The sequence below is a fragment of the Phocoena phocoena genome, chromosome 9 (genome assembly GCF_963924675.1).
Source record: "Phocoena phocoena chromosome 9, mPhoPho1.1, whole genome shotgun sequence".
Classification (NCBI taxonomy): Eukaryota; Metazoa; Chordata; class Mammalia; order Artiodactyla; family Phocoenidae; genus Phocoena; species Phocoena phocoena.
Window position 1 is genome coordinate 72897395 of NC_089227.1, and position 136085 is coordinate 73033479.

Sequence of the window (136085 nt, forward strand, 5' to 3'; positions counted from 1 at the left end):
TTAAATCCTAGCTTCACTTCCCACCTATTATGGGACTGTGAGCAAGTTATGTAGGCTCTCTGTCTTGGCTTCCCCACCCGTAAAACGGAGAAACTAACAGCACGTATGACATGAAGTTGTTATAATGGTTCAGTGAGATAATGCAGATAAAGTGCTGAGCACAGTGCCTAGAATATAGTTAAGCCATGCAAAGTATCACTGGCTTTAAGTCTACAGAGATATTTCACAGGAACAAGCAGTGATCTACATAGTTGATCAACCCGTGAAAGGAAAAAAAAGCAAATGTGACAGAAGAGGGTAAACATCTGTGTCCATTGAGGTATGGCTCTAGTTGGCAATGGATTCTACACCTGTGGATTTCAGATGACCAACTGAACATATATAATTCCTAGTAAGTATACTTGTCTGCTCACAGAGCAGCACTTTGTTGAACAGTGTTAAACCACAGAACTTTCTCTAATAATGGAAATGTTCTATTCTTCTGTGTCCAATAAAGTAGCCTCTAGCCACATGTGGCTATTGAATAATTGGAATGTGGGTAGTATAAGTGAGGAACTGGACTCTCATTTTACTTTTTAAAAATTTAAGTAGCCACATGTGCTATGGCTACTGTTTTAGATAGCACACCTATAGAACAATATAAATAAACAGCATACTGAAGTCACATATTTAAAACAAACTTCTTTCATCACTCTGCATTACTCCAAAAATAATAATATTTTTTAGAGGTGAGTTCAGGTACTTTGCATCACTCTTAAATTACAGCATGCTACAATACCCAGCAGAGATATAGGTAAATGTTTAAATCAACTAATCCTAAAATGTGGTATAGCTACACTTCTTAGATCTATAGCCGCAGACCATTTGTGAAGGATTTAGTACTTATAAAAGAGATAAATTGAACACATAGAATTTACTATTTACTTGCTGAGATACAATGCTAATTACAGAAGCAAATTAACTACTCTAGCTCTATGTATGATAATACAAATTGAGGATTCCCTTTCTGGTAATGGCTGAGGAGCTCCTATTGGATCAATCCTACTGCAGATAACAACTAAGGAAAAATATCTTAACAGAGCCTTAAGAATCTATGGGAGAATAGAAAAGATTTCCTGTGTGTGTGTGTGTGTGTGTGTGTGTGTGTGTGTGTGTGTGTGTATTTGTAATCCCAGAAGGGAAGGGAGAAAGATAATGGGGCAGAAAAAATATTTAAAGAAATAATGACAAAATATCCCAAATTTTGTCAAAGATATAAAGATTTCAGAAATTCAGCAAATATCAAGCAAGAGATATACACAAAAAACTAAAAAATGAAAAAAAACTAATAAAATATAGTAAAATAGATTTCATAGTACGTGTATTATGCCACATACATTCACACACATCACATCATGTATCATTCAGTGATATATATATTGTCACACTGTGTATGTACTGTCACATACGTTGTATTGCAGGGCTCCCCAACCCCTGGGCCGAGGACTGGTGGTGGTCCGCAGCCTGTTAGGAAGTGGGCCGCACAGCAGGAGGTGAGCAGTGGTCAAGCAAGCGAAGCTTCATCTGCATTTACAGCCGCTCCCCATCGCTCTTATTACGCCTGAACCATCCTCCCCACCCCACCCCAGTCCGTGAAAAAACTGTCTTCCACAAAACCGGTTCCTGGTGCCAAAATGGCTGGGGACCGATGTTTTATTGTACTAGCTCTGCCTTCCAAACCAAGCTGTGTGTTTCCCAAGGTAAGGGATTTTATTTGTGTTTCTACTTTAGTTCCTGGTACATGGTACAGGATAAACATGCATGAATTGATGAATAAAGTGTCTTGACAAGTTACAAAGAAATTTAGTGGTAGAACCAGAATTAAATTGAGTTTTTAGTATTTGTCCTGCCTCTACCTCATCTTCTCTCCTTTACCTGGTTAGGGATACAAAAACTTCCCTCTTAGACATTTAGAGATTTGTTTACTATGTCAAGTGAAGGTTAAACAGGTTTTATGAAACTAATGTACATGTTAATTCACTGAAGTCAGCTTTAAAAAAACAGGGATTTAGATATAAATAAGCTATATACAAACTTGACCTCCTAAGTGGGGGAAAAGTTAAAGTTGGACTTAATATTTCTGCCTAGTGCAAGTAATCCCCAAAATAAAAATCATGTCCATAAAGTGAAACAGGAAAAGTTCCTAATATTGAAAAGCTATCCTTAGAATGTATTTTAGGTCCTCAAAAAACTTAAGGGGTATTTATGTGTGCTCAGACAGATTAATACTTTCAAATAATTATTGTTACTAAGAATAAAAATAACTAACAATTAATGTGTATGTAATAAGTGTGGGCATTTTGCTATGTTTTACATGTATTATTTTATTTTAGACTCTTGGCGGCTCTCTAAGATAAATACTGTTATTATTCCCATTTCACAAGCTTCAAGGGAGTAAATCAAGTGTCTAAGGTCACCCAGTCAGTAAGATGATGAGCCAGGACTGGCACCCACTGCCTGCTCTCCAAGCAAGGCCCCTTCACCACCAAGCTGCACTGCCTCTCTTTTCTTGAAGTCAGCTTTCCAAAAGATCACCTTCAGTCCAGGATAAAGCTGGTACATCAAGACATGCCCCGAAGCTCACAAAGTGGTAATGAAAATATCCAAGAAGATTGTACTATTAGAGGTCAGTAAGAAAACAGGGAGACGTAAATTTGACATACTTAAAAAAATGAATCATGCAGACATTGCCTTTATTGTAGGCAATGTGTTTCAGGCTAGCTGAATTTTGTGAAACAAAATTATTGGGACTTTAAATTGTGTATAGACTGTAGTTATGTTGCTCTCTTGGTTTTAATTTATGAGTATATTTTATTTGGAATCACAATTGTTTTCATAATACAGCAATAACAAATCTGTCACTCTGAATAAACAGGAATATATGTTTATGTTGTATAGTAACTTGTTCCAAGGAGTTATTGAAACTCTAATCCAGACTTCACAAAAGGCAGAGGCAAGAGGAAAGCATTTTAGTATCTTATCCTGCAGTGCAGATAAAGATATCTAAACGGGTAGTTGCCTGCCAGGTGTATTATAAACTGTAGTTGGAGAAGAATGAAGACTCAAAATATCATGCCAATACTTTAAAAGAAAGGATCTTTGTTTTCAATATATTTGAAGAATGTCAAAGTAAATAGACAATTAAAATTGATGGTCAGTTTTTTAGGCTTCGTTAAATTTTCCAAAGTGTGGATTTGCTTTTCCAATTTGCTTTCTCAGAGTGTTTTGGATTAGAACATTTTTCTTCAAAATTTAAAGGAATAATGAAACATTAGACTGCAGAAGTAAAAAGAAAATATGGATAAAATGTTGTTCCAATAGTATATTACTGGAAATATGAACATCTAGCTAAATTATTGCTGGTACAACACTTCGTTGCATATGTATCAGGAAAAAAATTCAAGTAAAAAAGTAGCTTCTGGTGCAAAATGGTAGACTGAGCTCATTTGTTTATCCTCTTTGCTTCTCTAGATCTTATTAAAAGTAAAGAAATAAAGAAGGCATTAAATGAAAAGAACACAAAAACAGAGAAAACCAGAGACAAACCATCAGCAAGTAAGAGTTTTCAATGAATTTTCAGGAGACAAAAAGTAAAATGAGATGGGAAAACTAGTAGAGTTAGCCAGAAAAAAAAAATCACAGCCCAGAATATGCTGATTTTCAAATCAGCCTGAATATACATCAGAAAGGTGTTAATTATGGGCGCGGAACAGAATACAAATGCTGAAAGGTATAAATAATGTAATTTGGGAGACAGAAATAAGGAAGAGAGTTTAAATCAAGGGTAGGGGCACTAATGTTCTTTTATAAAGTGAGGAGTCTAGAGATACTGTCTGTAATTGGTAGAAAGCACAAATAACCAATAGAAGTCATAAACAGTGCTGTAACAAAAAACTGGAAGGTGGTAGTGATGGTGGTGGAGGTGGAGAGGGGATTACCTAGGCTAATTGTCATCTATCAGAAAGTCAATGAATAATGTCTACATGGAAAATTAGGAGATAGTGACATAGTATACACAGTATACATATATATGAAGTTAAGTAGGAAAGAAGTTTAAGATGGGAACACTTAAGAGAGAAGAAAACACTTGCCTCTGGAAAACAGAATTCTGTGTAGGAAAAGATGGGGCAAGGGGCTGATTCTTTTAACTATAAATTCTTCTATATGTTATTTTTAAACATGGACATGTATTATGTTTATAAGATTTTTCAATGTATGTAAGAAAAAATAAAATGCTATGAATATCTATATGTTCAGCTTATCAATTTAAGCCTGATATGCAAGGCAGAAAAGCAAGGCAAATGCATTAAAAATTCAGAATCTTCAAATGCTGCATTAAAGAGTGTAGAAGCTCCTGTTTAGGACTAAGTGTTATGACATAATGATGTCTGTTTCTATTCTGGCCAATAAAGCCTGGCAGCTTGTCAACTATTATCCTGTTAAAAGGTCTGGAGTGGAAGAATTAATTAAATGTGTTTTTCATAAAAGATTTCCCAACAAGACCAGAGAGGGGCTCCACTGGCAATTCCATTTCACAGTCTTTGCCTTCTTTGGGCAATATAGACGATGGCAGTAGGCTACCATATGGCCTCTAAAATCTTTTCCTTCTCTCTGGGCACAAATCACTACAGTGTAGGAACACTCTGGATAATTCTGTGATTCAATTATTCGTACTATTCTTAGACATGTTTAGAATTGTAACAGCGAAAATAGCTTGATTTTTCAGAACATGGCAGCTTTACCATATAGCATCTACTAATTTCAGAGAAAATGGTTTTTATAGATCCAAAAAGTTAGAAAAGTTCCAATGATGCATGGATTTAATTGGTTAATTATTGCTAATTTGAATTAATGAAGAATATATATACACACACACACCCAACCACCATGACCACCACCACCACCGAAGCAAATCTCTGTGTTGTTCAATTTTGTTCCCAAGAGAAATGATAATACCTAAGGCAATGGAGATTGCAATAGCCTGTCAGGATCCTAGGTAAGCACTCTGGGCCTGACAGCTTGTGTCACTGGGTTGCTATATTAGGAGACAACAGGTGATTCTCTAGTTCTTTTCTTCCCCTGTTTTATGAACGTGGAAACCATATGTCTCCAATGCAGTTACAATATGGCAGCTTTAGTCCCTGAGTATATGTCTGAAGCAGAGCCCTTACTACCTGTTTTAAGTGTACCATGACTGAGAAGTAACCCTTTGATGTGTTAAGCTACTGACATTTTGAGACTTAGCATAATTTAGATTATCCTAAGGTAGATGTTAAAAAGACATCTCAATCTTAATATAATTAAAACTGAATTTTTTTGATGTTCCTCCTTAAAACTTACTCCACCTGCAGGTTCCCTATGTGAGCTGATGTCAGTTCCATCATTCCTGTTGCTCAGATCAAATTATTTGAACAACCCTGACCTCTTCACTTCCTCTCACATCCTACATCCAGTCTATTAGGAGATGCTGTTGGCTCTGCCTTGAGAACATATCTACAATTCAAGCACTTCACCCCACTTCCTGTCTTGGCATCTTAGGTGGTTTTCTTTTTTTGAAATTTGTACCAAAGTTTAATAAAATGCTCAATTCTTCAATACAGCCACAGGCTTTTCAGCTTTGGACACTCAGGTTACACAAAAACCTTGTGGGACTCATTCAACCAGAATCTTCACTAGCACCCTAGGTTGATGTTGGCCTGTTGGCCAACATCATCTCTCTCAGATCCAACAGCCTCCTAATAGTCTCCTTTCATCTACTCTTGCCCTATAATATACTCTCAAGACAGTCGTCAGAATAATCCTTTTAAAATACAGTTCAAATCGTATCAATCCTCATTAAATCCTCCCAAGTCTTCTCATCTCCCCCTAGAATCAAAGCAAAATCTTTACCATGGCCTACAAGACTTTGTATAATCAACCTGTACCCCAGTCTTCCTTATCTCTCTGATTTCTACTACTCTCCCCCTCACTCCATTTTAGTCACACTGGTCTTCTTGTTCTGCCAACTCACCAAACATGCCTTAGGGCCTTTGCCCTAGTGAGTCTCTTAGCCTGGAATGTTCCCTGATGGTTGCCTCCTTTATGTCTTTTGAATCTTTTCTCAGATGCCATCTTCTTTTTTTTTCTTTTTTTTTTTGCGGTACACGGGGCTCTCACTGTTGTGGCCTCTCCCGTTGCAGAGCACAGGCTCCGAACGCGCAGGCTCAGCGGCCATGGCTCACACGCCCAGCTGCTCCACGGCATGTGGGATCCTCCCGGACCGGGGCACGAACCCGTGTCCCCTGCATCGGCAGGCGGACTCTCAACCACTGCGCCACCAGGGAAGCCCTGCCATCTTCTTAATGAAGCTTACTCTGACAATTCTATTTTAAGTTGCAATGAACCCACCCCTTCCACCAGGAACTTCCTGCCTTTACACTCTATTTTTTCTACTGCTTCCCATCTTCTAGCCTGTTATATGATTTATTTATTATGTTTATTGTGTACACCCTTACTCATTTGTTTCTCTTCTGTTATGTAACATAAATGCCTGGAACAGTATATGTCCCATAATAAAAGCTAAATAAATATTTACTGGATTAACCTAGGGTGGGTGAGGCAGACATGTTTTTACATTTCATAAGTAAAAATACAAACTCAGAGACAATGTAGCAACTTGCCCCAAATCACTCCAGTTAATAAGCGTATCCCCCCCCCAAAAAAAGACATAAAAGCACAATTTCCCAGAATCACAGATGTAAGTGTCTATGTTCTCTAAATTCACTGGATAGTTTAAATCTTGTAGTTTCATCCCAATACTGAGTATGAACCTACCTAACTGGCTTGTTTATACTCTGGATTAATATGACAGAATGACATTGGCTTTAACAATTAAATTTATCAGAGGATTTTATGTAGATAGAAAACAGTTTCAAGACAAAACTAGTATAGTAGATGCATTAAATAAATTTATGTATCTATTTCTTGTACCATAATACAAATTGCTCATTTGGGGGAAAGCTACAATTGGCTCATGATCTAACTTTCTACTCATCAAAGTTTTCACAAGGGATGGAAATCATAAACAAGTTCATATTAGTCATTAGTGATCTGTGCTCATAAACCACATGTGAAGATCATCCATCTGTTAAGATTTTGCTTTTATGATGCCTTTCTTATATCCAAGATTAAAGTAAAAAGCAAAAGAAGATTTTAAATATGTTGGCCATATGCAAAATGTTTTTCAAATTGCTCATTAAAATTTTTCTTCACCCATATGAAAAAACACTTGATTTAATTAACTTCATACAGTTTTTGTTAGGCAAAATTAAAAATAAGGAAAAAATATTGTCTCTAACCAAAATTAAGCCAATAATAGCAAACAATAAAAATAAAAACATACCAAAACCAAATATCTGAAGTCTAAGAGGACAGAAAAACCAAAAGCTGCATTGGCTTTTTTGGCAAGACATGAGCATTACCCCCTAAAAGTTCAGTAAAAACTGCATAAATATAAACAAGTACCAAAGTCTAACTATTACACATGTAAGAAGTTGTTTTGTATACCTTTGCATTTGCATTTCTAATAATGACGTATATTGGATCCACGAAATTCTGGATTTGGTGGGAAGGGAGGCACAATATAACATTCTAGAGGTTCCAAAGCTGGCTTCCTATAATGTTTATGTTCTATAATAGCTCTGTGTCTGTACTCTTATACTTTTAGTTTTGGCACAAACTTGACTCATACTTATTAAGTCACATCTTTGAGCCAAACTCTTCGTGAGACATCATTAAGCCTTTGCCTCAAAAATGTCAACCTTTTGTGGAAACATGTATAGAAAAAAGAAATTAACTGCAGAGCAAGGCAGTACAAGCTTAAAGGGGCGTTCAGAGCACAAATGAAGAATGGATTATTTCTGACTTCAGGACCAGGGTAAGGAATTAGGAATGAAAAGACTTTTGAGCTAAAATGATTGTTTAATTTCAATCATTAGCATTTCATCAAATGCAGCCTAATTTTCGAGGTGAATACAATTAAGAGGAGTTTTCCTTTAGGGTCATGGGACCTTTTGCCTCAAACAAACTGAAATAGATTTAGAGCCAAATAAATGTGAATACCCTGACAAGTTTTTTTTCAATATGTAATTACTGGCCCATACAATATTGGAAATAAGATGGTTCCCACCATCTTAGCTGTGCTAAACTAGGTGTGAAACTCTCAGTTATGCTACTGTTGGGGAAATGTTGACTAGGGTTACTGCACAGAAGTTGTTTTTCATTTTGCTAAATTACGTAGAATTCATTTTCAGCTCAAGCCCATTTTGGACACTTCTTTAACAGGGGACAGATCTTGAAGAATTTGGAGATTGTATCAAAGAGTTCATGTTTTATTCTAAAGGCAAAAAAAGGACATTAAATAATTTTAAGCAGAAAAGTAAATTTGCTTTGCAGGAGGATCAAACTAGTGGCAGTGTGAAGGACAGGTTGGCAGTGGCAAAAGAGGCCAAATGGAGGCTGGTTTCAGTAATCCAGGAGAGAAATGGTGAGTATCTGGAGGCAATGACAGAGAAGATTCAAAAAAGGAGGTGAACTTGAGGGATTTTCAAGATACAGGATTGGCAAGACTTGGTTATGGATCAAAAATAGAGAATTACAGATGGGGAGAATCACTTTTTTTGGATAAAAAAATGTATGTAAATAAATAAAATGTATGGAGCTGCCAATAACAGAAAATACTGAGAATGAGATGGTAGGCTCTGATGAAAGGGAGGGAAACATTTAAGTTAAACTATTTGTGTAACAACCCATGTGAAAATATCTTGTATCAGATATGAAGGTCATTATGTATAATACAACTAAAGAAATCCTAGATCAAGAGCACAGGGAGCAGGGTGAGATATGGAAAGTGAAGAATTAATTCTTAATGTAAATTTTGAGCAAGTACCTTGAAAGAGATTGTGGATTTTCTGCAACTGGCAATAAGGAAAGATAAAATCAATAAGGAAGCAACATCCCAACATTAAACGCTTGGGGTGGGAGGTGCAGAAAGCAGAGAATCCACAGAAGCTATAAATTGTAATAGAAAATGGCAGAATCTGGGACAGATCAGCAATTGTATTGGGCAAAATAAGATAGTGGATGTCACAATAAACAAACTGTGATACCTCAGTCTCAAAAATTTTCAACAAATATGAGCCAACCAGATGCAGCAAAATAACGATATTACATTAAGACCAAGTTAATTTTGTCTGGAAATGCAACGTTGACTCAAAATTCAAAGATCAATTAATGTAAATAACCACACTAACAGAATAAAGAAAGTCATATGATTATTCCAATAGATGAAGAAAAAGCATTTGACAAAAATTAAACACGATTCATGATTAAAAACTCTCAGCAAACTACTGGAAAAGAATAAAGCTGAAAGACTTACATAACCTGATCTCAAGACTTAAAGCTACATTACTTGAGATAGTGAAGTATGAGGATATACTATAGAGCAATAGAACAGAATAGTGTCCAGAGAGAGACCACACATAGATGAGCAATTATTTTTTAATAAAGTCACCAAGATAATTCAATGGGAAAGGAAATTCTTTTCAACAAATGTTGTTAAAACAGTTGCATTTGGGCATGAAAAAATACGAACCTCAGTGCTTATTTCACATAAACAACAATTAACTTGAGATGGATCACAGACTTAAACATAAAAGCTAAAGCTATAAAACTTCTGGGAGAAAATATATGAGAATATATTCAGAATATATTTGGGATAAACAAAGATTTCTTAGGAAGGATACAAAAGACATGAACCATGAAAGTTGATAAACTGGATAAAATTTAAAACTTCTGTTCTCTGAAAGCTATGATTAAGAAAAAGAAATAACAAGCCATAGACTAGAAGAACATATTCACAATACATATATGACAAGGGACTTGTGTCAAGAAACTCAGTTTAAAAAGTGACAAGTGCTGAGCAGATATTTTACCAAAATAGGTTATGAATTGTGAATAAGGACATAAAAATGTTCAAAATAATTAGTCATCAGGAAAATACAAATTAAAACCACAATGAGATACCACTACTCACCCACTAGAATGGCTAAAATTTAAAAGACACAATGCCACGTGTTGGTGAGTGTGTGGAGCAACTGGAACTTTTGTACATTGTTTCTGGAAGTGACAAATGGTACAAATAAGCAGTTTGGCATTTTCATATAAAACTAAACATCTATTTACCATACATCCTTACAATTCATTCCTATGTATTTATATTAGAAAAATGAGGGACTTCCCTGGGAGTCCAGTAGTTAAGACTTCACCTTCCAATGCAGGGGGTGTGGGTTCAATCCCTGATCAGGGATCTAAGATCCCACATGCCTCACAGCCAAAAAGCCAAAACATAAAACAGAAGCAATATTGTAACAAATTCAATAAATACTTCAAAAAAATGTAAACACATTTAAAAAAAAAGAAAAATGGAAACATATATCCCCAAAATAGGATTTGTGCATGAGAGCTCATAGAAATTTTATGCATAACAATCAAATACTGGAAATAACCTGGATTTCCATCAATAAGTGAATGGATAAACAAATTGTGGTATATTCATGCAATGGCATACTTCTGGGATATGATACAGATTCCAGGAGCACCTCTGTAAATTCAGCCTTATTTATTAAATATCTTTCCCACTAGAGTGGGAACAATAAAATATGCTGTGCTTCAAATGATTTAAAAGGAATTTCCATTTTGGTGCTTACAAATTATTTGACATTTTCCCTATTTACTTAAGTTTGACCCCAAAGTGTTACTCCAATACGATAGTCTTCTAAATACTTTGCTAAACAATAAATCAAGGAATCAGATAATGTGGTATATATGACCACACCCTCATGTTGCTATGAATATTTTAAGTATTTTAAATAGCTCTTGATTTTCATTACAATCAGGAACACTGTGGAGATTTCTAGATTTATGCATTATTTTTACTTATGTAACACAGAGGTTTTCCTCATGTTCTCGGTTTCAATACTTAAGAAAACAACCCTATGTGTCCAAAAACTTTAGAAGCAATGTACATTTTAATGAATATTTCTAAAACAGAGAGACACAAATTCACTCAAATATTACTTGTTAACACATGTCTCTTTTCCCATGTGCTCTTCAGCTGTCAGCAGCTAGTACTTCTCTCAGCCTCAATTCCCCACCCTCCCCAGTCACCTGATCTCCCTTTCTATCCATTCATTTCTCCCACCAGTCACTCCATCTCCATTCTGGTCTCATTTTCTTTGATAATTTTCTCTATCAGCCTCCCTCATACAGAATCATTTTACTCCCACTCACCCTCAAACCTGAACTTGAGTATCTCACCCTCTACCTAATACTGCACATTAGCTGGATCTTTCACTGACCAATACCTCTGGATTTGGAATTTTTTCTTACTTATAAAGAAGCCAAAAACATTGTTGCAGTATGGAGCTATCATTTCCTTCCTTCCTCCCTCCCTTCAATAAGTAATATAGTATAAAAGAAATAAAATATGTGCTATGTGCCTTCATAGGAGATGAGACATGCCTATATAAGTCTAAAGAATTCTAAAACAGTTTGTTTACAAAGGACATCTAAAGGAGAAAAAATGGACTAATTAGAGTCTTGTTTCTGCTGTACTATGAAAAATAACTTGTTATTTAAGACCTTGTGTTTTACTGGAGAATTTTTTTAAGTATTGACTGAGATTGAGTTTTTGATAGGCAAATCAATTGTACAAGTCAAACACAGCTATTCAATTTAAGTGCATTTTTCTTAAAACCACAGAGCAATGCTTATAATCAGGCTTCATAGACCTTGGGTCAAACCAGCAAATAATTCTAGTTCACAACAGAAATGCCCATAGACACCAAATAATAAATTTTCTAAAAGCACTATTTTATATATGTTCATGATATAATTGCCTATAAAAAAACTAAAGCAAACAAAACATAATAAACTACAAAATAGATACTAGGAATAGAGGAGATGCTAACTATAGGTTAGAAATATTTTCTTGGAGTAAATGGAGTCTAAGAAAGTACTCAAAGGGAATTGTATTAGTCTGGTAGGACTGCCATAACAAAATACCAGACTGGGTGGTTTAAACAGAAATGTACTTTCTCATAGTTCTGAGGGCTAAGAAGTTGAAGATCAAGGCCCTAGCAGAGTTGATTTCTCCTGAAGATTCTCTCCTTGGCTTGCAGATGGCCACCTTCTCATCGTGTCCTCACAGGATCTTTTCTCCATGCATGTGCACTGCTGGTGTGTCTTTCTCTTCTTATAAGAACACCAGTCTTATTGGATTAGGTCCCCACCCTTACTACTTCATTTAACCTTAATCACTTCTTTCAAGGTCCTATCTCCAAAAACAGTCACCTTGAGAATTAGTGTTTCAACATACACATTTTGGAGGAATACAGTTTAGTTCACAACACAAATGATGGGCACAAAGATTGAGGTTAAAATGATAGAGGTGAATGTATTTTAAGTATATTAATATATTTTTCTTAGGAAAGACATGCTGTGGTACTCTAACATCATGGTCACTTTTCTTCACCATCTGTATTTGCTGAGAATTAAAAGGACATTCCAGATGAGGGAGTAATATAAGCAAAGGCACAGAGATGGGAACAGGAAAAACAAGCATGAGAAAGGCAAGAAGCCCCATCTAGGGAGATACAAGAGCAAAACGGACAGGGACAGAGTAACAAAAAGCAGAGAGAAAGGACTATACTTTAAAATTCAGCATCCGTTAAAAACAGCAATTTCAGCTTAAAAATCGAAGCTTTTGCCTCCCACTAGTTTTGTGATTTGGGACAGTAATTTCATCTTCCTTGTTCTTAGATATTGCGAAAAGTAATTTCTAGGTGTTTACTGTTCTAAGATTTCGGTACTTAATTATTCCACTATGTCTATGCTTATGTTCACACATTATTTTATTGTTTTAATCCAGATGTTGCAATAGACACTTAAGTTAAAACAGACTACAAAACACAGCACCTGTTTCTAAAATGAGCAAGAATGAGAGTGCCAGGTTAGTTCAAGGTTGTTTTCACTTCCAACCAGAAACAACATTAAAAGGATACAAATTAGCGAGCGGATGCAATTCCTTTCTTGCCATAGTTACATATTTTTGTACCATGTTTCTTACAGTAAACAAGCTTAAAGCAGGCCTGGCCAAGTCTACCACAGGACTCTGAAATGTTTCCACTATTCAGCAAAATAGAAGTAAATTAATTACATTTCTGTTTCATTGATGACATATTTTTAAACATCTTTATTTCACTATAATTGCTTTACAATGGTGTGTTAGTTTCTGCTTTATAACAAAGTGAAACAGCTATACATATATATATATATCCTCATATCGCCTCCCTCTTGAGTCTCCCTCCCACCCTCCCTATCCCACCCCTCTAGGTGGTCACAAAGCACTGAGCTGATCTCCCTATGCTACGTGGCTACTTCCCACTATCTACTTTACATTTGGTAGTGTATATATGTCCATGTCACTCTAACTTTGTCCCAGCTTACTGCTCCCCCTCCCCATGTCCTCAAGTCCATTCTCTACATCTGCATCTTTATTCCTCTCCTGCCCCTAGCTTCCTCAGAACCTTTTTAAATTAGATTCCATATTTATGTGTTAGCATACAGTATTTCTTTTACTATTCCTGATTTACTTCACTCTGTATGACAGTCTCTAGGTCCACCCACCTCACTACAAATAGCTCAATTTTGTTTCTTTTTATAGCTGAGTAATATTCCATTGTATATATGTACCACATCTTCTTTATCCATTCATCTGTTGATGGACACTTAGGTTGCTTCCATGTCCTGGCTCTTGTAAATAGAGCTGCAATGAACACTGTGCTACATGACTCTTTTTGAATTATGGTTTTCTAAGGGTATATGCCCAGTAGTGGGATTTCTGGGTCGTATGGTAGTTCTATTTTTAGTTTTTAAAGGAACCTCCATGCTGTTCTCCATAGTGGCTGTATCAATTTACATTCCCACCAACAGTGCAGGAGGGCTCCCTTTTCTCCACACCCTCTCCAGCATTTATTGTTTGTAGATTTTTTATGATGGCCATTCTGACTGGTTTGAGGTGATACCTCATTGTAGTTCTGATTTGCATTTCTCTAATGATTACTGATGTTGAGCATCCTTCCATGTGTTTGTTAGCAATCTGTATATCTTCTTTGGAGAAATGTCTATTTAGGTCTTCTGCCCATTTTTGGATTGTGTTTGTTGTTTTGATATTGATCTGCATGAGCTGCTTATACATTTTGGAGATTAATCCTTTGTCAGTTGCTTTATTTGCAAATATTTTCTCCCATTCTGATGGTTGTCTTTTCATTAGGTCCCATTTGTTTATTTTGGTTTTTATTTCCATTTCTCTAGGAGGTGGGTCAAAGAGGATCTTGCTGTGATTTATGTCATAGACTGTTCTGCCTATGTTTTCCTCTAAGAGTTTTATAGTGTCTGGTGTTACATGTAGGTCTTTAATCCATTTTGAGTTTATTTTTGTGTATGATGTTAGGGAATGTTCTAATTTCATTCTTTTACATGTAGCCATCCAATTATCCCAGTAGCACTTATTGAAGAGGTTGGCTTTTCTCCATTGTATATCCGTGCCTCCTTTATCAAAAATAAGGTGACCATATGTGCATGGGTTTAACTCTGGGCTTTCTATCCTGTTCCATTGATCTATATTACTGTTTCTATGCCAGAACCATACTGTCTTGATTAAGGTAGCTTGGTAGTACAGTCTGAAGTCAGGGAGCCTGATTCCGCCAGCTCCATTTTTCTTTCTCAAGATTGCTTTGGCTATTTGGGGTCTGTAGTGTTTCTATACAAATTGTGAAACTTTTTGTTCTAGTTCTGTGAAAAATGCCATTGGTAGTTTGATAGGATTTGCACTGAATCTGTACATTGCTTTGTGTAGTATAGTTATTTTCACAATCTTGATTCTTCCAATCCAAGAACACAGTATATCTCTCCATCCATTTGTATCATTTCTAATTTCTTTCATCAGTGTCTTATAGTTTTCTGCATACAGGTCTTTTGTCTCCTTAGGTAAGTTTATTCCTAGGTTTTTTATTCTTTTTGTTGCAATGGTAAAGTTTCCTTAATTTCCCTTCCAGATTCTTCATCATTAGTGTATAGGAATGCAAGAGATTTCTGTGCATTAATTTTGTATCCTGCTACTTTACCAAATTCTTCGATTAGCTCTAGTAGTTTTCTGGTAGCATCTTTAGGATTCTCTATGTACAGTATCATGTCATCTGCAAACAATGACAGTTTTACTTCTTTTCTGATTTGGATTCCTTTTATTTCTTTTTCTTTTCTGATTGCTGTGGCTAAAACTTCCAAAACTATGTTGAATAATAGTGGTGAGTGTGGGCAACCTTGTCACGTTCCTGATCTTAGTGGAAATGTTTTCCATTTTTCACTATTGAGAACGATGTTGGCTGTGGGTTTGTCATATATGACCTTTATTATGTTGAGGTACATTCGCTCTATGCCTATTTTCTGGAGAGTTTTTATCATAAATGGGTGTTCAATTTTGTCAAAAGCTTTTTCTGAATCTATTGAGATGATCATATGGTTTTTCTCCTTCAATTTGTTAATATGGTGTATCGCATTGATTGATTTGCATATATTGAAGAATCCCTGCATTCCTGGGATAAACCACACTTGATCATGGTGTATGATCCTTTTAATGTGCTGTTGGATTCTGTTTGCTAGTATTTTGTTGAGGGTATTTGTATCTATGTTCATCAGTGATATTGGCCTGTAGTTTTCTTTTTTGTGACATCTTTGGTTTTGGTGTCATGGTGATGGTGGCCTCGTAGAATGAGTTTTGGAGAATTTCTCCCTCTGCTATATTTTGGAAGAGTTTCAGAAGGATAGGCGTTAATTCTTCTCTAAATGTTTGACAGAATTGCCTATGAAGCCATCTGCTTTGGACTTTTGTTTGTTGGAAGATTTTTAATCATGGTTTCAATTTCAGTGCTTGTGATTGGTCTGTTTATATTTTCTATTTCTTCCTAGTTCAGTCTCAGAAGGTTGTGCTTTTCTAAGAATTTGCCCATTTCTTCCAGGTTGTCCATTTTACTGGCATATAGTTGCTTGGAGTAATCTCTCATGATCCTTTGCATTTCTGCAGTGTCAGTTGTTACTTCTCTGTTTTCATTTCTAATTCTATTGATCTGAGTCTTCTCTCTTTTTTTCTTGATGAGTTGACTAATCGTTTATCAATTTCGTTAGTGTTCTCAAAGAACCAGCTTTCAGTTTTATTGATCTTTACTATTGTTTCCTTCATTTCTTTTTCATTTATTTCTGATCTGATCTTTTTTATTTCTTTCCTTCTGCTAACTTTGGGGGTTTTTTGTTCTTCTTTCTCTAATTGCTTTAGGTGTAAGGTTAGGTTGTTTATTTGAGATATTTCTTGTTTCTTGAGGTAGGATTGTGTTGCTATAACCTTCCCTCTTAGAACTGCTTTTGCTGCATCCCATAGGTCTTGGGTTGTCATGTTTTCATTGTCATTTGTTTCTAGGTATTTTTTAAATTTCCTCTTTTATTTCTTCAGTGATCTCTTGGTTATTTAGTAGTATATTGTTTAGCCTCCATGAGTTTGGATATTTTACAGATTTTTTCCTGTAATTGATATCTAGCCTCATAGCATTGTGGTTGGGAAAGATACTTGATACGGTTGGTTCAGTGGCTTGTGTAGGCTTCCTGGTGGAGATGGCTGGTGCCTGTCTTCTGGCAGATGAGGCTGGATCTTGTCTTTCTGGTGGGCAGGTCTGCGTCCGGTGGTACATTTTTGGGGTGTTTGTGACCTTACTATGATTTTAGACAGCCTCTTTATTAATGGGTGGTGGTGTGTTCCTGCCTTGCTAGTTGTTTGGAATAGGGTATCCAGCACTGTAGCTTGCTGGTCGTTGAGTGGAGTTGTTTCTTAGCGCTGAGATAGAGATCTCTGGGAGAGCATTCACCACTTGATATTACATGTAGCCGGGAGGTCTCTGGTGGTCCAATGTCCTGAACTCGGCTCTCCCACCTCAGATGCTGAGGCCTGACACCCGGCCAGAGCACCGAGACCCTGTCAGCCACATGGCTGCACACCTATGTAAGTCCTGTGCAACCAGTGCTTTTGGGTTGTTTTTGGTTTTCTCCCAACAATCACTCTTGGAACACCCTGCCAAGTATGATGCTCTGTGCTCTGCTTATGCTCACTCCAGTATGTGGCCTTGGTCCACCTCCAATTTCTGTCCTCACAACTCTCATTTGGGTGCTGAAATCCTGAAGGGACTGTGCTTTTCTAGCTTGAGATGAGTTGCATTCCATGATGTACTGTTCTGGAGACTAGAAGTCCAAGGTCAGGGTGCCAGCAGTGTCAGTGTCTGGTGAGGCTCCCCCTTTGGGTTGCAGATGGTCTTTCTTCACAGCACGAGAGTGAGGAGTGAGGGGAGAGAGCTGATGACATATTTTTAATCAACTTTATTGAGTAAGATTTAAGTATTTTAAGTATACAATTTAATTTAAGTATAATTTAAGTATTTAAGTATACATTTTAATTATTTTTAATAAATGTATATACTACACAATCACTACAGTCAAAATATGATATATGTCTGTCATCTCTGAAAGTTCCTGTGTAACCTCTAAATCAATGAACCCCCTACCCTCACACCTTGTTTCCAGGTAACCATCGATCTTTATTCTGTCACTCTAAATTAGTGTTCTATTTTTTCTATAATTTCATATAAATGGAAACATATAGTATGTACTCTTTGGAATCTGGTTCCTTTCACTCAGTGTAGTATTTTTGAGATTCATCTGTGTTGTTGCTTGCACCATTACTCTGTTCTCTTTTATTGATGAGTAACATTCTGTGTTATAAATATACCATCATTTGTTTATCCATCACTTATGGATGGACATCTGGGTTATTTTCATTTTCTGGTTATTATGAATAAAGTTGCTATGAATATTCATATTCAAGTCTATGTGAACTTCATTTCTCTTGGGTAAAAACCGAGGAGTGGAATTTCTCAATCACACTGTAAGTGTATGCTTCACTTTTAAGAAACTGTCAATCTATTTTCCAAAGTGATTGTTTATTTTATTTTTGTTTAATTTATAGTGATTGTTATTGATTTAAGTGATTAATTTAAGCGCCTGTTTAATTTATATTGTCCAAATCAATATATGATAGTTTCAATGGTTCTATATCTGGGCCAGCACTTGGTATGGGCAGTCTTTGTAAATGTAGACAATCTAGCAGGGGTGTAGTGGTATTTCATATTGGGGGGTTTTTAAAATAAATTTATCGATTTATTTATTATTTATTTTTGGCTGCATTGGGTCTTTGTTGCTGCGTGCAGCTTTCTCTAGTTGCGGCGAGTGGGGGATACTCCTCACTGCGGTGTGCAGGCTTCTCACTGCGGTGGCTTCTCTTGTTGTGGAGCTCAGGCTCTAGGTGCACAGGCTTCAGTAGTTGTGGCTCGCAGGCTCTAGAGCTCAGGCTCAGTAGTTGTGGTGCATGGGCTTAGTTGCTCTACAGCATGTGGGATCTTCCCGGACCAGGGCTTAAACAAGTGTCCCCTGCACTGGCAGGCAGATTCCTAACGACTACACCACCAGGGAAGCCCTCATAGTGGTTTTAATTTACATTTCCCTAATGACTAATGCTTTTGAGCATATTTTCGTGTATGTCTTGGTCATATGCATATCTTCTTTTGCTTCTCCCTCCGCTCCTTTGTGCTATTGTTATTATATATTTTACTTCTATGTATGTTATACACTCCAAAATACATTGTATTATTTTTACTTTAAGCAATTAAATACTTTTAAAAATCACTAAAAATTAAGGGGAAAGGTCTTTATATTTAAGCATATATTTAGCATTACCAGTGCTCTCCATTCCTTTTTATTGATCCATATTTCCATTGGTATCATTTCTTCTTCACACGATAAACTTCCTTTAACTTTTATTGTGGTTCAGCTCTGCTGAAAACAATTTTTTTCAGAAAATTGTCCTTATTTGCCCTTATTTGAGGAGCAATGCCTCTGTTTATAGACTTTTAGATTGAAGGCTTTTTTTTTAGCACTTTAAAAATGTCATTCCAGGACTTCCCTGGTGGCGCAGTGGTTAAGACTCTGCACTCCCAATGCAGGGGGCCCGGGTTTGATCCCTGATTAGGGAACTAGATCCTACACGCAGGTCGTAAGTAAGAGTTCGTGTGCCACAACTGGAGCCCATGTGCTGCAACTAGGGAGCTGGAAAGCCTCAACTAAGACCCGGCACAACCAAATAAATAAATTAAATTAAATCAATATTCAAAAAATAAAAATAAATAAATAAATAAAATGTCATTCCACTGCTCTGGCTTATATAATTACAGATGACAAATTTACTGTAATTTCTATCTTTATTTCTCTTATCTAATGTCTTTTTTCTTTAGTTGCCTTTAAAATATTCTTTTCAAGTGTTTCCAGAAACTTGATTATGGTGTACCTTGATGTATCTATGTTAGCATGAGTGTGTTCATCCTGCTTTCAGTCTATTGTGCTTTTAGAACCAGTGGGTTCATAATTTTCATCAAATTTGGAGCAATCATTTCTTTATTTTTATGTATCACATTTTTATTCCTATAAATTCCATTTGCCTCTTTTTTAATAGTTTACATTTCTCTCCTTACTGTGTTCATGATTTTAACATCTTTGCTAATTCTAATAACACCTTCATTTCGTGCTTTTCCTATTGACTAATTTGTTTCCTGGCTAAAGGTCCCCTTTTCCTTCATCTTGGCTTATTTATTAATTTTTTTCTTGGATGCTGGATATTGTGAGTGTTATGTTGTTAAGTGTTTGCATTGCATTCTTCCTGTACAGAGTTAAATAACCAGGGCTCGAACAAGTGTCCCCGGCATTGGCAGGCAGATTCCTAACAACTGCGCCACCAGGGAAGCCCTCATAGTGGTTTTAATTTACATTTCTCTAATGACTAATGCTTTTGAGCATATTTTCGTGTTCCATCACCCCTGAGGTCTATTTATACATTTTGCTAGGGTGGGTCAACAACAGCATCCACTCCAATGTTGGTTCATTCTTACTTCTAAGGCAGGAATCCTGGGGTCTGCATTAAATTTCCCAGATGATTATTAAGAACTCTCCATTCTGGATGGCCAGAGCTCAAATGTCTTCTTGCCCTTTGTGAGCTCTGAATATTTCCTCTTACAGACCCATAGTCATTCCTTCTCCATCTTCGTGGAGCTTTATTCTCTATGTGGGTAGCCTAGTACTTAATGAAAACTAGAGGTGACCCCATGCAGATTTATGGACTTCTTTTCTTATAAATGCCCCCTTTCCAAAACTCTGCCCTGTAACTTCCAGCTGTCTCAGCATCCCCAGACTCTGATCTTCATCTTCTCAAGTTAGCAAGGCTTCCAGGATCTGTTTGAGTTTCCATCCCTGTGTTCCCTCCCTTGGTTTTGACTCCAGGTAGAGAACCAAGAAGATTGTATGGGTCACAGTTGCTTCCTTTCTTACAAGGATCACAATTCTATGCTGTTTATTCTCCAAACATTAGAAAGAGTTGCTTCATTAATTTGTTCAGTTTCTGAATTATTTACTGTGGGAGGTTAGAGCTGCTCTTTGACACTTCGATTTTAGCATACCCCTCGTATAGGATTTATTCCCGGGTGGGACTATATGGGTACAGACTCAGACTAGGTGGAGTTTAGATGACAACTTCTTTTATAAATTGCTACCTGAAGCAATGTGTTGTAATTACTACTTGAATGTTTCAAAAAACCATTTACTGTCATGTTATAACTGGTTGTAGATAGTCACCTCTGACTAAACATTAAGCTTGGAGATCCAGAGGAGATCTTAAAGATAGTGGAAGAGTAAGATGTGGAGATCACCTTCCTCCCCACACATACATCAGAAATACATCTACATGTGGAACAGCTCCTACAGAACACCTACTGAATGCTGGCAGAAGACCTCAGACTTCCCAAAAGGCAAGAAACTCCCCACGTACCTGGGTAGGGCAAAAGAAAAAAGGAAATACAGAGACAAAAGAATAGCGACGGGACCTGCACCACTAGGAGGGAGCTGTGAAGGAGGAAAGGTTTCCACACACTAGGAAGCCCCTTCACTGGCGGAGATGAAGGGTGGTGGGGGGGAATCTTCGGAGCCATGGAGAAGAGCGCAGCAACAGGGGTTCAGAGGGCAAAGTGGAGAGATTCCCGCACAGAGGATCGGTGCCAACCAGCACTCACCAGCCTGAGAGGCTTGTCTGCTAACCCACCGGGGCAGGTTGGGGCTGGGAGCTGAGACTCGGGTTTCAGAGGTCAGATCCCAGGGAGAGGACTGGGGTTGGCTGCGTGAACACAGCCTGAAGGGGCCTAGTGCGCCACAGCTAGCCGGGAGGGAGTCCAGGAAAAAGTTTGGACTTACCTAAGAAGCAAGAGATCATTGATTCAGAGTGCGTGACGAGAGGGGATTCAGAGCACAGCCTAAACAAGTTCCACAGATGGGCATGGGCTATCAGTGTGGACACCAGAGATGGGCATGAAGTACTAAGGCTGCTGCTGCAGCCACCAAGAAGCCTGTGTGCAAGCACAGGTCACTATCCACACCTCCCCTCCAGGGAGCCTGTGCAGCCCCCCACTGCCAGGATCCTGTGATGCAGGGACAACTTCCCCAGAAGAACACACGGCACGCATCAGGCTGTTGCAATGTCATGACGGCCTCTGCCGCCCAGGCTCACCGCCTTCCATACCCCTCCCTCCCCCCAGCCTGAGTGAGCCAGAGCGCCCTAATCAGCTGCTCCTTTAACCCCAATCTGTCTGAGCAGGAACAGACTCTCTCAGGCGACCTACATGCAGAGACGAGGCCAAATCCAAAGCTGAACCCCAACAGCTGTGCGAACAAAGAAGAGAAAGGGAAATTTCTCCCAGCAGCCTCAGGAGCAGCAGATTAAATCTCCACAAAGAACTTCTCCACAATCAACTTGATGTACCCTGCATCTGTGGAATACCTGAATAGACAACAAATCATCCCAAAATTGAGGCAGTGGACTTTGGGAGCAATGGTATATATATATATTTTTTTCCTTTTTCTGTTTTTGTGAGTGTGTATGTGTATGCTTCTTTGTGTGATTTTGTCTGTATAGCTTTGCTTTTACCATTTCTCCTAGGATTCTGTCTGTCTGTCTTTTTGTTTGTTGGTTGGTTTGTTTTTTTAGTATAGTTTTTAGCACTTGTTATCATTGGTGGATTTCATTTTTGGTTTGGTTACTCTATTCTTTCTCTCTTCTTTTCTTTTCTAATTACATTTTTATTTTTAATAATTAGTTTTTATTTTAATAACTTTATTTATTTATTTTTCTTTTTTCTTTGTTTTCTTCTGCCTTTTCTTCTGAGCTGTGTGGCTGGCACGGTCTTAGTGCTCCAGCCGGGTGTCAGGCCTGTGCCTCTGAGGTGGGAGAGCTGAGTTCAGCACATTGGTCCACCACAGACCTTCCAGCTCTACTTAATATCAAACAGCAAAAGCTCTCCCAGAGATTTCCATCTCAATGCTAAGATCCAGCTCCAGTCAACGACCAGCAAGCTACAGTGCTGGACACCCTATGACAAACAACTAGCAAGACAGGAACACAACCCCAACCGTTAGCAGAGAGGATGCCTAAAATCATAATAAGGTCATGGACACCCCAAAACACAAAACTAGACGTGGTCCTGCCCACCAGAAAGACAAGATTCAGCCTCATACACCAGAACACAAGCCCCAGCCTCCTCCACCAGGAAGCCTACACAACCCACTGAACCAATCTTAGCCACTGGGGGCAGACACCAAAAACAATGGGAACAATGAACATGCATCCTGAGAAAAGGAGACCCCAAACACAGTAAGTTAAGCAAAATGAGAACACAGAGAAACAAAGAGCAGATGAAGGAGCAAGGTAAAAGTCCACCAAAACAAACAAATGAAGAGGAACTAGGCAGTCTACCTGAAAAAGAATTCAGCGTAATGATAGTAAAGATGATCCAAAATCTCGGAAATAGAAAGCAGTGAAACGTTTAACAAGGACCTAGAAAACTAAAGAGCAAAGAAACAATGATGAACAACACAATAAATGAAATTAAAAATTCTCTAGAAGGAATCAATAGCAGAATAACTGAGGAAAAAGAACAGATAAGTGACCTGGAAGATAAAATAGTGGAAAAAACTACTGCAGAGCAGAATAAGAGAAAAGAATGAAAAGAATTGAGGATAGTCTCCTGGGACAACATTAAACGCACCAACATTCAAATTATAGGGGTCTCAGAAGGAGAAGAGAAAAAGGGACTGAGAAAATATTTGAAAAGATTATAGATGAAAACTGCCCTAATATGGGAAAGGAAATAGTTAATCAAGTCCAGGAAACACAGAGAGTCCCATACAGGATAAATCCAAGGAGAAACATGCCACGACACATATCAATCAAACTATCAAAAATTAAATACAAAGAAAAAATATTAAAAGCAGTAAGAGAGAAACAACAAATAACATACAAGGGAATCCCCATAAGGTTAACAGCTGAACTTTTAGCAGAAACTCCACAAGCCAGAAGGAACTGACGGACATATTTAAAATGATGAAAGGGAAAAACCTACAATCAAGATTACTCTACCCAGCAAGGATCTCATTCAGATTCGACAGAGAAATTAAAATCTTTACAGACAAGCAAAAGCTAAGAGAATTCAGCATCACCAAACCAACTTTACAACAAACGCTAAAGGAACTTCTCTAGGCAGGAAACACAAGACAAGGAAAAGACCTACAATAACAAACCCCAAACAACTAAGAAAATGGTAATAGGAACATACATATTGATAACTACCTTAATGTAAATGGATTAAATGCTCCAACCAAAAGACAGAGACTGGCTGAATGGATACCAAAAAAAGACCCTTATATATGCTATCTACAAGAGACCCACTTCAGACCTAGGGACACACAGACTGAAAGCGAGGGGATGGAAAAAGATATTCCATGCAAATGGAAATCAAAAGAAAGCAGAAAAAAATTCATAAAAGACAAAACAGACTTTAAAATAAAGACTATTACAAGAGACAAAGAAGGACACTACATAATGATCAAGGAATCAATCCAAGAAGAAAATATAACAATGGCAAATATTTATGCACCCAACATAGGAGCACCTCAATACATAAGGCAAATGCTAACAGCCATAAAAGGGGAAATAGACAGTAACACAATCATAGTAGGGGACTTTAACACCCCACTTTCACCAATGGACAGATCATCCAAACTGAAAACAAATAAGGAAACACAAGCTTTAAATGATACATTAAACAAGATGGACTTAATTGATAGTTATAGGACACTCTGTCCAAAAACAACAGAATACACTTTCTTCTCAAGTGCTCATGGAACATTCTACAGGATAGATCATATCTTGGGTCACAAATCAGGCCTTGGTAAATTTAAGAAAATTGAAATCGTATCAGGTATCTTTTCCAACCACAATGCTATGAGACTAGATACCAATTACAGGAAAAAACTTGTAAAAAATACAAACACATGGAGACTAAACAATACACTAGTAAATAACGAAGACATCACTGAAAAAAATCAATGAGAAAATAAAAAAATACCTAGAAACAAATGACAATGAAAACACAATGACCCAAAACCTATGGGATGCAGCAAAAGCAGTTCTAAGAGGGAAGGTTATAGCAATACAATCCTACCTTAAGTAACAAGAAACATCTCATATAAACAACCTAACCTTACACCTAAAGCAATTAGAGAGAGAAGAACAAAAAAACATCAAAGTTAGCAGAAGGATAGAAACCATAAAGATCAGATCAGAAATAAATGAAAAAGAAGTAAAGGAAACAATAGTAAAGATCAATAAAACTAAAAGCTGGTTCTTTGAGAACATAAACAAAATTGATAAGCCATTAGCCAGACGCAAGAAGAAAAAAAGGGAAGAAACTCAAATCAATAGAATTAACAATGAAAAAGGAGAAGTAACAACTGACACTGCAGAAATACAAAGGATCATGAGAGATTACTACAAGCAACTATATGCCAGTAAAATGGACAACCTGGAAGAAATGGACAAGTTCTCAGAAATGCACAACCTTCCGAGACTGAACCAGGAACAAATAGAAAATATAAACAGACCAATCACAAGCACTGAAGTTTAAACTGGAATTAAAAATCTTTCAACAGACAAAAGCCAAGGACCAGATGGCTTCACAGGCGAATTCTATCAAGCATTTAGAGAAGAGCTAACACCTATCCTTCTGAAACTCTTCCAAAATATAGCAGAGAGAGGAACACTCCCAAACTCATTCTATGAGGCCACCATCACTCTGATACCAAACCAGACAAAGAAATAAAACTACAGGCCAATATCACTGATGAACATAGATGCAAGTATCTGCAACAAAATACTAGCAAACAGAATCCAACAGCACATTAAAAGGATCATACACCATGAACAAGTGGGGTTTATCCCAGGAATGCAGGGATTCTTCAATATATGCAAATCAATCAATGCGATACACCATATTAACAAATTGAAGGAGAAAAACCATATGATCATCTCAATAGATGTAGAAAAAAGCTTTTGACAAAATTCAACACCCATTTATGATAAAAACCCCTCCAGAAATTAGGCATAGAGGGAACTTACCTCACCATAATAAAGGCCATATATGACAAACCCACAGCCAACATCGTTCTCAATAGTGAAAAACTGAAAGCATTTCCTGTAAGATCAGGAACAAGACAAGGTTGCCTACTCTCACCACTATTATTCAACATAGTTTTGGAAGTTTTAGCCACAGCAATCAGAAAAGAAAAAGAAATAAAAGGAATCCAAATCAGAAAAGAAAAAGTAAACTGTCACTGTTTGCAGATGACATGATACTATACATAAAGAATCCTAAAGGTGCTACCAGAAAACTACTAGAGCAAGTCAATGAATTTGGTAAAGTAGCAGGATACAAAATTAATGCACAGAAATCTCTTGCATTCCTATACACTAATGATGAAAAATCTGAAAGAGAAACTAAGGAAACACTCCTATTTACCATTGCAGCAAAAAGAATAAAAAACCTAGGAATAAACCTACCTAAGGAGACAAAAGACCTGTATGTAGCAAACTGTAAGACACTGATGGAAAAAATTAAAGATGATATAAACAGATGGAGAGACATACCATGTTCTTGGATTTGAAGAATCATCATTGTGAAAATGACTATACTACCCAAAGCAATCTACAGATTCAATGCAATCCCTATCAAACTACCACTGGCATTTTTCAGAGAACTAGAACAAAAAATTGCACAATTGGTATGGAAACACAAAAGACCCCGAATAGCCAAAGCAATGTTGAGAAAGAAAAACAGAGCTGGAGGATTCAGCCTCAGTGACTTCAGACTATACTACCAAGCTACCTTAATCAAGACAGTATGGTACTGGCACAGAAACAGAAATATAGATCAATGGAACAGGATAGAAAGCCCAGAGTTAAACCCACACACATAGGGTCACCTTATTTTTGATAAAGGAGGCAAGAATATACAATGAGAAAAGACGGCCCTTCAATAAGTGGTGCTGGGAAAACTGGACACCACTTTGTTTCACCAGGGTGTATCTATGCACATATACATACTCAAATTGTGATAGCTCCATTAAAAATGCTAACCTATTTTAAATGATCTCTGATTATTTCTACCACTCCCAAATGGAGGCCACCAATATTTCCATTTGACCAATAGCTATTTTCATTAGCTCTAGTCACCTAGTGGCATCCAATGTCCTTTCTTCTCCCATTTCATTGAGCCTCACTGAATGCACCCACAGATAATGCCCACTAACCCAAAATCTGCGCCATGTGCTGAATCCTAAAGCTCTCAAAGCCATCAATCTTTGGGATATCAGAGCAGGACTGGAATCCACAAAGAGCCTGAAAGAATGAGTATCAAAATAGCTCCAATATATCCAGAATTTTACATCTTTTAAGAAAACAGTTCTTCCACCTTCTAGCTCTTCCCTTCTAATTCCAAGGTCTCAATTCTTGTCCAAAGAGCCAGGCTGGGAACATATACCATGTCATCCCTTCCATCTTTCTACTTACCCCATTTCCTATGACTCCTTCTTCAACCAGACTCAGAGCTTGGAGAAAAACAAAAAGCTACCTGCATCCCAATCTAGACAGTGAAAAAGACACTTTTATAATAGGGCATTAAAACTCATCGAGATTTCAGAGGCCATCAAAATTATGCCTACATATTTTATATTTCATAATGTGTATCCTTTTAACATTGTGGAAATCTCAATTATCATTTTAAGACACTTAGAATAAGCAACTTAGATGCTCAATACGGCATCATTTTTTTGTTTGTTTTTGTTTTTGTTTTTGCAGTACGCGGGCCTCTCAATGTTGTGGCCTCTCCCATCGCGGAGCACAGCCTCCGGATGCGCAGGCTCAGTGGCCATGGCTCACAGGCCCAGCCACCCCACGTCATGTGGGATCTTCCTGGACTGGGTATCGAACCCGTGTCCCCTGCATTGGCAGGTGGACTCTCAACCACTGCACCACCAAAGAAGCCCAGGTGTCATTTTAATACAACTGATTAAAATGGGTTACATAATGCATGAGTTAGAAGATTTTTAAATGTAGAAAATATGTAAGAGAAAATACCTTTTGTAGAACCACATAATAAATTCTACAATGCCAATAATTAAAGTAGATAAATACCAGAATCTACCATGCCATGTAAAATATGAAGAAGACTGCCTAATATCAAGTTTGCGAAGCATTTACACTGTTTACAGAAAATTTACAACACATAAAATCTTTTAAATAAAACTTCTCCTATCAATGTTAGCCACAATTTGATAAACAGTAACTCCCAAAAAACTATTGTCATTTATTCACCACTGATTTCAGTAAATCAAGAAAATGGAAATTTATGATAATATATTTTCTCCTAAATGTGAGTAAGCTTAGTACATTGACACTAAAAAACAAAATAATTTAATTGATAAGATCAGGTTACGACAAGATAGGTCATCACACAATTACTCCAGGAACTGGGAGGACAAGAGCACAACCAGAGAATCCCCTCTTCTTGAGTATGATTAGATAAATTTGCCTTATAAAATCATTTGTCACAACCGGAGTACATAAATGTTACAATCAAAGGTATGTGATTAAACATGCATATGCAAATAATTTAAAAGGAGGGGATGATAAGTTTCTACATCAACAAAATATAAAAGATATGTATTAATTTTCTAAGAAATGTAACTAAGTACAAGTGAATGCTAGCAGGAACATTAAAAGACAGAAATAACAAAACACATCCCTTAACTTTTTAGGACTTTCTTCACCAAGCTTCCACTTAATTCTTTTCTCATACTATTGGGATAGATTTGTGATCTTTCCCCTTTTTAATGCTCTTTGATGACCTTTCTCCAGATTCTAATACAGCACATTCCATCAACCATTTTTTAAATGCACAATCATTCTGACACATTGAAAATAATCTGAAGTTTCAAATTCTATATAATTAAGTATATTCCACATCTCATTGTTCAATTAACTTCACTCAGCATAAAACACTCATGAGTCTCTTCTACTCACTCCCTACTTCACTTATTTCAACCCCAAAAGACTGGCTCTCCTTAACCTGTGCTTCCAGATTACCATTCTTCCTTACTAATTGTTTCTTTACCCACTTCTCAGGATCAGCTGGCTAGATTAAACCAGGGTTGCCTCAGCCTCCTGTCAATGTAATTTGGAATACTTCTTCTAATTCCATCCACACAAAAATCCTGCTGTGGCCCTGAAAAATGCACCACTCAGATCTCTTGCTATGGGGAACATAGTTGATAGATGGCCCTAACTGCTGCTTTCTGAATCCACCCCCCTGTTCCTGCTGAGACCACACTTTCCACTGGTTGCCCCCAGCCAATGACTGAGCATGGGGATGCTGAGGCCACCCCAAGCTTTCTTATAACTCTGCTGCACTCTGAGACTCTTCCTAAGCAACTCTTCTTCCTTTCCTCTTTCTCTTACATGTGTTCCCCCCAATAAATCTCTTGCACATCTAGTATATAATGCCATTTTGGCATCCGTTCCTAGAGGACTCAATCTGGTACACCTCCAGCTCCATAGCCAGCCCATCTCTCTCAGCCTCTCCCAGTCCAGCAGGCCCAACATTAACCTAATATGAACTCTCAGAGTTTCTTATTGCCAAGTAGTTATGACACTAGGAATTTTCTCACTTGAGATACCTTCGTACTAAAAAAGGTATCTAGTAGACACTCAATGAACATTAATTCTATTTGGTTGCCCTCAAAGCTGCATCAATACAATATATAAAGATTAACTTGAGGTCTGAGAAAAAAACTGAAATTTACTCAGGAAACATAAATTAACTACACATTGTATATCTAGCACTGTGCTAGATGTGAAAAATTTGAAGTTCATTAAGGTATGGTTGCTGTCTTCAAGGAATCCCTGGGCTATTTGTAATAAAGGTAACCCTTAGAAAGCACTGTAGAGTTTGCAAAGCAATTTAAGATATTTTTCCTCACTTATGCCTTGCAAATCCCTTTATATGGGGATAAACAAGGATCCCCTCCTATTAGTTTACTTTTTCGTGAGCCTGGACCCCAGAGGGAGCAGGGCAAGTGCTGAACCACAAGAAAGGGTCAAAGGCAGGAAAACCCCATTTTGCCACATGGAGGACTGAGTTGTATGAGTGATAAATCCAAGTCAAACTATTAAGAGAGACATATATATATGGACACTGTCAGGAGTTTAAAACTGACTATATTTGGCTTGCAAAGATGAAAATCCTACCCTCAGTTATAGCTTTGCTCCTCAGCTGCCAAATCAAACATTGCAATATACTTACCAACTTGCAACACTCTTATGTTTAAATGTAACCACTTTTCTGAAATTTTACCTTCTACAATTTAGACATAACGAGGGTTTTCTTTTAACTTGAAAATATTTTTAAATGCTTTTAATATTTTGACAAAAACCCTAAGAAATTATGAAAATCCGTCTGAGTGGAAAAGATCAAGGGCCTTCTCAGAAGGTCTTGAAAGCAGACTTGGTTCACATCACACTGGAATCATTGAGGAGCATCTTCTGGGATGACTTCCAACAGCAGAATGTGCTCAGACTGGACAGCTGCTGCTCTGTTTCCTCCCTCACCCTCCCCCAACATCAGATTTTTCAGATAAAATCAGGACCAAAATTAATATAATGGGGAAGGGAAGTTACAAAAAGGAAGCCTGTGCAGTTGGAAAGTACCTTACCTTGAACCATAGCAATATTCTTCTCTTTATTCTTTTTTTGCTCAATACCCCATGAAAAAGTTTAGAAAAACTTTGTAAATTTCTAGGTTGACACATAAAATGCCTTTTTCACCACAGTTTAAATAGCTGCAAAGAAAGTAATTTCCAGAATATTATAAATACTAACATTACTGTTTTAAATGTAGCCAATGGGATATATAGGTATCATCAATTTGATACCATCATCTATTTTATTAATAAATAAGCAAATACATGACAAGTTTTTCTTTAATTATAAAAAATTTGTCTTTGTCCTTTTTCTTCTTGAGATGATTATTTCATGTGGCTTCCCCTTCAGCATCTATAGAATATGATTTTAAAGTAATTGTTTTATGCTCGAAACTACTTTTGACCACCTTAGCATACTTCTTTGCTACAAAAATATGTCTATAAATTGAAATTTATTTTTATTGCCTGTGATCTTAAACATCTAAGAATTATAAGTTTCCTTCTGGAATGAGGTATTGCTATAACAATTATTAGTACATCATAATAATAAATAATAATAATTACTATTAAAGGTAGTAGTAAATAATTGATCAAGACAGTATAAATGTTTCACAAATTTTGGTGAGTAATTACTAAACAAAAAGAAAAATGCATTGGAAATGTTTATCTTAATAAGATGAATTAGGGGTAGTGCTTATGGCTTCTTGATTGAAGAAGACTGCTAACACCAATACTTTGAATTTGTCCCTTCCCCACTCTCTTCTCCAGAGGCTTTTACAGCACTGAGCACAGCAGCGTGATAAGTTCAAGATGGATGAGAGGTCTGCATTTCTTTGGTATGACATGGAAAAGGAGCAACTTTGAAAGGGGAAGTGGGAATGGAAAACAACAAATGAGTTATCAAGCAAATCAATTTTGTTAGAGTACATATGGAAGTTGAACAAATGAAAACTGATACACTTAAAACCACTCTAACTCACATAGGCCTTGTTAAGCTTCCAAATGCCTCCCAGTAGAATCTGTGGATGTGGTTCTATTTGTCTGACTGATAGAGATGAAGAAAACTCCCCACATCACTCTATGAAACAGCAGCACAGGGTCCCTGTGCAACACCCTCACCTCCACAGGGAATCATCCCCAATCCTCTTATCTTAGGGATGCTACTGTACTTAATTATCAAGCTCTGTTAAGCTATGAATTTAAAAAATTAATTTGGTAAAATCCTAATTACCCAATACTTGATGAAGTTTACATTTTGTGAATATTGGTTCATTTACGTCTTTTTAGCTTTAAGACTTCATTTAAACTAGCCTAGCAAAAATGAGCGATCAGCTGAACTAGTCAATAAACAAATTCTTAGTGGGCGCAAACTACATGCTCAACTTTGTATTAAATCATGAAATGGTCTCAAAATAAACGAGAAGCATGGACCTTATCCTCTGAGAGTTGCAGTCTTCCTGGAGAAAATTATATATTGCCCCTAGAAAAGATGTAACTAATAAGACAATACCCTATAACAATACAATATATAAATATAATACGATTTAATGCAATATAATAAACACACTATAACTTAATTGCCACATGACAAGTCCATGGGGAAGACATAACTATGGAATAGGAATTACATGAAATGAACAAAGAACTTTTACAGTGGAGATAATATACAGGGATTTGCAATATTTAGCCAATATTGCCCCTGAAGGGCATATATATTGGCTAACATTCTGGACAAAAATGAAATCTATAATTAGCTATCAGAAAAATGCCAATCAATGAGTGCTATGGTCTAAATGTTTATGTCTCCTGAAAATTCATATGTTGAAATCCTAATGCCCAATGTAATGGTATTAAGTGAGGCTCTGAGAGGTGCTTAGGTCAGGAGGGTGGAACACTCAAAAATGGGAGTGATTTTATGAAAGACCCCAGAGAGCTCCCTAGCACCTTCCACCATGTAAGGACAAAGCAAAATGACAGCTGTCTATGAACCAGGAAGCCCTCAATTAACGTCTGCCAGCACCATGATCCTAGAATTCTCAGCCTTCAGAAATATGAGAAACAAATGTTTGTTGCTTATAAGCCATCCAGTCTATGGTATTTTAGTACAGCATCTCAAGAGGACTAAAGCAGTGAGATACTACTTACCATCCACTAGGATGACTATATTCAAAAAGATAAATAACAAGTGTTGGTAAGAATGTAGAGAAACTGGGCTTCCCTGGTGGTGCAGTGGTTGAGAGTCTGCCTGCCGATGCAGGGGACACGGGTTCGTGCCCTGGTCTGGGAAGATCCCACATGCCGCGGAGCGGCTGGGACCGTGAGCCATGGCCACTGAGCTTGCGCATCCGGAGCCTGTGCTCCGCAACGGGAGAGGCCACAGCAGTGAGAGGCCCACGTACCGGGGAAAAAAAAAAAAAGGAATGTAGAGAAACTGGAACACTCCTACACTGCTGGTGGGAATGTAAAATGGTGCAGCCACTTTGGAAAAATTTGGCAGCTCCTCAAAATACTAAATATAGGGTTACAATATGACCCAGCAATTCCACCCCTAGGTATAGATGCAAGATAAATGAAAACATGTTTCTACAAAAACTTGTACCCAAATATTCACAGCAGCATTATTCATTATAACCAAAAAGGAAAAACAATCCAAATGTCCATCAATTAATTAATAGATAATATTAGTATAAAGGAATATTATTCAGCAATAAAAAGAAATGAAGTACTGATGTTTAATGCAACATGGATAACCTTGGAAATATTATGCTAAATGAAAGAAGCCAGTCGCAAAAGGCCACATATTGTATAAATTATTTTATATGAAATGCCCAGAATAAGCAAATATACAGAGACAGAAATTAGATCATGGTTGCCTAGGGCTGGGGAGATGGAGGGATTGGGGGATAATAGCTAATGTGCAAAGAATATCTTTTGGGGTGATGAAAGTGTTCTAAAATTTATTGTGGTGATGGTTTCAAAACGCTGTGTATATACCAAAAACCATTGAATTGTACACTTTAAATTTGTAAATTGTATGGTATGTGAATTATAGCTCAATAAAGCTGTTACTTTTTTTAAAAAAGGAAGCTTCCTTTAAAAAGGAAGTCTAAATTTTTTCCACATGGATTCTATCTTCTTTTTGGACCATTCTCTCAAGTCATACAAAGACATGTACTTATTTCTACTCTTTTAGTCCAGTGTTTTCTGAGGCACTTTAGAACTATTTGGGCTGAACCTGCAGCCATGTGGGTGGCCCCATCCCACCCTGTGCTCAGGGTCAGCCCACTCCCCTTGAAGAAGCATGAGCCACTCCCATTGATTTGGAACATTGTCCATCTGTTTCCCCTTCTTTCTTTTGTTGTTGAATAGCAATGTCCTGACTATTAAGCTCCAAAGGTTTTGGGATTAACTCTAGCTTTCTCATACTATCAGCTGAAGAATGTGGTGGAAAATAATGCTAAAACATAGTCGGGCCCTGATTTATTTTTCATTTGCCTTTGAAATAATTTATGTGCTTTATATCACAGATTGAAATTATTCATTGTATTTTGGATGTAATATCAGCATTCCCAGAGCATAATACTCTCACTGAATAGACGGTTGATGGAAAAATATCTGAGGTGTTTCTAGTATTCAGGGAAAAGCAACTACAGAACTGAACACTTGTTTTAGAATAACCATAAAATGTGTGACACATATGCAAATAATAAAAAGTTAGTGATTTTTATCCTTTAGCTGCTTCCAGAACTATAATCAACACCTCACTTGTGTCAAAAAATAAAGCAAAGCATATCATACAAGCAAATATACCTTAAATATTTTATTAAATGGTTTCTTTCAAACCAGTGTCTTATCTCAAGCCTGGGGACCATAGTTAATTAATTACCCATCCATGCACCTGAAAAAGGCAGGAAGAGCCAGACATGTTAAAAAAAAAAAGTCCTAGACCAAGATGCAAGAGACCTGGGTTTACATCCTGGACCTAACATTTAATAACCATGGTAATTTTGTCAAAACTATGAACATCTCTGAGCCTCTGCTTCTTTGTCTCTAATATGGGTATAATAAAAATTGCCCTGCCTTTACCACAGGACAGTTCTTAGAAACAAATATAAAAGTATTTGGGGAAAAATATAAAAGATACATACAATATTAAGAGTTATACGCTGGATGAGAGAATTGGACCGTATTCAGTATGAGGCCACCTCCTCTCCCTTTGATTACCTTTTTATTTGCAAGCATTGACTCCCTTGGAAGAGTACTATGTATTGAGTATCTTTCCTGGTAATGACAGACTTAAACACTTTCTCTGGCATTTTGGTTCATTCTTACATCATTGCATTTTTCATTGAAGAATCCAAGGATAAAAGAGATTGAGTAACAAAGCTACATGGATAATGATTTTAGAAAAGGAATTAAAACTTAACCCTAAATTCATGTTTTTTCTACTACATGCTACTTTGGGGTGGGGGGCAGATTCTCCTTTCCTAGATCTTTAAAGCAACCAAATTACAGTGTCCACCATCCATAGACCAGGAAATGGGAAGGCAAGATTATCTGAAGATTGTTATCAAGCTCAGATGGCAATAGGTCCCAATTTGCTCATGACAATCTCTGTCTTTGCTGGTTGTCCTAATATAATTATCAACAGTGCCCCCCTTTCACTCTCAAAAATGTTTTGGTTTGGACCTGAGATGCTAACACTGTCTTTACACCATGAAGGTTAATCAGAATCATCAAGGAATTAGATCAGTACTTCTCAACTGTCATTACTGGACATCAAAATTATAGATTTGTAAATGTGCTACAGATTTACATATTTTTTTAAAGTTGTATGAAGTTAAGCTAAAAGGGAATATAGATGTTTGAGGAAGATAAAAACCAGGTGAGCAACTAGACTGAAGAGACAACAAAGACAAGAGAAATAAAGAAGTCATGGAAATGGAAATGAAGAATTGCAATACTGGATGTGTCAACATATTTGTAGAAAAATAACTCACTTACTCATAAGATATTTTAAAAGACTGTTTGTAAAAGCAAGGTACTCCCCTAACACTTGATATTATCCCTTCCCAGGAAGCAAGTACAGTGAATAAGAATTCATTTCCCACTCCCCAAAGGGACATTTTAGCTAGGTTGATTATTTTGGCCCCTGTATGGTTTCCAGTGACCCACCCCTCAGAAAGAGTATCAGTCTCAAACCAGTACTTGGTTTGCTTCTCATCTACCTCCTGATTTTAAAATAACCACAGGGATATGTCACTTTTTACTCTTGATGTTGCCAATCTTAATATTTTCTTCATTCTTGCTGAATTATCTAATTCTTACAATGCTTTTGCTATTTAAATTCAAAGTTGTAGGTACACATGGTGATGATGTGGAGCAACTAGAACTCTCATTTACTGCTGGTGGGAGTATAAATTAGTATAATCACTTTATAAAATTCGATGTATCTACTATAATTGAACATACATTACCCTTTAACTCAGTGAATCTTCTCCTAGATATAAACCCAGCAGAAACGTGTCCATTTCTGCACCAAAAGACGTATTCAGAAATGTTCATAGCAGCATTATTCATAGCAGCCCTTAATAGCAAACAACCCAAATATCCATCAACGTTAGAATGGATAAATAAATTGTGGTTTAGTCATATAATGAAACACTATACAGCAGTGAAATGAGATGAAATGAAAATGAAAAAAACTACTACTCCTCTATATAACAAAGATGTACTATTCACAGTCATGTTTAATGAAATGAACTGGACTCAAAAAAAGTTTTATGTATGATTCTTTTTATGTAAAATTTGAAACAGGCAAGTCTAATGCATCATGCTAAAGTTCAGTTACTTTGGGAAGGAAATGAAGTTGGTGAGAGACATGGCAAGAGAGACTTCTGAGGTCTGGTAGTGTTCTATTTCTTGATCTGTGTGGAGGTTATAGGGTATGTTTTCCTTGTGACAGCTCATTGAGCTGCATATTTATGATTTGGTATATATATATATATATATATATATATTGCTGTGTATATATTAAGCTGTGTATATATTATACTTTGTAACAAGAATATTCATTAAATTATGCATTTTTTCACAATAAGTCTAATTAACATCCATCATCACACATAGTTACACATTTTTTTCTTGTGATGAGAGCTTTTAAGATCTACTCTCTTAGCAACTTTCAAATATACATTATTATTGACTATAGTCACCATGCTGTACATTACATCTCCAGAACTTATTTATTTATTACTGCAAGTTTGTACCTTTTGCCCCCCTTTACCCATTTCATCCACTCCCCACCCTCTTTGGCAACCACCAATCTTTTCTCTGTATCTACAAGTTCTATTTCTTCTTTTTAGATTGCACACATAAGTGAGATCATACAGTATTTGTCTTTCTCTAACTTATTTTAATTAACATAATGTCCTCAAGGTTCATCCATGGTTTGCCAATGGCAGGATTTTCTTCTTTTTATGGTTGAATAATATTCCACTGAATATATTTGCCACAGCTTTTTAATCCATTCATCTGTTGATGGGCACTTAGATTGTTTCCATGTCATGGCTATTGTAAATAACGCTGCAGTGAACATGGGGGTGCTGATATCTTTTTGATTTAGTGTTTTTGTTTCCTTCAGATAAATAACCCGAAATGGAACTGCTGGATCATGTAGTAGTTCTACATTAAAAGATCCTTTGGCTGTTGTGTGGAGAAAGCAATTTCTGGGAGAAGAGTGGATGCAGAATCAAACATGGAGCCTGTTGAGATGGTTCAGTTAAGACATGAACTTAGACCAGGGAAGGGAAGTGAAAATGGAAGAAAGTGAAAGCACTGGTTTTGAAGATTGAACTAACAGACTTGATGGGAAAGGAAGCAGTGAAGAAAATGAAGAAAATAAAGCTGACTCATAATTTTTGAGTTTGACCAACTGTGTGATGAGAATGACCAGAGGGTTGGATATGGGGGTGGACATCAACATCTGGTTTTTTGGAAATATTAAGTGTGAAATGTCAAAGTTGTCAGAAGGATATATGAATTTGAAGCTTGGAAACAGCAACAGCTAGAGCTATAAATTTAGAAATCATCTCTATTTATAGCCATTAAATTGGAATGCTTCATAACTTGATTCTCAACCCTGCTTTTTTCAAAATTTTATCAGTGACTCTGGAAAAAGGTATAAGCAAAATCATGGTTTAACAGTAATTTAAGACACTGAAAACAGTCAAAAATAAGAAAATAACTCAAAGCATGACACTATTTAATAGGAATAATATAGTCATCCTCTTAGATTCAAATCATTAATTACTTCATACTAGCAGTGTGACCTAACCAAAATACAAATGAGTATGAAAGACTTAGAGATTTCAATATCCAATAGGATTAATTTGAATCAGCACTAGGAGAGAGTAGCCAAAAACATCAAAACAGTCTAGTGGCCAATATGAAGAAGGTAATATAGTATTCTTGCTCTACCCTGCACTGCTCAGACCCCAGACCAAGTGTTATACTTTAAGTGTGGTTTTTGAGATACGGAGCAGGTCCAGAGAATAAGAAAATTATAGGAAGCATTTGGTAACAGTGACACGTGAAGAACAACTGAAGGAAATAAATCTGTTTAGCTAGAAAAGAGATTCAGCAGGGACAGGGGTTGGTGTTCAGAAACTACTTTCAAATACTTCAAGAGCTGACATTCACACTTTTTTTAATCTGTAGAAGTCAGAAGATGATAGAGAGATAAAGAAAAAGAAAGAAAGAGATAGGAAGAAGGAAGAGGAAGGAAGGAAGGGAGGAAGGGAGGGAGAGAGGGAGAATTTTAGGTAGATAGATGACCCTGGCACATATGATGAAGAATGTTATAACAACCATATTTGGGTTGCTTTATAAATTCCCCATTGCTAACTATTCCAACAGAGCCTGTATGCCACTTATGAAGATTCATTGATGGGTGATCATTAGTCTAGAACCTCTAAAGTTCTTCCCAACCCTGAGATATTGTTAGTAAGACTATGACTGGGGAAAATAACACTTTGAAAAGGAAGAGAGCAAGAAAGAGAGAGGAAGGAGAGGAAGAAAGGGGAGAAAAAGGAAAACAGTTCTGTCATGGAAGCTCTTTCTCTGGCAGGAAAAAACAAACCAACAAGAAAACACTGAAGAAACTTAGGGGAAAATAAGATCCATGGCAGGAATGTAGACTTCTAAAGTAGGTTTTAATAGCCCAAAACATCTCCCTACACCTAAAAGAAATTTAACTGCATTTTAATCTTCTCCTAAAGGACAGTCCAACTCTTATAGATTATCAGCATCCTATAGCTAAAAATAACTTAAGCCTAAACAGTTTTTATTTGTCACCTCTTGCTTCTTCTATTATGCTATCTTTTTAATAAAAAAGACTTGCAATACATACATGGTGAAATTGGATAGGCTTTTCCAAGACAGTAAAATAATAACTCTATTTTTTGGCTCAAACATTTAGCTATTTGTGCTCTACTCCTTCAGAAAATACTTTGCTTTCATAGTAAGAGTCTTCAGAACCAAGTAATTTGAGTAGCATGCCCTTTACAGCAACATTCTGCAAATTCTACTATTTCCAAATAAAGTAGTGTGCAGTTTTTCAGGACCACAGTGTTTTACTATCTAAGTTTATTTTCAGTGACTTGTTTATCCAAGAGCTTCCAATGACCATAATATTATTTAAAAAGGAAAAAAAGTGTATTTGTTAGTAAAATGTGTAATTATGTGAATATATATAGACTGATAATAAGTGGGAAGCAAGATTTTTATATTCACTTACTATTATTAAGGGGAAAATAGTCACTCTACCTATCTGGTAAATAATTGTTATCATATCCCAAAAGTGAGATGGTGACATAAATACAGATGTTATAGGAAACTGTGTATATTTCAATGAAGTTTGTTGTTTCTCTTGAGGTTAGCATGATGAGAATGTTCTGAATGCTTCAAAGAATTCCTATTTTTTTTTAAGAAAATGCAAACATTTACTAAAGTTGCTTTTGAAATAATACATTTATTCATTTAGTAATTATTTAACTAGAGAAGAATTACCTTATTCAGACATACAAGAATGTCAATAGTCCTACTGGTAATGAATTTAATAAAGTAACTTTAAAATCTATATTTGGATCCAATCCTCTCCCTATTCTAACAAGGAACCTGGAAGTTAATAAGCAGTTGGCAGGCAGTGAGGGTCTAACTAAGCTTCAGTGGCCCAGAAAGAATGGATACAGACACCTGAACTGACTAATTTATTTCATGTCTTTATGTAGTGTAGAAATGTGCCTTACAGTTTCATGTAACCACGGAACAAAAATAGACATTCTTTTAGTAAACTCTCTGGAAACAAAATTCTTCCCAGATATTTATTGATAGGAAAATATAATCTAAAAATTCTTCTGCCCAGCCCCTTGGCAGTCGCCCAGTCTTCCATCTGCTCTATGCAATTGGATTCCCTTTGCTTTTTTGATTTTTTTTTTTCCCCGTTCCGGAGCACAGGCTCCGGACGCGCAGGCTCAGCGGCCATGGCTCACGGGCCCAGCCGCTCCGCGTCATGTGGGATCTTCCCGGACTGGGGCACGAACCCGTGTCCCCTGCATCGGCAGGCGCAATCTCAACCACTGAGCCACCAGGGAAGCCCTCTCTTTGCTCTTGACTCCCAGATGACTCTCGCAAGAATTAAAGTTCACCTGACACCAAAGCAGTAATTTACAAGAATCAGGTAGAAGGCATTCTGTGTTTTTGTCTTTATTCTTCTATTGGAAATATGCAATAAGACTAAAATTTATTAAAAACAAAAACTAACAAACAAAACAAGCAGACAAAAAACTTCCCATAGTTTTTTCTTTTGACTAATGTAAATTAACTGTGTCATTTTTAAAAGTTGGCATTTACTCTAAATGAAAAGTAGAATAACATTTGCAAAAACAAGAGTTACTAGAGAAAACAAAGGCTTCAAATTGAACTAAAATATTTTTTTGTCCAAAATAAAACCCCAAATTAAGAAAACAACCTCTTGATCTTTTGTTTTGATAACTAGTAATCTTATTGTGCACATTTCAGTTGGTATTTGAAAAACATTTAACTATGCAGCTTTGCAGAGATATGTTCCCATTTGAATGTAGAGGAAGTTGTACTTAATAAGAGTTTAATTTGAAAGTTAGTGCTCACCAACACTTAGTGCCTACTTCATGTTCTGGAAAGATAAAATACCAAAGTCCTGGGGAGATGTCTTATTTATACATACAGTATTCCAGAAGTCAATGGGATGCTCAAAAGATTAAACAGGAACATCCTTTATTTATGGAAGACAGGATAAAAAAAATCCAAAATTAATTGTCATGCATTGTTTTGAATGAGAATAGAATGACAATCCTATCAGTTCTAGTCATGAATATAGACTTTGCAGGAGTATACCTTCTTCCTTGTCTATTTCTAATAGCTAAGTATTCCCAAACAAAAGTTAATTCTGGAAATTCTTGTGTATGAAAAGAGGTTATGGCCAGAGGTGGTACTATTTGAAACAGCCAGAAGATTAAGCTGGCACCAATTACAAACTAGCTACTGTGCGTTAATACTAAACTCAGAATTTGCTGGTTCACTCAGAATTTGCTGGTAAAGGTTAATTTTACCCAAAATGTGAACAGAGACAAGTGATAGGTAAGAAAAAAAATGAAAAAGCTTTTATTAAATACCATACAACTCTCTGGCACCAGTCCACAAAAGTTAATTATTGAATAACTTTAATAACAGACATTTTTTAATCTGTTCCCTTAAACTTTTTTGTGGGGGCCCTGGGGAGGGGATAATTGGAGGGTAGCGGTGAAGGGGGGAGAAGATGAAAAGATACATGAATGAAGATGGAGTACGGGACAGGGAGTTATGGAAGGAAGTTTATGCAAAGCCCACTATCCACAAAGAGAATGACTCATGCAAGATACTGCAGGTCTTTCCAAATTTCTCAGGCTTTGCCTTGCTGCCAGCAAACAAGTCTGGGAAGGGATGCTTAAAGAACTTGGTAAGCAACCATCTAGCTGTTCCACCAACAAATCCATGAACTTCTCAGTTAAGGTCACCTAAAGCTTGCAAAAGCTATTCAGGTACTGAAGAGTGTCAAAAATTACTAAGTTTTACAGCCTTAAGATGGAATCGAGAAGTCCCCAAATCTCATTTTTCCAGCTATAATCATTCAAACAGCCCTGGCCTTTGTAAGGAAAATGTAGGAGGCTGCAAGGTAGATAGGGCCTAGCAGTTGTTTCTTTTTGGTCTCTTAATGAGGTATATGTACATCCCTCAAATAATACCAGCGTTATATTGAAAATCTGCAATTTAACTGATGATAATAAGTTCTGAAATTTTTACAGGACAAACAAGTATCCTTAAGGTTAATTTTAAAAATCCCTGGAGTTTCTGACAAATTGGTATTACAATTCTGAGCTTTAAGCATGGGTTTGTAAATAGACAGCTGGAGCTTAATTATTCCCATTCACATGAAGAACTGTTTCAGCAGTATCTTATCCAATGTTCTCACCCCAGGAAAGGAGGGAAAAGGTGATTTTGGCCTCCAGGGGACATTTGGCAATGTCTGGAAATATTTTTGGTTTTCACGACTGGTGAGTACTACTGGCCTCTAGAGGGTAAAGGCCAGGGATGCTGCTAAACGTCCTGCAATGCACAGGACAGTCCCCACAACACAGAATCGTCTGGTCCAAAATATGAATAGTGTTGAAGCTGAGAAACCCTGCCTAATCCAAATGCTTTAAATATGATCAAACCATAATAGTGAAATCAAGAAGTCATTATTTTCATTAATAACCAGTTTTCACAAAGGTCGTTTGAATAGAACCTGCCTAAAGTTGTATGTAAGCATACAGAGGGAATATATATATATACGTATGTGATCTGGAAAAAATTAAAAAACTGAAGAGAAAAATAGATATTTTTATTCATAAAAGCATTCACATACAATTTTCAAGGAACCAGAAATATAACCTTCTTTCTTAGACACTATGCTGAGAAAGGTGAGGAACAAAATGGTTATAAACTATCCTACTCAAAAATACTAATACATTATCAAGTTGTTATTCTTCAAATATATTAATAACCATTGGAAAATCAGCCCTCTTGTACCAGTCAGAAAATAAATGCACCGGTATGGGATTTGTTATGAAATTTTTTAGTTCCTTGGGTTATAGGGCAATTTTAAAAAATTAAAGAGAGCTTACTGGAGAGTTATTCTGTGGTATGGAAGATCCTAGAGAGTGCTCAGCCATTTAGCTCCCGCCCACCTCCTCTCTTCCCCCTTTTCTGGTAGATCTCCCACTTAGAGGAAGCAGGATACTACTTGCTGTGGTAATCACTCTGGTTTAAACTCCTTGAGGACAATAGTAGCTAAGATTTTCTAAGCATTTACTAATAAGATAAGCAAAATCATTGTTACAGCTCATCTCAAAAAATTTTATGTATTAGAATGGTGAGGTGGACAAGAATTTCATCAAAATAAGAACCTTCACTGCAGCACTATTTACAATAGCCAAGATAAGGAAGCAACCTAAATGTCCATTGATAGTTGTATAGATAATGAAGATGTGGTATATATATACAATGGAATATTACTTCACCATAAAAAAGAATGAAATAATGCCATTTGCAGCAACATGGATGGACCTAGAGATTAATACTAAGTGAAGTAAGCCAGACAAAGACAAATATCGTATGATATCACTTACATGTGGAATCTGAAAAAAAAAAGATATAAATGAACTTAAATAAATACAAAACAGAAATAGACCCACAGACATACAAAACAAACTTATGGTTACCAAAGGAGAAGGGGTGGGGGAGAGAGAAATTTGTAAACAAATGGACAAATGAATTGTTCTCTTTTAAGCTCCACATTAAATACAACAAATCTAGATGGGGCTGGATGAGTTTCTTTTAACTTAGGTTTTAGAGACACTTTTTCATCGATACCTACCATTTTACAAATGAATCTATAAGCTATCCCATTAAAACCAAGTTAATTTTACCTTCCTTTTGGCCTCCTCTCCCTGCCACCTGAAAAAATGAGTCAATTACTTGTTATAACTATTGCAAATGTCTTACTAATCCCACTAGAAATGTAAATGCGGCAAGAGGACAGAGAAGGATAAGGAAAGAAGCCCTAATGCCAGATTTTCAGCCACTGCTTAAGCCCACTCTAGCACTATGGGAATGACTTTCTTCTTTGGATGAAACATCTGGAAATCTTAAACTTGAATTTTAAGTTTGAGGAAAATAAGTTTGTACAAAATGTTATTTAGCCGTAAACTCTCTCTTCTTTTCCATCTCCTGGTAATTGATATAACGGATTTCCTTAAGGATTAATGTTTTCTATTCACTTTGATAAACAGTTGTTGGGCAACAACTCTAGAAAAGTCCCAACTCTCAGAGTCAAGTGTGCGTTGGTGAATAGAGGAAGTAGAGAAATATAGAAAAAGCAATAAGCAGAATGTCTAAGTCATCACTTTGGAATTAATTGAACATAGATAAAATTGGGAAAGAAAATAAGAAATAAGGGAATGGGCAAACAGAACCACTTCTGGGAGAGAAGGGGCAAAGTTTGCATAACATTCAACTATGTTAACACTCTACAGCGTTACAACACTGCCATCCATACGCAGTAGTAGCAGTACGTAAACTTTTTATTTAATTATTAGACTATTGAGTTTCGGCTCCAAAGTATTTTTCCAATTCGGATCCTGCTGTTTTTTTGTATATTTTCAAAAATAGTCTTTTTCTTTCAGAAGAAGTAATTCTTCAAATCTAGTTCACACAAGGGGATTTGATATGTTCAGTGAGTTCCTGTATTCAGCAATACCTATGGGGTGCCTACTCTGCCTTAGGCTCTGAGCAAGCTGCAGGCACCCCCTCACATCTAGGACTCATTATTTTGCTCTCAGCAAATTTTCACTAGGTGCTTTTCCTCCCCCATGTGTAAGTCCACCAGACCTTAAACCCTTTATGAACATGCAAGCTCCTCCCTTCTGAAAGCGTTTGTGTGAGTAGTTCACAGGCTGGTTCACCTACTGCAGTGTGGCTTTATGATAGGGGTTTGTTTACATGGTTCCTACAAGGTAGTTGCATATGTGACTGCATCTTAGAGATACCTGAAATCTTTCAACAGGATCTGATCCAAAGGAAAAGTAAGTTATAATTTAGAGAGAGAGTGGAAAAAAAAAAAAAAATCAGACCTCCCCTTATGGTCTGAAGATGCAAACCCATAGGGGTTAGGAGGCTCATGTACCAAGTTTCATATTCTCATGGTGCCTCCAGCTGACTCACATACTCTGGGTACTGGGATAGCTGAAGAGCTGATGCATGCGCTTGCGGGGTCTCCTGGCACTTGCAAGGTTGCCTGGCATTCAGGTGTGTTATGGCTTCTTATCTCACAGTGCAGCAGTAACAACGTTGATTGGAAGCGTACTGTGTGTAGGGACCACGTAAGAGGTTACTTGAATTAATTCATTTAATTCTCACGGGACAACACTGTGAAGCAGGCACCACTGCTCCCATTTTACAAGGAGGCAGCTCCTTATAAGGAGGCTTCCAAGAGGCTCGGTACCTCGCTCCGGAGCACACAGGGTAAACGGTAGAGCCTACAGATGAAGACAGGCCTTCATCTTCGATACCTCCACGCTCTTAACCACCAAGCTGCCTCGCTGCAGTGTGTCCGTTATCCCTGGGTCAACCTGCCGGCTCTTACGCATCCAGTTCTAGGTGTCGTGCTATGTGACCCAAGAAGCCTTCCTGCCCCTTGAGGGCCGAATTCGGGTCCTCATCCCCGAGACACGCTTCGCCCACCTGGGCAGGGCCGGGATCTGCCTGGTTGGACATCCCCCTGATCCCTCTCCTGGCCTGGGCCGGACTGGAACCCGACCAGGGACGGGCGGCGGGGTGCGCGGGGAGGGAGCCATCTCGCGGGCTGCGTTCGGCCCCCGCCCCCTGGCCGGGCCGAGGGGCGGGACTCGGGCCGCGCGGGCCCGGGAGCAGAAGCCGGCCTCGGGAAGCTACCGCCGTCCGGGCCGCTCTGGGAGAGGCGAGGCGAAGCGAGGCGGGGCTGGGCCGACCGCCACGGGAAGGGGAAGCCGCGCGGGCCGGGAGCCGCGCTGCGCCAGCCGGGCTGCAGCTGCCGCACACCAAGCGCTGAGATGGGGCTGGAGACCGAGAAGGCGGATGTCCAGCTCTTCATGGACGAGGACTCCTACAGCCGCCACAGCAGCATAGATTACGCCGACCCCGAGAAGTTCGTGGATCCGGGCAGCGACCGAGATCCCCACCGGCTCAACTCGCATCTCAAGGTGAAACCTGGGGCGGGCCCTACCCTGGACCTGAGGCTGACCCAAGCCCCCGCCAAGGCCTGGGAGTGGGGGTGCCCCCTCTAACTTGCTCCGACCCCAACTCCCACCCTCGCCACTGAGTCAGCGCCGCAGGGTACGGGATCCGGATTCCCTCTGTGGGGCCGCCTGAGTAGCCAGGAATTCTTAGCCAAATTCCTGTCCGCCCACCATGACCCTAAGAGAAGGTGGGGCACCGCAGCCAAGTCTTTCTTTCTTGCTTCTCCCACCCCGAGCTCTCTCGTATCCTGGAGAGGCAGGTTGGGCGACAGTTCAGGATCCCTGAGTCTTGTCTCCGCAGGTGGGATTCGAGGATGTGATTGCAGAGCCCGTGTCTACACACTCTTTTGACAAAGTGTGGATCTGCAGCCACGCTCTCTTTGAAATCAGCAAATACGTGATCTACAAGTTCCTGACGGTGTTCCTGGCCATCCCCTTGGCTTTCGCTGCGGGAATTCTCTTTGCCATCCTCAGCTGTCTGCACATCTGGTGAGAAGGGGCACACTGGGGTAGGCCGGCTTTCTGAAACGTAGGAATGTTCTTTGCCCCCTGCCCACTGCCCTCCCCTTCTCCCAGGCCGGCTTGCAGGCGAAAGAAGGCGCACCATCTCTGAACGCAGTAGCAGAACTGGGAGGCGTTGAAGGGTAGTGTGCTTTCTTTAGAAATGTAGGTTGGGTTAGGAGTTTAAACAGAAGAAGGAAGGTCCCTCTGTCCACGGGTGTGATCTTCCTTCGAATGCTAAAGCCCAGCTGACTGTGGAGGTGGAGATCTGGAAGCCATGCTTCCAGCCACAGGCTTTTCTCTCATAGGGCCCTGTTTTGACTTGTGCCCATGGTTCGGGGCAGGGCTCTTATTTCTTTCATCACCTTTTATTCAGTCACCACCTGTGCTTGGGGTAAAACAAAAGAGATCTCTGAGCAGAATGCCAGTGACAGTATCATTGCAGAGGGATGTCAGACCTGGTTAAGCAGTGCTATGGAGAGGCGGCTCCAATCCTGTCACTGGCAAATGGCAAGGATGAGAACAGAGGAGAGGCAAGATGTGTGCAGTTAAGGTGAAGGGGCCCCCAGCACAAACGAATGAAACTCAAACTGCAGGATAATGAAATGAGAAGGCTTCCAAGTTACTTTCTCACCTATGAGGCACCAACAGGAGTGGCATCTAGTAAAAGGGGAAATAAATATAGAAACCTATTGGACATTTTGGGACATTTTGAGTAACTTTATTCACACACAAAATGCATCATAAAGCTATAGAGAACATTTCTAAGCATTAAAAAATTTAAAAGGAGATGTCATATTTTACCAAGAAGTTTTGTTATTGTTTTTAAAATGTCCACTTTATTCTGAGAGGAAGAACATTCAGATTATCCCCTGTATGGCAACAATTGCCAAGCTTGTCTTTTAGGGCAGTCCTGCAGAAATGTATAACCCCAGATGTCTCCATGTCTTTCATAATCACTTTATATGGTATTGCCACACCCTAATACATGTTGTGTTCATTGTTAGAAGTTATGAAATTGTTCTCCATTCCCCTTTACCATCTGAATCAATTTCTTTAGTCGGTTAGCTAGCTAGTTAGTTCAACCAAGAAAATTTATTGAGTGCTTAGTTTGTGCTGGGCACTGGACCCAGAATGAATAAGATGCAAGATCTGCCTTCAGCTTACTCACAGCACATCAGGACAACTGGCTAGATACAGAGGTGGCTGCTGAGGAAAACCCAGCTAGATCTGTGGAGGAGGGAAGCACAGGGAAGGCTTTTAAAAAGAAAAGGGTCTACAAAGGCTTTTAAAGGATAAATTGAAGTTCACCCAATAAGTAAAGGATAAACAACAAACATCAATTTAATTTGATCACTAAAAACTGTAAACAATTAAACTATATTGAAAGTGCCAAAAAACTGCCAGAGGAATGAAAATCTTTGCCTGTGTACATGAGCAGATCAACAAAGGATGTATATAGTTAAGCTTATATTTTGACATTAGCACATGAATTTTTTTTAAAGATGCCCAAGTCAGTGCATAAAATTTTGGATTCCTAATTGAATAAAACCAGTCATCTAAACTCTATGTCCATTTTCTCACTTTCCAAAATGTGAAAAACTGAGTGACCACATAACATATTGTGAAATGTTGGCTATGAAGCTATTTGGAAACATAGAGTGCCAGTCAACAAAGCTAGGCTTTCCTAAAGCACTTGTGGAATAACTGACAACAAAAAGGTTTCCATTTACTAAATGGCGGAGAGATATAAGTAAAACTACAATTAACCAAATGATGCTTCTCTCCACCTGGCTCTCCTGAGAATGGGAGATGTTTTCTGTGTAGTGCTTCCAGAGGTGAATCATCAAACCACTTCTTTTTCAGCCACAGAAAATGTATTATTTAACTATAGCTTATTTTTCAAATTACATTCATGTGGGACATTAATATTTAACTGTCATACATTTGTCATCAGGCAGCTGTGATTGCAAGTAGAGGAGTAACTTAAAACAAAAATGTTTAAAAGTTAGTTTATACCTTGATAAAATAGATTTATCATTAATGGATCACATTCTAGTGACACAATAAGACCAGATCAAGGAGAGGCCTTATAGAAGAGCAAACCCATTTGAGTAAACTTTTTTTCTTGGTGATCAAAGCTATGAAAATATGCAGTAATAAGTTCTTTGAACCACACTGCATGGTCACAATGGATCTGACTTTAGATTATTTAAACAAACAACAAAAACAAAACACTCAGAACTCAGTGTGGTGATGCTGGATCCTAGGCCAGAAGTACAGGTCACTAGGGACCGGTGAATTGGTTTGAGTCCATACCATAAACTGAGGTATATGCCATTTGGCAACCACAGGTTATTGGTCATAAGTGGATCATACCAAAGAAATGTGGCTTGGACCCCTCTACCTTTTATTTTTGCTGGGATGCAATTCAAATAAATGGTCCAACTGATGGAAATTCAGTAGTAGCAGTCTCATTTTCCAGAAGACTTTTTAATACAGCAAATTGCTGTGACAAGGCAGTCTTATGGCACTATAGTTAATACAAAGCTCAACAAAAGTCCCAGTTCTAATGGATTTATTATCCAATGGATAAATATATAATCTTGCTAATTATAAGATTTATTTAAGCAATATTTGGTTGGTCACATAGAGCCCCAACCAAGTTTTGGGTCACTCCAAATTGCCTGGAGTTTCAGAAAGGAAACTAACTGGGATGTTGAGAACACAATTTAAGTTTGTTGTCAGTGGATCACTGGATCCTCTGATCCAAAGTGAGAGAACAACAACTTGAAGAAAATAAAATTAAAATGAGTTCACCACATCCTATGAACTGAGTCCTCAAATGTGGGCAATTGCACTTCGCTGCACTTTTGTCCTGTGTTTAATTCCCTCTTAGGACATGGAGATCTAAAGAGTTAGGGGAAAGAAAATTTCTCAGCCTAAGGAAGAATGGAAAGTGCATTATATTCTGAGGGAAGTGAATTTGGCTAGGAAGCTTTCCAAACTAAACTTAAGTCAAATTGAGATTATTTTGTCATAATTGTTTCATTATATATTCTGACTTCAAAATAGTTCTATTTATTATTCATTATAATGACAGCATCATATGGACCTGTCAGGGATGCATAGTAAGTGTTAATCCTGATAGCTGGTCTATAAGATTTCCTATTCTTACTTTAATTTGTAGTGATTTGCCCAAGGCCACATATCAAGTGAGAAACATAATGGGGTAAGAAGTTAAAAGTTGCTATCATTCAGGTTTCTGTTCAACTATGTAATTCTGAAACACCTAGTAATTAATTTTCTTTAAAAAATTGCTTCAAGTCTTTAGCACTTGGAACAAAACACAAGATAAATATAATCTATGCAGGCAGTCAATATGAATAACTCAGTATTCTAAAAATATCTCAATCACTCAAATGCCTGATCTTCTCTTTACTTTGGGCTAAATACAACAGACCTTTATTTAAGCCACATTTTAATAGTAAACCAAGAAAATCAACCTTACTTCTTTGTGCCCACCGAATAATAATAAAAATTCTATTGGAGCCCTCCAACAATGCCTGAGAGTTCACAAACACTTTTGTGCCCAAAAAGCATTACTATGACAAAGAACATTATTCAGAGGACTACAGAAAAAATTAACCAGCCTGAGGAATATGAAAATATGTGGTTATCTTAAGAAAAGGCATAAAGAAAAAATAAATTTAGGATACTCTAGTTTTTCTTGTCTAAGAGTTCTGACATAATTGAAGGGCTCTTTTAACTGTACTACACAACCCTTTTCAGTGTGTGTAATTACTGTGGAAAATTAATAATATAAAGCATATGAGAATACTAAATTCACTTCAGCTCAAACATTTACTAAGGGTAAAGGATGTCCTAACTTAAAAAGCTTACATTCTAATAGGAAAGACAGAAATATAAGCGGTAAGCATCCATTATGATATCTTTTGGTAAATTTGAGGATTAAGAAGTTTGTTGCAGTACTTTAGACACACAAAAAAGGGGTATCCAACCCAGCCTGGTCCAATGGGGAGGAAGTGGGATGAGACAACAGGAAAAGCTACCAGGAAGTAGGACCTCAGAGACATATGAAGATTTAGGCAGTTTAATGTTTAGGGGCAGAGATCAGGTAAATAAATTTACTATTTTGTTTATCTTTTGCTTTACTATTTTAGATTGCCTGCTACCAATAGAAAGAATATTGGTGTTTATCATGTACATTCTTGTTTATTTTTTTTAAGCAACATATTTTCTGTGCATCTTATCATGATGTGGGTCACTGTTCATTTGTTTCAAATGCTTAATCCGGCTTAGGTGAACTGGGCCATTGTTATATCTTTTCATGCATATGCAATAGTCAGTGGCCTTATTTGGTAACACTAATAATCTTTACACATCTCTCTTCCTCCATTCCAGGATTATTATGCCTTTTGTAAAGACCTGCCTAATGCTCCTGCCTTCAGTGCAGACAATATGGAAGAGCGTGACAGATGTTGTCATTGCCCCATTGTGTAGGAGCGTAGGACGCAGCTTCTCTTCTGTCAGCCTGCAGCTGAGCCATGACTGAATACTTGGACCCCAGGTCCAGAGATTTGGATACTGTAATAATTCTTTGTTGTTATAATATAAAGGCACTACTGTTCTGTTAATTCCCCAAATGTTCAAATTAAGAAAGCTATTAAGATGGGCAACCACATGTAGAAATGTTTATTTTCAGATCTTTTCAAATAATGCTTTTCTATATTAAAAGCCAAGGATTTCATATCTAACTTTATAACCAGAATTAGTCAGTAGGTTGGCAACACTTAATTTTGAAGGCAGACAGTTCTTGCTTTAGTATGTAAGTATACATTTTGTAATGATGAATCTATAATGATCAAGGGACATTTCTCTCAAACACTACAATAGTTTTGTGTACAGCTGCTCATAAAAATATGGAATTTCTTATTTTTCTTTTACTTTGGAAGTAATACTTTTTAAATTACCTTTGCAGGTAAAGTCATGGGGATACTTAGAGATAAGATAATACAAAGATTCTAGAAATTACAGTAACAAAAGCATACAGTGATGATAGGGGCTCTCAAATATGATAAAACAAATGTGAAGATAGATTCATGAAAATATGTTCCTTTAAATAGGGCATAGTTAACCTACAGGCATATTTAACAAGATGTTTCAATTTACTGTATATTTTGTACTTATTGTAAATGTTTCTCTAATCAGATTGCTTTAAAGAACTCATTATGTTTGTTATCTTGTTGAGCTAATATATAGGAGGAGTAAATGTGTGTTCCACAAGGAACTTCACTGGTGAGATTGCACTGTCTTGATTACATAAGCATATGCATCTTCTTTGGTAATAGAATGGAAAAGAGAGATATACAAGGCTTTTCTTTCTAACTTTTCCAAGCAAAATCCTGAAGTGTTTTATGGCTGATGTTTATCTGGCTGTGATCTTAATACAAACCCAACTGATATTTCATCTAGGAGATGCTTTCTGTCTTGTAATTAGAAATTAAACCTGTATTCTGCATTCCTATTAATGTTTCGCTTTACCTTCAAGTAATATTGCTGCTATTTAATAACATTTTAAAATAAAGGCTATTTCTGACACTTAAGTACAATTTCAGCTACAGTAATTCACGTAGTAATTTCAGGAGAGTTGTCAATTTACTGGGTCCATGCTACTGAGCTACGTATATATAAATTAAAAACTAACAGCTGCAAACTTTCAAGATGTTATCTAATATGAGTCTTGTTACACAGTATAAAATTATTCTTATTATTTTTGAACTGTAGAGTCCTATTTCAGTGTTATGAGTCACTGTTGTTTTAAAAATCTCTATTGCAAAATGATAGGCATGTACAAAAGATGTCTCTGATGTGAGTGGTTAACTATAATTTGCATATCTTAAAAGTGTATAAATGCTCAAATTTCAGAATTACTATTAGAACTCGGATTAACATTCCTTTGAATATCTTCATAGAGGACAGCTCCTCATTCAATGAAGATTAATTTTACTTTCCCAAATTCTAAGGCTGGTGAATATACAGGATGATTGTACTGGAATACTATTGGGGACCAAAGCAAATGAATGATCAGATTATGAAACTCATATCCTTTTGAAGGTAGCTACAAAAGAGATTTTTCAAAGTTGCCTTAGGCCATTCATCCTTAGAAAACACTCTCATGATCATTAACTTCAAGCATTACTACTCATTTGACTATATAGATGTTACTATATAGTTAGTTAAAAAGGTCAATAAGTTTCATGACCTTATGCCTTGTGTTTAAGATGTTTTTTAAAAATATTTGGATATGTTGATTGGGCAAATGTATTTGATTAATAAAATATCTATTTAAATAAATCATGAGCTTCTATCTTCTAGTTATTGGTAAGTTTTAAAGCCAAAATATATACACAGTCATATAACAAAACCCTATAACTTGCAAAACGTAGAATATATGATTTCCTTATTTCTGAATAACATTGATCATTTTCAAAATAACTTTTTATTGAGATTTGCCATTAACTATTTTATTTCAAAGATTGAAATTTTGTACCAAGTGAATCCAGGTTTCATGTGCAAATATGTTGGTTCTTTTATTTGGGGGTGGGGAAGAGGTGGGTGATGATGGGACTTTCCCAGTATCCATAATAAACTTTTTAAAAACTCATAAAATGTGTTTATTGCTTTTACTACATGTCAAACTCATCAATAAAGAACATTTTAAAACTAATTTTTCCTTATTTAAAAAACTCATAATATATAAAAATACATGAGTTATTGCTTATTCAGGAATGTATTTGTGAAAAATTACAAGATTGGTAATTTAACTTTTTTGTTTTCCCAGCATTTAAGAGGTTCCCTATAAACATTTCTATCACTTGATGAATATGATAGAATAGCATGTTCTTAAACCAACCATACTTCATATTCTTCATGAAATAAAGTATCTTGCTAATGCTAAATAAACTCATATTTCTGTTTTCAATTTTTTAAATAAGAAAATAAAACAATATAAATCATATGTTCTTGGATACCAGTACCATGAAGCCAGACCAGAGTCCAAAATTATTTTTGGAAAGTCAATATGTGAAAAGTAGTTGCTGATATTGGCATAGATTTTCTTGTGAGTTAATCTGGAAAAATGACCAATCTCCAATAATAAAACATGCGTTTAGCTTTTTAAAGTGCTCTTTAAAGTTGCAAAGAACTTAAAAGTCCCTCTTTTCAATAGTTGTCTACATCCCATGAATTTATTTAAATGCCTTTCTTGGGAAGCTGTTGGAGTTTAGTGAAAAGAGCCCTGCCCTCCAGGTCAGGCATCTGGATTCCTGTCTCAGCACTGCCATTACTGAGGTGTGTCACCTCCTGCAAATGGTTTAATCTCAAGGTCTCAGTTTTCTTATCTTTAATGAGAGGATTAGACTCAAGGATCTCTTAGGAGCATCCCATCTCATTGTTTCCTGTGACTTCTGTAGAATGAAGACTTGGCTATGTATATGCATGTATATGCAATCTTGCTGTTCAGTCCAGGAATTTTTTTAAAGGCATTTTTTAAAATCATGAATTTTCTATCAATTAAAGGACTGGCATGCATAAACACAGGAATTAATGCATTCACTTTTCACAGTTCTGTTGATTATGAGACTGTATGCGGCTTTGATTCTTCATGACAGGGATTCCTAGATTTACAACAATTCTAAGTCTTTATTATTGTGACAGTTTCTCCCCAATAATATGTTACTCTGTATTTTAAATTAATTACAATTTATTTTATTTATAGATTTCTCTACCCAAATCACTGCTATACCACCATAATCACGGCCATCTTCATCTTTTGCCTGCCTAGTTGCCACAGCCTCTTAACTGGTCTCACTCCCAGCTTCAATATCATCTTTTCCAATCCATCTTCCCCTTCAAAAAAGAAGTGATCTCATGAAGACTCCATGTCATTCCCCTGCTTAAACTATCAATTATATGCCATTGCCCTTAGAATAAAATCCAAACTCTTGAGCAGTGTTCACAAGGCCTTCCCTATCAACCCACTGTTGTCTTCAGCAACTCTCTTCTGCAGCCCTCACTGAAGTGCCCAGCCCTCTCCTGTCCATGGCAGCATCACTCTTCCCCCCATGGCCTGTCTAACCCTTCCTGTTTCCAGAACTCCGCCACATTAAGTGCTTCTTCTATGTCTTCATATAAAATCTTGTACAAACCCCTATTATCACTTACCACATGGTAAAACTAACCCTGTTAAATAACCCCACTAGACTGCTGGTTAGGTCTTTGAGAACCAAAAATATGACTTCATCTTTGTTTCCTGGGGTTCTAAAATGGTGCCAAGCACTTAGTGAGGTCAATCAATATTTTCTAAATGAACAACTACATGAATAAATAATTGAAGAAAATTTAGGATGATTGCAGAGCTGGAGTGGGAATCATATTTTGACATCATAATTTTCTTCATTTGCATGAGGGGTTTGAAAAGTACTGATCCTAATAAGATTTTCCCACTCATGAATCATTAAGTTGGGAAAATGAAAATGTATGTAAAGCATATCAAGTATATTTCATCTTTTGGGGTAATGCCTATCTTTACTCTCAATTTTCTTGCCTGAAATTTATTTTCACGGATTCAGGGGTAGGAAATGCTAGTACTTAAAACTGGTTTGGAAACATTCTCTCTGGCATTTTAGAATGTTGCTATTTCTTTTACTATCCTATTTCCCATTTTGAAATTTATACTAAAACATTGTTTTTATCGAGTTTTACATTTTAGAAAACACAGTCCCATACACTGTCTCATTTGAATCCAGGACAAATTAAATAGCATAGTGGAGAAGTCACATAAATAATGGCTCAGTTTCTTTAGCTTGCAATTTCATCATTTTTGAATGTTTACTTAAGATAACAAGAGCTTAAAGAATTTTTACAAGATTACATATTACTTTCAGATTAAAAAAAAAGTAGGTAATGTTGCAATGAAAATGTTGCACCACTAATGCAACTTATCATAAATCAGGATTTGGTATATTTCCTTCCTTCACGGTATATGTGTATGTAGAGAGGACAAGAGAAGGAATTGAAGGAGGAGGGAGCAGAAGATAAGGATATACTGGATATCTAGGTTATATTTTTTAGGAATAAAAATAATTTCGGCTTCCATACCTAATCTTCCCAATTTCTTCTCCCTGTTTACCGCCAAATGAGCAAAAGAAGGCACCCTGTTATATTTTAAAACCATTTTTGCACCCACACTTCAGCTTCTTTCTTCGGACTATATCTGAACTGCTACCACTGGAGCCTTACACCTTGATGCTTGTTTAAATGAATGATACCTTTGGGTGAGGTAACATTTCAGTCTATTAGTAGACATCCATTACTTCACTGTGAATGGATGATCTGAGAAGGGGATGCTGAAAACTATATAAGGGGCCCTAGCATGAGGGCCTTGAGTGGAGCGCCACCTGAGAGCATCTTACACTGATTAAAAGACACGCCACCAAAGTGAAAGTCAAGACAGAAAAGGGAGAACAGGAGGCTCCAATGACACAATCTTTACCCTTCACAGTTTTGCTTTTGGACACCTCTGTTCAAACCCCTAGCGAAGGGGTCAATAGAAACTGAACAGGGTGGAAGGAGTTGAAGTCAGCTAAGACCATAAAGGAAAGTTCCTTATGTCTTGTTAAATGAAAAGGGCCTTGGGAGGGGGCATGAGGGCTCTCCTAGAACCCTGTGCCCTAAAGACAATAGCAGAAGAGCAAAAGTTAAAATGAAAACTGTACTACAACTTGTGACCATCTGTCTCTCTTCCACCTCACCTCTCTGTGCTGTTGACTGTTGCCGTGTATCTGTGGCAAAGAAAGAAGACCATGCAGCAGTCAGAGAAATCAGAGGACACCACTTCAACAATTATCCAAAAATAGGACAGACACCTATCTGCCTGCACTTGGACGTGTCAGGTCATTCAGCTTGGCTGCACAGCTGGAGAAGTTGTTTTGCCATTATAGGAAAAGGTAGGGGTGGAGAATGATGAAAGAAAGGAAGAGACATGACTCAGAGTGGGAAAGAGCACATAACCAAGGGCAAATATTTCTCCCAGACATAAATGGATCAGGAAGAGATAGGAGCTACAGGTCATCTTTGGAACATTCTTTTCTCTCCCTGCCTCTGAGTAGCTTGTCATCGAGCACCTACCAGTAACAAAAGGGGAGAGAAGGGCAGGAGGCAGGATCTGCCTCTCTAACTGAATGGCACACCAGTTCCAGCCAAGTGCTGGCTCAGCTAACTGGGACAGTGAAACAAGGAGTCATTTGGAAAGTTGCAGGGATAAACACAGCATTTCCCAGGGAGGCAGGTGGCAAAGATAACATGTTTCTTTTACTGAGGAGGACACCAGTTGGAATCCTTCATGCATTACAACAGTGGGAGAATCCTGATCTCTGGTACAAATAATAACATTTCCATTTGTTAAGCATTTATTACTTGCTGGGCATTTATTTAATTTGCACAATAACTCTATGATGTGGGTTCTATTATTGTTTTTCCGATGAGAAAACTGATGTCCTTAAGTTGAAGAATTTTCCCAAGATCACATGGGAGTCAAGATCTGAGCCAAGAGAAGTCTGACACCAGAGTTCAGGCTCTTAATCACTACAGAGATTATCGGCTATTTCTAGGATGTGGGTATGGCTATTCTAATGACTAATTCTGCCTTCCGACCAAAATCTTCTTTTTTGTTCATTGTTCAGTCATGTCACCTTTCCTGCTATGAGAAGCACCTTTTTTCTTTCCTTTCTCCCATAAATGGAGTCAGTACAAAGTCCTCAGTGGTGGGAGCTCCCTACAACCTGGTATCTGGGCTCCCTGTACCTTCCTCACTCTGCCCCCTTCTGATCCCTGAGCCCTCCCCTAGCCCTATTCTCTACTTTCCTGAGCACACCATTTCCTTCCCTGTATGATCTGTGCCCTAGGTCCTAACACTTCAGCTAATGTCAGAAAAATATCTTTCAGGGACTTCCCTGGCAGTCCAGTGGTTAAGACTTCGCCTTCCAATGCAGGGGGTGCGGGTTCTATCCCTGGTCAGGGAGCTAAAATTTCACATGCCCCAGGGCCAAAAAAACAAGACATAAAACAGAAGCAATATTGTAACAAATTCAAATAAAGACTTTAAAAATGATCCACATCAAAAAAAAATCTTAAAAAAATTTTTTTAAAAAGAAAACTATCTTTCACATGTTTTGTAAATTTCATAAAATTGTACTACCTTTAACAAAAACTTTCTTATTATGTATCAGAAACACAATGATGATCTTTCTCCTCAATACTAAATACCTAGACATGTAAAATCTTAATAATTACAGTAATAATTTTTCGTTAGGCTAAGCATATACCTTTCGAGATAGGGGCCATACTTCATATCTTCATTTGGTTGGAAATTTCTTATCAGTTTGTACAGCTTTTAGTATGTTATCCAATCCTACTGTCATTTATTTTACCTTGAAAATTCTAGGGAAAACCATATATAATTTTATTTTCCTCCAATAGGATAATTTGCTCACGAGAAATTTTAAAAACAAAAAAACCAGATTGGCGTATACAATCATATTAATGGCTTGGTTGTATATTGTCATACTGCTTTTCAATAGGCTTGTACAATTTACAATTGCAATAGCAGTGTATATGTCTCCACACATTATCAGCATTCATGTGTATATATGTATATCAGTAAAAGTTACATATATATGTAATTTTTACTAAGATATTAGGTGGTATTATAGAACAACATTATAGTATTCCATTTTGCACACATAAAATTTTAACAAACATTTTTCTACAGTGATAACTAGTATTGTGATCCCCACACTCATTTTCCCCTAATTTTTCATTCACTTTAATATAGTAATGCTGTCTGTGCTTTGCAATAACAGTTATGCTGAACACCTATCATAGGGCATGGTGTTTATATTTCCCACGATTGGCAATGGCTAGCAGAGATCCACCCACTCTTCTGCTCTTCCCTCCCTCTTTCTCCTCCTCTCTGCTCTCATCCAGTCCAATGAACTGAATATTTTAGATGGCTTTGAAGGGTGAAGGCTTACAATGTTTTGCTATGAGACAAAGAAAAACTCAGTGGATTACACATGATCTTGATTTCTTTAGAACTCTGTCTTAAATGATCTAACAAAGTTTAATATTCTTTCTGACTGAAACTTTGCAAATAGTGCACCAAAATAAAGAAATCACCAAATGAACATGTCTGCAAAAACAAACATTTTTTACATACATATATTCTCACGAAGCAGTCGTGGTAAACTAGTCAATATCATAATAGGGAGCCATATGGAAAATGAGAAGTCATCACACTGGAATATATAAAAAGCATAAGATACAAGCAAGCCTTCCTTCCCAGTTTAGATATGACTGTGTTGAGGCAGTCACAGAAACAGCACACATTATTTAGGGTTAGGTAATATAAACTAAATGAAATCGCCACAGAGTATCTAGCATATTCGATCAATTTCATGGTAGCCTCCGTGTGCAGGGGCCATGAAGAGGGCGGAAGGGGTGAGGGAGGGCCATGATCAAAGCATTGGAAATAAAACATCAAAAAAACTTTTTTATCGTATAGAAAAAACAAGTGAGCAATCAACTGAATTATTTATGTACATTTTATTTAGACAAGAGGAAGATCTTATGATGATTATAAATTTGAAAATAGACCCCTGAAAAAGAGCCAGAGTTGCTGATATTATTTATTCTAAAGGTGAATAAAGGGCCACATAAAAGATGAAAAATATTGTACAAAGAACGATTTTATTAAAGCTATTTTTTTCTGAGAGAGAGAAAGACTAAGTGGGGTCATCTTAAGTGATAATATTATTAGAGTAGGCACACACAAAAAGAATTGTGATCCTAAATATATTGAACAAGAGGAAATGGCAAAAAAGATCATAAACTACTTTTCATGTTAGAACTTTTGGAATGATGAGACAGATCAGATGCAGGCAGTCTCTATGCTGCATGATGAACTAGGGATTCATGTAAAGATTTCCATGATTTCATGATTCTTAGAGTTGAAGAAATATTCAGAATTGGAAAGGAAAATCCTCCCAGTCTTAAAATCGTCAATCAAGTTGGCCCAGCATGACACACTTCTAGTGCAGGGTGGGTTTGGACTACTTTGAAGCCCTCGCTAAGGCCAGTGCTGCCTCAGCTCTTGCCACAGCCAACACGTTTTGGGTGTGGCTAATGGGAGAATTTAATACAGCTCAACTCCTTTCGTAGCAAACAAACAAAGCAAAAAAAGAAACCACCACCAACAACAAAAACCCATCCTGGCTGCTGTCCAGTTTGTAATTCTTGATTTCACATCCCAAGAAGACTTCAGTTTATAGAAATGGAAAGAACTGCCAGTTCCCTGTAAAGCAACTTGGACAACTTAGCCTGTAGGGTTTCCCCTTAAATGATGCTTCCTTCAATTTCCTTCAAATATTTCTTTAATAGTATGTTACTTCCTTTTTGGAGTTGGGATTCCCTGTAAGTCATCCAGGCTGCCTTACTACTGCTCTTCCTATGATGATGTACAAGCTCTGTTATGCATGTATTTGTGGAGGTTTTTCTTCATCCGTGGTTCTTATATATGAGGATTTTTTGTTTTGTTTTATTTTTTAGTTTATTTGCTGACATAACTTCTGCCTTTTTTTTCATTTTCCCAAGACTGATTATTTAATAAAAAGCATTCCACATTGTATAGAAACCAACACTCTCTCCCATAATTCTGTGTATATGGGACTACAGAAATGTCACTGTCCCTGTCCCACATCTTCAAACTGACATTCTCAGGTCACAACAATAAGTCTTCCTAATGGGGACCTTCTGGAAAAACAAGCTATTTCCTCGGCTCATATTTCCCTCTTTTTGTAGCAGGCACCAGCCACCTATCCAAGAAGTATATATTGGGGAGTAAGGAGGGTATCCATCAGCAAGCCCACAGCTGTTGACAGCCATAAGATTAGAGACAAGCACAAAGGGATAGGTCAACACACTGGCAAAAAAATCCTGTGACAGCTAGGGAATAACTCATTTCATTCATAGGGGAAACCCCACCGTTTGGTGCAAGGACATTGATGAGGTAGGCCACTGAGTTACAGAGCCACAAAGAAATGATGTTACCTAGGAGGCGAGGAATAACACCCACAAAAATCCTAGTATGTCCTCTTCCTGATAGATAGTTACTATGGAGTCACAAAGTGCATGGTACTTGGATTCTCTGCCAATGAATTGTACCATAGATCTCAGGGTGCTCACGTGAAAGGGATGAGTGATGAGAGTAGCAGCAGCAGAAGCCATCATCTCTCCAGTAGTCTCCTTAATAACTCGGTCAAAGATGAAACTTCTTTCTGTACATTTCCAAATCATGACTCCTCAACCTTGTCACACTACTGGTAATGTTGTAAAATTTTACCATGGACCACAGTTCCAAGGACCCCTGAACACAGTCTTGGAGTTAAGCCTGTGCACAACCCACACTTTCCATGGCTGTTTGCAATGTGCTGAGCCTAACAAAAAAGACCAGGAAGCTGACATACTTGCCGCCCCAAAATATTTCGTCCAACTGTTGGAGGAAGAGGCTCATATCCCACCTTCACATACAAGAGTGTCTGGGACAGGATGGTGAGACGAGAGCCCAGGAGCACCTGACTGGTAGCATCCGCCATGATGGCACCCACTGAGGGACATACAGACTGAGCCACCAAGCAACGGAGCCGGTCTGGGATCATGTGCCAGGGCCACGGGGTTCACTGGCCCACCCTCGTGTGTGCACACTCACTCCCTGCCCAGCTTCTGCCTAACACCTCCCTAACACCTTCAGAGAATAAGCATTTTCAAGTTTCCCCTAGAATGCTGCTTTTCAAAGTTTAATGTGCATACCAATAACCTGGCGATCTTGTTAAAATGCAGATTCTGATTCAATAAATCTGGGATTGGACCTGAGATTCTGGTTTATAACAAGCTCCCAGCTGATGCTGCTGGTGAGGCTGCAGGTCCCTTTGGGTAGCAAGGCCCTAGTAATTAGCTTGAGTAAGACATGGAGAGAGATGAAGATGAAGTAGCTAAAGACAGAGAAAAGAAGAAACTGAAAGAGAGATTATTTGACCCTCTGAAAAGATTCTAGGGCTTACCTGGTGGCACAGTGGTTAAGAATCTGCCTGCCAATTCAGGGGACACTGGTTCGAGCCCTGTCTGGGAAGATCCCACATGCCCCAGAGCCACAGCCACTGAAGCCCCCGGGCCTAGAGCCAGTGCTCCTCAGCAAGAGAAGCCACCGCAATGAGAAGCCCGTGCACGGTAACGAAGACCCAACACAATCAAAAAAGAAAAGAAAGATTCTACAGTCTGTCCCATAACTATAATCCCCAACACTAGGTTTAAAACACATTCACATTCCCTCTGAAGTAAGTCGAACTGATTGACAGCAAAGCCAGCAGTGCCGAATTAAACCCATCCTCCAGTATGTACAAAAGCCGATGTAACCAAAATTTTCCCTGGAATTGGTTAAAAAAAAAAAAAGCCTTCAATATACTCAATATATAACTATAAGAAAGTAAAGTTCTCTATAAAGACCACACCACTTAATAAATGGTCAATATGAACTGATATATACTTTTTGAAGAGTGAAATATTTTATGATTAAGCATTGTTGCCTCAAAGGGAGTGGCTGTAGACATAAATTTCCCCCAGGTAAAAGCAACTCCTGGTAAATAGTTTATTTACTAGGGAAAGGGCCAAAAGGAAAGAGAGTTTCCTTTGTTAAATAATGGAGCACTGACAAAGCCAGATGGGTTGGTTACAAAACAAAGGGCTTTTGTAAAGGACTCCTCCCAAATATTTACATTAACTTAAGAAAAATATGAAAGTTTTACAGTGTATATCTCCTTATAATTTCACGGTAGTATTCAGGGACTACTACCATTTTTATTCTTTATCACTTCATTAAAATAGAATTTTTAAATTAGTTATTTGTTAAAATATGTGATGTTCTAAATTTAGATTTACTTGTAGGCTGTTCAAACACTCTACTAGTATACTATAAAATGCCATTTATCTCAGATATATATTATATTACATTTTGTTGTCCTATTAGGTTTGCTGAGTGTTAGTCACACTTTGAATAAGATTTATGGAGTTTCCATATTTATAAAGGGTGATCAGAATTTTGTTTCACTTGAATAGGAGGAAATGTAGTCATCGTCCACATATCTAAAATTCTACTTCTCTCAACTAGATGTAATGTAGCAATCTGGCTCACCACTTGACACCAATTTTTCTGAAAAATTGCTATGTCCGAGCCTCATATTAAACATTTTCAATCTTGGATTAGTTAGGACTGTAATTAGCATTACTTTTATTATTTATATAAATCTACCTAGGTAAAAAACAAAATGAGCCAAATATTGATATTTTTACCTCTCTTTTCACGTTTTCTGAACATATTATTCCTTGATTATATCAGTGTTTGGACTAAGACTTCCTCTCTTTAATAAATGTTGGAACAATTATTTTGGTAGGGCTATTATCCAGTTATTAAAATAGTCAAGGTAGGTAGAGCACTGCTATCATGATGAACTGAACCTGGAATTTTAGCACAAATAAGAAAGAACTCAATGTGATTTGTGTTTGCTTACATTTAGCATTTTCTCAATATTTAGATTTACTTGTATGCTGACAAATCAGATTGTATTATGATTTTGTTTTTAATGTAATTTATGGGGGAAAAACTCAAGGAAAATTTACATATAAAAGAAAAAGGAAGTCTGTAAATTTTGAATACCTACTCTTAGAGACAAAATTTCGCTGCATTTTCAAGGAAAAATCACAAGTTTCATCATATTGAGTTCTAAATCCGGAACAATAATAATGACGATGACAATAAGATGGCCTAATTTTTGAAAGTAAGGTAGATTCTCAGCTGCTTTGAAAATCATATTCTGCTTAAAGCCAAGAGAACTTATTTTGTGACCTGCTGGGCCCCTTGATCTGAGGCCATCTGTCAAGCATTGTATTTGAGAATCCTCATATAGAAAATTTGCATTTACTGTAAGATTAAGAGATTTAGTTATTGTTGTTACCAACTGTTTAATACAAAGATTTTTAAAACATATGTAAAGCTTTCTGAGAATGAAATAAAAGATAGCAAAGGGTATATCGCAGAAATTAGATTAAAACTTGAAAAATTGAAACCAGTCGCTGAATACCACACACAGGTGATGTAGATTTGGGCTTCTCACATCTTGCTGCATTCACACCCTCACCTTGGCCTCATCTTGGTGGGATTTACTTGTCAGTCCCTTGACTTTGGGCTGAGTCATATGACTTGCCTTGGCCAACAGAACAGGACAGAAGTGTCAGTATGTCATTTCCAAGTGTAGGCTTCTAGAAGTCTTGCACATTTTATCTTGTCTCTTGTGCCTCTGCTGCTCCTTGGAGCATGAGAAGAACCTGCCCTAACTAGCTTGCTGGTCCAAGGAGGGTGAGAGACATATGGAGCAGAGCCAGCACAGGCCTGCCATGGGAAGCAGAGCTGCCCCAGCCATCCCAGCCTAGACCAGCTGAGCCCCAGCCAAGCCAACCCATGAATCTGTGAAAATAAATGGTTGTTCTTTAGAACCACTGAGCTTTGTAGTACTTTATTTGTGCTGAATTATTGTAGCAATAATTGATACACCCTAAAATTCAATTTTAAAATATGTGTTAGATATATGATGACAAAGAAAGAACCAGTTCACTGAATCTTTTGCTTTTAATTAGCTGTTGTGAATTCAGACATAGTCATCTGTACTGATTTAGTACTTACAACTATATTTTCACCAGTTTTACTTAGGACACAGACAAGAATTGTACTTTTCTACACAAGATTTCCTACTCAAAACTTTTCCCAAGAATTAAACTTATTTCAATAATACTGAATAACCAGTCAGATTGATTTGGTCTTGAATAACAAAGATTTGACAGGAAAATTATATAGTAAACTGATACAGTAAAAGCTAAAGGCTAAAGATATTATTCCACCATCAATATTTTGAGCTAATTAGAAGGATATAAGCCTTAATATAAGGCTATCAATGAAATATAAATGTTGGCAGAAGTTCTAAAGTTACATATTTGGAATTTGAATTTGAGGGTTTGTTATAATTCAGAAAGACCAGATAGATCTTATATGTCACCAGCAAAATCTTACCAGGATTATGTTTTCTTCCAGTTTATTGAGATATAATCGATACGCAGCACTACATAAGTTTAAGGTATATAGCATGACGATATATACATCATGAAATGATTATCCCAATAAGTTCAGTGAACATTCATCATTTACTATATATATAAAATTAAATAGGAAAAAAAGGTTTTTCCTTGTGATGAGAACTCAAGATTTACTCTTTTAACAATTTTCATATATAACATACAGCAGCGTTAATTATGTTTATCACTCTCACATTACATCTCTATTACTCTTATAACTGGGAGTTTGTACCTTTTGACTAGCTTCATCTAATTCCCCCTCCAAGGGAAAGAGGAAAACTAGTGAATGATGACACTTTTGAAATGTTTACTGATGTTCTTTTCTGGATGCCCATGGAGCCTTCCCCTACCTCACCTCCCACCATACCTAGGGAAGGATTATTACAACGAAAAAGCAGAGATAAGGCTTCTCTTGATTCCAAAAGCCTTGGTCCTGGGGGAATTCAGGGCATTAAAGAAATTGAGTGATATATGAGCAAGACTTCCTTCTCAAGGGAGACAAAATTAGGAAAATAAACAAAGTAATTTTTGGCACATGTGTATCCCTAGCATGAACCCAGATAAAAGAGGATCTGGGAGCAGAGGTACTTGTGCCTCCTGCTTCTGAGTAGAGATAGCAACCCTCTAGAGTTCCTCTGAATGGTGGTAGGGCATTTATTCTGTTCTCTACACCACATTTACCATAGGAGGCTCCATGATGCTGCATCAGGCCTGCCCACCCAGATTCATCAAACTTGCACAGAGCCCCAAGAAAAGGATAGAAGTACAAAAGGTGTCTCTAGCCCTAAGGGTCATATTGAATCAGCATGAGGACATTATAGCAGCATCCTGAACGGACCAATGACAGACAGGATATGTACCTATCAGCAGATCCAAGATGTACAACTAAGGAAGAGACTCTCCTCCACAGACCCACCCTGAGACTCCTTGGCAATAAGCCCCTGCAACTTAGATGCAATACAACCTTAACAAAATGGAAGAAACTAGGACTTGATTGAGGTGAAGGTTCTGCCACCTGAAGGAATGGGGGTTTGTAAAAGAAATTAAGTTCAGTTATTAATAAAAGAGAAAGTTATACCTCACAGGAGACCAGAATAATATCTATGTTTTCCACTTGAAAAATCTGAAGCAAACCAGGCAAAACAAAAGTATTTGATCAGGCTTATGGTGAGTGTTCATTACACTATTTGGTATATCTTAGATGGTTGAACTATTTTACAATAAAAATACTATAAAAGAAAATACACTTATTTCAATCCTGAATCTGTGGACTGAAATTTGTCTCCTTAACCCTAGCATCTGTTTTGATTTAGGCAGTATCCTCAGTGGTTTAAATGCATCATTTCATTGAATGTTCATAGCACCCCTCTTGGGTAGACGTCAATTATATTTTTCATTTTACAAATAAAGAAAGTAAAGCTAATTTAAAGAAACAGTATAAAAAGAATACTTTTTCAGCCATCTTGATCAGATTTTTAAGATGTAGAAATAGTTGTCCTTTTTTTTTTAAGAAAATAAATAGAAAAAAATCATTTAAGAGAGTCAAAATGTAAAGACCAATGAATTCCTCAAACTGAGGAAGATTCCAGTGAGGCCTTCAAACCAGAACAGGGATAGGAAGGGACTGGGTGATGAGGCAAAGTCTTCTTCTAGAAAGCCATTTCTTTCCATGTATAAAATGGAAGGTATGGAAGAAGGTATGGCAGGTATGGGAAGAAGGCCTGAATGGGATCTGGGGTATGGGGGTGAATAGGGGGAGGTATGAGAGGTGGTGATGGTGAAAACAGGGTAAATACTCAGCTGAAACACAGATTGTAAAAATATTGCCATTTATGTACTTGTGTATAAATAGTCACTGCTCTAAAATGTACTCCCTCCCCTCCTGTCCTTCTCCCAAGGGCCCCCAACTCCCAATAAGCCAGCAGCTAGCTGGCAGGACACTAAGGCACAGCTCCAGTGCTGTGACTCAAGCCTAGAATGACTGCTTGGTGGCTCTGCCATACTAGTTATTAAATTGTTTTTATATCACACCTAGTGATAATTCTTATTATAATCTAAGCTACACTCACTTTTTTGAACTCATCAACAAAGGCACATTTGGGCAGTATCAAGCTTCTGAGTGTTGAGAAATCTTGGAAAGATGACTGCTTTTTTAAACCTTCATATCATTATAAGCAGTCAAACCTTAGACTCCTAATCCTGGAGTGGGAATGAGATGAAGCCAGCTGAGAGTATGAAGAGGACCTAGGGTGGAAGGGATGGGAAGAGGAAGCTGTGCTCAGGGGTTAGGGAGCCTAGAGAAAGAGATGAGAGAACACGAAAGGCAACAAACGTCATAGTATTGCCACAGCCGTCCTCATTACACTACTTAAGAATCCCACGCCCCGCAAGTTGTTAACAGGTGCTATAGTTATTTATAAATTTTAAAATGTTTCATTGCCCCACAAAACTCCTTAAGAACATCATTATCATGTATTTAAACTTCAGTTTCCTTATTTCGAAGACGGCTGGTTTGATGACCTGTGTCCTTTCAGCTCTCTATATAGTAACATATAATGCATGAGCTGACCTTTAAGGCTGCTTCCTAAAATAAAAAACGTAGAGGGCAAATGAGTTGCCATTTACCCTTTATTTTAGTAAATGATTTGGAGAAGTTATTAACTTGCCTCTAAGCCTAAAGTTATATCTGTGGGTATCAAAAAATATATATATCTTTTTACATCATCTATTCATTTCAAATCTCTGCTAACAGTGTTCTACTTCATCTTTTCTTTGTATCTCATGAAGTTGGATGGAGCCAATTATCCCAATCAGCTATTATAACCAGAATATGATCTGTTTCTCTTTGGTGCCAGCTTCTTGTTGGGGCAGGTTAATGAAGAGTTTGTGGTTTTTCTTCTCATTAGGAATTCACTTTGGCATTGACAACGCTTCACTGATCATTATGATTCCATGTGCTGTGCTGACTTTGGGGTGGACTTCCCCAGGGAGGCTGCTTTCCCTCCTTTGAGTGCTAGTTAAGCATTCACTCACAGGCCTCCCCACAAAGTCCATTCCTTGCTGGAATGCAGGACATGCTCTCTCCCTGTTCCTGTTGACTTTTTTCACAGTCAAGATTACTCACTGCAGCTGAAGACTGAATAACAAAAGATGGGAAACAGCTTCCACATTTTTCCATAGAACAAAACTCAACTGCTTTGCAGCGAACATTTTTATAAAGGAGGAGTTAGAGGAATAGCAATCTTTTCGCAATCATTAGAGGTAGACTAGGCACTACAAAACACACTGAGCCTGACACCTCCCTTTTCTAGAATATCATGTTTGTTAACATGTAATCTGTTCAAAGCATTTAGAAATGCAATTTGGCAGAAGTAAAATTAAGAAAACCCAACTTTGGGAAGATCTTTAGTATTCTAATGATGACTAGTCAGCATAATTAAAGTCATGCCAACATTTGTGACATTTTCTCTGCCATCTAGTTGAAATTGATCTTTCCTCCAAAAACTGTATTGCCTTTCTGCTATCAACAATAACAAAAACCTGTGCTTTGTCATTCTCTTTTATATGTTTATGTCTTCTCTCCACCTTGATAATCAACTCTAGGAGTTCCATCCTCTAATTCCCTTTCTCCTCCTCCTTCTGTGTCCATCCCCATTTTCCCTCTTCTAGACTGCCAGTATTTTTAATGTATCCTGTGCCCTTTCAGGTATAGTCCCAGCTTTTTCATTTCAAATCATAATTTGACTTTCGACTGCACGTGGAAGTAATGCAAAATGTCCTTTCTGTTTTAGGATAGTGAATCTCCTTACTATTGTCCCAAAGTAAAATAACTGATTATTGCTCAATTCATCTTGTGCCACTTTATAATAAGGTAAAGAAAACCCCGATTTAGGAACAGATAAAATATTTTCATTGCTAACAACTTTTTTAAAAATTCTAATCAATTACTAGAAAAACTAAGCTTCCTCTAACTCACAGCCAAGCACTTAAAAAAAAAAAAAGAATCTTCTCTGGTAAACTTGAAACTCCAATTAAATATTTGTACAATTGTAAATATTTTATGTATTTTGTAAATATGGCATCACCTGTTTCCTTTGTTCCAGGGGGGAAAAAGTAATAAATTAATAGAAGAGTTAAACATTTTTATTTCTTATTTCAAAGCATTTGAGAGACATTTCAGAAGTGGTTGGTAAACGTTAAATTCTGCATGCCTGCTTCTCCAAGTTTCCATCCACACAGACTAGATGTAAACCAGTGTCACCAAAAGCACACCACACACGCACCCACACAGATTCCTTCCTTGTGTTTAGATGTGAAATGCACCTAAAGGTTCCGGGTCATTTTTCATCCCTTCCTCTATGAAACAGGGAGATAGTTGTGTCTTAAGCAGCGATGGAACGTGGGCGATGAGAAGAAAAGGCTTAGAACAGGGCAGAATTCTTTCAGAAGCTCGGTTGCCCATACTGGGCATCTCTGCAGGCAATCGACTTCCTCCACTCCCCACCCCTGCTGGGATGATGCACTGCGAAAACATTAGCTCCCCTGCCCGGACGCCTCTCAGTGGCTTATAGTTGGAAAAATGTTGCCCCAGGTTTAAAATATCTGCCCAAGCAGCCCAGACGGTGAAAACGCTTTCTCATTGCTCTTTATTCCTTGCGAGCGCTCCCCGCCCTCTGCTGCCAAAACCTTGGGGATGTGCCTAGACCCGGCGCAGCACACATCCCGGCCATCCGCGAGCAGAACAAACCCTTGGCGGAGAGCCAGGAGGCTCCCTCCCAGCCACCGCCCCCCCCACCCCCGCCAGAGCCTCCCCACCCCCCCACCCCCATACAATACAAGATCTTCCTTTCTCAGTTCCCTTAAATCACAGCCCAGGGAAATCTCCTCAGAGCCTTCATCCAGCCACGGGCCAGAATGTCGGGGGGCAAATACGTGGACTCAGAGGTAGGCTCGGGTGGGTGTGCTCCGGGATCGCGGCGCGCAAGAAGTGCTGCTTCTGCTATCTCCCACTCCAAATATTCCGACTGCTTTGCTTGCCTCAGCCCTCTCTCGACGTCGGAGCACTCCTCTCCCCTGGCATTGCTGAGGAATGGGTCTGGGCGGGGAGGTGAAGAGGAGGCAGGAATGTTTTATGTTTTCCTGTTAGGAAGGGGGTCAAGAGAGCCCCTAAGCTAGAGAATCGCGGAAAAGGGGGTCGTCGGGGTCCTCAAGTTGGGTCTGCCAGACCGAGGGCGCGTTTCTGAATGGCTCAGGGGCACTGCCTTATTGTGGGACCCCCACGGTCCGGCCCCAGTCTGCTGGGAGGCAGAGAGCCAGAGCAGAGGGTGGGAGCTCATTCACTCGCAGTCTTGGGGACAGTCCCCCCGACTCCCCGCCAGGCGCCTGAACCGGCTGGCCGGGGCGACAGCGCGCGTCTTGTTTGCACTTTCCAAAGCTCTTGGGCCACCTCAAGAACTCTTCCTGCATCTCGGCGCCTGGCAGGGGTGTCTGGAGAGGAGCGGACCTCCCCTCCCCCTAACTACCACTCCCCCCCCACCCCCGCCCTTCCAACCACCTCCCGGCGCTCGGTCTCCGCCTGGGTGTCGAGACCTCGTTTTCCCAAACTCAGCCGCCGTTCAGCGACCGGCCGGCAGCCTGGGAGTGACCTGAGGGTGGGTCGGGGGGTTGTGCAGGTTAGATACCGTTCTAGAGAGCTTAGGAGGGTCTGACACTTGGCTCGACCCAAAGATGGGGGATGTGGGATTGTGAGCACCAGGGGAGTGGTGGGAGCTGCGCAGGAACAGAGACTGCAAAGGGAGGGTGGGGGACGCGGACAGGTGCAGAGGATGTTCCATGGGTCGGGGGGGTTCCAGCTGGGTCTTAAGGATGAAGCTAGAAGGGATTATGGAGAGAAGGGAAATGGAGGCCAGGGACGGGAACAGGTGAAGAGCTCGGGTAGAGGGTGGCGTGGCGGAGAGAGGGGCTGGAGAAAAGTCGGAAGTCTGGTCCTCTCCCCTGCGGGGGTCTCCGCGGGGTGCCGCGGGCAGGGCGTGCACAGGGCTGAGGCCGGGGCTGACCGCACGGCGGGGTCTGCCCTGACCCCTGGCGGTGGCGGGCGGGGGAGGCAGGAGCTCCCTGCCTGGTACCGAGGGGTGTGGTGTCCTCTCCTCGATCCTCTTAAAAAGCTTGCGGCTCCAAGGAGTTTACTGTGCGCGGAGCCACCGCTTCCGAAGCGGTTAGTTCGATCTTGAGCCTCGAGGTTTGCCGCGCTACTAGGCTGACTTTTCTGATCGCCGGTTTTTCTTTTTGAAATTTTCTTCTACCGCCGGTGCCACCCTCCCCCTCCTGGCCGTCCGCCCTCCGCAGGGACATCTCTACACTGTTCCCATTCGGGAACAGGGCAACATCTACAAGCCCAACAACAAGGCCATGGCAGAAGAGACGAACGAGAAGCAAGTGTACGACGCGCACACCAAGGAGATCGACCTGGTCAACCGCGACCCCAAGCATCTCAACGACGACGTGGTCAAGGTAAGGTGAGGCGGCCAGCAAGTAAGGGATGTGCCCCGAGAAGACACTGAGAGGGCCGGGACAGCTCTCCTCTGGCCAGCAGCCTGTGTATCTTTCCCTGTCTTTGCCACACACTCACCATTTTCTGGGCTTGATGTGCGGGAGCTCCCGCGGTTGTCAGAAATGTCACATCTCCCCTCCCCACTCCTGCCGGCTAGTTCAGCTGGAATTTAGCTAACTTGAGTTTTGTAGGAGTTCATTTAACTGCACCCTTCTCCTGGCAAATGAACCTCTGATCTCAGCAAGAGACAGCCCCGCACTCCTTGAGAGGGTGAGATGTTTGCGCTGCAGGTCACCCTTTTTCCGTTTTCAGGTTGAAAGTCTAAGTGAAGGGTGGCTCTCCACTGTATATAGAATTAAGCAGTGAGATCATTTGGTAAGGTCTTGTGCCAAAGGTGACAACCGGAATACTAAGTGAGCAGGTTCCCTCAGCTAAAATTAAGATAACCTGAAGTGATTTTCTTAAAAATAACAAAGTAAGTAGAAATACTTCTGACTAAAGATGAAATATATATATATGTGTGTGTGTATGTATATGTATATATATACAGAATAGAATCAAATATTTAATATTTATATGAAGGGTATTTAACTGGAAAACATGGCGCTTGTTGTACACAGCTATGCATATTTACACAACCAAAATAATATGTGTCTTTTGATTTCTCCTATAGACCTCTAGTTAGGTGTGGAAAGTTGCTTCTTTAGTGACTGCTTGGGTAAGCCTTCCCTGAGCTAATGGGATGTTCAGGTTGGAGTTCCTTTTCATACTTTAAGGCTGTGCTTGGTGAGATTAAAAATAGGTTAACTGAATGGGTATTGGCTAAACTTAGATCTGACTGGATGGTCACTTTTTGATTATGATTATGTTACTCAACTTTGACCCTTTGAACAAATCTCATCAGAGGAATTTGTTGCTTAAACCCATCTTGATTGGGAAATCATAGGCCTGAGCCATCCTTGGCAGAGGGTTTTCTTTCAGGAAGGGGGATGACCAAGGAAATTCCTGGTCTGGAAGATTAAAGTGTGAAGACCCCCAGAGTAGCCAATGGGGTGGATGAGCAGTTTCCACCCACCCAGCTCCTATCCAGGATGGGAGGGGCCATAGTTCAGAGACTGTTCACATTTATGAATAATTATATTTCAAAAAGGGGAACAATTTAATCTGCAACTGGAAGGAAAATGTAACTGTCAGAATTGACTCTCTTGGCTTGCTGGTGGAGGAAAAAGGAAAATTGGAGCCTTAGCAGGCTTTTCTACTAACCAGATTATGGAATATTTAAAAGCAGCAGCAATAACAAAAATAGCTTATAAACTGGAAATTAGAATTGCTAAAAACTATTTACTAAAAACATTGCCTTAAAGGAGGAAAGGGCATTTTTGCTTGTTTCCCTTCTCATGTAGCTTTGGACAAGAAGGAAAAGTGCCAGGAAAAGATGCAGATTTCAGAAGGGCCTAGCTTCATTAGAGCCTCCCTGTTGTTCCACTGCAGCGTTGAGTGGGATTCCTGAAGCAAGTGAACCTCCCAGGATGAGTCAGAGAAGCCAGCAGTGTAGATGTGGGTCTCCACACATAGCATGACTAAGTTGAGAAAGAAAGGCCCCTGTGGGAAAAGAGACTTCAACACAAATGGAAAAAAGGCATAACGGACTTAGAGGAAATAGTTCACAAAATAGCATTTCAAAGAGCAAGTGTGGGGATCCTCATATTAAAGAAATTAAAAGGAAGAGTTAGAACAAGCTTCTGCTAGCCTAGAGAAAGCAAACTCCACCCACTTGCTCATAGAACTGTGAGCAAAACAAGACAATCAGACAGAAAAAATCTACCTCGAGAAGAATTTGGTAGGCCCACTTACTCAGATGTATTGCTTAAAGAGGCCTTCAGAGAATGCCCTGCAAAGAGAGATGCAAAGAGTACATGTGCCAGTAGGGCCAGAAAAGGGGGCCTACACCCAGTGGAGACTCCTATTTTATAATTTTTTTTTCTTTGAATCCAAGCACAAATCTAATGATAGAAACAGTGATGATCCTCTCCATGTTACCGAGACAGTAAATAATAAATTTCTCTAAATTTTACTTTTGATTACACAGACTTCTTAAAATAATAAAGACACCCAAAGCTTCACGCTTAATGCATGGTAGCTTAAAACTTCACATGATAATAAAGAAACTGTGGCCAACTGAATCTACTGTTAGAGTTACCAAATCAGGTAAGAAAAGGTCTGTTCTAAAAGCAAGCAGCTCTGTAAAAGCTGCCAATTCTGTCCGATTCTATAGTCACTAACCACTTTTGGCTATTTCCATTTAAATTCCAAGTAATTAACATTAAATACAATTTAAAATACAGTCTTCGGTCACACTAGCTACATTTTGAGTTCTCAGCACTTAAGGCTAGTAGCTACCGTAGTGGACAGCACAGATTTAGAACACTTCCACCTTCATGGAAATTACTATTGGACAGCAGAGGACTAGAGTGTTCATTCTCTCTATATTAAAAATGTCCCCATATGAAGTTTAGAAACTTGTAGATGGAGATGAAATGAAACACTTATGTACAGTGTGAGGAGCAGCATAGTGTATCTGCACAGTATCCTTTTGGTCCCATAAAACAGCTATTTAGGGTAGGGAAGAAAACTCAGAAGATGGATGTGTTGTGAATTTATACTTCAAGAAAGTTGGTTTCTTATTTCACTAAAGGTTTGCTACACCATATTATGAGATGTCTGTATAGATATTTATCGAAAAAAAAGAGTAAGTTATGAACGCTTTTTAAAATTTCTTCTAATTAAAATGGTCATACCTTCAGACTGTCCATTCTCCCTCTGAGATTTCTGTTTTCTTATGCTCACATTTCATTCATATGTTTATTATGTACTATTTTGATTTTCTAATAAAGAAAATGACTTCAAATTTATGATTCTGATATCACATTAGCCATCAATCAATTTGTTAAACTCATCATATGCTAGACTAGACACTGTGCTACATACTACAAAGTGTAATTCCTAAAATAAGTCCTAGAAATCACAAAGATTAGAGTTAGTGAAGACAAGATGCATACAGATTAAAAATACACACACACATACATACACACATACACACACACACACACACACGCACAATATCACAACAGTAAGTCACTTCCAAATGCTATCTAATTGGTCCTTTTTTTATTTGCCAGGAAACATATAACTAGATTTTTAAGTTTCATTAATCCATGTTACTTATTCTCTATCACATATGGGTTTGAATTTTCACTTTCTTTTTCAACTGGCATGCGTTTTTATGCAGTCTCTATCATAAGGTTTCTCATTATCATTTTGGAAATATACCAAATATATACTATAATAAATCAAAAGTAAGCAGTATTGAATATTGCATAATAAAAAGTTTATTTAAAAGTGAATCATTAATTATCTTGATCTTGGTAATCATTTACAATATGGATGTATATCAAGTCATCATGTTGTACACTTTAAATATTATATTTGTCAATTATTCCTCAATAAAGTTTTTTTGAAAGTGAATGGTACTGATGTTAAGTGTTAGGGAGACCCTACTTGGATAGGGCATCAGGGTGAGAGAAGGATGCATTATAGATAGTTTAATGGAGAAGGGCATGAAGGAGGTGCAATGTGAGTTGGGTCATAATCGACAGATGGAATGCAAATAGCTGAGAAAAGTACAGGAGGTAATTCTAAATGACAAGGCATGGAGATGGGAATGTCACACACAGGGCATAAGTCTGGAAGGTTTAGCAGCCCATTTTGACTGAAATTAGAGTTAATGTGGCATAGTAGTAGGTCATAGAGATGAAACAACTGATCGTGGCCAGATGATAGAATCCTGAATCCAGTACTCCTGATAAGTTTGAACTTTATCATGTCAGCAGTGGGAAGCCAAGAAGACTTCAAGCTTGGAATGACATGATGAAGGTGGGCTCTTTGGAAGATGACTGGTTAAGGTACAGGATGTAATAAAAGATAGCCAGTCTGGATGAGGAGCAAACAGTTATGATGTAATTGCATCATGGTCTGGACATGAAATGAGAAGAACAATATGCGGTGGCACTGGGAATAAAACCATATAGGTGCAAAATGACAGAATTTTAAAATTGGAAGAGAATGTAATGGTTACCAGGTTAACCTCCAATTCCCAATTCCTTTTTTTAACATTAAGAGAAACTTAAGGGTTAAAAAAGTTTAAATTTCTATCCACGTTTTCACATGGTTAGTGTCCAAAACAGATATTTTGAAATATAACATAAGGCATGAATAGATAAGATTATGTGATTTTCATGGATTATTGTCATGAGAGGAGAAATGAGCTGAGATGATTCTGAGCCTAGCTCTGAGACAAATCAGTACATCTGAGAGGAGATCTTTGTTTAAAATAAAAATACGCGTTTGTATCTTTCTTTTCTAAAATTTGAATTAATGATTCTTAAATATACACAGATACAAAATTTTCTTTAGCAGTCAAGAAAAGGGATGCGCAGGGTAATCAGTTTGGGTTTCAAAATAACGGCCTAATGCCGGCATGATCCCTTTCAACTATAAAGCATTCTAGAGCAATTAGTAATTAATATCAATATAACAGATATTTTAAATTTCATGTTTGCTTGATATAATCAAAGCATAAGATTTAAAAGGTCAGACTGGCCCAAAGCACTCAGCACCATGTTAATAGTCTCTTCTGTTGGAATTGGTTTTGCTTATTTGTTTGTTTAGGAGATAGCCTCACAAGATGGTGACTAATACTCTGCCACACATGAGAATATGCATGGAGTTCAGAATCCCCAGCTTGTAAAAGAGCACTATGGTCATGTGTGCTGGGAAATTATTCTCACATCACTGAGCAAATAACAATATTAAAATGGGGGACATTATTCATTCATAACCACCTGAAACACTTTCAAATTCAGTCAACAGTGACATACATTTTAAATGCTTATTAAAAGAAAGTATTTTTTCTTTCTCCACCTCCAAATTGTGGTCCAAAAAAACTGAAGAATTAGCTCAACTTTGGTTCTAACTGAATAAAATTTCATATTATTTATTAAAATTTAAGATAAGATACACCAAATATTCTTGAATTATGAAAATTCATGATGTGGGTTATTCTTCCAATCGACAGCAGTGCTGGCTACCTTTTAAAGGGGTTTGAAGTAAGAGCAGCTGCAAGCTATTGCATCTGGAAAGTCCAATAACTTCAAAAACCACCTGCTTATGCATCCTGCCCACTCAAGTTCATAAAATAACAGACACTTTCATATTCTAAATTAAACTGCTTTTTAGTTTGCCCTACTTTTAACCATAAGTTATTGTTCTCTATGATGAAATATCCAGAGTGAGCTGATCCCTAGAAGAATAGGGCTGTGTGCACTGGGCTATGGGCTCCTGGGCCCTTTCATGATCCTCCTGGCCAGATTTGCAGCGGGAAAAGGGTAGGGCTGCTATTTTCATACAAAGATGGTTTAGGCCAAGAAACACACACTCGTCTTCCACTCTCTGGACCCTATGTATACTATCTAAGTTACTATACACTAAGGCCCTGGAGAAAAAGATTTGCATGCTATACTTCTGTTAAAAGAAGTTTTCTAAAAAGGTAGCCCTTAGCCCCTAGAAATATGCTTAACCACAGGTGCTCAGAGGCACCTGGACTGAGTAGAAAGAGTACTGTGCCAAGAAAAGAAATTTTTGTGACTTTTGTTAACTTTCTTTTTTAAAACTTGAATGTTAACGATTCTTAAATATATCGACACAAAATTCTGTTTCTTTAAAAATCAAGAAAAGGCATGCACATAGTAATCAGATCAGTTTTGGTTTCAACCTAAGGGCCAAACTAGAAAGTGTCTAGTCCCATTAGTGTGGGACACCAAGGAAGGATGGGGAAGGATGTCAGGGCAACAGATTTCTCTTCCTCAGCAGTCCCTGAGAGTGGAGCTCATAAGCAAAAAGCAAACTTGTTTAACTAATCAAAGCTAATAAACACCAGTCTTAAAAGTATTTTGAGCAAGCTATTTTTTATGTTTCTATGCTTCAATTTCTCTAACTATAAAGAATGAGAGTCATTCTCATATAATAGCATTCCCCTCCCAAACCCATTCACCTTTCAATAAATGATTACTATATATCTATTATGTGCCATGCACTACAATATGGAACAAAGATAGATATGAGCACTGCCCACAAAGAGTTTATGACTATCTTCCTTGTCTCTCTTCATTGCAGTTTCCTTTGAAAACTTTTGCTGAAATTCCTTTACCAAATTCTACTGTATGGTAAAATCTTTAGGGCATAGTTTAAAACATGCCTCATCTATAATGCCTCCAATTGTTCCTAGGCCAGTAAGTAAGGCTAGGGGAAAATAAGGAACATATATTTATTATATATATATATATATATATATATAAAATATGTAATATATATATATTTTTTAGAGTCCAATGTACCACTTTTATTTAGGAAAACACCAAAGGAACATATATTTTTTAAACAATTTGCCCCTGTTTGGGTCCTATAAAAATTATAATTAACTTATAGAAAATATTTCAGTTCTTCTCTAATATTCTCCCTTCCCATATTGTTGCTTGACTTTTAATCATCCTATTGACAATTTAAAATTTTCAACCATTTTAAAACCTCATATCCTCTTTACAAACCCAAGAGGGCTCTCATATTCACCTGGGCATCAGAATCATCACAGGAATTTTTAAAAATACAGATGCCTAGGCCCACTACATAGTTACTAAACTAGAGTATCTAGGGATGGGGCCTAATCTAGGGCCTCTAAGCTCCCTAGATTGTGAAGTCAGGTTTAGAAATTATTGTACCCAAGCCTGGCTTAAAGATATACACTTGAATGGTTCTACCCTAAGAGCACAGTTCAGTCACACTATGTAATTCTAGATGTTCCTCCTGCCAGAAGAACACTTGAAGGTTAGGCCAGTTTAAACTCTGCCAAGGAGTTCTGAAACACCATAGAGGGTTCCCAAGTCAGCCTTGCTCAGTGGTCCTCCATCCCTTGAGGCCACTTGGGCTTACAGCCAACTGCAAGCTTAGAGCCTCAGAGTGACCTAGGGGTGGGGTGGCCATATGTTCTAGGTTGTCCCATGCAGGCAAGTTAATAATGGTCAATAGCTATCCTGAATAACTATTAATTATTTTTAATTATTAATTATAATAAATTATTAATAATGCCCTTTTCATTCTCAGAATTGTCCCAGTTTGGAAGAAAAATTATATGGTCATGAATGAATTGGCAATGACCTGTCACTGATTCCTGTACCTGAAATACATTGCAAGTCCCTACTTGCACTATTTTTTTAGCAAAATGGGCAAAATTTCCATTTAAGAATGTCATGCTTTTCTTTCCTCTCCAGTCTCCAGTGTCACCTCTCTCCTATCCTTCACTGGCCACCAAGCGATACTATAACTTGGAGGAATTGCTCTTAAGTGCCAATCTACTCTACCCTCAGACCTTAGTTTCTTTCCCTGTAACACAGGGTTAATGAAACTGACATCCTTCCATCACATACTTTGTCAACTACTCAATCAAAGATTAAAATGTTTAAAATAGTTTTAATTTTTTTCAGTTAGTCCAGGAAACATAAAATGGCATGCTTTCACATGAGCCATTGTTTAGAGTGGGGAAGTGCTTTTAATTTTGTCTTAAAGGAAATCTGCATGATCCATGTACTGAGCAACTACCAAGGGAATTTAATTGGTAGAACAGATTTACACCTGCACAGAATACATATTTCCTGCCTCTCCTATGCTGATGTTTTAGATATAAAATACATTTTGTTTTCTTTATTAAACCTTGAGAAGATGTCTCTTTTTGGTCATTATTTCATAGCAGGGGAAGTACATATTCCTAAAGACACAACTGAGCTTCCCTTTAGCCACTGTTAGTTATTTAGGTAATTAAGAAGCAGGCATTTTTAATTTTGAGAAGGCTTAAATAAGTTTTGATGGTGTATGTATGTGCTTAATATATTATTTCATAGCAATTTAAAAGTGAAAAATTTTAAAGGTGCATTCAGTATTTAAACCTTTCTTGAGCCCAGCTAGGACATTATAATACAAATGGACATTGATAGATTATATGTAAAAAGATAAAATGCATCCTGAGATTACACCGGGTCATCTCACTGATGTAGGCATCAAACACAATTACGGTTTCTCATTTATAATGAAGAACTGAGAAAGATTCTGATTTCTGAACCCAAGTAGTGAGAAAGTAGGAAACTGGGAGGAAAAGAAGCAAAGACAAAGAAAGGACAACAAAGCCCCTTCTCCCTGCCCTGCCACCCACCCTGTGCTGGACTGGGCTTTGCACGTGCCAACTCCAGGAGCCCCCCACATCCATTGCTTTGCACGGTGCTGTCATGTCTGATGACACGATCAGGTTCAGGCATTGATTGAGTATTAACTCTCAGCTCCTGCCCTGAAGAGTTTATCAGGAAAGCAAATATATAAACAAATCTGAGTGAGGTCACTGTAACTTAGGGATGCGCTACAGTTGGACACAAAGCAGAGAGTTCTCAACAATCTCTAAGGCTGAGCACCAGGCATGTGTGGCAGGAAAGGGATGCCAGCAGAGGGAGCAGCAGGAGCAAAGGTACAGAGACCTGAGGGCACCTAACATGTTCTGGGCACCAGTGGCAGGTCAGTGTAGCCAGAGCAAGGGACACAAGCAGGAGCCAGATCCTCATGACCTTCTGTGCCCAGCCAAAGCACCTGTCCCTGTGTAGGCCACAGCAACCCACAGAGGTGTTTTTAGGCCAGAAAGTGACCTGATGAGATATGACATCTGCTAACAGAAAGGGCTAACTTCAGTGCAACGGGGCAAACCAAGGGATGCCAAATGTGCAGGTAGGAGTGAAACAGGACATGGAAGGCTTCCTCCAGCACTTTCTACAGGCTAGCTTGCTGGCACAGATTATTTTACTTACTCCTCCAACGGCCCTTTGAGGAGATGCTATTATCATTTTCAGTTATATTCATCTGGCAGATAAGGAGATTCAGACCTGACCATTTGCTCAGGATTTCATAGGTAGGAAATGGTACACTCAGAATTTGAACCCAGACAGTTAGACCCCAGGACCAGGGTTCTTAACCACTGTGCTCCAGTGCCTCTCTGTAATAGATCATGATCCAAGCAGACAGTGGTGTCTCCATAGTGAGGAAAGACATGACTGTTCTCAGAGTGGCTGAGCAGCATTTGGCAGGGGGATTCCAGACATAGTCTGTTTGGGGAGTGACAGGCCTACAGTTCTAAGGTCAGACTTTAGATCCTGGTAGGTGAGTTGGGAAAGGAGGAGGAAGGACCAACGTAAAGACCAAGATAAAACCCCACACACCTCAAGAAATATGCAAGCTGGGTGAGCTCCCAACAAGGCAGGGAGAGTCAAATCCCAAAGACAGAAGTGGGGTACAAAGTGGGGATGTGTCCCAGTGATTAGGAGTGGAACACACACTCAGGACCAGACAAGCTGCAACGCTGGCTTGTGTTGAATTACCTGAGTCTTTAAAGCATGCTGACTGCCCAGGTTGGCCACAGCTCCTGGGCTGCAGCTGATCCTGCCTGGATGTGCAGGGAGGGCTAGGTGTGAGAAAATGAAGCAGGTCCTGACAGGCACTTCGCATCTAATAGCTTCATTTAAAGTTCTCAATTTTTCTGTCCAGTTTCTACAGATATTCGTGCCATTACAGCAATACATTGTAAAAACAGGAAACAATTGAGAAAAATCCTAGTTTTATGCTAGTGGGAGAAATGCCTATTTAATCCTGAAAGTAGTTTCTATGAGACTTCCTCCCTAATAACTACATATTTGTTCTCAAAAACAAATACCAGAAGTAAGGAACAGTGCATTTTTACAACGTACCATTAATCTCTCAGAAGAACAATTAAAATGTTCCATCAATCATGGCTCACTGTTTTTTTTCTATATTAGTAATAATAATATATAGCTGGAAGTGGGCATACCAAAACGTGTCAAGGAAATGCAACTGCATTCATTGGATTTCATTGCCAGTTATTTTGGTTAGGTCAACAGAGCCCTCTTTCTCACTTGTTCTTAAGTGTCAGGCTTTTTAGTAGGGAGAGAAATTGTTTGTCTAAAATGGTTAATAACCACCAGTTCACCAAAATATTTTGGGTAAGCCTATTATTCTAGTTATAAAGGTAGGAATGAGAGTCATTCTCAGATGGGTGCTCCCTAGAAAGGCCATTCAGCAAATATTTAGGAAGCACTTACTCTGCAGTATGCGTGGAACCTGCCATGCATCCTTGTGCACCAGAGCCTGCCTGACAGAACCACAGCCATCCACCAAGGCTCACCTCAGATATCTGGGCCTCTGTCAGCCTTCCCTGACTGCCCTCATCAGAACTGGTCATCTCTTTTCTTGGCTCCCACCACATTCTGTTTTTGTTTCTATTTTAGCGTGTATCAAAGCCCTTTAAGCATTCTGCTTCTCTATCACCATGCCTCTCTCCCCTCTTCTCTTCCCACGTCATATGCAAGTCCTTCAGGACAGAACAGTGGCCCCTGGTGGCCCCAGGACTGTGGCTGCCCAGTGCCCACCCAGGGCCCCACATGGAGTCTGCTGTCAGAAAATGGATGCCAACATCAACAAAAAATATACAAACAACAAATGCTGGAGAGGGTGTGGAGAAAAGGGAACCCTCTTGCACTGTTGGTGGGAATGTAAATTGATACAGCCACTATGGAGAACAGTATGGAGGTTCCTTAAAAAACTAAAAATAGAATTACCATATGATCCAGCAATCTAACTACTGGGCATATACTCAGAGAAAACCATAATTCAAAAAGAGTCATGTACCACAATGTTCATTGCAGCTCTATTTACAATAGCCAGGACATGGAAGCAACCTAAGTGCCCATCGACAGATGAATTGATAAAGAAGTATATATACTTCTTTATTATGATAAAGAAGTATATATATGATATACTCCATATATACAATGGAGTATTGCTCAGCCATAAAAATAAACGAAATTGAGTTATTTGTAGTGAGGTGGATGGACCTAGAGTCTGTCATACAGAGCAAAGTAAGTCAGAAAGAGAAAAACAAATACCGTATGCTAACACATATATATGGAATCTAAAAAAAAAAATTGGCCATGAAGAACCTAGGGGCAAGATGGGAATAAAGACGCAGACCTACTAGAGAACGGACTTGAGGACATGGGGAGGGGGAAGGGTAAGCTGGGACAAAGTGAGAGAGTGGTAGTGTATATATGGACATATATACACTACCAAATGTAAAATAGATAGCTAGTGGGAAGCAGTCGCATAGCACAGGGAGATCAGCTCGGTGCTTTGTGACCAGCTAGAAGGGTGGGATAGGAAGGGTGGGATATGGAGGGTGGGAGGGAGGGAGACGCAAGAGGAAGGAGATATGGGGATATACGTATATGTATAACTGATTCACTATAAAGCAGAAACTAACACACCATTGTAAAGCAATTATACTCCCATAAAAATGTTAAAAAAACAAAACAAAACTTCATGTCTAGAGGAAAAGTGGACATGCAAAAAGACCAATTCAAGAAAAATATGCATGTACTTTAGTAAAAAAAAAAAAAGAAAGAAAGAAAGAAAATGGATGCCAAATTGAATCTGCTGAAAAGAATCTGAAATTTCTTTTTTAAGTAATTGAATGTCTTCAGTGAGCTAAAAGACAGTAGAATTATGTCATTGAGTGTATTCCTTTGCTCCTTTTCTCTGCAGCTGCCACATTTAAAGCCTTATAAGGGAAAACATATCCAAATAATTAAGAAAGAAATCCAAAAACATTCACTCTGTTTACTAAGGTAAAGAGACAACCTGCTCTAATATGTATATAAATTTATTATTTAGAATTTTTTAATCTCCAGTTTGAAGAGGACATAGATACATCTCTCCTGAGCCTTCCAATAAGCAGGCTGAGGCACCTGGATGACTTCCCAGGGCCTGCAGAATAAGGCTCATCTCCTAAGTATCTCGCAGGCAGGGCAGGCAGATTCCTAGAATGCCAAAAGATGCCATTGCTGCTCCTTGGCACTGCCCCCTGGGGCCAGAAGTATGAAGGCTGAGAGTTGGGTCTCAGGCCACATGAGAGCTCCCCTGCCAAGAGAGGGGTAGAAGGACTCCCTGTCAGACTCCCCATATACCTTTGGACAAATGCAAACATCAGAGAAACGACTAGGTCCGGAGACAGTTCTGAAGAAAAATCTAAAACCTTTCTCAAAGCCTAAAGGAGACAACAGCTTTGAGAAACCCAAGCCTCTTCTTCCTTCTCTTTCGCTTTATTACTTCTAGATATTAAGTACACAGAGATCTGAGATTTTTACTAGCTGGGATGTGGTATCCACTATTTCAAAAGCATAGAAGTTTCTTTGTACCTCATAGGTGGTCTGTCAGAGATCTCAGATCTCTTCTCAGAAGAAAAAAAACAAAAAACAAGCAAAACACTTAAATGTTTCTAGAAGGGGTCAGACATCATTTGTTTCATTATTGATGTCTGGGCCAAGTGAAATGAATGTTAGCTCCTTTTCCAGATATGCTTCTTTCTATCATTTCCCGTGATAGGAGGTTGATTTACTATAATAAGGATAAGAGTAAGATGTGTCAATTTGACCCCAAATAGTTTTCTCATCAATAAGCTAAGTATAGGAAATCAGGGTCATTATTCAGTTAAGCATAGGTAGGACTAGAAAGCTGCCATTAAAAAAGGGTGATGATGTGTAATGTGAATTTTAGGTGTGACTGATATCTAATATACAGCCAAGACCACAGTCGTAGCACATTTAATGCTTTATCGATGACTGGAATGAACGAGTTAAAGAGGACTCCCAACTTACAAATGACACCAATTACAATGACCTTATTAACATATATAAAAAATAACATCAAAGTGATTTTTGGCAAATTACAAATAGCCCATAAAAATAAGATAAAAACCAATACAAAGTAAGATAATGTTAAAAGACTAGGAATAAAACGTATAGCTATTAAGTGGGAAACAAATAGGTAAATATATGAAAAATAAGAAAATATCAGGAGAGGGTTGTCATTTCTGTGGGAGCTTGTGATGTGGAAAATCAAGATGCTTGGTAAACACAACAGATATGGAAACCCTTTGTAATAATTCCACAGCCCCTAAGGGACCAAGATCTCCTGGGTGAGAATCACTATTGTAAACACACCCTTGAATGAATCCATCATGCTCCATACCCCTTGAGCAATAGGGGACCAAAACTAAGTCTATCAATTGTGTCTGAACATTAAACATCTCAATAATTTAATGATATTTTAAAGGAAGCACAATGAATGGAATCAAAAGGAGAATGTAATCCAAAAAAACAAAAATGTCACAGACAAGATTCTCTACTTTATTTGCTATTGGTCAGACTTATTAAATATAGGATCTGTTTCGATCTTATGAGGAGGTAGAGATGCTGGAAAGATCCTAGGGAAGAGCAAAAGGAAGGAGATAAGAGATGAAGAGAAACACCCAGGTAGGGCTGGGGAGGGACTGTTTTGTCTGGCAGTTTGTTAGAAGAGTTGAAAGTGAACATAAAATGACAACTGCCTTTAGTTACTGCTAGGTTCTTATGAGACTTAACAAGGAAAATACTGCTCAGACACAATCACCATTCAGGACAAGGAAAAAGGAGGAAGGGGTTAGTTGGAAAAAAAAAAGAAAAGTTAGGTTACATGGGAGAAGAAATTCCAAGAAATAAGAGCAGTTAATCCCAGGAATGTGTCACAAGAGGTTGTTCTGTAAGAGTAGTGTGTTAAATTACTTACTTGTCTATGTAGCTTCTCAAATCCTTCTACCTCTACAGCTACAATTTGGTGTATAAGAATACTGACACAGTCTCATAATTAAGCACAAGCATATGTATGAACACTTTCCTCTATTCCTGCAGGATACCTGGTTTGTTTGGGGGCAAAGAGGAATTGATGTGGCATTGTGTTAACAGTGGTTGAGAATGCAAGTAGTAAACATCTGAAAGTAGAATACTACAAAATGCATGCATTGTATGTACCAAAAGGTCAGTATGAAACATTATCTTTATGGCAAGCCTGCCCATCCAATCCCTCCTACACACTGCATAGTCACACAATTTTGCAGCTTGTATAAATCCCTATTGTGATTTAAACTCATGAGAGAGTGTGGCTTCTGCAAAGGGTGGCTGTTTTGTGACTTTAGACCAGTGGTCCTTTACCCTAGCTACAAATCATCTGGAGAACAATTAAAAATACTGTTGTACACGCTCCATCCCTAGAAATTCTGACTGAATTGGTCTAGGATGGGGCCCAGGCCTATGTATTCTTTTCTCTTTGGAAAGCTCCCCAGGTGATGCTAATGTACAGCTGGAATTGAGTCTGGTTTCGACTGGCAGAATTTCTTAATAATAAAACTGTGTATCATGACAAAATTTTCAGGACTGTAAGGGCTACAGTGGGGAAATTATTACTTCTCTAGGTCCTCATCCTGCAGTCCTTAGAACTTTTATTAGAATATGATATTTATCACTCAAATTCCTATTACAAAAAAAAAGTGCTTTCTGGAACTCTGCTATAGCAACTACATAAGATAGACTTTGTATGTGGGATAAATCTCATGTCACTTATGTAATTCAGTCCTGGTGTTTTTCCCTTTCCTTTGCTCATTCTTTCTATTCTCCCCAAGAGGAAGATCAGCAGGTTAGAGTGTCAGAACATCATCCCTATCCCTCTTTTTCACTTGCGTTCATGGTTCAGGCATACTAGGAATGGAGCTGACAACATGCACTGGTTTTTCTCCTAATGGTGCAGAGGCCACAGGAAGCTTCACTGGACCTAGGGATGGCAGGTGTCCCACACTTCTCCAGGGCCTGGCACAGAGAAGAGAGAAGTCACTGAGAAGTGCTTTACTGATGCCAATCACTCCTCAGAGCAGATGGGGAAACTGAGCCTCAGATGAAACCTGAATTCCAGATCTCTCTTGGACACTGACCTCAAGTGTTACCTTGGGCCTCGGAAAAGTCACTTGGACCCTTTGGACAGCAGTTTATTCATCTAACAATCAATAAGTTGAACTAGAAGATCGCTAAGTCACTTTTATTTCTAAAATTCTGTGATTCCAGTTAACCAGTATTCATAAAAGTGTGGAACGCTGTAAACGTGCAGAAAAGTCCATGCAGAGATAACGGTGGAGGACCCCCTCATCAATACTATTTTTATTACCTTCTTCCTAGATTTTACCAATTGTCATTCTTACTCTTAATATTAAGGCTGTGGGACTTAACTAAATCATCTTTGAAATACTGAGCTATCAACAGATGGCATGCTGAATGCAAATACACTGCAAATAAATATTTGGTCCTGAAGAAGATCAAAAGCTGGAGTTCATTTCCCCTTCTCATTTGGGCTCAGAACTCTGCAGTCTTTCCTTTTACTGCCCTTGCCTCCAAACTGGCTGTTTGTGTTCAAAGATGGATCAGAAAATCAGTTCCAAAGTTGGTTACAAACTTTCAGTAATTTTTGTTTTTTTATTTTTTGTAACCAGCCAGTTTCTCTTAGTTCACATAACAAAGAAGCACATAATTATTTGCAACTTTAGTTAGAGCAATGGTCTTAAAAAGGTCTAGCTAAATAGAAAATGCTCAGACTTTCTGAGTGCCAACAGTTATCAAATTTACCTAGTTCATATATGGCCACATTTCTGAAGTTCTTTTAACAGCCCATCTGTGAGCAATAGGATCAGATGACTAAGAACTACAGGACAGAAGCACTATTACTTTGAATCATATTTTCCCATTACCCAGCTATAAAGAGTCTGTTTCTCTCTGACCCATATAAAGTTCAGAATTTAGGACCCTAGGTGATTTTAATCCCATCATTTAGCACCCCAGCTGTATGAATCTGAAAGTAAAAATGAAGTTGTTTGAATTCCAGACCCCCTGAACATTCTCAGGGAGCTCATCAGCTCCCTAAGCTAAGCTATAGGTTTAAATCTAAACCTAAATCTGTAGGTATGAACCCAAATTTCATGATAAACAAAAACTGAATAGATCTGTCTTCCCTGTCATTACTCACCTTTTGATCATTCTTTTACCAAAATTACTATGACTGGGTTAGAATAATAGAATGCAATCAATAAATGCAATCACTAGCCCCTGGCCAGATAATAACACATTCAGAACTTTCTTTCCTAAAGGAGATTTTATCGTGTTTGTGCTCTTGTAAATAGGAGAAAGAGAGAAATATAACTTAATAAATGGAAGCATTCACTAATTTATTCAACAAATATTAATTTAGTATCTATTAGATTCCAGGGAGCTTACAGTCTAGTAGCAGAAATAATCTCACACACATACAAAATAAAACCATTAAATAAGTGTGGGGTGTGGGGTAGGCGGGATGAAAAAAATGGTCTGGTCTAAATTCAAGAGGTTAGTGATTTGGGGAGGGGCAAGAAAGTGGCTTCCTCTATTACCCTAAAAGTAAGCTTGAGCAGCCAAAGGCCATGTCTATTTTATTGGCACTGTCCCCTTTTCAGTGACACCCGTAGCCAGCTCATAGACCCTATCCTGGCTCTGTTTGCTTGGTTCATTTATTCCATCCTCAAAAAGTAGGTATTTCATAACTACTGAATGAAGGTATGAATGAACTCACAAGGCCACAGTACTGTAAACCAAAAGTGCCTGCAATAAATATGCATGCATTCTAGGCTATAAATGTTTCTAAAGTTCAGGTACTGTCTCAGCAAATTGTATTCTGATTTTCTAGAGCACCAGTTTGCAACCAGGGATTATTTTTTGCTCCCCCTCCCAGGGGACACTTGGCAATGTCTGGAGACATTTTTAGTTGTCAAAATTTAGGAGGTGCTACTGGCATCTGGTGGGTAGACGACAGAGATGTTGAGAATCACCCTACAGTTCCCAGGACAGCACCCTCACCCTAACAACAAGATATTATCTGGCCCAAAATGCCAACAAGTGCCCAGATGGAGTAACCCTGTGGTAGAGCTTGGTAGCTGTGTCTTGGGAGCCACATGATGGGCTGTGATTATCCTTGCTTAGACCTTACAAGGACCCTAGTGTAAATCCTTTTCCTCACTAGCCAAGCAATGTTCAAACCTACAGAGATTTATTTCATTAATTTTCTATTTGTTTAATAAACAGACTTAAAGCACTGGAGGGAAAAATATTCAAGCAGTGAGGTAAGACGAAAACTATTAGTAACACTAGGTTGACTTAAGTGAATGGTAGGAAACAACCTCTGCCATCAGGAAGTGAGTTGTAGAAACTGAAAAAAAGTTAAGAGTGTTTAAAAAGCTCTGGTTCAAACAAATGTCTATGTGAACCAATGGGTAGCTTGAAAACAGTGAAGACATTTCCGTCTCTCATGTCTTTGATAGAATGGAAAGAGCTTTTATTTTCTTTAGTGCAGTGATCATTTATATTTTTCCCATGACATGCCCAGAAGTTTAAAGAATAACAAACTCCCAAGTGTAAACACAGAATTTTGTGAGAAAGTGAGCCCTCTGGATGAATCCTTATCATTGTATGTTTGGATAAAATAAGATTTCCATGCATTAAACAATACAGGACTTTCTATTTGAGAAGTAAGCTTCCAACACTTTGAAGGGCTGCAGTTATTTCTCCTCAAGGATGACAAACATAAGCGCCCCCAAGGTATGGCTCCTCCCTGTTCAAGTTCAATGCTCTAGTCTCAGTGCTCCTATCACTGGCCCTTGCTTGGCCTATTTTTACACTGTGAACTGTTCCATGTCACTTGTTTGGTAACACTCAACATCAACAAGTGCCACCAAATCAATACCAGAAGCCTGAAGATTAAAAAAAAAAAAGAATCAAAAGATATGTAGCCTGCTTTGTACCAAGCCACCTGAAACTAGGTGCTTCTTGTAATAATGAAAATGTGAGGCCATGTGGACAGGAGAGATAGTTCCAGATTCCTGAAGAAGGCTAACGGCCAATTGGTCTCAGGTACACCAAATGTGGTTTTAGGTTCCTGACTGGGATCCCCAGAAGAAAGAGTGCACAGCATACTCAAGGAGGTATGAAAATGCTCTGGAATCCCCAAATCATCTCATCATCAAGGACAGTTTTTAGCAATTTCAAAAGGATGTATATTCGTTTCCAAGGGATACCTTAAAAAGTATCACAAACTAGGTGGCTTAAAGCAATAGAAATTTACAGTCTCATGGTTCTGGAGTCTGGATGTCCAAAATCAAAAGGTCAGCAGGGCCATGCTCCCTCTGAAACCTGCAGGGGAATCCATCCTTGTCTCTCCCTAGCTTCTGGTTTTCTGGCAATCTTTGGCATTACTTGGCTTACAGCTGCATAACTCAAATCAATCATATGGCCTTCTCCTTGTGTCTTCACATTACCATCTACTTATAAGGATACCAGCCATCTCAGATGGGGAGCCCACTTCTACACCAGTGTGACCTCATCCTAATTATATCTACAAGACCCTGTCTCCAAATAAGGTCACATTCTGAGGTACTGGGGATTAGGACTTCATCGTATCTTTTTGAGAGGAACACAATTCAATGCATAACAGGATGTAAACTAGGAGTGTATATTTTTGTTATTAGAGCAGGGAAATTTAACTTAAATTTTCAAAGTGTAATACAAACCCAAGGATCATTTATTCTCCCTCCTAAGAAGAGCAAAAGATGGAAAAACCTGGTGGTTGCCTTCAGGTGAAAGGCAAAAGGAAAGGAAGAATAAGGCAAAAAGGAATTAATCTAAAGCAAAGAGAGTCTTGTCTGCTTGGTGTTGCTGCCACTTTCGGACACATCCAGTCACTCAGTCAGCTGGAGCATCTTCTCCCCCAGGGCATGTATGCCTCATGTTTACAATAAACTCCAGAAGGCTAATGCACATGCAAGAGATGAGCTAATCCTTCTTATTTGCTTAATGGCAGAATGGAAAATAAGCACCCACCTGCACAAAATGGTTTCAGGAATGCCAAGAGGTTCTCCTGTTCCAAGATAGCTCCTCCATCCTCCCAACAGTGCTACCGAAATCCCTGACACTTCCCCACTTCTCCTGGTTTGGGTGCCTGGGCCAGAAGTTCCTGATGTAGTATTGACCATTGCCCCTGGCACTGTCCCAAATATCTTGCATAAGTTAAGTCATTTAATACACAGAATAATCTTATGAAGTATATACCATTATACCCACAATTTACAGATAAGAAACTAAGGCACAGGGAGATTTAGTAGCTTAGCAAAGCTAAGATTCAAAGCAGCCCTCATGCTATCAAGCAGGGTACCATATTGCCTTTCAACAGCAGAGAGCAACACAGTAACTAACTTAATATCATGCCCACTCAGGTCTGAGTGTTAGATTTTTCAGATGCTCTCACCTAGCAAAGAGCTAAGACAGCCTAAGACAGTTTTTTTTTTTCTTTCTCAAAGTGTCTTACCTATAACCACTTGCATCAAAATGAGGGAGGAGGTACAGACACCAGGACCCTACTGTCAGACACAACCGATTCAGAATCTCAGTGCCAAGAAATCTGCATTTTAACAAAGAAATGAGTGGACTAATGTTTGAGAACCACTGGCCCTACAGGAATGGAATAGGGAAAGGTACAATGTTATGGTAAACCAGAAAAAGCCACAGAGAGGTGACAAGGCAATGGGGACCCTCGTAACCAATGGTCAATGACTCAGGGGGTCCTGACCAGAGAAGAGCTTGGTTGCTGGAGAGTGAGGGTAATGCTGAGCATGGAGGTTTGATAGCAGAAGGAGGCCAGCCACATCCTCTGGCTTGGATTCACATGCCCTGTCCTGGTAGAAATGGTTATACTGAGTCAGGGCAGCATTTTCTGTTAGTTTGGATGGGAAGCATGGTTGCAGGCAAGGGAGAGCAACCAGAGCACGTGGATTCAGAAATTCCTATGTGACTCTGATTGAGCAGGGCTTCATAAGCAGAATAAGGACTGGTGTGGGGTTAAAGAGAGTTGTGTGATGGAGGATCCAAGAGACCTAAGTCCTGCGTTTGGTTCAGTCACTGATTACAACCTCCCTGAGACTCAGGTTCCTGGTCTGTAAAATGGGGGAAATAACACCTGCCTTGAAGGTCCTCACATACAGGATGTGATGAACCAATTAAGGCATATAGTACTCTATAATGTATGTCATTGCTTTTCCAAAACCTCTGTACAACTCTCCTGCCTCAGAATATATCCACCACACTCATGCCCTAAGTCCATTAATGACACAATAAAGGACAGTTGGAGATGATGCTCTGCCTTGCTCTGTGCATCCCCCTATACCCCTGCCAGGAAAAAGAACATAGTCACCTAAATTCATTCTAAAGTACAAATTACAATGTAGGCCTCCTGCACTGGGGAAACACACACACACACACACACACACACACACACACACAGGAAAACATGAGGAAAAGTGGAGACTAGAGACACCAAAGAACAAATTCACTCTCCTCACTCTATCTCTTCCCCACTGGTGTGCTCTACTGATCCCCCGAAGAGCTGGACTGCTACTTCTGCTTCTACCCCTGCTTCCCCTCCTCAACATACTCCAGTGCGTGCCCCCTGTTTTGGGGCCAGATCTACACAACTGTAGTTATTCAGATCATTGAGGCAAAACCCAACAAAGCAACAACATGCTTTAATCAATATTTTCTAAATCATTCTTCCTTAAAGCTGAAGACTTCTGAGTTTGAATTGCCCCCTCCCCTGTAGGCTTTCCATGCCGTTCAAGTAACTTAAATGATAACCAACCCTACACTTCATTTTGATCAGATTGTGGTATTATAGAGCTATGGTGAAAAGAACATCTCTTTTAATAAAATGGGATACCAAAAATATCGATAAATAAAAGTACACTTGTGAAATTGGAAAAGAACTCATAGTAGATAATATGATAGTTAATGTATGCCTACATTCTTTCAATGGACATTTATAGTTCCTTTAAAATATTATACATATTGAAGGAATATTTGCTAATTAATGTGTGCATAGTACTACTAGGAATTGTGGAGGATACCAAGATGGGTACAACAGATACAGACCTACCCTAGGTCTTGGTTTGGTCCATTCATTTATTAGTTAAATGACCTTTCCTTATTGGGGAAATAAAAGATTATTTTCCTTTCCTGTTATGAAGATAACCTAGAATTTCACAAGTTTGTGAAGAGAAGCAGATGAGTGAAATAGGACACTATATGTATAAAATATCATTATTCTGAGGTCTCTGTAATGTCTGAGAAGCAACAACAGGGAGGTCAATCCAAAGAGAGACACTCAAGGGTCCCAGCTGGAGGCCCAGGCCAGGGACTGCAGGTCCCCTCTGCACCCCTCTTTCTACACCCAGCCCTCTTCTCTCACTCAGAGGTAGGTATATACCCACCTTTCTGTCCTCTTTCAGCTTGAAACCCTGGTTAGTAATGCAGCCCTCTCCCTTCAGGCAATCCTGTGCTCTCCCACAAGGTGAAGTTGCCTAGCACCTGCTACCCCAAAGCAGCCCAAGAACACTTCAATGTTCCCACCCCAGGTTTACATTTTTCCTAGGACCGTGTGTGGATCCTCTGGAAATCCAAGCAATCATAAGCATTAAGGATACAGTCCAGGCCTCCTCTTTTCAATCGGGGCTGCAAGAACACTGCAGTTTTTTCCTACAGTGGTGCTAGTTCAGCCCAGTAAACAAATGGGTATTTTGCCTTTGCCCCTGAGAAAACACATAGGCATTAGAGCAAAGTTCCTGTGTTCTGGTAACATTTAATTGTGCTGGTTCTCAGCCCTCTCTACACCCACACACTCATGGACAACATTTATTCCACTGACTTCAAAGGCTGTTCAACATGTTGGAAATACGTGAGAGAACACTGAGGGGAGTTTGAAATTAGTCTCAACCCTCCTTCTGTATGTGTGGGTTTGGTTCATGTGTTAGGATTTTAGAAGTACGTATTTGATTTTTTTTTTTTTTAATTAATTTATTTATTTATTTTTGGCTGCGTCGGGTCTTTGTTGCGGTGAGCGGGGGCTACTCTTTGTTGAGGTGCCTGGGGTTCTCATTGCAGAGCCTTCTCTTGTTGTGGAACACAGTCTCTAGGCACACGGGCTTCAGTAGTAGCTAACAGGCTCCAGACCGCAGGCTCAGTAGCTGTGGTGCATGGGCTTAGTTGCTCCGCGTCATGTGGGATCTTCCCGAAACCAGGGCTCGAACCTGTGTCCCTTGCATTGGCAGATGGATTCTTAACCACTGCGCCACCAGGGAAGTCCCCGTATTTGATCTTTAAAACATGCATTTGTTTATACTGGGTTTAGAGTCATGAAAAATAAATCAGGATTTCTATTGCCAGTTTTTGTGTTTTTCATAATAAATAGTAGTCATTCATCCTTGTCCAATAATAAATATTTATAGGTTTAAATTAGGAATAGCTTTTCAAGAGATTTCCATTCATTCATTATCCATCAACTTCCAGATGCCAGCCAGCACATGAGGAGTTTCCAGAAAGAAGCAGGAAGCAGACTAGGGCTTCCAGGCATGGAGGGGAAAGAGTATCGGCAACAAAAAGAAGTTGTCACTAAATCCAAATGGATGTGTCATTCGCTAGGAATCATTTGCATAAGATTCCCCAGGCCCCAACCCAGAGGGTGTGATCTGAGTCTGAAATGGGCCTGAGCATCTGCATTTTAACAAGCATCCTCCCTCCAGTTGATTCTTTTGCAACACTACCCCTGTGCTGGTGCATTCAAGACATTATATTCAGAAGTCAAGATTCAGTGATGCGTCTTCTAGGTGGAGCTGGCTCTTAGTCCTTGGTTCATATCTGGGTAGAAAGCCAAGCACTTTATGGATATGCGCTGATAGCACGCACTATCAATTGCCTAAAACTTTTCTAATATTCAGTTTGATATGAATTGTAGAAAGTTGAAAATGCTGCATTTCCTTCTCATATAATTCTAGACTTTGCTCCAGGACCAAATTCCAGGATATTTATGTACATTCATTATATACATTTTTCTATAAGCTTAAAAATTAAATTATCTAACAGAAAAAAGAGCAATGTAATAGAAAATAAAACATGATCATCAAAATAAAGATGGTTTGTTTTAGTCATCTCTGGCCACATAACCAATGACCCCCAAATTTAGTAGCTTAGAACAACAAATATTTACCATCTAACAGTGTCAGAAATCCAAGTGCGACTTAGCTGAGTAGTTCTGGTTCAGGGCCTCTCACAGGCTGCAGTCCAGGGGACAGGGCTGGAGTCATCTCAAAGCCCGACTAGGAGAAGACCCATTTCCAAGCTCACTCGCATGGCCAATGGTAGGATTCAGTTCCTCCCAGGCTGCTGGATTGAGGACTCAGTTTCTCAGTGGCTGTTGGCTAGAGTTCTCCCTCAGTTAACTTCCACACAGACCTCTCCATAGGGCCGCTCACAACATGGCAGCTGGCTTCCAGCAGAGCAAGCAAGCAAGAGAGCAAGAAAGGAAGCAAGATGATGCCATGGTCTTTTGTAACCTAATCTTGGAAGTGACCACCCCATCACTTTTGCCACATTTTACTATTTAGAAGCAAATCAATAAATCCAGCCCACACTAAAGGGGAGGGTGTTACACAAAGCATGAATACCAAGAAGTGGGGGAGGGGGGATCACTGGGAGTCATCTTAGATGCTATCACAGAATATATGAATTTGCTTTTTCATAGTCAATTTATCATCCTACTTACACTTTGCTAAAACTAAATGTTAATGTGAAACAAACTCTTCTGATACAGGTCAAGGAGTACATTCTGGGGGTAGAGTCTAGTAGTGTTGAAAAGATAGTTTGAGGTTATTAATTGAATTCAGGTTTCTATATGAGGAGCTGTACACCTACTATGCCAACCAATAGGAAAGAGTGTTAGTTACTATATCACTTAAGAATGCTCTCTGCTATAGGTAATAGAAAATCTGAAGAGCTGTGGCTTAAAAATAAGAGCATAAGGAGAAGTCTAGAGGCAGACAGCTACTGGCATTGTTTCAGTAGTTTGGTAATAGCAAAAGCAGCATCTTCTATTCTCTTGGTCTTTTAATTATACATGTCACCTCATGGTCACAAGATGACTTCTCTACACTAAGGCAATACATCATTTTCTAAGTAGGATGAAAGGGGCAAAGGGCCACACCATATACCTCTGTTTCTTTTCATAAGGAAGATAAAGCTTTCCTGGAAGTCTTGCCCAGCAGACTTCTACTTAGATCTCATTGGCCAGAATTGGGTCACATGTCTACTCTAAACTGACCATTCACCAAGGAGACTAAGATTACCCTGGCAAGTCTATAACCAACTATAACTTAACTCTGAGATAAAAGAATTATTTCCAAGACCTGAATAAACGAAGATTCACTTGGCAGAGAAGTGGGACTGTGGATTTAGAGCAGGCAACACACATCTTCTGTAAACATCTTGTTTGTTATTATTTATGTGCTCCATATATCCAATACAATCACAATTTTGTGATTTTTTCACAATTTTGACAAAAGTCTAAAAAGATATTTTCCCACAGAAACAGACAAGGCAAGCATCATTGCTTGTTAAATCTCAAATATACTTAAAGTTTCCTTCTTGAAAATTCCTTATTCGTAAATAAAATGTCCAAATTTTGAGAAAAAAAAATGACCCCATGGTTTTTTAATCCTGTGTACATATAAAATGTTTTTTAAATATTTCCATTGCATACATTTAACAAGATGAAATCTTCTGAGACTTACTGTATTAGCCAGCTATTACTAAAACACAATGAGATAGATTGCTTTTCTTGAACATCTGCTGATAGATTTTTGTTAACTTATGTTTCCAAAATTATAGCATCATAAGTCAATGTTGCACAAAAGTATTTAATGTCATTTATAAAAATCTAGTTATATAAACTGTTGACTCCTTATAAAGCATCTATTAAGACACAGAAATATCACTGAAGCATATTTATGCCTTTGATCTTGCAGTCTGCATTATGATTCGGGCCAGAGGCGCAACTTGTTCCATAGATTACAGAACAGAAAATCAGTTCTTGGAGAAGCTGTTCAACCTCATCTGAGGCATCCCATTCTAAGAAACTAAATGGCACCTGCATGTCTTGGTTTTTGTGTTTGTTTAAAAGCAAATCTCTAACTGCTGTTCTGCTCCAAATCTAGGTGAGCAGATAAAGTTCTGCTCTGAGCAAGACCTGCCCTCCTATAGAGGGATAAGAGGAGCATGTCCCTGAGGGAACGGGATGCCAGAGTGACAGCTTTGATAAGGGATAAATCAAACCAATGATGCATGTGAACGATGAGCACACTGGGGATTGTCAGAAACAGGCATCATCATTCATTCAGTGATGTTCAAATTCACATACAAGCCTAGCTGCCTTTTACATTGACTACAGAATGTAGCATCCAGATGATTGAGGATGTATGGTGACAGCAGACAGCTGTGGAAGAGCCTAGGAGAGTTTCTAAGTCTGAATTCCAATCCTGAGCCTGCCATTAAGTGCGAAAGTATTCTTGATCCAGTCATCTGACAGCTTTGCCATAGATTTCTCTATCTCAAATGGGACTCCTTTTCTTTAAGGATTCCTTCAGCTTTAAATACCTATGAATCTGCTAAAGCAACTATGCTTTGACTGATGGAATTGTGAACTACCTTTAGATGGAATGACTGATTACTAACAGAACTTTGTTGGGTTCAGTGCATTATGAATACATATCAAAATGTACAATGAGGATATTTTTCAAAATATTCCCTCCAGTTTTCTTCACCCTAGATAAATGTACAGAAATGTCTGTATTAGTGTTGAGAAAAGGACACTTCTCCTAACCTCACACAGAGATACATTTCAAGTCTATGTCTTAGAAGACAGTGAGAGACTTACAGGAGACCTAGAGATATGAATGGGGTAGGCAGAGAAGGGACCTGGGGAGAGAGATGTAAGTTCCTAGGGAAATTATGTGGAGGGCAGGGCTGGACCTAGGCCTGGGAATCAGGAAGTTACAGTTTTAATTTCAGCCTTTCCACTGATTCACTTGGGACCTTGAGAATGTCTGGCCCATTTAAATCGTGCCTCAGTTTCCTTATCTGCCATTTAGAGAGAGTCCTTGGCTAGGTGCCCAGGATTGTGAGAACATAATGTTCAGGGCCATGGAAATTCAATCAGTACCAAAAATGCAAAACATCCTAGTTACTAGATGTCCTAACTTAAAATGGAAACATTAACAAGAGTAATTCCTTTAATAATCAAAATGTGAATGTTTTAGAAAGCATATCTATATGGGTGAAAATTAGCGAATAAGGCTACTGGAAGAGCTTATAGTCCTAGGGATACATAAGCAAAAAAAGGTCAAACTTGGGGTGGGACAAGTTCCAGTTTTGCCACTTATCATCCTTGTGTCCTTGGGTAATTTCTTAACCTCCCACAGTAGCCTCATATGTAAAATGAGAATAAGAGCACGCATCTCAGAGGGTTGTGTTAAAGATGATTACAGATGGAAGTTAGCTCTTTTGAAGCATTGATGAGGTTTGAATTCACAGCCACCATATACTTTGCAGCTGATAGTTTCTCTTATTGCAATTAAAAAGCTTAGTCACCCAGAGCAAGTACTTTTTTTAATGCCCTTTATTAAGCATTTACTGTACTGCAATGCTCTATCCCCATGCTAAGCACTTTGCATAAATTTTCTCATGTTCTCCTCACAAAAACCTATTACTATTACTGCTGCAGAAATGGAGGTGGAGAGAAACGAAACATTATTTCTGGTTTCATTGTGTTTCCTTAACCTGCCTTTTTTTTCTCAGCTGCATCTAATTGGTTGTACTTTTAATATTATTTTAAGCCACTTAAAGTTTTTAAGACTAAAGCAGCAACTAACTGAATATATTTATATAACATGTTAGTTTTGTCATGTTGCTGTCCACCCCTGGAGACCTGCTCTAAATTTACTTGGATATTTGATGATAAATAAATCATGCTCACTGCAGTTTCTGGAAAGCATTAAAAAACACTAAACTTGCTTTGAAATAATCAAAGCAAGTTAAAATACAGCTTAAGAATTTCCAAAATATTCATTGAAAAAAGCATTTATGTTTAGAAAAATTAACTTATCATTGAGAAATCTTACACACATGCATATGTTCAGAGATCTTCACTAAGGACCAATTGTGTATATATGTGTATGACCTCATTGTAACACGCTCCTCAGAGACCACACTGTGGGTATTCTTACAGTTACCAAAGGGTTAAATTCAGTAAACTCTTTTTTGTTAATGTACCATTTAATTATGAAATACTATAATCGTCTTAGAGAAAATTTGAAAAATATTTTTTTAAGCAATGTGGTATTGAAGAAAGAGTCGGTATCTTTCAAACCAGATTAGAAATTCAAATCCACCTCTTATTTACCTGGACAACTTATTAAACCTTACATTTTTCTATGAAATGGGAATAATAAATTACAGAGTTGCTGTAAGTTAAATGAGAACAGTGTTTGATCATGATAGCCAATCAACAAATGTTAGCAACTATCCATTCCCTTGGAAAAGAATCTCTAGGCAGATGTGCTTAAATTCTGTTCTGTAAAGAGATAGGAATCCTCTGTTCCCATAAAGTGCTTACCAGCCTTCTTTGGTAATAGACTCTTTTCTAAGAAAAAGCAATGGACCCTTTTCTATTGTACACTCAAAATGTATGCACCCACTTCAGGGCATTCGTGGACCAACACTGCCCATCCTTTGACTCAGATTAAGAACACCTGCTCTAGCGCATTCATTCTGACTTCACCAAATCCTCTTACAAAATAAGGTCATCTTTAAAAAATAAAATTCTTTGGGTACCTTTCAGTTGAATGAAGGAAAACAGCAGGGCTTTATTTTTAATAGCTCTAGGAAAATGCATTATCTGAGCAAAACCCCACAGTAGACAAGTAAACTGCACAGAAACTTCATTAAAGGACTGATCTGACTCGCCACATATTTAGAACAGCCTTTGAAAACACACAAGTAAATGTTTACTTCTGAGTCTAGATCTAAATGAAGAAAGAAAACATTAGAACAACAATAAATTTACTTAGCTTCATTTAGATAATTGTGGACATACCATTTTTATATATTACATATTCTTAGGACATTGGACAACAGATCAAGAAACAGAATGTTCTAGAAAATAAACCTTAACTATTGGTAAGTATTATGTACTCTTTACGAAAGAGGTTTTGTTGTGTTGAATCAAAAGTGGCTCCTTGGCACTGAGAGGCTCCATGGAGTCACCCAAGTCCTAATTCCCTAATCCTGAGATTAGCTGGATTGCTGCTAGCAGTCATCAACTTGTTTGGATTTCAAACTACATTAGATCCCTTCATATTGCTGCCACCACCAAGCAGTTAAGCTGGCTCTGTCCTATTCTTTTGGTGGTAATTTTTTTACCCTATGTTTCAGTTTAGTCTATATAATCCTTCCAGAGGGATAAAAGCTCCTGGGAATTAATTGCTTAAGTGAACACGTACTGTGGGAGAGAACGCTATTTGGGAAAGGGGCCAAGTTCGCATTCTGTCCCCACCATTGCTTTGTGTTTGACTTCAGGAAGTCACCTTCACCTCTCTAAACCTAAGTATCTTCTTTTGTAAAATGACAACCTACCTTCCCAGATTGGTTTGAAATCCCAGATCACATGGAGACAATGCATGTAGAAGCACGTGGTAACTGTTAAGTGCTATGTGACTGCAAACTCATTTGATTACTTCCTAGTGGCCACCAAAAGGGACTAGTACAGGTGTGGACCACTGATGTTTGCATCTGTCCTTATTCAAAACCTTACTATTTGCTCAATTCAAAAACTAAGTTCTCTCGACATTTTCTTAGCTGCCTTCCTAATTTTCTTCTTGCTTTTAATGTCACCTCTGCTCTCTAGCAGGAAAACCTGAAGCTCAAAGCTCACCTTAGGCTTTTCTCTCTCCCTATCCTTGAAGTAATTAAGTCCTGTGGATTCTTCCTTTAACATCCTGAAATTCATTATTTATTCTTTTCTTTTTTCTTTTTCATGGCCTATTCTAGTTTTGGCCCTACCATCTCAAACTTGAGATACAGCAAGAATCTCTCTGCCTTGAGTCTCTTCCTTTTTTCTCAGGCTGGACACTGATATCAAATTCATGTTGATAAATGACTGCATTGATTGTGGCTGTATTCCTCCGCTCCAACATCTTCAATAGACCCCCACTGTATATAAAATAAAATTGAATCTGGCCTCAACCCATCTTTCCAGAAGGGCCACACAGGTCTATCTGCCTGTGACACTCACTGTATCATCCTTCCTTGTTCCTGGGGCCTTGCTCACTGCATTTTCAAGATCCCTTCTTCCTTCCTTTCCAAATCATACCCCTTTTCCAATCCCTGCTCAGGTCCCACCACCCCATGAAGACTTCTTGAATCCTCAGAGCTCACAATGATCTAATTTCCTGAAGATATTCTACCAGTTGAATGTTTGAAGAGTTGATAATCAGTTATGAACTAACTACCCTTTAACATTGTGTGTGTAGTTGTCTTGGAGTCAATTAACTTAGGTCATGTCATTTACATTTTATTGAGTGCCATGTATACTTATCCATGTTGCTGGGTTTTACTTGAAGGCAGGAATTTTATCATATCCATTTAGTTTCCCTCAGAGCAGCAGTTTTCAACCTTTCACACAGCAAAGAAGCACCTGGAGGACATGTTAGAAAATCTCCTTGATGCCACTCCTAGGGATTTTTGTGGGGCCCAAATCTCTGAATTTCCTACAAATTCCAAGCGAGGCTTATGCTGCTGGGTGCCTTTTAGCATCTTACACAGAACCTGTACATAAAAGCTAATATATATTTATGCATATTCAGAAATGGTTTTTTTTTCTTTTTTTCTTCTATTTCATGCTCATGTTCTGTCACTTCTTCCTTTTAGATTGATTTTGAAGATGTGATTGCAGAACCAGAAGGGACACACAGTTTCGATGGCATCTGGAAGGCCAGCTTCACCACCTTCACTGTGACGAAGTACTGGTTCTACCGTTTGCTGTCTGCCCTCTTTGGCATCCCAATGGCACTCATCTGGGGCATTTATTTTGCCATTCTCTCTTTTCTGCACATCTGGGCAGTTGTACCGTGCATTAAGAGTTTCTTGATTGAGATTCAGTGCATCAGCCGTGTCTATTCCATCTACGTCCACGCCTTCTGTGACCCGCTATTTGAGTCTATTGGCAAAATATTCAGCAATATCCACATCAACACGCAGAAAGAAATATAAATGACATTTCAAGGATAGAAGTATATCCGATTCTTTTTTTCCCTTTTAATTTTCTTGGTGCCAATTTCAAGTTGTTAGCAACAATATATGAATGAATTTTCTTGGTTCAGAGCAAAGAAATCACTCAGTTTTCATAACTATTATTTGTCTCTTCTGAGCTATGTCTTCTATTTTTGGGGTGGTATGAATTTTTAAAACCCACTTAAAATATTTTCCTTACATTTGGATCATTGTTTTATTGGCTGAGATATGAGCCTATCGTTGAAAGATAATTTGAGAGAAATATGAAGAACTGAGGAGGAGAAAAAAAAAAGAACTAACAACCTCAACTGCCTGTTCTAAAATGTTGATCATTTTATGGTAAGGGAAGAATTCCAGGCTATTGCCATTGAGTGTACAGGTATGTGGGCAGTTTTCAACCAACTCTTCCCTCTGAACTGTTAGTGAATTGCTGCCATTCACTTTAATGATCCAGTGGAATCTAGTGATCTTTATCAAGTTAGAAAATATAATCTGTACATGATCCGACTAATGCCTTACTCTCCTGAAATTTTAACCTGTGATACTTTCTGTGCCTGAATATTTGTTATATAGATGGTGACACCTAAGTGCCTTCCTGTTCTTCAGGTTTTCCTTTTCAAATAGGGTCCACCTCATCAACTTTCATTAGGTCAGCAGCCTCCCTGAAGACCAAAATTAGAAAAATCCATTACCTAGTTCTTCACACTTGTTTCTGACTCTGAGATACAGAATCAGATGAAGTTCATGTCTGCACTTGATGACACAACACCTTTACCCATATCGAGTATGGTCCACATCAGCCCCATTAAACGAATTAAGGTGGATAAATGGGGCCAAGCCCTCTCTGGGCTGGCAGGAGTAGAAGCCAACTTTCCCCGCCTCTCACCAGCTGAATGAGGTCAGCATGTCTATTCAGCTTCGTTTATTTTCAAGAATAATCGCGCTTTCCTGACTCCAAACTAATCCATCACTGGGGTGGTTTAGTGGCTGAACATTGTGTTCCCTTTTCAGCTGATCAGTGGGCCTCTGGGGAAGGGCTCATAAAATGGAGGCCATTGTGTGAGACTGTCAGAGTTGTTGCAAATGTGACCTCTTCAAAGTAAAGCACTTGCAACTGTTTGTAATGCTGTGACACATGGCCCCTCCCCCTGCCAGGAGCTTTGGACCTAATCCAAGCATCACTTTGCTCAGAGAGAAGATGGGGGAGGAGGCAGTAATAAAAGATTGAGGTAATTTTGCTGGAATAAATTCAAATTCTTCTGAATTCAAACTGAGGAATTTTACCTGTAAACCTGAGTCATACAGAAAGCTGCCTGGTACATCAAAAAGCTTTTTATTCCTCCTGCTCATATTAAGAGTCTTCCCAGGGGGACTTTATTTTTAACCTTCAGTTATGCTTTTATTTTTATTTCCATACAACTGTTGGAATTCTGCTTGTTTTTTTTGTTTGTTTGTTTGTTTGTTTTTTGGCCTCTTCCAGTTTTCCTGACACTTTAATTGCCAACCTGTTACCTACTTAGGTTTTTTGCATTTAAAACAGACACTGGCATGGACATAGTTTTACTTTTAAACTGTGTACATAACTGAAAATGTACTATACTGAAATATTTTTAAGTGCAAAGATATTTTTATCTTTATATGAGGAAAATCACTTGGGAAATTGCTTTGTGATTCAATCTGTAAACTGTGTATCCCAAGACATGTCTGTTCTATATAGATGCTTAGTCCCTTGTACAAATCAAGTGCTGGTCCAAAAGATAGCTGAAATTTTATATGCTTACTGATATTTTACACTTTTTTATCCTGCATGTCCTGTAAAGTTATAAGTCTACACAATAAAAATGTTTAACAGTTTGTCAGCTTTATTATTTTTCCTCAAAACAGGTCTGTATGTGTTGATTTCTGTGGGATGTGTGTGTGTGTGTGTGTGTATGTGTGTACTGAGCATATTCATGGTGTGTGTACATATTTGTAGTATGTTTTGGGGGGTGGTGGTCTTCCAGTTTTCAAGACCACATTTTCCACATTTAGTTGGGCTCTTTCTTCTAAGGCCATCAACATTCATGAGTTACTTCAGGTGAAAGTTATAATTAATAAGAAATATTTGTTTAGCACTTTACTCAATGTTTTGTTTTATGTCATCTAATTTGAGCTCCCAACAACTTTATGTGATAGATATTAACTTTCTCCATTGATAAATGATACATTCAGGGAGGGGGCTTTGCTTTGAATTTTTGCCATTTCTTAACTGGAATTTTTTAAGATGCACATTTCAGAATAATTTATTTTGGCCTTGGCTAAGTTTACATTAAGAGCTTCTGTATTAGTCACAGTGCTCCACAGAAACAGAACCAATAGGAAATACATAAATGAAATATACATATATGAATATATTAGGAAACTACATATAGAGAAAGAGAGAAAGAGATTAAGGAGTAAGAAACTGGTCCATACAAGTTAAGGAAGCTAAAAAGTCTCAAGGTCTTCAGGGTAAGTCAACAAGCTGGAGACCCAGGAGAACTGATGGTGTAGTTCCAGTCCAAAAGTTGGCAGGCTGAGACCCAGGAAAAGCTTATGTTTCACTTTGAGTTCAAAGGCAGGACAAAACCAATGTTACAGTACAAAAGAATTCAAGCAGTAGGAATTCTCTCATACTCAGGAAAGGATCAGTCTTTTTGTTCTATTCATTCCTTCAACTAATTGGATGAGGCCCACCCACATAAGAGAGGGCAATCTGCTTTACTCAGTCTACCAATTTATTTTTTTTATGTTTTTTTTTCCTTATTAGTCATCCATTTTATACACATCAGTGTATACATGTCAATCCCAATCTCCCAATTCATCACACCACAACCCCCACCTCCTGCCACTTTCCCCTCTTGGTGTCCATATGATTTTTCTCTACTTCTGAGTCTCAATTTCTGCTCGGCAAACCAGTTCATCTGTACCATTTTCTAGGTTCCACATATATGCATTAATATACGATATTTGTTTTTCTCTTTCTGACTTATTTCACTCTGTATGACAGTGTCTAGATCCATCCACATATCTACAAATGACCCAATTTTGTTCCTTTTTATGGCTGAGTAATACTCCATTGTATATATGTACCAATCTTCTTTATCCATTCGTCTGTCGATGGGCATTTAGGTTGCTTCCATGACCTGGCTATTGTAAATAGTGCTGCAATGAACATTGGGGTGCATGTGTCTTTTGAAATTATGGCTTTCTCTGGGTATGTGCCCAGTAGTGGGATTGCTGGGTCATATGGTAATTCTATTTTTAGCTCTTTAAGGAACCTCCATACTGTTCTCCATAGTGGCTGTATCAATCTACATTCCCACCAAGAGTGCAAGAGGGTTCCCTTTTCTCCACACCCTCTCCAGCATTTGTTGTTTGCAGATTTTCTGATGATGTCCATTCTAACTGGTATGAGGTGTACCTCATTGTAGTTTTGATTTGCATGTCTCTAATAATTAGTGATGTTAGGCAGCTTTTCATGTGCTTCTTGGCCATCTGTATGTCTTCTTTGGAGAAATGTCTATTTAGGTCTTCTGCTGATTTTTGGATTGGGTTGTTTTTTTTTTTTAAATATTGAGCTGCATGAGCTGTTTATATATTTTGGAAATTAATCCTTTGTCCGATGATTCACTTGCAAATATTTTCCCCCATTCTGAGGGTTGTCTTTTCATCTGGTTTATGGTTTACTTTGCTATGCAAAAGCTTTTAAGTTTCATTACGTCCCGTTTGTCTACTTTTGTTTTTATTTCCATGACTCTAGGAGGTGGATCAAAGGATATCTTGCTGTGATTTATGTCAAAGAGAGTTCTTCCTATGTTTTCCTCTAAGAGTTCTACAGAGCCCAGTCTTACACTTAGGTCTCTAATCCACTTTGAGTTTATTTTTGTGTATGGTGTTAGGGAGTGTTCTAATTTCATTCTTTTACATGTAGCTGTCCAGTTTTCCCAGCAACACTTATTGAAGAGACTGTCTTTTCTTCATTGTATATCCTTGCCTCCTTTGTCACAGATTAGTTGACCATAGGTGCATGGGTTTATCTCTGGGCTTTCTATCCTGTTCCATTGATCTATATTTATGTTTTGGGGCCAGTACCATATTGTCTTGATTACTGTAGCTTTTTAATATAGTCTGAAGTCAGGGAGTCTGATTCCTCCAGCTCCGTTTTCTACCCTCAAGACTGCTTTGGCTATTCGGGGTCTTTTGTGTCTCCATACAAATTTTAAGACTTTTTGTTCTAGTTCCGTACAAAACGCCATTGGTAATTTGACAGGGATTGCATTGAATCTGTAGATTGCTTTGTGTAGTATAGTCGTTTTCACAATATTGATTCTTCCAGTCCAACAACATGGTATATCTCTCCATCTGTTGGTATCATCTTTAATTTCTTTCATCAGTGTCTTATAGTTTTCTGCATACAGGTCTTTTGTCTCCCTAGGTAGGTTTATTCCTAGGTATTTTATTCTTTTTATTGCAGTGGTAAGTGGGAGTGTTTCCTTAATTTCTCTTTCAGATTTTTCATCATTAGTGTACAGAAATGCAAGAGATTTCTGTGCATTAATTTTGTATCCTGCAACTTAACCAAATTAATTGATTAGCTTTAGTAGTTTTCTGGTGGCATCTTTAGGATTCTCTATGGATAGTATCATGTCATCTGCAAACAGTGACAGTTTTACTTCTTTCCCAATTTGTGTTCCTTTTATTTCTTTTTCTTCTCTGACTGCCATGGCTAAAACTTCCAAAACTATGTTGAATAATAGTGGTCAGAGTGGACATCCTTGTCTTGTTCCTGATCTTAGAGGCAATGCTTTCAATTTTTCACCATTGAGAATGATGTTTGCTGTGGGTTTGTCATATATGGGCTTTATTATGTTGAAGTAGGTTCCCTGTATGCCCACTTCCTGGAGAGTTTTTATCATAAATGGGTGTTGAATTCTGTCAAAAGCTTTTTCTGCATCTATTGAGATGATCATATGGTTTTTATTCTTCAATTTGTTAATATGGTGTATCACATTGATTGATTTGCATATATTGAAGAATCCTTGCATCTCTGGGATAAATCCCACTTGATCATGGTGTATAATCCTTTTAATGTGTTGTTGGAGTCTGTTTGCTAGTATTTTGTTGAGGATTTTTGCATCTATATTCATCAGTGATACTGGTCTGTAATTTTCTTTCTTTGTAGTATCTTTGTCTGTTTTGGTATCAGGGTGATGGTGGCCTTATAGAATGAGTTTGGGAGTGTTCCTTCTGCAATTTTTTGGAAGAGTCTGAGAAGGATGGGTGTTAGCTCTTCTCTAAATGCTTGATAGAATTCACCTGTGAAGCCATCTGGTCCTGTACTTTCCTTTGTTGGAAGATTTTTAATCAGAGTTTCAATTTCATTACTTGTGATTGGTCTGTTCATATTTTCTATTTCTTCCTGGTTCAGTCTTGGAAGGTTACACCTTTCTAAGAATTTATCCATTTCTTCCAGGTTGTCCATTTTATTGGCATAGAGTTGCTTGTAGTAGTCTCTCAGGATGCTTTGTATTTCTGCAGTGTCTGTTGTAACTTCTCCTTTTTCATTTCTAATTTTATTGATTTGAGTCCTCTCCCTCATTTTCTTGATGATTCTGGCTAATGGTTTATCAATTTTGCTTATCTTCTCAAAGAACCAGCTTTTAGTTTTATTGATCTTTGCTACTGTTTTCTTTGTTTCTATTTCATTTAGCTCTGCTCTGACCTTTATGATTTCTTTCCTTCTGCTAACTTTGGGTTTTGTTTGTTCTTCTTTCTCTAGTTCCTTTAGGTGTAAGGTTAGATTGTTTTTTGAGAATTTTCTTGTTTCTTGAGGTAGGCTTGTATAGCTATAAACTTCCCTCTTAGAAATGCTTTTGATGCATCCCATAGGTTTTGGATTGTCGTGTTTTCATTGTTATTTGTCTGTAGGTATTTTTTGATTTCCTCTTTGATTTCTTCAGTGATCTCTTGGTTATTTAGTAATATATTGTTTAGCCTCCGTGTGTTTGTGTTTTTTACATTTTTTTCGCTGTAATTCATTTCTAATCTCATAGCATTGTGGTCAGAAAAGATGCTTGATATGATTTCAGTTTTCTTAAATTTACTGAGGATTGATTTGTGATCCAAGATGTGATCTATCCTGGAGAATGTTCCGTGAGCTCTTGAGAAGAAAATGTAATCTGCTGTTTTTGGATGGAATGTCCTACAAATATCAATTAAATCTATCTAGTCTATTATGTCATTTAAAGCTTGTGTTTCCTTATTAATTTTCTGTTTGGATGATCTGTCCATTGGTGTAATTGAGGTGTTAAAGTCCCCCACTATTATTGTTTTACTGTCGATTTCCTCCTTTAGTGCTGTTAGCAGTTGCCTTATGTATTGAGGTGCTCCTATGTTGGGTGCATATATATTTATCATTGTTATATCTTCTTCTTGGATTGATCCCTTGATCATTATGCAGTGTCCTTCCTTGTCTCTTGTAACATTATTTTAAAGTCTATTTTACCTGATATGAGTATTGCTACTCCAGCTTTCTTTTGATTTCCATTTGCATGGAATATCTTTTTCCGTCCCCTCACTTTCAATCTGTCTGTGTCCCTAGGTCTGAAGTGGGTCTCTTGTAGACAGCATATATATGGGTCTTGTTTTTGTATCCATTCAGCAAGCCTGTGTCTTTTGGTTGGAGCATTAATCCATTCACGTTTAAGGTAATTATCGATATGTATGTTCCTATGACCATTTTCTTAATTGTTTTGGGTTTGTTTTTGTAGGTCGTTTTCTTCTCTTGTGTTTCCCACTTAGAGAAGTTCCTTTAGCATTTGCTGTAGAGCTGGTTTGGTGGTGTTGAATTCTCTTAGCTTTTGCTTGTCTGTAAAGCTTTTGAGTTATCCATTGAATCTGAATGAGATCCTTGCTTGGTAGAGTAATCTTGGTTGTAGGTTCTTCCCTTTCATCACTTTAAGTATATCATGCCACTCCCTCTGGCTTGTAGAGTTTCTGCTGAGAAATCAGCTGTTAGCCTTATGGGAGTTCCCTTGCATGTTATTTGTTGTTTTTCCCTTGTTGCTCTCAATAATTTTCCTTCATCTTTAATTTTTGCCAAGTTGATTACTATGTATCTCAGCGTGTTTCTCCTTGGGTTTATCCTGTATGGGACTCTCTGCGCTTCCTGGACTTGGGTGGCTATTTGCTTTCCCATGTTAGAGAGGTTTTCGATTATAATCACTTCAAATATTTTCTCGGGTCCTTTCTCTCTCTCTTCTCCTTCTGGGACCCCTATAATGCGAATATTGTTGCATTTAATGTCTTCCCAGAGGTTTCTAAGGCTGTCTTCATTTCTTTTCATTCTTTTTTCTTTATTCTGTTCCACAGCAGTGAATTCCACCATTCTGTCTTCCAGGTCACTTACCCGTTCTTCTGCCTCAGTTATTCTGCTATTGATTCCTTCTAGTGTAGTTTCCATTTCAGTTATTGTATTGTTCATCTCTGTTTGTTTGTTCTTTAATTCTTCTGGATCTTTGTTAAACGTTTCTTGCATCTTCTCAATCTTTGCCTCCATTCTTTTTCCAAGGTCCTGGATCATCTTCACTATCATTATTCTGAATTCTTTTTCTGGAAGATTGCCTATCTCCATTTCATTTAGTTGTTTTTCTGGGGTTTTATCTTGTTCCTTCATCTGGTACATAGCCCTCTGCCTTTTCATCTTGTATTTCTGTGAATGTGGGTTTTGTTCCACAGGCTGCAGGATTGTAGTTCTTCTTGCTTCTGCTGTCTGTCCTCCCAGTCTACCAATTTAAATGTTAATCTCATCCGAGAACATCTTCATGGCAACACCCAGAATAATGTTTGACCAAATATCTGGGTACTCCAGTCAAGCTGACACATAAAATTAACCATCACAGCTTCCAAAAAAAATTTTTGCAAAGGGGTCTTCTCCTAGTTTCTCTCCCCCTGAAACTCCTTTCATGTTGTTAACAGAGTCCCTCCCTTTGCTGGGCTCTCAAGCAAGCACTGAGGCTGATTATTTAATAACCCAGGCTGGCATTTGTGTTTACCCACTAAATCCATTTCTCGTATGCAGTGTGGAGACATGCTTTTGACCGTGGCAGCATGTCAGATCTTGGCCAAAGTTATGCCAAAGTTATTCAAGAAGAATCAGTTTAGTGACTTTAAAGAAAAGCTTTTGTACAGCAAAGGAAACCATTGACAAAACAAAAAGACAGCATACTGAATGGGAGAAAATATTTGCAAATGATATGACTGATAAGGGGTTAATATCCAAAATATATAAACAGCTCATATAACTCAACATAAAAAAAATAAACAGCTTGATTGAAAAATGGGCAGAAGATCTGAATAGACATTTTTCCAAAGAGGAAATGCCGATGCCAACATGCTCATGAAAAGGTGCTCAATATCACCAGTCATTAGCATTAGGTAATGCAAATCAAAACCATAACGAGATATTACATCACATCTGTCAGAATGGCTATCATCAAAAAGAACACAAATAACAAATGTTGGAGAGGTTATGGAGAAAAGGGAACCCTCTTACACTGTTGGTGGGAATGTAAATTGGTACAACCACTGTAGAAAACAGTATGGAGCTTTCTCAAAGAACTAAAAATAGAACTACCATATGATCCAGCAATTCCACTCCTGGGTATATATCCTAAAAAAACAAAAACACTAACTTGAAAAGTAACACAAACCCCAATCTTCATAGCAGCATTATTTCCAATTACCAAGATATGGAAGCAACCTAAATGTCCACCAAAAGATAAATGGATAAAGAAGATGTGGTATATATATACAATGGAATATTAGTCAGCCATATTGACATGTACACATTGCTCTATTTAAAATATATAGACAACCAACAAGGACCTACTGCATGGCACAGGGAACTCTGCTCAATATTCTGTAACAACTTAAATGGGAAAATAATTTGATAAAGAATAGATACTTGTCTATGTATAACTGAATCACTTTGCTGTACACCTGAAACTAACACAATGTTAATCAACTATACTCCAATATAAAATAAAAAATTTTTAAATAAATAAATTCACTGCTATGTCCAAAAATAAGAATGAAATAATGCCATTTGCAGCAACATGGATGGACCTAAAGATTATCATACTAAGTGAAGTCAGACAGAGAAAGACAAATATCATATGATATCACTTATATGTCATTGAGCAATTTTTTCTTAGGATGGTTTCTCTTTTATCATTAACTCATAGGATTCTGTCAGTTCCACCTCCAGTGCTTTTGAACTCTTGCCTCATCTCCCCTGTCACTACCTCCGTGTAAGCAACCATCATTTAAATCCTGAACTATCCTAGCTAGTTTTTCTGTTTCCACTCTTGCCCCCTAATCTAACTCACTTGGTCATTTTGCTACACAGCAACACAAACTGTCACACATATGTACAAACATACACAGCTTAAAACACTCCAGTAGCTTCTTATTGTATTCATTATAAAATCCAATCCCTTTACCAAGGCCCACAGAGTCTTACATGACCCAGACCCTACCTGTCTCTTCCATCTTAGCTCATACCACCACCACCTTACTACCTGTCCTCCAGACACACTGATCTTTCATTCCCAAGAACATTTTAAGTCCCATCTCGTCACAGGACTTTGCACAGCTGTTCAATCAGACTGGACTGCTCTTATACCTTCCTCTCTACTTTACTACCTCCTTCTCATCCTTTAAGTTTCAGCCTCAATATCACTCCTCAGAGAGATCTTCCATGTCTTCCCTATCTGAAGTAAGTCCTCCCTTGTTAGTCTCTATCTTAGCCTCTTGCCTATTTCCTTCACTGCACATAATATTGAGAAATTATTTTATTTTTCGGTTTATAATTTTTTGTCTTTACCTCCCTTAGGATACAAACTGCATGAAGCAGAGATTTTTACCATAATAGTCATTCAATTAGTATTTGTTAGATGGATAGATTGCTGGATAGATGGATGGAAAATATGAAGACATGAAGTGCCAAGTTTCTGCTTTACTGCTAATAGTGTCATGAAGAAGGTCACCTAACCTGTTGTGAAATAAATTATAGCATTACCAACAACATACTTGCCATTTGTTTTTCTTCCCCAACTTCATTCTTTTCTCCATGATTTTGTTCCCCCATTGAAACTTTCTCTATTGTACCCATTTGAACACTCTGATATGTTAAAACATGAGTTTCCCCTATGAAAATTTTAGCAAGGACTACCATGGATATTTGATATATACATTTTTTCTTACTTGAATAATGGCAAACACATGTTGATACAGTTATTAAGGAAAAAGATGATTTTCCAGCAGCTGTTGACTTCATCAACTCCACTGTGTGATGAGTCACTCAAACTTCTACAGAGCTAGAAAGTTACAAGTAAGGAAGAGGAATTTTATTATGTAATGAGAGAGGAGTGGGAAGAGTTAGATAGGGAAAAATGAATAAAATCAACTGGAGTGACAGATTTGATGCTATAGAAAGTTGAGTAATTTATACGTCAAAGGGAAAAAACTATAATCTACCTAGTATTTTAACAGAACAAGTGAAAAACATGTGGAAACTGGCATAAAGGGTGGGGTACTTGCAGCAGGAAGAAGGCAGTCATTAAAAAAAGGTAACAGCTGTCAGTCTGAGCCACTCTATGAATGGGCAACAAAGAAACCTACTCCTCTACTTCATTTGTATTAATATCATGCTAACTATTAATGAGATAATAACTATCCCAGGCATTAGTCAAAGTCATTTTTGAGAGGATATTTTTTAAGCTCTTCATCACATTGCACGAACACTTGGAAAAGGTGAGATTTAGTTACCTGCCAACTCTAAAACAAATTTCTATCAACTGTATAACACAAGTAAGCACTCTGTGAAATACATAGCACAATGTTCACATTGATGGATATAATTTGGCTTGACAGTGACTTTGCATTTTCACTGTGATTTTGTCCTTTTCTTCATTGCCTTTCCTATTGCCCTCAAAATAAAAATAGGTTTCATTTACTGAGCACATACCTTAGGCGGAGCAGTATGCTAAGCATTTTACAAATATTCCTAACAACAACCCTATGGCTTATGTGACCTTATCTAAGTCAACTGGATGCCACTGCTCTGTTTTCGAGATCAGAAAACAGAAGCTCAGAGGGGTTAAATAGATTACTCAAGGTTTCCCAGAAAGTTTAACACCCATGACTATTAGCTCCAAAGCTCTTCTTTATGGAGAAACTCACTATGCTCTTGGGAGAAATTGCAGAAGTGAAGTACTATTGGGCAGTATTAAAATAGTGTCATCAAGGGGGAAAAAAGACAGTAAATGGTTAAAAGCCATGTAGATAATATATTCCCTAGTCCAAGGTTCTATTCACATAGTTGTTCGTTTTCTTCCTTTCGCAGGAAGCAACTATTTGGTACAGTAGAAAATAGAAAAACAAGCAAGACAAAATGGGTAGGACAAAGGCCTTTGTCTTTAAGGAAGCTCAGTGAAGCACCAATGAAAGCGACTCTTAGAATTAACATTTTGTTATTTTTCTCTGAGAAAATAGCTTTTTGTAAAATAAAAATTACTGACAATAAATTTTATGGTTTAGTATAGTGGCCTTAAAACTGTGGAATATAGAACTATAGAAGTCAGAAGTACTGATAGATCCCCTAAGAGAAAAGAGGTGGGCTAGGGGTAGAGATGAGAGGAACAGTATCTACCACTTTCCCTCAAACAAACAAGGTCCATTTTAATTTCTTTTCATATTAATTTTCAATATTTTATTTGATTAAATAGTTCCATCACTAAGAAAATTTGAAAACCACTGCCTTGATGAAATAAATACATCTTTTATAGCAACTTAGATCTTAAATGAAAGACTAGTGCTTGCTTTTGTGATTATTACTCAAATATGTCCTAATAATATTGTTTTGAAAATCCAAGCTAAACTGAGATGACCAAGCTCAGAAAATATCTATCAAAACCATGAAAAAAATATACAATAGCCTTGTAAACTCTCATACTCCAGATCTAACAGAAATGAGTAATAATTTGAGTGGGATGAATAGGAAAAAACTAGGAGCGTCATTTATATTCCTGAGGAGGAAACAAATTTAACAGTGAGGTTTTGGCATTAGGACAAATATCTGGAATGACATCAAATATTGCTCAGGCAACTTACAAATAAAATATCAGCCTTCAGTATCTACATTGGACTAAAACAACTTCTTTAGTTCTTATTTCACCTTCAACCTTAAACAACAATGAATGTAAATAATAAGAAATACTGTAGCAGAAAAAACTTTGAAGTTAGAAGCAGGGAACTGTAAACAAATCCTCAACCAGGGCTTCCCTGGTGGCACAGTGGTTGAGAGTCCGCCTGCTGATGCAGGGGACGCGGGTTCATGTCCCGGTCCGGGAGGAGCCCACATGCCGCGGAGCGGCTAAGCCCGTGGGCCATGGCCACTGGGCCTGCGCCTCCGGAGCCTGTGCTCCAGGGCGGGAGAGGCCGTGGCAGTGGGAGGCCCGCGTACCACAAAAAAAAAAGAAAAATCCTCAACCAACTTCAAAACCAACTATGTGACCTTGGATAAGTCACATAACTATGTTCTCCTAAATCAGCAGTCATAATGCCTCCTGTCTCATGAGACTGTGGTTCAAATTAAAAAGTAAAAATGCTTAAAACAGAGCCAGACCTCATGGGAAACAGAAAGTTTTAAACAACCCTTCACTCCATCACCCTATCTCATTCTTTCCAGTGTCTCAGGGTACCTTACCTGCTTTTCTTAACACATCCAATTGGAAGAATCAACATTGTGAAAACGACTATACTACCCAAAGCAATCTACAGATTCAATGCAATCCCTGTCAAATTACCAATGGCATTTTTCACAGAACTAGAACAAAAAATTTTACAATTTGTATGGAAGCACAAAAGGCCCCGAATAGCCAAAGCAGTCTTGAGAAAGAAAAATGGAGCTGGAGGAATCAGGCTCCCTGACTTCAGACTATACTAAAAAGCTGCAGTAATCAAAACAGTATGGTACTGGCACAAAAACAGAAATATAGATCAATGGAATAGGATAGAAAGCGTAGAGATAAACCCACACACAGATGTTCACCTTATCTTTGACAAAGGAGGCAAGAATATACAATGAAGAAAAGACAGCCTCTTCAATAAGTGGTGTTGGGAAAAACAGACAGCTACATGTAAAAGAATGTAATTAGAACACCTCTTAACACCATACACAAAAATAAACTCAAGGGCTTCCCTGGTGGCGCAGTGGTTGAGAGTCCGCCTGCCAATGCAGGGGACATGGGTTCGTGCCCTGGTCCGGGAAGATCCCACATGCTGCGGAGCGGCTGGGCCCATGAGCCATGGCCACTAAGCCTGCGCATCCGGAGCCTGTGCTCTGCAACTGGAGAGGTCACAACAGTGAGAGGCCCACATACCGCAAAAAAAAAAAATAAATTAAATAAGTAAACTCAAAATGGATTAGAGACCTAAATGTAAGGCCAGACACTATCAAACTCTTAGAGGAAAACATAGGCAGAACATTCTATGACATAAATCCCAGCAAGATCCTTTTGGACCCACCTCCTAGAGAAATGGAAATACAATAAAGAATAAACAAATGGGACCTAATGAGACTTAAAAGCTTTTACACAGCAAAGGAAACCATAAACAAGACAAAAAGACAACCCTCAGAATGGGAGAAAATATTTGCAAATGAAGCAATGGACAAAAGATTAATCTCCAAAATTTACAAGCAGCTCATGCAGCTCAATATCGAGAAAACAAACAACCCAATCCAAAGATGGGCAGAAGACCTAAACAGACATTTCTCCAAAGTAGACATACAGATTGCCAACAAACACATGAAAAGATGCTCAACATCACTAATCATTAGAGAAATGCAAATCTAAACCACAATGAGGTTTCACCTCACACTGGTCAGAATGGCCATCATCAAAAAATCTAGAAACAATAAATGCTGGAGAGGATGTGGAGAAAAGGGAACCCTCCTGCACTGCTGGTGGGAATATAAATTGATACAGCCACTATGGAGAACAGTATGGAGGTTCCTTAAAAAACTAATAGTAGAACTACCACATGACCCAGCAATCCCACTACTGGGCATATACCCTGAGAAAACCATAATTCAAAAAGAGACATGTACCACAATGTTCATTGCAGCACTATTTACAATAGCCAGGACATAGAAGCAACCTAAATGTCCATCGACAGATGAATAGATAAAGAACATGTGGCACATATATACAATGGAGTATTACTCAGCCATAAAAAGGAACAAAATTGAGTTATTTGTAATGAGGTGGATGGACCTGGAGTCTGTCATATAGAGTGAAGTAAGTTAGAAAGAGAAAAACAAGTACCGTATGCTAACATACATATATGGAATCTAAAAAACAGTACTGATGATCCTAGTGGCAGGGCAGGAATAAAGACACAGACGTAGAGAACAGACTTGAGGACATGGTGGGGGAAGAGGAAGCTGGGACGAAGTAAGAGAGTAGCATTGACATATATACACTACCAAATGTAAAATGGATGGCTAGTGGGAAGCTGCTGCATAGCACAGGGAAATCAGCCCGATGCTTTATGATGATCTGGAGGGGTGGGATAGGGAGGGTGGGAGGGAGGCTCAAGAGGGAGGAGATATGGGGATATATGAATACATATAGCTGATTCACTTTGTTGTACAGCAGAAACTAACACAACATTGTAAATCAATTATATCCCAATAAAGATATATATAGATATATATAAACACACATCCTAGCCATTCTCTTGCCTGTCTTCATAAACCATATTTCTTCTTGTGCTTATCAATATGGACTGAGTTAAAATGTCCAAAATCTACCCGACATTTTATTTCAAGGACCTATCATTGTCCGACTTCCATTTCTTGTCTCTATATTCATACTAGAGGAGGGACACCTGACTGGCTCAGCCTAGATCATAGACTGGCTTCTCCTACATTTGTTGTCCATTCTAATCCTATCAGTGACAGCTATGGCAGCAGAGTCACCTGGTTTGAAAGGTTATCCATTCAAGGGGTTATGGAAGGAAGGGAAGCTAATTAGAAATAGGGATATGGCCAGCAAACCAGCAAACATGTCTCTTACAATCTAAATATCCATAAAACTCTAATCTTCCAAACTCTTCCACATCTGTGCCCTCCATATTCCCATGAGGGAATGGAGGTGTCCCGTAACCTCATTTTACATATGGAAAGAATAAAACAACACGGACAAAAGACTTACCTAGGGTCACTTAATGAGTGACTGGTGGAGCAAGAAATAAATCCAGATTTTCTGAGAGCTTAGGCAGCCTGGTCTCTCTTTAACAATTAAGATTGCAAAGATTTCTAAATACAGCAAGGGCAACAAATGCTGAATCAGTATCAATTGTAAAGACAGAAACGCAGGCACAACTAGAAGAAGGAACTACCCCAGCTCACTAAATGGAATAAATCAGCTTGAAATGGACTTGTGTCTCAACAATGCTGTGCTTTCCACTCCTGGGCAACTTCCTTCTGTAGAGTCATATTAATGCCAGTCAGGAAAGAACCTAAGGGTTAAATCCTTGGCACTAACCCTAGAGGGCAATGGAGAACTTTTCCCCCCATAATTCAGCCAGTGAATAGGAGTCTCTTTCATAAAAGTCTCAGAAAACACAGTTAATATTCAGCCACTACCCTCAAATTAAATGAGGATTTATCTTACTCTAAAGGACAACTATTTCATTATTTGTACAAATTTAAATGACACATGATAAAAGGAGAAGAGACACAAAACAGCCGCTCTCGGAAATTTCAATAAAAGATCACTGCTGGCCACTCTTAGTACATTGGGACCATGTTAAACATAAATGTCTTCTGCACCTGACCCACGGTGGGTAGAGGAGGAGATGGGAGGAAGGTTCTCCCAGCTTTAAGCAGCAGAGTGCAAAGAGAAGCATCATTGGGATGAGGTCTAATAGCCTGCCTTATGAATAATGTCACCAAGCGAATTTGGGAGTTGTCATGGTTCCCACCCTATGGTCCAGGCTCATTTGTAAAATAGAGCAAAGGGAGTCCAGTGCTTTGAGAATGCCAATGCAAAATTATAATAATTGCTTATTACATAATATAGTTATTAAAGTGTTTTCTGTGTTGTTCAGGAAACAAGGCATGTTCATGGATAGAGAAGATGAAAAAAAAATGGGCATAATTGTATTTTCCTCTTGTAACTTTCCCAGGCAGAGACAGTTGCTCTGCCCTCGAGGCCTTGAGACATTTTATTCATATCTCCACTGAACTGTAAGCTACTGGGGGGCAGAGACCAATTTTTAGCCATCAGTATGGCCACAGAGGTCAGCATAAGGACTGACAATAAATATCTGCTAAACTGAACTGACCCTCTGTTATAGAACTTACCATGATATATTCTGTTGTGCTACAGGCATACAATAATTATGTTTTTAAAAGGGAGGGGCCCAGTCTGATCCCTTTACATCTCTGTCACTGTGGAGCAGTGCTATACAATAGAACTTTCTTCAAGTATAGAAATGCTCTATTTCCAGTATAATAAATGGAAAGCACTTGAAGGAACTTTCTTCCTCTAAAAATCTGTATCTGCACTGTCCAATAGAAACCACCAGCCATATGTAGCTATTGAGCATTTGAAATGTGGTAGTGTGACTAGGAACTGAATTTTTAAATTGTATTTAATTTAAATTCAAGTCACCACTTGTGGTTCATGGTTACTATGTTGGACAGAGCAGCACTGGAGTCTAAAGTGATACATGGCACATAGTAGTTACTATTCAAATGTTTCTGAATGAATGAATGACTACCTAATCCTTCCTAAAACCACATCCCTCCAAACAGCTGTCAGCTGCAGAGTACTGGAAGCATTCAATACCTAATCATTAACTTGGCTGAGTTGGGATTAAATATGTGATCTAAAGGAAGAGTGAATTTGATCATTCTCTGGATATTGTGAGGAAAGCCTTTTGTGGCTAATTTGAAAGATACACTTAAAAGTAACTGATTTGCTTAAGAATAAGTCATCTACAAACCATATTTTCAATCCCAGTCTTATAGCTTAGGGCAGAGTGTAGAAAAACAATCTACTTGGGTTCTAATCTCACTGAATTGCCTACTGCCTGATATACTTTGGAGCTCAGTTAGCATAAAAAACACTTGACTTTTTTTATCTGCAAAATGAGGGAATCTTATCTGCCTTGCCTACTTCCCAGGATGTGGTGAACAGCAAATAAGATCACATGTGTGACAATATATAATGCTATATATACAATGCTATAATGTGACAATATATAATGTTAAACAAAGGTTTAAAAGTTACTTATTTTTAAGTAATATCTAAAAATAATGATTATCATAGTAACGGTGCTTGTGCTATTAGCAAATGATTGGATATGTACTTTCTTGCACAGGAAAAACATATATGTGCCCTCCAAAAAGGTCAAATTACTTTCTTCCACTTTAAATTGAATTCCATTTTTTTCTCCGCCATTTCCTATCTCATAAGGTCACACCCTGCTTACTGGGTGGCTTCAAGTGACAATTCTGAAGCTATTCCTCTCACCCATCTCTCAACATTGTTGGATGTGGCTGTTGGCACAACAGGGTTATGTTACAGGATCTGTGTTTGTAGAAAAAAAAAATGTATTGGCATATTATTTTCCCAGCCACTCCCCCAAGGAGGAGATTTCACATTGTGTTTCTAAAGGTCCCCCTGAAGAATGATTATATGGGTTCCTCTCAGAAGTGAAAGGAATGGAAAAAGCAAGACTGGAAGGCAATTTGGACAGTATCCTTCAAGATTAGGGAGACAGCAGCTGTGTTTAGACTCCACAAGCACTGGGAGTCCCTCTCCCGATGTCTTGCAGTGCCTCGATATGTGACAGGACCTCAGAAGGGATCTTAAAGTTCCTAAAGAGGCAGGACCCTGGGCACCTAGCTCCTGGCTTTGGCAATGACCTCAGTCCCCCAGGAGAACCCCCAGCCGTGAGGAATGGTACAAATCTGAGTCTTTTTTTTTTTTTAATCTTTTTTTTTTTTTTTTTGGAAGAGTTTGAGAAGGATATGGAATGGTACAAATCTGAACACTGACTACTACGTCAGCTGTGATCTTTGGAGACCAAATACAAGAGACCCTCAGGGCATTTGCATGGCAACAAAAAGGACCTTATCATGACAAGGTTTGATGTTTCTACCAGTCAGGCTAAACGGGAGCTTGGAGCATTTTAAATTTATTTAGGAAAAGGAAAGAAATGTAATATTACTCATATCCTGTGTTTTGAAGAAAAATCATGCTGCTATCAACTTTATTACTGTGTCTCAAAGCAGGGCTTCCTTCTACTCCACATTTTTTATAGAGGCCATAGTGAGGTGGCTTTTTGACCCACCCTTCGTCAAAGCCTCTATTTCCATAGAACTGTGAGGGCTGAACTGGAAACAAGTCCAGTTACACTCACTAGGCTGTGTTCAAAAACCACTGTTTCTCTTCAACCCTCAAACAATTTTCTTAGATCAAGAGAGTGTACCTAAGGAATTGACAAGCAAATTTGGTTGCTCATGAGTTTTAGGTTATTCTGGCAGATATCAGTCACCTCCAGTAGCTATGGGTGAGAATTGTAATTATCCTCCCCCACAATCCATTACCAAGTGATGTATTATACTGAAAACACATTTCAGATCAAAGAAGCCACCTGTTCAAATACTCATTACAATAAGGCCCCCAAACAACTAGATAACCTGACATGAGCAATGAAGTCCCAGGAAACACTATCTATGTATAAAATGGTCACTCAAGGCAGACGCATCAGTGTCCTAGTGAAGAATTCAGCTAAATTTCTGGTCAGAAGTCAAGCCACAGGATCCTGTGTTAAGCTGTTGAACAAAACCTGAATGAAGACCTGTCCAAGAAGGCCCCTATGAGGCTCTCTCTAGATTCTTACTCCCTGATGTTCATACAAAGGCAGCAATGCATGTACAACATTTCCAGCTAATCCACATAACTCGATCACCACTCTTTCACCAATGAAAAACCATTCTAGTATCCCTTACACAAACTAGCAAACCTTCTTGTATTTATTGGAGATAAAGTTTTAATAGGATTGCAGGTTATGGTTTTTCAGTGTTAGTTGACTACCCCCGGAGTGTAAATTCCTTAGTCCAGTATTTCAGAAGTTAACTATCCACCACCATCCACTCTAAACATACACACACATATCCCTCTGTTAGTGCTAAAGAATTATAAGGTAACTCGGAGACTACAATAGTACTGCTCTCCCTTCTGAAGAGTTCTCTCCTGGATGGCTAAGAGGTTTGAACTCTTGCTTCTTCCCAGTCATAGGGCTTAACCTTAGAGTTCAGAGCTCCCCTTCACTGTCTTTCCTCTAAGTCTCCTATACAAATAAGTCTCTGGTGAATCACAGGGCTGGCTATTGATAACCACATATATGTGAGATGATGATGAGTACACAGCTTGTGTATGCCCTGCTCTTGGTTTTCCCAGCCAAAACACTGGACGCATTCTTAAAAGCAAGTGCAAGTCCCATAGTACTGTTCCGAACTTTCAAGAGCCTCCCAGTTTCCAGTTATCTATTTGTTCCATTTAACCTCACAGTGCTTGTTCTCGCTGGAACGGGGATACCTGCAAAAATCCCCACATGGAGAATCCTGGTAGCTGCAATATATTGATTTTTTTTCTTTCTTCCAGGAACAGAGGATGTTAATAAATGGTGGATTCTATCAACAAAGGTCACTGCACAGCTATCCTGAGGGACAATGAATAACAGTTTTGCAAATCCTCTTCTTGAACTTTCTTCCTTTGAGAATCCTGTTATGCCAGTATCTGTTTTGAAAGGTGTCTCCTTCAGCTAGTGTTTCTCAAACTGTGAGTGCTGATCTATCACTGAATTGTAAAACTGATTTAATGGTTAATGGCTTTCATTCTTAAATGAAAATAGAACAGAACAGAATGGGACAGGATGGGATGGGATGGGATGGCAATAGGAAGGCATGAGATGGAATGGGATGGCATGGGATGGGATAAGATAGGGTAGAATAGAAATAACAGAGTAGATCACACATAGCAAGGGTAATAGAATGACTTCAGTAAGACTTGTTTCACTTTTATGCGTGTGGGTATGTGTGTGTAGTGAGTTGCAATATAGAGTGTATTTCTTACTGAGGATAATACCAAAAAAATATTTTAAGCCACTATCATAATTTATATGGAGATAAATTTTCTTTGGGTCCCAAATAAAATAAAAGATAGTTCTAATGGGAAACTGCCATGTACCTACTAAAATTAGCTAGAGAAGAAAGTTGGGAGTAAATACCACCATGATCCCAAAATATCTGCCTGGGAAAACATTATTTTTAAAGCGTCAGAATAACCCCCTCATGAAGCCCAGGCTATTTTCTGGAATAGTAGAGTTTTAGTTTGCTTTCTCCCGGAAGCAGACACTGAGACAAGAATTCACTTGCATGGTTTATTTGAGAAGAGCAGGGAACATCAGTTGGGAGCTAGGAAAGTGATACAGAGAAATGAAGACAGCTATAAGTCAGTTACCACGGTCAGCTTATGTACCTGGGAAACTCAGGTAAATTGTACAGTACACACCAGAGAATTACCCCACCCAAGGAGCAAGACAGCAGGCATTTATATCCAATTTCCAATTCAGCTGAAGCCTGCTGCTGGGGCTGGGGGGTGGAAGTGGCAGGTGTTAATTCCTTGGCACTTCTAGCCTGCCCTGCTGCTGGGCAGAGTGAGGCAGAGAAGTTTCCACTCCTCCCACCAAAAAAAAAAAAAAAAAACCCTTGTACCTTGAAATGCCATGTACCTGGGACCCTGCCACCATGAAGGGAGGGGGATTTGCTGAAGTTCCATGGTCACTTGGATTCACTGAGCTAAGATGGACAGATCCAAGGCATCTCCATATCCTAGGCAGGGAATGTCTCACCTGTGAGAGGTGTTACTCATAGGTGTGGAACAATTCCACAGGACTACCAAGGGGGCTGGTAATTCCATACTTTCTCATCACTCATTCAGCTGCAGATTCACAAGGTAGTTCCTGGCTCTGTCAAGTTGTCTGGCCAGATAAATAAATAAATAATTACCACGATGGGTTTAGATCTGTAATGAAATAAACCTTGGAGACTCAACCACAATGTCAACTAGATTCAAAGAAAGAGGAAAAGGGAGTATGTAATTCTGTATTCCTCAACTCCAACCAACTGAAGAAATTCAGCACCTTTGCCCTAGTAAGCTCCAGGGTTAATTCCATGGACTCTGATAAAGCATTAGAGACTCCCCTCCATCAGGTGGCGTAGTTTGTGCATGAGACTGGCTAGTTTGTGCAAGAAACTTTTTTCCCTTTCCTCCTGGACCCACAGCTAGACCAAATTTCCCAGCCTTTCTTGCAGTAGCCACGTGACTCAGATCTGGCACTGAAATCTAGGAAGAAATTATGTGCTCTCTTTCCAGGTCTGAGCCATAAAAAACTCCCATATGTTCCTCCACCTTTTGGCTGGATGTCTAGACTAAGGGCATCTATGAAAACCACGTGTTGAAACGACAGAGCATCTCTCAGCTTGGGTCCTCCAAAGACTGTGGGGAGGAAAGCGCCATACCCTACCCTACCCCACCCCACTCTCCAGCACTAATGGGCTTTTACAGGAATTAAAGCTGAGCTACTAAAATTTCAGGGTTTATCTGTTACAGCAGCTGCACCTACATTAAACAACACAGCCCCCCATGACAGAGGCTAGGCTCACAGCCAAGTTGGTTACCCCAGCTGTCTGCAGCCTGCTCCCCTCTTCCTCGCAGTTGTGGAGGTCCCAGCTTTCTTGACTGCCAAAGGAGGTACTTTTAGATATATGGGGTGTGTAAGATGGCTGGGAGACACTGTCAAGGAGTTGTTTCACAAGGGAAAAAACTTGCACTTTTCCATGTTTTGTAACCAGAATTTTCCATGGTCATGCGGTGAGTCAGAGGCAAAGCAAGGATTTGTATTCTCCCTCTGCTAGGGCATCTCCCTTCCTCCAGGATGGGGTCTAGGCTCTGTGCTGAGAGATTTGGGGAATCAATCACAAGAAGGGTCATGAAATTAGGATTCTACCTTCCAGCGTAGACCACCAAGCAGACTTTAAGCCCACCAGCCTCAGACAAGTGAGGAAGTTTAAAATCAGCTGTACAATCCCTTTTTGGTCTAAATATAGCACTGTTCACTCCCTCTCCCAAGTGACTTTACCCCATTAGTATCTGCATGTTTTTAGAAATGCATATTCTCATTGTTTAATCTGTAAATTACATAGTCCGGACTCACTTATACAAAGAAGCAAATTGAAAAGTTCCACCCTATGGTGTCACCACACTGAGCTGCTAAGTGCTGCCATCCAAATGAACAGCAAATTAGTTTAAGAACTGGGAAGAAAACATGTGCTAGCAGGGTGTCTTGAGGCTCCGGACTCTGTGCCTGGTCACCAGAACCAGCTTGTTTCCTCCAAAAAAGAATTCATGCAGCTCGCGCAGTTTTGTGTGTCCTCAGGGAATTTAGGAACATTTCATCAGCCTTACCCTGAGGAGAAAGATTCCTCAGAGCAGTGCAAAAGGCACAGGGCAAAGAAAGGGGGAGGAGGCTCATGACACGTAGCAGGCCTCCGTTTACAGAGAAACGATGGGCCTGGGAGTGCTTAGCTTGGCCTATATTTAGTTTGTCCAGTGACATCTTTGCACCTCAACGCCATCTCTCACGCTAGCAAAGGCCTGTGAGACCGAACGTTTTTCTCATTGTAGCAAGGCTCTGACTCACTAGTTTTAAAAAATATATGAGAACAATAAGACCCAAGGGGACAAGAGAATTCCGAAAAAAAAATAATAATAAAAGAAACAGTTGAGCATTCCTTTATAGGCTGAATAAAAAAATGACAGTCCTAGAAGTTTTCCAGGAGGCCTCTAATAAGCTCTTTTTTCACTAGAGCATAAACCCAAATTGCACCAAACACTAGTTTATAATTTCCAATGATTTCTGAAAAACATAAGCCTATTTTAATAATGAGTATTTGCAAAACAAAAAACTGTTAGTACTGACCAGACCAGCATTATGTCTCACTGCCAATAGCCTTTGAGAGGCTGACTACAAATTGCAGAGGTGCCACATTCAAGCCAAGCGGTGGCCTGTTTTGGTTTGGTCTTGACCCCCAAAAGAGGTTAGAGACAAACTGAATATTTTTCAACCCAATCTCTTCTAAATCTGTGAATAAGTTAGTGCAGGGGTTGGCAAACTTTTTCTGGGCCAGATAGTAAATATTTTTAGGCTTTGCAGGACATATGGTCTTTGTCACAACTAGTCAACTTTGCCACTCCACACATTGGCTGTGTTCCAATAAAACTCTATTTTAATGGGGAAAAAATAGGCGGCAGGCCACAGTTTGCTGATCCCTGACTTAGTGGTCAGAGCCAGTGTTGTTGAGGCCACACTCACAAATACTACCCAGGGCTTCACCCTGTCCTATGGCCAGGGATGTTCCCCCCACCCACACTCCAGCAGGCTGTTTCAAAAACCCTGTCCTGTCCAAGAAAGCCAAGCAAGAGAAAGTAAACCTATCCCTGTGTTTCTACCAGCACCACAGTATATCACTTCAAACTTTAACTTTGTAGGAAACAGAAAGTTACTGGAAATCTGAAATAACCACTATTTTTTAAGTTTGAATCTGAAGACAGAATGAAGTTTCTGGCAACTCCTGCATCCACCAACAGGAACTGGACTCTTAGCCAACTTCTATGAAGTTGGGCCTTTGTAAGACCCGGCTTTTGTGATTATAGATGGACCATGCTCTGGGGTCATTATACAAGATTTGGTTTCCAGGAAGCACTCACACCCAGAGGTGTGTAAGCAGTATTTGTGGAATGGGAAGCATGGTAGATTCAATTAGTTCTTGCCTAAAAAATATTAATGGATGGTTGAGTGGTCTACCCAAAGTGTGGCCATTTCTGTTTTCATAGTACCTGGCTGAAGTTCTTTAGGAAAATAACAAAAGGAATTACCTACCTGATAACAGAATGCAGGCTTATAAATAACTCATTTAGGCATGTATAACTAATACATTTTTCCCAAGGAAATGGTAAATTCTTACCATCCCAAGTAAAATCTCAAAATCTAGGTCTTCGTTCTGTCTCTTTTCATAGGGCAAAAAGCATGGAGTTGGATGAGAAAAGAGGAGTGTCTTTTTTCTCTTTAAGTCAGTCTAACTTTTATAAGACAGGAATTATGAAAGCGACCAGGGCCTGATTTTGATCCAGCCCAATTGTGAAGGTCAGGTACAGAGTCGGGGGCATCCAGCCTGTGTATAAGTAAATATGACATCAGGGGAAGAGGTCAAGAGGCAATAAATACCCCAGTGGCATTTGTCCTGATCACCGATGTCTAAGCCTGTTTGATTCACCTATGACCAGTAGCCAACAGAAGGAAGCAATAGCATGTGACTGTGTTCATGGTAATCAGCTGAGAACCTTTTCTCATGACTCCATCCTTGCTCTCAATCCAACTTCCCCAGCTCTGCCCACCTTCTGAACATTGACTTTAAGAAGGTGGAATCAAGTAGCTATTTAAAAATCAGGCTTTAGTGCAGTGGTTCTAAACTCTGGAATCGTATTAAGGCTACCTGGGGAGTTTGTAAAAATCCCAATACTGAGTTCTCATCCCAGACCAATTAAATGAGGACTTCTAGGTGTGAAACCGGTTATCAGTCTGTTTTAAAGCTCCCTGGGAGACCGGTTAAAAATCAGATGCCCTGAGTTAGAAGTCCAGCAAAACCAATTACCTATTCTAAGTCTCAGTTTTCTAATCTATAAAATGTGATAATCACAGTGTCTATATATATACTGTATGTGTATTATAAGGCTGTCAGGATTAAATTAGTTAATTCACGTCTAAACCTCAGCATAGCTCTTAAATGTTAGCTCTTAGCACCAAATATCTTCTTATTGGCTTCCCAGTTTTGAACTTCAGTACCTTCCAAATACTTAAGCTTTTCCTCATCCTCTGTGTCCTTCCGTATCAAGTTGCTTTAGGTATGGCTCTGGGCACTGCCTCTAACTCTAGGCTGTGCAGCTGGCACTCTGGCCAGGCTCACCCCTGCCTCCACTAAGGGCTATTGGACAGGCATTGGAGGGTCCAACAGTGAAGAACACACCGATAGACTGAGGACAGTTACACGTAGGATGCTCAACTGTCCCAGCTTGCTCAGGACTGAGGAGTTTCCCAGGGTATGGGAATTGCATTGCTAAAACCGAGACAGTCCGGGGCTACCCTGGATGGTTGGTCAGCCTATTTGGAGCATCTGGGAAATCAATGCAGGCAAGAGTTATCTTTAAGGAAATCAATTAGCAGGAAGTCAGGGTCTCAAGGTTAGGCTCCACTCCTGGACAAGGATGAAGTTTGAGAAGAGAAGGGACTGTAAGAACAAGGCAGACCACAGCCCTAGAGATGTTAAGCCAGTGCTTTTTAAGGAAAGCAAGAACCCAGTTAACAAAACTGGTATTCAAGAAGGTAATATTATAAGGTCAAGACCCAACTAGAGAATAGGTGGCATGAGTATTGTGCTAAAATTCTTAAATCCCTAAGATTTCAACAAGGCTGAACTATCTCAGCCCGAAGGAAAAGGTAGATACAGATGCTGGCTGAAGCACTCTGCCTTGCACCATCCTCTTTTTTTTTTTTATTTTTAACATTCTTAAAATTATGGTAAAATACACATAATATAAAAATTACTTTCTTCACCAGTTTTAAGTGTACAGTTCAGTAATGTTAAGCATATTCACATTGCCATGCTACCAATCTCTAGAAACTTTCATCTTGAAAACTGGAATTATGTACCCATTAAGCAACAACTCCTCATTTCCCCCTCCCCCAGCCCCTGTCAAGCACCGTGCTACTTTCTCTTTCTATGAGTTTGACTACTCTACGTATCTCATTTAAGTGGAATCATACAGTATTTGTCTTTTTGTGACTGGCTTATTTCACTTAGTATAACGTCCTCAAGGTTCATCCATGTTGTAGCATGTGTCAGAATTTCCTTCCTTTTTAAGGCTGAATAATAGTCTATGGTGTGTACACACCAGATGTTGTTTATCCATTCATGTGTCAACGGACATTTGAATCACTTCCATTTTGGCTATTGTGAATAATGCTACTATGAACACGGGTATACAAATATATCTTCGAAACTCTGCTTTCAATTCTTTTGGATAAATACTCAGACATAGAATTGCCTTGATCTCTTCTTAAGCTCTCAACCTGACCTCCATGCCTCCTTATAGAATCTCTGTGGCTTTTCTCAGGGTGATGAGAGCTTGCTACCCTTCCCATGGAAGAGTTCTCCCCTGCTACCACTACCAAAGCTGTAGTTGCTGTCTCTGCTGTACCTTCAAACTCTTGGGATTAGAATGTTAATTTTTTCTGCATGATCATCCATTCATTCATTTATTGAAGAAATATTGACTGTGATGCTAACACATGAAGACTGAGAAGATGACGGCCAGTGCAAAGTGGAGGGGAGAAGAGCATTCAAAGTCAAGTAAACGTCATGTGTGAAGACTTACACTTGATTTCACCTCCTCTCACCTTCCCTGATTTTCTGCTACATGCTCTTCTACATCAGTCCACTCAGCCCTTGGCTTCACACAGAGTCAGTGATGCCACCCGGTACTTCCCAAATCCTCTGGCCAGGAAAGGTTTCTCCTTGACCCTCCTCTGACCCTTCCTCTGACCCACCAGCAGCAGCTGTCTCATCACCTCCAGCAGCCTCATACTTGCTTATTTCTGACAAACTCACAATAGATGCTCTGAATGCACTGACTCCTGGAAACAGTGATTCTTCCTCTCTGCTCTCCAGAGGACTGGGATAGGTTCTTTACCTTGCCCAAGTCTTTTGAGGTAGACAAGAACAGCCCCCAAGGCAAAGGCCCTCTTGGAAACTCCTGTCCCTTGGGAGAAAACATTCCATTATAATTTTCTCTCTCTCTTTTCAAATTTCCCTTTTGATAAATCATATTGGAACCCTATATTAGCCAATTTTCAGTACTGAACATTAATAACTCTTCCTACAATTACCCGTGAATTGTGTCTTCAACACATAGGGGAAACTTTCTAGAAGAACAAAGTATCATACTGTATGTTGCTGGTCACATTTAGAAGGACAGATCTTGGTCTGGAATCTCATCCTCTAGTCTGCTCCTTTCTAAAAAAATCAAGAAAACTCACAGAAAATTGGCTTATTGACTTTATCATTTCAGTGTTTGTGGACACTTTAATTTAATAATTTCTCCTGTTTTTTCGTGCCAAAATTGTTTTCAAGCAAAATGAAACAAAAAAGCAAATATATGTTCCATTTATAATGGTTCTCGAAAGCCATAAATGAATCAGGAGGCAGCTTAAAGTTGACCTTCAACCTCATTGTGTGAAACTTCAACAGAATTTCCAAAATGCAGATTTTTAAAAAGCTGCAGTTAAGGGTTTAAGATGATGTTCTGTGAATTCTAGTGCATAGACTGCCATCTACTGTGCATTTATGATAGAAAGCTAGCTAAACTGCTCTAGGACCAGGGAATTTAATAACTTAAGCAGGATCTGTAAAAGAAAAATATGTCACAAATATTATTAACTTTTATAATAAAGATAAGTATCTAAATGACTGAATGGAATAAATTAGTAGAATATTCAGTCACAGCAATATTCCATCTGGAAATACTTGTTACTAAGGAGTTTTCATCTGCCACTTTGATGAATATAGAATAGCTGTGTTCAAGCTAATGAAATGATTTTCAAAATGTGGTTACTTGATATGGCAGAGAGAAGAGATAACTCATATCATGCTTTCTGTGGCAAAGTAAAAGTAGATATGTGGAGCTTTTCTTTTTTTCTAAAATGATCGCAGAATAGGACATTCTGTCTAATCACACATTCTGAAAACATACATTATAAGTGTGCACACACTTAATAAATTTACAGAAGCTTATCATTTTCAAAGAAATTGAAGTCAAATTACATGCACAATGCTGAATTTTTCATAAGTAAAGTTCAACCTTCATTTCAGAAGGCAGTCCAGGGTTTTGTAGTGCCTTGTAATCAGTATTGAAAACATTATTTTTCATAATATTGTAAAATATACACTTAGTTGAGCTTTGACCTGTTGTTACTCAGGATAGATAAGTGCTATCCTTTGATTGGATGGCAGAAAAATAGAAGAGTTTTGCATTTTTAAATGTTCAAAGTACATACATATGGGAGAGGCAAGGTGGGTTTTTTTGCAAAGTAACTTTATAGTAAGGCAGAAATTTGGGGTATAGCAGGCTTAGGTATGGAAAAGATAAAACTCATTATAGATATTACAACCAACTTTTATAAGTCACATGTCATTTTTCTACTTATTTTGGACCAGATCCTCCTATGCATATGTTCCTTGTTAGAGAGGTCCTTTCAATGACAATATATTAAGTTGCTCCCAGTCATCTTAAATCTTAGAAAAATGTGTGTGTGTGTGTGTGTGTGTGTGTGTGTGTGTGTGTATGAATGTATACGTATATGTGTTTGTGAATATGTATGTGTAATGTATATGTCTATGTGTATGGGTATGTGTGTGTGTGTTGCTGGAGTTGTTTATCTGGCAATAGCGGTTAAAGTATCTTCTATGATGCCAATAATAGAAATCAAGATATTATACACTAATGAAAGAGTTAGTTGAGTGGGCTTAATTTTAACTGCAAGAGCACAAAAGAAAGTATACCTAATGATAAATAATTTGGAATGAATAAAATGGGATGAAGTTTCTATTCAAAATCCTTGAGTGGTTTCAGAGTAGATTTTAAGAAAGCTAAAATTTAAGTTAAATAACATTTTTAAAAACTGTCAAGTATTTATTTCTTTGTAGACACCATAATAAGAAGAAAAGCATATATTTCGATAGCTCATGGGACTCCTAAGCTTTTTTTTTTTAACCTGAACTCTCAAATGCAGAAAATTACTTTAGAAAAATAACTGTAGGGGTTAGGCATTGAAATTCACACTTACTAAGTGTTACGAAGTGTTCTCTATTTTTGCATCTTTTAATCCTTGTTTGTGAACCAAAAAAAAAAAAATCTTTGCTTTACCTTAATTCAATTAAACCAGACCTACATAACTGAAACCATGAGGGAAGATACAATTATGGAATCAATCCTAAAGCACTTGTATGGTTAATTCTGGCAAGAAAAAAAAGGGGGGATGGTGAATGTGAAATATAGTAACAAGAGTAAGTATATTGGTGAATACCACCCCAAATTAATCAAGAAGTTCCCATATTTCCTACACTCTATAAATCTGTATTGTCAAAGATGTCAGTCACTAGCCATGTGTGACTATTTAAATTTAAGTTACAGTAAATAAAATTAAAATTTAGTTCTTCAGTCTCACTAGCTACATTTCAAGTGCCAAGTATTGAGCAAAGCAGATATAGAACATTCTCATCCTCACAGAAGCTCTATTAGACAGTGTTAATATAAGTCATTAAAATCCTATTTTACTTCTTTGTTAAAACTTGTAACATCAGTTTTTTTTAAGCAAAAGAATAACAATACTCCTCCAACTAACAACTGTTTTATTTGCCAGTTTATTGGGTGAACATATACCAAGCTTCAAAATGGAGTTGGTATATATATCCAATGCTTTAAAAAGATATCTCACAGGGTACTAGAGTTTGAAAGGGCCTATAGATAAATAAGATATTTCATCATTCTTATTTTACCAATGAGGGCATTCAGACAGACTTGAAGAGGAAAATAGTTTGCACAAGAACACAGGAGCTAGCCAGCTCCACATCTAGAGCCCAGCCTTCTGACTTCAAATCCTATTCTGCAATTTGAATACCAAAGAGTAAGCTGTATCTGTCCTGAGACTATATCATAACCTGAATAAATCTCACAAGGTATATAAAGAAATTAAATGAAATTTTTAAAATGGAAACTCTTAATACAATTTATGTGAAATACTTAGCAGTACTCAAAACTAACACTAGGTGTCACATCATTAGATTTGAAAAGTTAAACCTGATAAACACAGAGTTATTACAGGTTTGATAAAAAATTACCTGTCTTCCAAAGCTCATTAAAAATTATATTGTATGGTAAAGTAGCTTTGCTTGACTTGGTTGTCCCTGCGGATTGGAGCAATATAATCAGTTGGTCCCTACTTCTGTGTTCTAAGAAGAGAATAATATTTACTAAATTGATTTTTGTTAATTATTTGGGAAAATCTTTAATTGTTCTTCTCTGCATTTGAGAAGAAACCAAAATATTCAATGCTTCTTCGCTGTAAAGAGACTTAAGGTGGCATCTTACTTCACCTTATGTTGTGTGCTGAATATCTGAAAGGTGGCATAGCTCCAGTGCAAATATAGAAAGTCTCTCCTTTAGATAATTTATGGAAAAAGACACAAATGTAAGTCAAGAAATAGAGATCTAGCCCCAGCTGGCAGAAGACAATATAGCAGGTTGAAGACCAAGGACACTAGGGAAGGATTTAGGCAGAGGAAGGAGACAGTCCATGGCAAAGCAGATTAGGACAGGGGCTTAACATGAGGAGCATGTGGCAGAAAAGGTTGTGAGTTCAAAGCCAGCTCAGGGACTGAAGGGCAGAGAGAAGAGGGAAGCTTGGCAAGAGAAGGAAACAGGAAGGAGTGTAGGTAGAGATAAGGGCTACAATCTAGCCAGCCACGACTCTGCTCCTCCCTCTGAAGATGAGAACTTAGTATAAGGGAAATCAGGGTACAAAGTCAAGGAAAGAGGCAATAGAATTAGAAGATCTTGAAAGGAAAATGAACCCATGAACCCACTGTTAATTCTGGGGAAAATGGGAAGGGTGAGATTAAAGAAATCAGAGTTCAGAGCACCAGAGAAATTCAGATGAAAATATTCAAACCAAAATATGGGCAGATGATATCACTTTAGCATTTGAGAACAGGAATTCCACAATCAGCGATAAAGTTGATTTGAGACTTGATAAGTTTTACAGCAGATCATGCCATGCGTGCTCCTATTTTCTGATGTATGGACACTCTGGAAACATCAGGGTCACCTCAAGCATATCACTCTAGATGCCTAGACTTATGTTCCAGTTGCCTAACAGCCTATGATCCTATGATCATAATGATCCTCCTAGGGACATTTTCAGGTACTGTAGGAAGCAAGCCATGCAGTTAGAAAAAAAAAAGTGGACAGGGGCTTCCCTGGTGCCGCAGTGGTAGAGAGTCTGCCTGCCTATGCAGGGGATACCGGTTCGAACCCTGGTCTGGAAAGATCCCACATGCCATGGAGCAACTAGGCCCGTGAGCCACAACTACTGAGCCTGTGCGTCTGGAGCCTGTGCTCCGCAACAAGAGAGGCCGCCATAGTCAGAGGCCCGTGCACCGTGATGAAGAGTGGCCCCCGCTTGCCACAACTAGAGAAAGCCCTCGCACAGAAACGAAGACCCAACACAGCAAAAATAAATTAATTAATTAATAAACTCCTACCCCCAACACCTTTAAAAAAAAAGTTGACAAAGTTTGCCCTTGGGGAGTTATCCTTTTAATGCCCTCTCACCGTTTTTTAGGAGCCCATGCAAAAGTCTGTGGATCATTTAAAACTGCCTTTCCATATACCCTCCTCCACACATTACAATATTCCACCAAATCTTATTCCCTCAACGCATCAAGTTTCTAGCTAACGAAGAAAGAAAAAGGTAATGTGCTAAAGGAAAGGTTAAGTAGTCACATAAACTTATGACTACACATTGGGCTAGCCCTGCACTACAAGAGAAAACCCACAATTACATTAAGAACACTTACAAAGTTAGGAAACTCACTATTTCCTATGTGCATTTCTTCTTGTATTTATAGGAATCAGATTTCCAATGTTCTCAAACTGATACCTTTGGCTCTGCATTTTAAAGACAATCTTATAAAACTGAAGGAAACCCTGCTGTTTTATGTCTGTATTCCTAGATCTAGGAAAATTTAAATAATGGTTAAAAGAATACAGTCATAGAGTGAGTAAAAAGGATCATTTTTCTGGAAGTTTTTAAATTCCATGGAGTTATAGGGTGCCACAGGGGAGCCTTAGAGCCTTTTATTGGGGAAGGACATGCCCTGGCAAGAGGGAAAGCTAAGTGGGTATGGCTTATGGCCCCATTCTGCTAGCTTCATTCGTTGTATATCCGTTTCATACACTGGAGTTCACATAAAAATATATTTTTAATGGTTCTACTGGTAAATGTTTAACAACCAGCTTTCTAGAGAGTAGAAAAAACCCTGATTTGTAGTGTTTTCCACTTCCCATGCTGTAAGTACTCCCAGTACGGCCAATTACAAGCTGCCAACATGAAGTCTTTGAACACAAACTTGGGAGGAAATGCACACAGTCAACTCTCACAAGCTGGTGCGAGCCGGTTCCAGCACACTTCTACAGAGTTCACTACTGACTGAACCAGAATTGGAACTCAGAACCATCACAGTAAAATACAATCCCATTACACATTCCAAACTACCAATAATCTTTGGCTAAAATTACCCAGATCAATGTTGAAACCTCATATACAAAAATTTGGGTTTGGACCTTCTTCGTCACGGTGATTCAAATGTTTCACAAGTAAACAAATGTTCAGTTAGGCAAGTAAGTGTTAGAATCATATATTCAGGATTTCCAACTTCAATAGGAGTTTAGAGATTATTAGTCCAATCATGCTTCCTATGCCTAAATCCCTACTGTAATTGATTTTTTCAGCTTCTGAGTAAATCCCCCCGATAACAGAAAATTTACCAACTCTCAGAACACCCACTAGCTCTTTAGTTATGAAACACCTTTTCTTAAAGTAAACTAAATATCTATCACCTTGACACTCTATCCATTTTTAATCATCAACCACATGGAGCCAAGCAGAACAAGTCAAATTAAACATTCACATTAACAGACTGGTGTCTGGAACACTAATATGCCCACGAGTCTTCTCTTCCCAGTCCAAGAACCCCTGGTTTCCTTTATTTCAAGCCCTATCGCTACCTTAATCCTTCTCTTCTGAGCATGCTTCAACGTGCTTGTCTCTCTGCTTCTCCAGGTTTGTAATGTGTGTCACGGTCATCCTGTGACCAATTCCTAGCAAATCAGGACCAAACCCTCTGTTTACCTACTTTCTACGTGGCTGCCGCATTGTCATCCTTTGACACAAAAGACTTTCCCACACATGACATTGCTAAGACATGCCTGTCTGAATCCCCTTATAATCAGGTTCTTGAACCCAAGCACAGATTTTTACATTTATCACCATCTCCTTTAATCCTGTGAAACTTGGCTCATCACTCCTCTCAGTACCTTTTTGGTTCCTGATTCTCTTATCCAATGTGTCCCTATTTATTTTCCTGAGATCCAGGCAAAGGACAAAATTGCATGGTACCACCTGGAACTTCTCTTCCAGGTGATAACGATCTATTAATCAATGTCATTTGGGTATTATTATTCCAATTCCCCTTTGGAGAGTTAAAATCTACAGATTAATTAAGTCCTCATTGTGGGGGGGGGGTCCTAAATAACCTTCAGCTGATCACTATTACTAACACATAAGAGATCCAGAACATCCCGAAAATGGGACTGACCTCAAAGCATGTGTCCCTTGTATCAACAGGACACTCTTCTTTCAGTCATAGTGTCAGAAAAAGAAGACTGGGGAGAGTGGACAGGTTTCCTGCTGCCTGCTCTCTCTCGCTCTCTCTCGCTCTCTCTCTCTCTGTGTGTGTGTGTGTGTGTGTGTGTGTGTGTGTGTGTGTGTGTATTGTTCTTTTCAGAACTTGAGCTCTGAATAAGTACCGAGATAATAGGCCTAAATAATGAAATCATCTATTCACAATGCAAGGCAGTGTATGTCATGCTAATGTCATTCTCACACCTTTCATTCACCACAACCTTTCATTTGAATACTTAGAAGACTCTTCATTGAGATCAATACCAAAATAAAAGACCGAGTAACTGCCTGGATAAGTCAGCAATCTGTACTATCTCAGGGTAGTTGCATTGGTACTGGAGCTAGAAAAAATGCAGAAGATGAATGCCCATTAGTATCAATAACCTGCTACATAACAAATCTAGTCCAATGGTAGGATAGCTATGGAAAGCTCTAAAACTACTCAAGGGTTTCAAATAGAGAACTCAAAAGTCTGAGTGAATTTTATATCATTATGAGACACTAGAATCTGGAGTGGAGTTGCTCTCAGTTCAAGGAAACCCTTGAGTGCAGGGGTTGGGGCCAGGTAAACTCCGAGGCTAATCTGAGCCCTTAGGTTTAAGTACTATGATCATAGGGAGCCCTTCAGCTCCTGGTCACCCAATAAATACTGACTGTGGCATATGCCGAGAGCTTGCATGCTCCTTGTGGGATACCTAATTGTTTTAGCATCCCTAAAGATAATAATACATTGCCATCCAAGTGAAAACAAAAACAAAACCGTCAAGCTTAATCCTGTGGTCT

The 136085-nt window shown here is 38.6% G+C and overlaps 2 protein-coding genes and 1 pseudogene across 4 annotated transcripts; 2 read left to right on the top strand and 1 right to left on the bottom strand.

Moving 5' to 3' along the window:
- Positions 1–45130: 45130 nt before the first annotated feature.
- CAV2 (caveolin 2) lies at positions 45131–52993 on the top strand. Its single transcript, XM_065883864.1, has 3 exons — positions 45131–45773; positions 46111–46298; positions 50736–52993. The coding sequence occupies exons 1-3, from the start codon at positions 45624–45626 to the stop codon at positions 50884–50886; spliced, it is 489 nt and encodes a 162-aa protein (XP_065739936.1). The 5' UTR covers positions 45131–45623; the 3' UTR covers positions 50887–52993.
- Positions 52994–60152: 7159 nt separating this feature from the next.
- LOC136128395 (mitochondrial carrier homolog 2-like) lies at positions 60153–61045 on the bottom strand (annotated as a pseudogene).
- Positions 61046–69480: 8435 nt separating this feature from the next.
- On the top strand, positions 69481–103352 carry CAV1 (caveolin 1). 3 transcript variants are annotated; one of them, XM_065883371.1, is made up of 3 exons: positions 69481–69572; positions 70974–71138; positions 101136–103352. In XM_065883371.1, the coding sequence occupies exons 1-3, from the start codon at positions 69543–69545 to the stop codon at positions 101475–101477; spliced, it is 537 nt and encodes a 178-aa protein (XP_065739443.1). In that variant the 5' UTR covers positions 69481–69542; the 3' UTR covers positions 101478–103352. The 3 variants fall into 3 exon arrangements, with proteins under 3 accessions (XP_065739443.1, XP_065739445.1, XP_065739444.1); XM_065883373.1 differs by lacking the exon at positions 69481–69572 and adding an exon at positions 70243–70300; XM_065883372.1 differs by lacking the exon at positions 69481–69572 and adding an exon at positions 70798–70842.
- The last annotated feature ends 32733 nt before the right edge of the window (positions 103353–136085 follow it).

Coding starts and splice junctions, on each gene's coding strand:
- CAV2 (XM_065883864.1), top strand. CDS start 45,624: ATGGGGCTGGAGACCGAGAAGGCGGATGTCCAGCTCTTCATGGACGAG. Junction 45,774..46,110: donor GGCTCAACTCGCATCTCAAG/GTGAAACCTGGG, acceptor TTGTCTCCGCAG/GTGGGATTCGAGGATGTGAT. Junction 46,299..50,735: donor CTCAGCTGTCTGCACATCTG/GTGAGAAGGGGC, acceptor CCTCCATTCCAG/GATTATTATGCCTTTTGTAA.
- CAV1 (XM_065883371.1), top strand. CDS start 69,543: ATGTCGGGGGGCAAATACGTGGACTCAGAG. Junction 69,573..70,973: donor GCAAATACGTGGACTCAGAG/GTAGGCTCGGGT, acceptor CGCCCTCCGCAG/GGACATCTCTACACTGTTCC. Junction 71,139..101,135: donor TCAACGACGACGTGGTCAAG/GTAAGGTGAGGC, acceptor TCTTCCTTTTAG/ATTGATTTTGAAGATGTGAT.